This window comes from Diadema antillarum, unplaced genomic scaffold, assembly GCF_040938485.1.
Source record: "Diadema antillarum isolate AM-2024a unplaced genomic scaffold, OU_Dant_1.0 seq00000160_RagTag, whole genome shotgun sequence".
Taxonomy (NCBI): domain Eukaryota; kingdom Metazoa; phylum Echinodermata; class Echinoidea; order Diadematoida; family Diadematidae; genus Diadema; species Diadema antillarum.
Window position 1 is genome coordinate 594,307 of NW_027271231.1, and position 119,120 is coordinate 713,426.

Genomic DNA, 119,120 nt, shown 5'->3' on the forward strand with positions numbered 1-119,120 from the left:
AAGACCGATAAGGCTCGTAACACACACGTTCCATGGGTAAAACGATGAGTGATTAAATATCCTTGCACCTGTAACCTCATACGGAGGTAATTATTGACGGCAGGTTCGATTAGAATTAGGAAATCCTTGCAATTTACATTGATGCTGGCGGTCTGACTCTTTTCTGTTGTCTCTCACAACTCTGTGCAATGACATGACTCAATAGACTGTCTTTCACGTTTGACCTCTCTTTGTTTTCGCAGATGTTTGTGAATTATGATACAGCATACATGGAGCAAAATGGTATTCGGAAACTCAGCAGGACTGGCATAAAGCTTTACTACATGAGTTTGCTGTTTTTCTTCTCATGGAAATGGAGGAAGGTGACACTTTCGGCAGTAAATTCTAATCTGATCTCCGGAAATCACGGGAATGGGCAATGAACGCAAAGCGACAAACGCCATCTTGAGTCGCTGTACCCGTGTGTCTAAAAAACATTGCGAACTGATTTCGGGCGTGGGAGTTTGACGGAGTTGTGTTTGCTGGATGCTTCAGGCCTAGCAGAAAGTATCCCGTGGACTCATATCCCCGTAGTTGGGAGTAGGGAACATCTAATCAATATGTGCGGGTGATGTAGGCATTGTTTGGGCCGTCAATTAAACAGACTCAGCGGCAGTCGGTCTTTGCAGAGCCGAGTTAACGACCATCGTTGTATTCTTTTGAGCTTGAAATTCAATAGACGTTGCCTTTGTTTACCATCACAGCCGTCTTGCGAGCTCAGTCATAGCCCATTCACACGATCACCCCTCCGTGGCATAATGGAATAATCTTGCCGAAGGTCAGTCTCCGCGTCCCTTGATTTGATTTGACTTGGGTGCGTGGTGAGAGGGCCTGGGTACGTAAAGCGGTACTCGAACGACCCCAAACAAAACACGTTATTTACGTTCAGGACTTCTAGCGATCTAATCCACACGTGTGGGACTAGCTGTGTGAAACTCCTGGCACGGAATAAGGTAAGGCACCGTTGTGACATTCTGTATTTTGCAGACTTATTATTCTCACTTTTCCTCATTCTTTGCGTTAGTTTTATCTCACATTGAAGGACCACGGAAATATACCAAGTGACTGTAAGTGTACGCAATGCGATTGCTCCTTTTTGGTGTCTTGGCGATCGTTGCGTTGAAGTGTATTATACGAAAGATTCCAAGGTCAGAGACTGGAACGGCTGTTTTCGTTTTCGTCTGGAGCTGTGGTTGATAGATTTTAGAAGAAAGTAGGCTTATGTATGGAACAGTTTTAGAAGGGTGATAAAGATGTAGTTTCGCTTTTACTTGAAGATTTCAGACTTTAACTACCTCTTGGTGATATGTTGTCAAACAATATTCTTCTCGATCTACAAAGAGGGGTGTTTTTTTTTTGTTTCTTTTTTTTTTCGGCCAACGACATTGAAAACAGATCGATGTGGCCGAAGCCGCTGAGCCAATGCGTGAGCGTGCGTGGGGATAGTGGTCACTTGTGTCCTCGGTATAGATGGGCATACGCGGGCACGGGGTGGGTGACACGCGGACATTGGAATATACTTGGTCTGTTAGGGAAAACGTCTCTTACAGGGTAGAAATATATCCGCATGTTTTACTTTTGGTGTTTTTATTTTCTTGTATTTCCGTAAACATATTACGCAGACTTATATTTATATCCCGCAGTAAATCAACGTGTAAAGTTAATGAAATGTGACAGGAGTTCGCTGCTCAGTGATGAAATGATAGAGACTGCCTGCTGAGTTGAGCTGAGTAGAGCTGATCGCGAGGCATAAACTATCACCAGGAAGGTACTGTCTTCCCACCTCCCTGCTCTACAGCGTATATCACTAGGGTGGTGCTATCACCCAATCGATCTTCATAGGAATAGGATGGAGATGTACCTTACTTGGTTCTATGTGAGACGATGTTTGTAGCAGAGAGGTGTAAGCACTCTCTGTGTTTGTAGGTTGGGTCGGAGAAATTGAACTGGCTAGTACGCAGTGTAGTTGCTAAAGTTCTACAACATTGCTCGAATAAAAAAGTAACAAACAAACAAACCAATTACAAATCAACTCACTTTCTCAGAGAAGCGATTATGTGTTCATTGGATAAGTTCATCGGTGTTTGTGTGTCTTTCGCTGTGTTCCATCAATGATGGCCCATATGTAGTATTACATAAGAGACCTTTGTTTCATCGGTAAACATGTATTTCACCACGATGAAGTCCGTGTCCGTTCATCTCCTCCTGGTAGAATTTCGTATTCTTTTTTTTTTTTATTTCTATGTGCTCTTCCAAGGGCAATTCCGTAAATGTGACAACCTCAGGGTGAAATTTCAAAACTCATAGGCTAAACCTAAATTGCACCTCATTTGAAAGCTGAGACAATGAATTGTCCAAATATGTGACTTTCAATTAGGTATGACCAAGGTCAAGGTCATCATGCCTCAGTTTATTGAGACATTTCAGATAATTGTATTTTTTTAAACACAAGGTATACCTGACATTTTTTCTGTATTTCCAGAACTGACTTCATGGAATTGTTTCTTTCTTTATGGTAAAAGTAGTTTACATCCAGCTCTTATAAATGCAATATTTTACTTTTGATTTAATTTTTATTTTAATGACTAATTGCCACTTAATTGCATTACACGTATGGTCGTGTACGTCCGTCACAAAAAAACTAGTTTTTTTAAGATTTCAGAAAAAGAAAGTATTCAACTGATGTTATAATGTCAATCCTAAATAAGCTTTAGGGTATCTACATACTTGTCACAAAATTTTGTTTTCACTCCAGCTAATTAAGTTATTAATGAGCGGTTGGACGTACACTTTTTTTGTACGTCCAACCGCACCTAATTTGTACGTCCATCACGGTGTCATATAGCTCTCATTTCCCCATTTCAATTTGCCTAAGCATCTTGTATAATTGTTCTCCTTTGTTGACAATGACTGGAGAGATGGTCAAAATTGTTACAGGGCAGATTAATTAGTTCATTAGTCACTAATTAGAATGGAACTGGAATTTAGCTGTCAAAACTTTCTTCATTCATAGAAGTTTGGGCTTTAGTGAAAAAAGGAAGAGTTTTTTTTTTTTTTTCAGGTAATAAATAAACATTGGAGACTGGGTGTTGGTAGATTACCAATGCGAATCCTACCCTTGAGAAGTCATGGAATTTCGGGCAAACAATGCTGATGTAAAGGTCAATGTCATGCACCCAGCAGGGGGATTCTGGAGATGGCCAGAGCCACCAGATCAGATATTCTACCTCAAAAAAGATGTTGTCTAAAAAATAGCAGTGCTCACCTGTAGTTGCTGGAAATAGGGGTCAATTCAGTTTCACATTCTAGGCATATTGTTTCCAATTACAGGAGGAAGTCAAATATATACTGTAACACTTTGCTGGATGATGGCTAATTCAACCACTTTATTTGTTTTGATTTTGCAAGGGGAAAATAACATTTACATACATGTAAGTAAGAGGCAAATTATCTCAACTCCTCAAATGTTCCAACATTGGACTATGTATGAATCCATTCAACTTCTTATGGTTTGGTGTTTCCTCCCCAGACTTTGCAAAGTTCTTCACAGACATTTCAATTGTTGGTAAATTAACAGACTGTTTTATGTGATTATCCATAGTATTAGTAATCATACAAAGTCAATATACAGTTCCATTCATGTAAAAGAAAACTGCTCTTAAGGAGAGTACTACAATCATGCATGGCTGTAATTCCAAAATTTAAGAAACAAGGTATGTTTTGCTTAAACTGTTTTTTTTTTTCTGAAACATTGTTTTAATTTTTATCATATGAAATGCTCTTTTTGTTTGTTATACATGTGATAATGTACAGGAACTTTACTTTTGTATGATAACCCGTCACTGGATACTTATATACTAGTTCTAACTGTAGTTAAAGACTTTTTAGTAGGATTTCAACTTTCTGTAGTTTCCAGGTTTTAGCCTGATATTATACTCGTGTTACCTCTTATATTGTGCTTACTTACATCAATCCTACTATAGTTTTTCATGTGTATGATTACATACATGTACACATCATGACTTAGTTTTCTCTTTGTTTAGAATTAAAACTATTGTATGTGAAAGTATTAATCTTAAGTCACACTGTCAGTCCTTTGTAGGTATACAGTATGTACATTTACCTATTCTTTTTCATTTTCTTTTGCAAGCACTTGTTCATTGTTTGATGTCATGTCAACTCTCATGTAGTACATACATGATGTGGTTGAAGATATCCATATATCATGATAACTTCTTTGTCTTAACCCCTCCCCCCCCCCATTTTAATATGTATATATATTGCTTTAAATGAGTTACTATATGAGGAGTATTGTTAACATTTTTACTCTGGCTTAGTTTACTTTGGTATGTTAAGGACATCCATAGAGTGATGGCTCCCCAAATTTATAGCAATACAAAAAAAAATGTATGATAAGATGGAAAAACAAGGAAATACAAAGAAAAAATAACCTTGGCTTGTATATTTCTTTTTGATAAATGCCAGCTGATATTATAGAGAGTGATATTTAATTGTGGTTACAAATATGATAAAAATGCTCAATTTCCATATGTATAATACATGTACGTCCATCACGGACAAATTGTACATCCAACCGTGTACGTCCGTCACAATAATAAAACGTAGAATATCTCCATATGAATGAATAAACAAAGCTTGATTTTGGTACCTTACTATCATTTGACATCTCCTCCTTACAGACATACCTGAGTTTGAAGAAAAAATCTGAATAAATCACAGAAATTTTTATTTGAAATCAAGAGATTGGAAAACAGCGTCCATTTTTGTACGTCCAACCAGAGGGTGTTTTTCCACTTTTTGAAGGTCACAGGAAGGGTGTTGCCCCAAAATTTTATGTGAATGTTTTCTTTTCATAGAGGTACATCTTTTGGTAGGAAAAAACTTGTCTTAACAATATTTGTTTTTTTGTCAAATGTCATTAAAGGCTGTGAAATGTACGTCCGTATTTACGGAATTGCCCCCAAGCGGAAATCCGAATGAAATGGTATTTGCACAAAGACTACAATTAATTGCTCCAATAAATAGGTCGATGGAATACCATACCATCCATGTAAGTATATAAAAGAGAGTGTGTGTGGGTGGGTGTGTATAGGCCGATTCGCCACACAACAGGGGCTAAATTGTTTGCACGCTATTAGTAGTTAATGATCGCCCTTCTCCCACGTCCTGATTGAAGAAACAGATGTTCATAAGCAAAGGCTTTATTACTAGCATCATTACTCGCTTCATTTTTTCTCTTTTTTAACAAGGAAAGAAAATTATGCTCCTTGTTTTTTATATTTGAATTGTCTCGTGATATATTAGGGGAAGGAATGTAAGCTCTTTGTAGCTATTTATTATGTCTCAATGCAAATACGTCTTATTTCACTGCTCTCTGGTAATAAATCCTGCAATTAGTGCCAATTACTGAATTAGAAATCATTATAATTATGATTATTCGTAGCATCGTTTGTTTCACTCTGCTTAGATTTAGAATAATGCCTTAGTGACTTACGTTGGGTTCTGTCAATGATCGGAAGTTTATACTTCTTTGGGCCAAACGCCGGACACGTTAATAGTCCACGTCGTTAACGACTGAAGAGAGACTACCAATTCTTCATTTTTCTTTCTTTCTATGTTTCTTTTACTCTATTCTCTCCTTCGATTGTTATCTCTTGAATTGAGCTGCGGGAACCCGAAAAAGCATTCATTTGGTGTCGATGGTCGCCAAATCAAATTTACATACATGTAGCTACCGTATGTTTTATCGCTACAGCAGACAGTCTTAATTCGAATCCCACGCTCCTCCAAGTGATGCACGGATGATGGAGCTGCTTACACAGACCATCTGACTACCCCGGCACAAGGGGAAATACGTCTCAATGCGTCTTCGCACGCCAGGTGTATATCTATCTCCTTCTCTCACTCTCTTCTCTCAACTGGCCGGAGATTATTAGCCTACGTTTCAGACTGACAAAAACATATTTTCATTCGTTGATGTCAAACCGAAGTGCATATGGCTGCGCTGACTTTCAGCAAACTATTTGTTCATCGCCACTTGCCTCTCTTCAGTTTATCGATGTTTCCGCCAGTCACTAATTAGAGGAGTGCGATTAATGAGGTAGGGACAAACGCAGGAACGCCAAGAAATCTGTCATAAAAAATGGAAAATACCACAGCTGGGCGGCGAGTGGCAAGAAACTTCCCCGCGAGAATTGTGAGTTAAATCGTCATACGAACGCAGCCGTACATAAACTAGTAACTGAGATCCACTGCTAATTGTACTACAGTTAGCAGTGGATCTCATGAATTGTTTTCGTTACTTGAAAGTTACATAACTTTCAGCGTTGTCGAAAATTTGCCTCAGAAATTATATCATGCTTATAATCATATAATCATAAATCTTCCCATCTACCCCGGTAAAAACGTGATAACTTAGCGTTCGAACTGATTTTGCTGATGGCCCTATCATAGCGACTTGGGTCAGGAGACATTTAGTGGGGGAGCACCTTGTTCAAAGATGTTCGCGCAAGACAGTGTGTTTGACCTTAAAACCTTCCGTTTGGGAGTCGCGGTCCTAACCACCACACCAAAATGCTTCTTCAGCGCTGACATTCTGTGGTGAAAGATGCTCCCATGTCATCAGAGTCATGACATTATTTATCTGTCTCGCATCTCTCCCCCCCCCCCCCCCCAACCAAAGTAGGGGGTAGAATGTGTCAGTTATAGACTGGCCTATTAATCTGACCCTGGATCCCACTCTCCAACCACATGTGCGAGCTGCAGCCGACGTGTATGTCGAATGCTCATGCAGTCTCCACTTGATAATGACGTTAGTTTTGAGGAGCCTGGTGTGCCGTTCAGACAGATGAACTTTAACCTCTGACCCCGGATTCTCGTAGAATCCCCTCGACATGCACACTGCCGACTTATGTCGTTAAGTCAATTTCGGGCAAAATTCCAGTACAACTACAAATTTGTATTACCGACAATGATCTCAATTTTAAACCGACGTTCCTCTCGTCAAACATTCTCGAGAGGGAGAGAGAGGACAGACCATTCCAGACCTCATGTCTAGGATAAAGCACATAGGAAGGATTGAAATTGCTATCGTCGATTAGTGACAAATGTATCATTATTAGCGCCAATTCCATCGAGATTTCGTCTCAGAATTCTACAATCGTGTTTCAGACCAAGGAGGTACCATCGCCTATAGTTCCTCCTCGTTCAGACGGGCCTACACGCAACAGTGCGAAACTGTTGTCTGTAACCCCACTTTCTAAGTAACCAACAATAAACTCACACATGTTTGTTTGTTTGTTTGTTTGTTTGTTTGTTTGTTTGGAGTTTTTGTTGTTGTTGAAAATGTCCTCTTTTCAGGTATTGAATAGAAGTAAAGTGAAAAAAGGAAAACGTGAATATTTAGTTAACAGAATATGTAACATTTGAAAATACCAAAATAACACACATCACTCCCCCCCCCCCCAATGTATTTTCAAATATTTTCCAAAAAGGATCGCTGCGTTCCATGGCAGAGGCGGAGTGTGGGACTGGAGGGAGGGGGTATGCGTGACATGTCCTTAGTCTATCACGCTGTATATTTAGTTGGATTTACAATTCGTATCTGCGGATGTATTAACGACTCATTCATGGAAAAAGAAGTAACAATTATATTTCGTTTTGGGAGTATAAACCCGTGTGCTAACAACTGTTATTGTATCGTGTATCTCTTCCGATCCGAATGACCATGGGCAATCCCCCGAGTCCACCCCGTTGAGATGTCTTGTGACACGAAGGAGCAGCTATGATATTTCCTTCAGACTTGGCGCACCTTGCCTTTCGCGTCAGACGACTACTTGTTCTTGTTCTTGCTTTGAAGATCGAGGTTGGAAGAAAGAAAGAGAGAGAGAAAGAGTCAAAACTTGTCCTTGGCAGAGTTTAACGTCATGACCCACATTCGGTGACATTTGACGGCCAAACGCTGATAGAAGTTGGCTCTCTTCGCCAACCCAAACAGAAAGGGAGACGGAAACAAGAGAGGGGGAAAAACCGCCTTTCGGACACCAACCTGGAAGACTTTCTTGAACTATGGAGGAAAATATATCGCTAAACTCTCTTCCAGCTGTTTCGAAGGAGACATAGGGCTCATCTTGTGTCTATAGAGAGCATGGATGTAAAAGAATCATCGAGGGAAGGAGGAGGGGGTGAGGGGGGGGGGGGGAGGGTGACGGGGGAGGAGACCGACTTACCCAAATGCCATGACATTTTATAATTGTGCCAGGATACTTACGAAAAGAATGTTATCCACAATGGGATATTGACTATGACGATAATGGCAGTGCATTTTGACGTCAGTTTTATAGCGATAGCGTCACGAACTGATCTAGATATCTAAAAAGAAAAAGAAAATGGGCAGGGTCATGTTGATGTTGCACTGAAAAGTATTCAAAACAAATCAACTTCACTTCGTAACAATCTCCATGTACGTTTTTGTCTCATTGGCAATCAATTGCATATGAAGCATTTGCCAACGATTCAACCAAATTTTAATCGACGATGTGTTCAGTCGTCGTTCTCATATTACATTATTCCCGAGGGTTGGGCGATGATTGTTATTACTGCAAACAAAGTCAGGCGCACACTTTTAAGAGTGCCATAAAGCGTCTGTAGAGCTTCGAGTCTGATGCCAGCATACACGTATAACAAGGCAAGACTACAGAACAGTATTTACCAATGCAATCGTTAGGCCATAGACCTTTGTTGTAGGTCCATGGTTAGACCTGGGAGGTTCGTCTCACCTCCCTGGTTAGACCATTGTGCTACTATAGACTTAAAGTAGCTCCATGGTTACTTAGACCAGGGAGGTGGTTTATGATTAGACAGTGATCCATATAGGGCTATGGTATGAGAGCGAGCACTTCTGTTGTTTTATATGCAGAGTGAAATGTGTCAACGAAGGAAAATTTTTCCTGTGCAATGTATCGACTTACTAATACAACAGGAGTGTGACTATTTAGAACTGTCTGACCAAGGAGATACTGATCTGACGGTGTCATATCTTTGAAGTAGAAATTGCTCTGGCGAATACGAATAATCTGACTGATACATATGCGCTGATACATATTTGTTTCCACTTTAAACTGCAGTTAGTGACGTATCATCTGCATTCTCAGGTGCCCTCACAGCTAGGTGGGAGACCTTGTGTTCTTTCTGTCGGTTCGTTTGCTTGAAATTTGTATTTTGACTTTCGCATTGATGGTTTGCTTTGCTTTATTCTTTCCTTGTTTCTTTTCTTCCACTTGTTTCCCCTTTTCCCTTTCCTCGTTTTGATATGAATGTCATCATTACGTTTGTCATGGATGACTTGCCTTCAACAGCTGAACCAGTCGTGGGTGAGGTCAGTCGGAACGCGCTAATCCGGGCTTCTTTTTGTGCTATCTCGTCCTCCATTCTTCAGCGACTCGGCCACTCCTTGTCGCCGAGGAAATAACATTGTCTTTTTTCCCCCTCGAGGTGCGTGTTCATCTGCAGGGATGTTTCGATTGTCGTCAACTGTGTTCTCCCCGTGTTATTAACAATTTCAAGAACATAAAAAGACCCCCGCCCGACGTGTATACATGTATGGCTAGTCAACCTGATCCCAGTTATAACTCATTTCTAAAGTGTCGTGAGGATGCTTTGCTGTGATCGCAAATACATAGAACAAAATCCGAGACTTCCGAAGCCAAACCCAAATGGAAGTGGTGCTAAGTTGCAAACCCAGTGACGTACTAGTCATGACGCGTTTGTCACTTTTGTTTGTTTGGCAGTATGTTTTGCCTGTCAAGTTCAGACAATTATTGTCCGGCATGAATTGGGAAAACTTACATTTTATACCTCCCTCCGCCCAAGTAGAGGTGGATTTGGGGGGGGGGGGGAGGGTGATTTCCCAAGTTTTCATACGGGATGCAATTCTGCATGATATCAGTAATGAAAATACCTATCAGTGATGAGCATGCCTCTCACGAGAATTAAACAAGGGTCTCCCAGAAGCTGCATCAGTTTGGCGTTTTGGCACTCGGACACATTTTGAATGCAGGCGAGATGCACAGTACTGTATGTGTGGGAAAGCGAGAATAATGGTGGGGGTCTTGGTTGCGTTTTCTCTTCGCTTCCAGAGCAAAGGAAGATGGTGTAGATTTCAAGCAAACAAGGCCAGATCAGCTTTCGACTTGTCAAGTTCGAAAATCCGGTATGTGTTGTTTCCCACTGGGTGGAAACTGTTTTTGCGCTGAGCGAACCCTCCTCGCACTTCATTGTTCGAGTGAGTATCAGTTTCTTCCTTTTTGCACAGTCTGCCTATTCGGTGCCTCCTTTCATCTAGCTTCTGTGAGGTACATTTTCTTTGTGTTTGTTTTTTTCTTCCCGCCACAGCTACATTGTATTTGCTCTCTTTGTTTATGAGTACAGCGTAACGACAATTGCTATGAGAACAATTATTTCAGTTTCAACTTCTGACTGTTTGGATGCTGCCCGAAATGAAATTATGTGTACCGATTATAGTGCAGGAGCTGTGACATAGTGGGTACGACTCCCGACTCCCAAATCGGAGGACCCGAGTTCGATTCCCGCCCAGTGCTTACGTCCTTGGACAAGATGTTTTTACCAACCACGTCCCTCTCGACATCCACAGGTGTATAAATGGGTACCTGGCAACGCTAGGGTAAAAATAATGGCATGGCCCTCTAGTAGAGCAGTGGCAACACCGAAGAGGCTACCCTGGATAGATAGGACCCTATTATCATTATTATTATCATTTTTATCATGATTTTCATTTAGTCAACTTTCATTCCTTTACAATTCCCGATTACGATATCCTTCTTGTTCCTTTTGATGTCTCGTACTCCCCAAAATGGGGGGGGGGGGGGGGGGGGGGGATAAAAAAACCCCCGAAGGGGGTTCTTGCGTGAAAGCGTATTTTGTATAAGACCTGTTATGACACTAAATACATATTGCTACTGTATGCATCTACCCAATAAAATGATAAGGGGAAGGGTATGCGTTTAGTAAATACTTATACAAAGCAGTTGTGTGTCAGATATAGATATGTTACGAATTCGAGGCAAATAGAAGCCTTCATCACCCGTCCGTTTCTCTTTAATCTGTTGTAGGCAAGTTATTTTGCAGTATGTACTGCTCAATGCGATTACAATCTGAATGTCGTATCGGTAGGCCATGGTATTCGCTCAATGGTACGTTGTCATGGCAGCGAACTTTGGTGGTACACGAATATAAAAGTCAACACATCCGTTGGGGTGAAAGTGATACTTCATGTAAGACAATCCAGCGTGATTACCACGACATTTTCCTTAGGTGTCTGGTTACAGCGCGGTTGAAAGTCGTATGACCCACGCCCATACAGCTGACGGGGAAAAATGGGTTTATGTTCCTTTCCAAATATGCACTGATTTTTGTGTATAGACTATCTGTCATGAATATGTTTCCCCTCCTGTTAACGCAGACAGAACTTTAGATATATTCTTTCAGCCATGCCCAAAATGATTTCTAATACTTTTTAGAATAAAGATAAATATGTACGATGCAAATAACTCTGTTTATCGTATAGTTGGTAATGAGTGTAATGAGTTGACATCGTATGATAAGTTTCACCTGGTTGATAATAATGAATTTAAAGAATCCATTTGATATTATGTATATTATCACAACACGCCTTTGGTAACTTTCGGTTTGAAGTTTAACAACAGAAAATTGTCACCTCTGGCAAATGGTAAGCATTTAGTTAGATGATGAACAATTGAACACTATTTTCATTTTTTTTTTTTAGTGGCATGATATTCTCTTTCTACTCCTTACATTGTTGATAAATGCAGGAATATGTGATAACAAGTTATTTTCATATTCGTGTTTTTATTCTCTGTGTTGATTGTAACCATGTCGTTATGTGCATCATACTTTCGGTTGACTCAGACGACTGTGAATAGAAAATGTAGCATAGATATATGCTCCCAAAAAGTTTATTTTCGTTATGAAATAGAAATACGATTTAAAGTTTTTACGATTCCTTATTGATACTCCACACTGCGGCGACTCAGTAAAAAAATGGCGAACTTTGCTAACCGAATAATATATGTTGAAATCAAGACAGAAAAACACTTAAATGTCAGCATGCAAAAAAAAATGAAAATTGTTCTGCCCCTGTTAGAGTAGCTATTGGAGTTTTGATGTTTGATGTAGAACTTTTATGACTGCAATGAGCTGTAAGGGTGCAAAGGCACGACAAAACCTCTCATAGCATGCAAGAATGTTTGAAAGTTATATTCTCACGGTCAAAGAGAAATCTTTGAACATAATAAGAATGCTGATAAAACGGTTACTTAGACCTTTATCCGTACATTTAGTAGGACTTGTAAATATTTAGTATGGTAAATCCTTCACTTGTTTTCCCAGATATGAAGCATTTGACGATCACTTTCAATTGGAGATCGTGTTCGTTTATTATAGCGGGATATAATCATACAATTTTGTGGACATACACTTGTCATGACTGCCGTATCTGAGAACCGCACAGGTCTCTCAGTCGCTGTGTTGAAATAAACATCATGGCCATTGTGTCCGGTGTGTATGGAATTGCTCTTTCGTGACCGATGTCTCTTCAATACAACTTTTTGTCACCTGCCGTGGAATAAAACTCATTTCATGGAGCCAGCGTCTAGTGTCCCCCCATTCTTTGTTCGCCCTCTATACGATTTTATGTATACACAGTGTCATTTATTGATCACTCGGAGCATTCAGGTGCAAAATAAAAGACGTGGGTTGGGGGGGGGGGAGAAGAGAAATCAGAAAAGGGCTTTCCGCGTTGCAAGTGACACGCCAACACATGTCGTGCACAGTCATTTTAGAGAGTATGTTCCCAGGGATATTAATCAATACAATGCAAATAAAGCTTCATATTATTACACTATCGATAGTCTCGGTTCTGGGATGTGCTGAATAATGATTAGGCCACGCTGTCGTGATCAAGTATAAGCCATCGTATGGCAGGGCCCTTGAATACAATCAGATTTAGTATTTCTTTTTTTTTTCGTGGTAACCAGCTTACATTCAAGTGAACACTATGATAACAGTATAGGCCTGAATTTCACGCTCGCTTTCTGGAATGCGCAATTTCGATGAATCGATCAAAGGCGATCGAATGCCTCTTGTAATCTTGCAGCTAGCGAGAGGAGGGATTAGAGGGTAAAATGTCAATGTTGCACAACGTACATCCCATGATTTCAACTGATATCGACCATGCTGGAATGGAAAGTTGTCCAGATGTTGGCTTATCCTTCTGGCTCAAAGTCAAGTCCGCGAATTCGCGGGCGGCTCAAAAATCACTCCGCAAACATAAACTTTGTAATTCCCCATCAATCAACATCTGGTATACTACGATACCCCGGCAAGACTGCACCACCCAAAAAAGGAAAAAAATCGTTGTCCGCCTTTGTTCATGTAAAGTCCATACCTTTGATAATGGTCCAACTCTCGACTGGGTTTGGAGTTCCTTTTAGGGGGGAAAATGTTTATCAAAAAGCGTAATTACGCCCTTCTGTTTATTATCGTAAGAAGAGCCGGAAAATGCTCTCTCCATCAACCACTGAAATAATGTGTTGGCCAATACACACGCCCATTCGGACCTTTTATACTTATGACAGCATGCAGTTGTTACGGTATATGTAATATGATACGATATTCGACATTAAGTTGATATTTTCTCTCTCCCCTCTCGAGCAATGATAGGAGGATTCGCGGCCAAATGGATGTGATTTCCGTGAGCAGTTATCACTAACTGCAGTTCGGACTATAATACAATTGTACATTGAGTGTGAGGAGAGATTTATTGTCTTCACTGCTTCAGTGACTCGTGTAATAGATACTGATTGATCACTTGGTTGTGTCTAGTAATACTAATAGTGATATATTGTGCAGTAGGCCTACCGATAATTGTACATAATCCGGTATTATACAGTCAAGATGAGGGCCATGGAGCTAGGTACATGTACTCATGGATCTACCAATCCTAATACGTATACAACAACGACATCAGAGACAGTATTGGGAGGTGGGAGAATGGATCTTACAATCTCGCCTCCCTTGGCAACTTGGCCTGGTATGGATATAATCCAGAGTCATTGTGTACGCTCTGTTGGTGGACAAGGTGTTAACTCCGTGGTTAGAGTTATTCATTCAAGAGTATGGCACAATGTTGCCTGGTTGATACCATTTTGCTGACTACATGTATTACTAGTCACCTGGGGGAGAACCACCAGGGGTCTGCATCATTTGCCCGTTTTCTTGTGTGGGCTGGTAGTATAGGGGGACCACTTCACCGGCTTGGCACCCTGCTCTTTGCGATGAATGAATGAAGAGAGATCTTTTACCTGCGTGAGTGGTGGCTATTTAAACTCATACACGGGACCTTCATTAATGTCCTCTCCGAGGGACAGAGTGTTTTTACCTCTTAATAGAGGGACGGAATGTTTACACACAACATTGTTCAGTGAGACTCGGGAATCGAACCAGGTATCCTTAGATCTGGAGACATACAGACACGTTTCCGACTGAGCCATATCACCGTCATATGCCATGGTTAAAGTTTACAACCAATGTATCGCAACTGCGCTTTGCCAAATCATGGAATTACGGTGATGTAGCTCCATAGTCCATGGTCAAATCATGGACAAATCATGGAGCTATTTTTATACAGAACATATCCATGGCCAAATAATCATTATTTTTATGACATTCTTTGTTGGCTTGTTTCCTGTCTGAGAACAGGAAGATGATCACATCGGTAATAAAAACATTTACGTTGGAATTAATGTAAGTGTGACAATCATTAAATTGCTAATGTTCTTATCCGAATCGAGGTAATCCTCAAAGCGTGATGCTATCTCCTCTCGTTGCTGACAGAAGGAGCCGCCTGTGTTATCAAAAGCAGCATGCCTTCCCTCTCCCTCTTTCCGCAGGAGATTGTGTGGTTCCTTGCAGGGGAACCGCTGCTGCAGGTTTGACCAAGGAGGTATTTGGTTCGACCACTGAACTACAACATATTTCGTAGTAGCTCCATGGTTCGACTATGGTACTAGTCACAACCAGGGAGGTGACCTCCCTGCTACAACACAACCGGCATGGATGTGTTGTAGCTCCACGGTTTGATCTTTAGCTCCATGGTTTGACCAAGGAGATACTAGGCGAGCTCGCCTAGTACCTCCTTGGTTTGACTAGCAGATGTGTATAAGGCTCTTTTAGCCTGTATCTGTATAGAGTGTAAGACATGGGTGTGGATAAACAACACGCACTGTTCACATTGACCCGCGAAACTACACAGCTACACAACTTAGAGACTCTGTTGGCAATAAAACGACCCTCTAAACACAAGCCACAATGAACCAAGCGGAATCGGGCACGATTACATCTCGGTGAAGCACCACTGCACAGTGTAGAGTGTTTTACTTGCGTACTCGTGGAAAAAAGAGACTTTACTTGGCTTGATGGCACGGAGCTGTGTTAATCTCGGCGCCGATTGCTAAATCAAATACACAATTGTATGGGTATCGAAAAAGGGACCCCTCCGTGAACGCTCCGGTTGACAAAGCCGTTAACGAGTATTATTCCGACCCAGTCTGGTGTGTACACAAAACGCGTGTTTTCTGTCCCAAGCAAGAAAGGTTGCGTGCACTGTCTCATATCATGAAACATTATTATTTATCCCCCCACCCCCGAACAACATACTCGCCAATCTGTGCGGCGTGTTATGCTGTGCACTGTTAGAAAAAAATCAACAAGGTTGTTTAAAATTTTAAACAACCACAAGTTAACCGGTGAATCGCTCAACTGTTGTTTAAAAATTAAACAACACGTAGTTGTTTAAACTTTTAACCCTTTGTTGTTTAAAAATTCTGAACAACTGTTGTTTAAAAGAAATTTAAACAACTGGGTTGTTTAAAAAAGTTGTTTAAAAATTTAAACAACTGTTGTTTAAAAGTCATTTTATACAACTGGGTTGTTTAAAAAAAGTTGTTTAAAAGTCTAAACAACTGTTGTTTAAATGTAATTTTATACAACTGAGTTGTTTAAAAAAAGTTGTTTAAAACTCTAAACAACTGTTGTTTAAAAGTCATTTTATACAACCGGGTTGTTTAAAAGTAATTTTATACAACTGGGTTGTTTAAAGCAAATATTAAATATTCATGTTTAGAATTTAAACACTTCTTAATCCCATATTACTGTACAACTCACTTGTATATAAGCACAATAACACAAATGTTTATTTTTTGGCCGATTATATATTTCAGCACATTTTCACTGTCTATATCACTGACAGCATATCATTAGAAAACCTTCAATCGGTCAATCTGTCCATCGATGTGCAAACATATTACAAATAACAAATTGAGCCAATCAAGAATTGTCTCATCCATTTTCAGAATATATACAGAGTAACAATTCTTCTTTTACAGTTAACCTTTCATAAGTCGAAGTTCTCGAGAACCGAGAAAAATGTGTTGACTTGCGCGGATTTAGTAAAAATATGCAGTTTGACTGCAGAGGAAAAATCACGAGCTTTTGTTATGCTTGAGTTAAGTGATTTTCCAGCTGAATTGACCTCGACTCATTTAAAGCTTAGTGTATCGTCAAATGTACATTTTGATTCCACTTACATACAAATGGGGCGCTTAACGCCGTAAAAATCACATTTCACAATATTTCAACTAAACTGCAATGGCAAATTGAATTTGAAACATGCAATAATTAAAGAATTAATCATTATGCATAACATGGATGTGTTCAGCTTGAGATTATCTATACCTGTGCCACATTGAATATTTTGTTGCTTCATTTCTCATATTGTGTGGGTGCATGGGGACCATCAGTTGCCCTCAGATGGGTCCAAAAGGGCTAACTGAATGAACAGTACACAGAGAATGTAATTTTTCAGAATGCTTTTACAGTCCAATGCACACCTTACAGACACATTATCCAGTTTTATAGTGATCATACCCTGACAAGACAAGATAAATCCTGAATGAGTCTTATTTCCTGGAATAATTATCTGATTTTCTTAGAACCACTGACTTTGTTCTTGAAGTGTTTGTCACTATTACATGCGCTTGGAAATCTCATAAGCGAAGCTTAAGGGAATGGCCCTCTAAGGATTTGCTTTTCTGTCCCAATATTGTACTTTGTTGCCCCACTAAGAAAATATTACTGAAGGTATTGCACTACACAGCTTCTCTATTAACTAGATCATTTTTAACAATGTTCAATTTGATGTAACAACATTATTGAATCATTTCAGTCGCAATGCTTTTGGGGAACATCTGCAATAGTAAGTCAGGGGTTATTAGATTATATTTCCTTGACAGTACAATGATGACTGTAAATATACTGCAGATGGAGAAACCATTCACATTAAGAAATAAGTTTTATCTCTTGTGAAAATTCTACTCCATACCTATATTCAGCATATCTGAACAGACCAAATAACATATACAGTACATTGTAATTATAATGAAACTTACTCCTGTTTACTAGTGTAATTTGAGAAGTCATACCTGCTACCAACACATACAGTTTTTTTTTTTTTTTTTCATAACTGGGATGTGCCAAGTACAGCACATCTGTCCAGCAAAGATCATCTCTGTCACTCCTGTGATAGAGATGGCAATAATGAAGATTACTCTATATACAATGAAATAAATTCATAATGGAAATATACATTCTACGAAACAGTTCATCTTGAATTTTATGAAGGCCACATTCAGTACAGAGTGTGACCTCCATGACGCTCAACAGATATGAGGTTTTAATTTCACAATTGCTATATTTCTGAAAATTGACTGTCATGCTTCAGTATAAACCTGTGAAGATCTTTCCCAATATTTCATTAAGTCACTACTATGCAAAATACCCTTTTTAATTCATTTCTAACCTATCTTTACCACAAGTTTTCAAGGGCCAACATTAACCACTAATAGAACAATCTTCTTATGACCTTTGATCTTTCCATGTGACATGTATCCATTACTTATTGAGTTATAAACAAATAAAACATAGATACCAAACCTTTGCTTTGACGAATGACCTAAAAGTCAACTTTGTCAATTAAACTTCTGATGACCATGAAAATCTCATTCTACGCATCTAATCTTCCTGATTTGAAGAGTTCAGGTATGTCCTGATCTCTCTCACAGAATTGGACGTCACTTTACCAGGCGTTTTGTACACAACTGTCTCCAAGAACTGCCAGGCAGCAAAACATTGAGCCTGGTACTCTACATCTAGGACATAATGCACTTTGAATGCACAGTTCACAGCCTTTTTCAAAGTTGGAAACAAGAATCCCTGTCTCTCTACAATAGGGAGTTTTCGCAAGCACAACGCGGCCGGGAGTTAAGCGTGTCGTGTGCGAAATTTGCTTCTGCACATGATCAAATCCGAGGAACGTCCCGTCCGGGGGAAAACGAGTACGGTACTTGGCCAAAATAGCGTTCGGTCCCGATGCTGGGCAGGAGTGAGCCAGCCAGTCAGCCAACCAATCAGCGATCTTGTCCCCATGCCTCCGTCCTGTACAGGAAAGCGAAACTGCATAGATATGTGGATGGGAGTCAGAGTACGGGGACTGTCACAAGTGATCGCTTCCTCGTATTCTCGGTCTTCGCGTCGTGTAGCGAAAACTTCCTAATGACAAAGGTTTGCAGTGGCTTCTTCCAGGATCCTCCCATCAGCAAGATGAAGGGCTGTGGTCTCTGCTTCCTGTCAATTTGTCCAATGTAGAAAGCCAGGTCTGTGCCCTCCTGTAAAATGAAATGGAAGTGGAAAAGAAACATGCATATACATCTCGATAAAATCTTGAAATAATCTACGCAGAAGTGTTGGGTTGAAGCATTGGTATAATGAAGTCCATCAGAACAGATATATTTCCCACACCTCTCCAATGTTCAAGGTAGAGTTCATAATAAAGTGCCTGGCCAAATTCTGCAACATTTCATTTGCAAACATATACCCTAAATTGGGTATTTTATGTAGTATATAACATCCATGTATTACATTTTCTATTCTTGCAAGGGCTAACCATGACCTGGCTGAATGAATTTTCAACTGTGTGGCCTATGGGAACTTCTGAAAGGCAATTAATTTTATTGCTGGCAAGCCCAGGCAAAAAGTATTATCAAACAAAAACTACTTCTGAATTGCATTTCATTATTTTGGGTAAGTTACTCTTTCCAATACTAGTAGTATAACAATTTTGTCCACTTACATTGTAGGAACATTAAGGAGTATGCGAGGTCTTTTTTCTTTTTGGTATGGGGGGGGGGGGGGACACCCTGTATCACATTGGATGTATATGAGTGGTATGTGATATATTTCCAGCATCTTGCTGAATATAATGATACCATAGGTCAAGTGCAATATTTATTGATGAATGGAATATTCCTTGTTGGCGACATTTGGGACCAATTTTGCTTTTCATGCGAATTTTTCCCCCTTTTTATCAAAATGAAAAGGACATAATTGGACAAGTGTGTGATTGAGCAGTCAAACACAAAATAAAATAAATATGTATGTTGACTATGTAATATAAGATTTTTTTTTCATAAAAAAAATTGTGATTCACAGCATACATTAGCAACATAGTAAATTTGCATAAATATGTAGAATCCATAGACAAAACTAACAAATGAAACAGCATAAACTGGGAATTTCTGTAACTATGGACCACAGCTTGATGATTTTTATATTTTGTATTGCAATGTCAAAGTCCATCTCATCATTTTAATAAGAGGGCAATACATCACTTGTTTTAGAAGATTAGCCTCCAAACAGTTAGGTACTTACAGGTTGAAAGTCGTAGAATAACTCCAACGACTCCTGAAAGGAGCACTTGCCCCACACCCTCGCAGTCCAGCCTCGGCAAACTAGCGGCAGCATGCTGAATGCAAGCGTCTCTTTTTCCTCTGTGGAGCAAAATGTATGACACAGGGGGAGTATTTTGAATGATAAGTACAAATATACCCTTTAAAAATATTAACACAATCAAGGCTGATAAAGAGAAATGCTGACAAGTATCAGCTCATATTCAGATGCTAGCTTATGTACTTATATTGTACTTGATTGCAACCAGGATTACTAACTGTGAGGGGGGGGGGGGCTGTTTTAAAGTTGTTTGGAGGGTATTGTAGAAAATACTACACATTTTGAATGAGGGACTGATTCTGGCAACGGCATTTACTACCAAGACGGGCAAGTAATTGTGGATGAGTAGAGCCAAACTTGTAAGGCCAAGCATTAGAATTATAATGCTGTAATAATCATTATGCTATTCTACAAAGCAGCAATCAGAGTTACCATGAACTTGGATGAAAGAAAGTTGAATGGTGTTGACAGCCAGTGCCTTAATAAGAATAATCTTGCACTACTGTTAAGTGCTTAACAAAGACTATTGCAATATGAATGACATTTGGGCTTTTGCAGGAGGTTCATGTCATATTCTGGCATTGCATAAAGCAAGATCAGTTAATACGCATATATCTTAATTAGATTAGCAAGAGCAAGGGATGTTCAAGGTCCAGTGATTTTTATTCCAAGTAGTAGGAAAAAGAAAGCAAAAACTTTAATAGTTCATAAAAGACTTCTCTGTTAATGTTATCCTATAATGACAAAAGCTTGATTATCATGTGAGTTGATCAGGCAGTGGAGAAGAAAAGGGGAATGGTAGATGAAGGAGGCAAGGACAAACCGTCCAGAAGTTTCAGTGTACATGAACTGTGTGGCCGTGGGGTGCTATAATGTGAGAGAGGGGCAGGAGACAGCCTCTCCCAAATAATTGTCCAAGCTGTAGTTACAGTCATTAAAGCTGCACTACCGCATGTGATACAAGGAGCGAAAGAAGCTTGTATGAGCACAATTAAAGATGTTCTGAATCCACATGTCATCTCTTGAGGATTCAGTTCCAGCAGGACGAGGTCCAACATGAGCTAAGGAGGGACAATCTCTGCCTGACTGGCCTGCCAGAGGGGGCTGAGGAGACAGAGGAAGAGCTTACTGAGGGCGAGTCAAATGTTGCCAAGGAAGTTGGCTTAGACATTTGGAAAGAGGACATCTCATCTTCGTGATCTTGTCCTCATCTTGGGGAAAAGGCAAGAAGGAAAGAGCAGGCAGATCAAAGTCCACTTTATTGCAAACAAAAGGAACAAACTGTATTCTGGGCATTCTAGTCTGAAAGGAAAAGAGAACATGAAAAGTGTGTACATCAATGAAGATCTAAAGGCATGCTATGTGTCACTCGATCAGTGCATGATAAATGCCAAGGAAGCTCATGATGTCGAATCGGCAACAAAACCAAATACGGGAACATGACATGCAAGTTGAATGATGGACAAAGCTGAGTCATCAAGAGCCCGGATGATCTCTTTGATATTGGCTTTGAAATTACAGATCCACTTCAGTTTTTGCAGGTTTTTGCCAAAGTCTTAGAAATTAATTAACATGCATTGAATGAATTTCTCGGTCTAACAATTTTTTTTTTTATAGTCACGTACATACTGTAAGTATTTTGTTAATGCTGTTAATAAATTCACCTCAACTTAAACGCAAAAAAGGAAAGGGTGGTACTGGGGCTGTAGATTAGAATCTCTACACAGAGCAATACTGTACCTTGGGAAAGGCCATCGGTGTCACCCGTGTGACGAATAAGCAGCGTTTGCTACGATGGACATCTTGATTCCCCATACTAGAGTACTTTGTCAGCATACATGGCCATGCTGCAAACATCCTGTCTTCAGCCATGATCTCCTGGCTGAAGTCTTGCTTGATCTGTACAAATTAGGGAACAAGATTGCATTTGTAATCATATTAAGGGTGGCCCAGAAAGAATGCTATTTAAACCAAATGGAAAAAAATATAATACTCAAGTTAATAACAAAAACATAAATGACGGAGTGAATTATGCATGATCATTAGCTTCTGCAAAAATGTTCATTCTATAAACATTTTTCTCACAAGTTTGTGTGAATTTGCACAATGTGCTTCGTTTGGCATGGAAATCTTGACAGTGAGAAGAAAGCTCCTTTAACTTTGCATAGAAACTTATTCGAAAGTGACAAAAGTGCCAAAAATTGGTCCCAAACCACCTACCTATACGAAACAAATAGAACTCTACTAAGGTACCAGTATATTATTACTACAGGCATTAAGTTTACGTGTGGTGCATAGACTATATTGTGCGTTAAAAACACCACAATCTGTTTTCTGTCTTTATCTTCATTTTCTATAGGGGTTCTAGGCCTTTTTTTCTACTGGAAGCTTACGTAGACCTTAATTCATCGAGCATCATTGATGGCAATGATGCTCAGTAAAGAATGAATTGCTCCAGCAAAAGTAGCAGAACTTAACTTGCACTTTAGTATTGGATGTTAGGGGGTTCGTTATGTTTACAGCAGATTTTGGTTGTACGGTTGGACCTACTACTCATCGACCGCCCAATGTTTATTTGCTTGATAAGAATATTTAACACTGAAATTCATGCAAAAAACTTGACCTGCGTGATTGAGAAAATCCAGAGCTAGGCTATCAAATGCCTTTGTTCCCTTTTCGATTCGAAGTTTCAGTGCAAAAATATCGCCGTCGAACTTGCGTGGCCTCGTTTCAGCTCCCCGCAGTAACGCTCCTTATTGAGATCGACCGCTGTTTTTGCATTGACAATGCACGCAAACCGAGTTGTATTGAACACCGTGTTGTACGAAGCTTTTTAGAAACTTCCATAGACATTACATTACGATTCGGTGAAAATATTCATTCGAAATTTTGTCCTTCATTAAAACCATTAACTTTGTTAATGAACGGTGAATTTTCACGTTTTCCCACACCATCCTCATCGACAGTCAAAGCCCATCCATTTTTATGTGCTTTGCGTGCAGTGAAGTGCGCACTAACCCTAAGCGTTCAGTGCGCCAATTAATACATGGTCGGCTTATTACAAGAGTGTAGTCGATGTAGTAGGGCTATCATACAGCCGACCATAAGTTCTAAATTATGAGGTAGGAAATGATCGAGACAGGTCATTGTGTAATTGAACTTAGCTAGCACTAGCAGTCTAAAATATAGGCCCTAGCCCTTGACTAGACTAGGCCCTAGCATTGCCTAGCTAGGCCCTAACCGTCACGTTAGACCCTATGCCTAACTAACTTGTTAGATTTCTACATCATCGAACTCGGACACTGCGCCTATATTGTGCATGATGTGATACGGTGCCTGTAGGGCCTATAGTCTTACTGTTACAACTTAGATTAGAAACGAATAGGCTACTGTACTGTGTCAACTATGGGAATATTCCGTACGCTGATTTAGATGATTAGTTTTTGTAAAAGAAATTCGTATTTTATGTGAAGTTTTGAAAATGTATGTAAGGATTGAATTATGCAAGTGTTTACACAAGCACGAGTTGGTTGAAAAACATAATGTACGTACCGGTACAGACGACCTTAAACTTAACGTGCCAGTTTGCATAGATCTAACGTTACATGCATGAAGGCGAGGCGTAGCGCAGCCCGGCCAAGAACCCAAAGCGTGAGCCGTGACTAGCTTCATACATCATGCAAATTACAGATGGGCATGAAGCGATGTAACTATATCAGTTAAATAAATAAATACCTTGGAATGACTGGCAAAGTTCTTCTATAGCTAGACCCCATTTGCTGAGAATGTTCGTGACTCCATATAGCTGCATTGCAGTCATCGTCACCGCCGTCCATCATGATGAATAGCCGCGGTCCATAGCTATACCATAAACGTGTGACGTACGTGTGTGTGTGAGGCGCGCGGTGGCCGCCCGACCGGTTTCGGATGAAACGAAGGATATACATGCAAGCCCGCTGATTGGTTCATGACTATCACATGACTTTTGCCCATCAATTTCTAAACAACGATGTTTAATTGTTTGGACAATCATTCCGAATTGTTTTTAAACAACCGCTGTTTAAGGCAATCAAGCTCCAATTTTCTATATTTAAACAACATTGTTTAGAATTTTAAACAACAACATTTTAAACAACGAAATTTTACACAGCGTTCTAACAGTGTGGGAGTGATCATTCTGACAGTGTAAATCATGGCGTAAAAAATGAGAGATATGAATAACTTTTAAACTTTTAAAAGTGTCGCCATGGAGCCGTGTTGTAGCCCCGTGGTGTCACGGTGATTTTGATGGCGGTATACTGTAGGACCTATGTAGGATTAGAGATGCATAATGTTTACCGGCCATCTTACTTGAATGTTGGCCATTCAGACACACATTACAATCTTTCTAGAAAATGATAACATGATATATTTTTACAGTGCTCGCCACGATGTTATGTAGGCCCTCTATACATCTATCAGATGTGCATAATGTATATATTTCCCTCTACCTCCTCTTTAATGATTATGTTAAATTATGATTAAACTTACATACACATGATTGTGTGCATAATCATGATACCTGCAGACCGTTGCATAAAACTTTTTTAGCAACCTTAAAAAATTCAGGTTGGGATTTGCCCAACCTGAATTTTTTAAGGTTGCTAATCTAAGAATGTAAAATCCGTTGCATAAAAACTCTGGTTGGGAGCTTCCAACCGGAATTTTGTGATTTCAACCGGAAAAAAATCCGGTTGGAGTTTTATGCAACGGGCCCCTGGTAAACCTACTTCTCTCTCAAAGTTTTAATAGTTAATTTGTAATGTCATTTGGCTGGTAAAGAAGATCACTTGTGTCTTCTTTGTGTTGGAATTGGGGTTTCCTACTTCCACGAAAAAGCCAAAATGGATGACATTGGTATACTTGTCGATATAGCAGAGGCTATTTTTGGATACTTCCTCACAACATTTCTTTCCCAAACTTTGCTCGACTCTTATCCTTTTTAACTTCCCTTGTTTTGCTGTTATGATGGTAAATATGCATGGGTGGCAAAGTAAGACTAAGAGTGAAAGGGAAACAAACGTCTTTTTCTTTTAATGGGGATGTGGGGGTATATTTAAATTGTAAGAGGTGTAAGTATTGATCGAGTTTTTTATGCTGGGCACGAAACTCGCAAACAAATCAACGATGTGTTACATTGCCATTATTACGAGAGATGAGGCGTTACACGCAACAAACAATGGTTTTCTTCCTTCAACTGTGTGTGTGTGTGTGTGTGTGTGTGTGTGTGTGTGTGTGTGTGTGTGGATGGGCATGCGGGAGTTTTGTCTGGCTCTGGTTTTTAGGCTTTTTTCATGTATGATGGAAATATTGGTATCGTCTCCATTCACGGGGTCCCATTAATGATGAATCCAGTGTGTGTATGATACGTCCTTATTGTTTGCTGGCTTGAAATGGACGGTTGTTTTCATTTCGTGTGTGCTTCTCAGCATAAAAGAGGTAATCGGGAGAGGGGGAGGGGGGATGGTTGTACTCGGATGGGGGGAAAGCATCAGTTTGCGTCGTCGTTACCGGCACGTTTGAAAGATCGAGAACACCACTCATATATTAGCGGCCCTGGATGCCATCTAATGGAACTTTCTTGTCTCACGTTGCCCAGATGATGAAAATGAGTGACTCATTCGTGGTTTGGTACAGAAAGAGAGAGACGGAGCCAGTTCTTTTCTTCTGCGTTCGAATTCGGATGCAAACAAACCCGGCTTTGAATTTGAACTTCAGAGGTGCAGGGTCTCGAATAAAAACAGAAAAAAGACAAAACAGACAAAAAGAAAGGATAGTATTCCAAAAGGAACTTGTGTGGATTGAGTGCGTGTAGGTGTATGTGTGTGTGCGTCCGTGATAGCTCACACAGAGCGGACGGGACAATATTTACGGTAAACTCCGCCAATTCTTAGTCCCCTGTCCCATTGTGCTGCATTTCGGTGACTTCTGCACAATGGCGAAGGATTGAATCGAACTCGAGGCCGGGCCTTTTATTCGGAACTGGTGAATGTGGGATTCTTCTTTGTGCTCTGCTAAGCCACATATAAATAAATCGTACTCAGGAATTGTGAGATATCTTTTTTTCTTCGTCTATTTTTCCCTCTAGTTTCTTTTCCTTTTCCTTTTTTTTTTTTTTTGGGGGGGGGGGGTTCTGATTCTGCGGTAAGAACGGAGTTGCGTGTGCATGTGTCAAGGCGTATGAAACGAGAGAATGGGGGTATTGTGTATGAAGTGCGCGTGTGTGTGTGTGTGTGTGTGTGTGTGTGTGTTTCTCTTGTGAATTCAAGTATTGCTACGTATAACCAAAGGAAAACATGATTTGTACTCTTGCGGGTGTAGAGTAAACGTGCCGCGAGTTATTTGTTGGAGGGACATGCTTAGCTGCTTGGAACTTACTGTATAGTGTATCTAAAATAGAAGGGCGATGGGGAGTGGACACTAGGTAGATTTCAAGACGAGTTCTGTCAGTTGTGTTCGTGGCATACTGGTAGGATCAAAATCATGCAAACTTTTCAAACAACGCAAATCCTAAGGGGGGAATAGACATCTCACGGGTAGATGAAGATGGCAGCAGAGAATTTGTGTCAGTCCAGGAGATGGGAGAGATACCACCACCTCCCTAACAGACTAGACAGATAACGTCTTCATTCTCACTACCAGATGTTCAGGGGCGTACTGGGTATACGGCACAGTAGTAGTCAGTTGTGAGCTCGAAAGCCCTTTACAAAACAAAGGCCAGTCCGTGCTCATGACCGCACACAGTACAACGCCTTTGTTTACATACTCATAATTGATAGCGTGCGCTTCGTATTTCCTCGCCACAGTTATTGCTGGGGGGGGGGGGGGGCTTCTTGTTGGGTTGTTTAACAAAAGAACGAAGAACAAACAAAGGTGATAAACAAGTTAACACGTCATGTTCAAGGATATTTCCTCCAACTACTCGGTAGGGGTGGGAATAATCGATCAAAATGTATCGTGATCGTTAGGCGTCGCAACAATTCGGTATATCCGGAGTCTTGTCATAAGTGGCGCTCGTTACGATAAAGAGCCAAAAACGATTTGACCCAATTAAGTGATCAAAATAATGATGATTGATGATATAAATTATGCATATTTGGGAAGCGCTGCACGGTCACAGGTAGAAGCATTCAAGGACCATTGAGCTACTGTATAGTAGCTCCGTGCTGGGACATGATACCTCTTTGCTTTGGTCCTTCTCTTATCGCCCTGCCTCCTGTAATGCCAGGGCTTGCCTGCTGAAACGAACCATTGCTGCAGACTCAGTCGGAAAACGTGACACTCACAACAGAGAGAGAAAAAATAATGATGGTTCCATTCCTCCCCCCCCCCCCCCCCAGCAAAAGAAGAGCTAAACAATTGTAATATCTTGCTCATTGTACAGGAAAACGAAATCATTGCCTGAAAAAGGTCGGAAATCTCACAGGTGTACGTCGTCTGGTTCTCGTGTCGCTTCATTTAAAGGGAAGATAAACCCTAAGAGCAATGTGGATTGAGTGAAAGCAGCAACATTAGTAGAATGCATCAGTGAAAGTTTGAAGAAAATCGGACAATCGATGCAAAAGTTATGAATTTTTAAAGTTTTGGTGTTGGTACCGCTGGATGAGGAGACTACTAGAAGTTATGACGTATGAGTGGACAACAATACAAAGAAAATATAAAGAAAATTCTACAAAAATCCATTTTTCATGAAAATGACAAATTTCGTCAACTTGATACTGACATATGTTAAGGGTAGCAATTATTCCCCCTGCTTTCTGAAAGCGGTTAGTCAAGTGCTCTTTCATAATGCTAGAAAAATGAATTTTTGTTGAATTTCCTTTATATTTTCTTTGTATTGTTGTCCTCTCATATGTCATAACCTCTAGTAGTCTCCTCATCCAGCGGCTCCAACACCAAAACTTAAAAAATTCATAACTTTTGCATCGATTGTTCGATTTTCCTCAAACTTTCACTGATGTGTTCTACTAATGTTGCTGCTTTCACTCAATCCACATTGTTCTTTGGGTTTACCTTCCCTTTAATGCAGTTTAAGGCACTACATCACAAAAATTGCCCTCTCACACCCTCGGAGAGAAAAGCACGCGTATAAATTAATAACGCTATACGCATGTGGAACACATGTCTTTTCGCTGTCGAAGGGATGATAATTCTTGAAGGATACGAGTTTGGGGTGCAAGGAGATTAGTTAATTGATCATTTTGTGCGCAAGTAAGAGGGGAGTATGTGTGTCTACTTTCAGCCGAGACTTTGTAGGTCTCATAACTGGAAATGAATGATACCAAAAGTATGTCGTATAATAATGATTCAAATTTCGTGCGTAATAACGTCTGCAATGTGCTCCTACCGAATGTGATGATTGTAAATGCATATGACTGTAATACGAGTCATACATCCTTTAAAAATAAAATCATACATTTCTCATCTTGAAGTGAAAATATCAGACAAAAAAAAACAACAAACAACTAGCGTTGCCTCATGTTTATGCTTAGTACAGTTTGTAGTATGCTTTAGTAGTTTTCGTTCTCTCTTACCATTTTGACTCGTTCGTCAATATCCATATATGCCTACTGCATCATACTTGGTACGCTATTCATACACAGTCATAGTTAAGACATGTTCTTTTACAAGACTTTCGTCTCTAAAACTGGGGATGTAGCCCAGCCAGGGTTACCACGTCATATTGTCATCGCCATTTTGTACAAACTTGTTTGATGACGTTAACAATACATTTGCGCGCTTCGATACCGATTGACACAGAACACCTCGTAACATTCTATACACACTGTCCAAACTCTGAAGTCCCTGGCACAGAAAGGGTTAATTAACAAGGAGGAGGCAGCTGCTTGAGGGAGTACATTTTGTTGAACCTTGATAACGAGTGTTGTCTAATTGTGATGTCATGTCTGTCTTGCGTAATTTGTTGTTTCGACACTATCACAATTTCACCCAATTATGTCGTCATCAAAATCTTCATACGACCCTATCCTGGCTCTGTGAGCCATTTTTTTCCCTTTGTGATGGATGGCGATTGAGAAGATTGAGTGCAGTGAATGGAGCAGTGGAAATGATATTTCTCACCCGCTGTGAGTCCTCATGGAGTAAGTGGTTTGGAAAGCAAACACGGTAGCTGCCATTCATAATTAGAGCCTGCTCCCCGGGTTTCGATTTGGATAGGTGTGTCTCAAGTACATGTACAGTATGTATGCCTGCCTGCTGCGAACTTTATGGCAGTGTCACGTGTCAGACAAACACCACAGTTTTGGTGTGTGATACAATGTATGGCGTTTTCGGTCATGAACATTTTTGTTTGCCTACATTAGTGCGTGTAGCATGTCGATCTCTTGTAACTGTACCACAGGAAGCATTCTATATCATGCAGCTAACATGGACTCGTCTTGATTACAGCCAAGGTTCATTTTAAAGGATGCATCAACTTTGAATTGCATTTGAAGAAATTGCTACTGTAATGGCCGCAAATATGGACGGTCCGACATCCTCCATACTCCCTCAACCATGTGATTCTTCTGAGTACAGTTATGGCATCCTTTAACTTGACTTAGTAAGCATATAGGTCTGTATCAAATAACGTCTTGGTTTCCATGGTAAACAATGCCTGATCAAAATGCCTATTCAATGACACAGGTGAGGCAGAATGATTATGACCTTCCAATTGGCTCCAAAATATACCATTCCTCTCCTTCGTTATCTGAAAGTTCCAATAGCTTTTACACCTCATGTTATTCAAACCCTGGTAGCGTTGCGTGTCTGAAAATTCGGCAGAGTTGCAGCTTTGGCTGTGGACGCCAAACGGAGCGGAACGCCTCCCGTCACGCTCGCGAATCGATTTATCGATGGTCGCACTTCGTCGCGAGAGGTGTGCAGTGTAGATCAGGGCAGATCAATTCAGTATTACTACATAGGTGACGCCTTTGACCCCCTACTTTCTCCGCCTTCCAAATGTGCAATCAAAATCCTGTGAATGTTCCGAAAAATGTGCTTAGCTACACGGTAAAGCTGAAACGACATGCAAATTTTAATTTGATGTAAATCAATTTTCATACATTATTCACTGTATATAGTCACATTGAAAAAAGAAGAATTAAGATCAACTATCATGACAAACCCACATGATAAGAGGAAAAGAAAGTTCTATCCGTTAGTGGTGATGGGGGTAAGCGCGTGGTTTTGTGGGACTGTGGGATTTTGTAGCAATGCGCGAAACCTCGACGATGCGGCTGCGCGCGATTTGCGGTATGAAATCCACAACTGACATCATGGCTTCCAAATATCTTTTCACTATTCAACTTGGCTTCTGTTCAGAGCTGTGGTAAATATCCCCACGGGTTTACTGCCAAGATAGCGACTTCTAGAACCATGCACCTGTTTGTCACAGGGTTGACATGTGCCAAAAGAAGCGATCTGTCCCCCCTGCTACAATGATACGAGATCGTAAGCCGCCTTGCTTGGAACGCGCTGGTAGACAGCTTCAAGCGCTAGCTAATTCTTGCAGGTCGTTTTTTTTCAATCCTAGGTTACAACGGTTGAGATAACCTCCTTCCCAAGAAAACAACAACAACAACAACAACAACAACAACAAACAAACAAACAAACAAACAATTGGGTATCACCTGCATGTCAAACGTACTTGCGATGTGTCAGATGCTACCTATATAAGGGCATTTTACGACGCAAGCATACACGTATCTCTGATGAAAAATGATACTACAGTGGATGCCCTTACTCGCTTTATATTACAAAGGAAAGATGGCAACAGTATAACCTTACGTTGAAAGCGTTGGCTTAAACGGGTATTTTCCTCTTTATTGAGCAATTTTCATACATATTATGGCAACGGACACCTCTGGCAGTGGATCAGGGATGGGTAATCCCATCATAAGCTGATGCAATGAATTATGGCGATAATCCAGAATTAGATTAGTTGTCATATCCGTGTCATGGAACACATGCAGTTACGTGTAAAGAAAATATGTGCTCTACATTGATTGATTATGTGGTGGATTATTTGATACTGTCATTTATACATCCATCTACCGGAGGTTATTGTTGGTTTATTTTGTGAACACAACAGCAGAGCAGAGATCGCTGAAACCTTTGTTATGAGGATTTACCTTTTGGCCATGCTTTTGGAACATATCAGGATGTAGACACTGTAGACGATGGAAAATGGAAAGACATGATTGTTCTTTCAAGATGTCTGCGCTAACCAAGTGATTGATATATAAAATTTGGTTGTGTTGTTGTCTGGTGACATCTTGCACTCCATCGAACAAAAAATGCCATGTAAACGTCTCACCTATACCTGTAAAGCAATCTAAAATTATTTTCCGATCATCCTCCGGATATGTGTGAAATAATCAGGCCCATTTAAGCAGGTGAAGACTTGGAAAGATTTTGCTGAGACGCAATTAAAAGTATGCAATTTCTGTCAAGTACAGGAGCCGACGTATCTCCGAGTGAGATTGCGGGTAGTTGAGGGAATTCATCAAATTTGAGAGAAGTAGATAAGAAAAAACAACGACTTGAAAAACGTTTAGCGTCTTCCTCATCACATCCCTTGCCAAATTACTAAGTATCTTGAAATTTCCGCCAGAAATGTCATGTCTGGGGCGGAGAGCGTCGAAATCAGTAATGGGCATCTTCAGGGGAAGCGCGACATCCTTCAGCGTCTTATTAACCCATTGAAGACTAGTCACAAGAAAAACTCAGACGGATGTCTATGGGAAACGTGTGGTAAAGCAAACTCGGCTAGTCAACGGATTAAAAGAGAGGAGTAAAGGAACGCATGGCCGTTCTGCCCCGACGATGATATCGGTCGTTGGTGTTTCTGTAGTTTCAACTTCGCATTTACGTAATTAATCTATCAATTTACTGCGGAACCACTGAATTATTACATTCATCGCTCTCCCTCCCAGACATGCAAACAAACAAGCGAGCAAACAAACAAACAAACAAACAAACAAACAAACAAACAAACAAACAAACGAAAGGTAATTAGCAATAGACGCTGATAAATGAGATCTCTTCTTGAGCTTTAATTCAGCTCATGGAGCTGCTCTTGAAGCAAAATTAGAACCTCTTAAATTGATGTAGGACTTAAACTCCCACCTCCCTGGTCGGACCAAGGGCGTACTGACTGGGCTATAGTATCTCCTTTGGACCTACGTTCGTTGTAGGTCCTTGGTCAGACGGATATGCAAACAGATACATACATCAGGTAGGCCGTAGTATACTCCTGTTTGTTATACCAAGGAGGTATACTATCGACCTCCTTGGTCCATGGACCATGGAGCTATAGCTCCATGCATGGACCGAGGGTCCATGGTTATACGAGAGGGTAAACTGCGACCTCATCGTGCTCCAAATCATATACCCACCGAAGCCATCTGAACACAACATCCTTACTGGCTTACACAAAGTCCCCTCTCCTCATTGCAAAGGGATCACCGACGTCAAAATACCCATGCAGCAGGTTTTTTTGTTTTTCGCGGGGTTTTGTGTTTTCCCGCACGCAGGCAAGAAACAAAAACATGTTGATGTCGGTAATCATTGATTAGTGGGAAATGTCACGACATTCTACATGGTTTGGTGTGGTCAGGGGGCTCACTAATCCCTCTTAATGTGCTTCAGCTTCGTTTCTTGGCAAACACGCCATCAACCTGCTTCCTCCCCTCACGTCATAACAAGCTACTTTTACGTGCGCCCTACTTGGCGAGATGAAGGTTACCCGAGATGAAAACTACAACTGGATCACCCTGCGTATTCTGCACCGTCTATTTTTCTGCAATATGAAATGTTGTGCTATTTCCCCTAAATTTCTTAATATCGTTCCACGGGCAATGACATCAGGCATAAACTGTTGTAGCCTTTTTATCCAGCTATATGGCGGCTTATTGATTTGTCCAAACTTTAAAGTTGTATAAAAATTGTTCAACTGATATTCTGATTGTCCTCAGACTACATCGATTGTGATTAACCAATACTTCTGCAGTCACTCAATCCACAATTTTGAATGAGTTTTCCTGTAGTACATGGCATTGTGAGGGACTTAAGCTGTACCTACCACTCATAATTCTGCATTACGTCCCTAATTCTCCGTCAAATTATCGATCATGCGAATGTCATTTTCAGCGTAAAGTGGTGAAGCGCATTTTAGAAAAGAGATCGTTTGTCGTTTGTACATCAATTCACTTAAGTTACAAAGACGCATGATTTTTTATGGTGCCATTTAAAAGGGTTAGTGTTTCATGTTATTCCGCTAATTGGTGTTTGCTTTACAGTCATCGAGCGTCATATATTATTATCTTGTCATGTGTTGTCACATGATGTGCACAATTCTGTTGCGTGGAGGCGAAAGCCACGTGACATCGAAGCTATAGATACCAAGCAGATTTGCAAGATCATAAATTCGAAACCTTCTCAAAGCTTTTTTTTTAAAAATCTAGACATTCATGTTGGCCTAAAAGTATTGAAATTGTTCTCCGTGATCACGATATTACAGTTCTTTGTGCTGATAGTATTCCCTCCTCCCACTCCGACCCTGTTTTCCTTAATTTCCCAAGCGAATTACCTGGGTTCATTTATGTCAATGAAGATGTTGTTCTTTCTAAAACTATGTAGTGGGCTGCAGATTCATGGATCGATTATTGGAGGATGCACGCGTCTCCGTTGGTGCAGAAAACAGGCAAAAAAAAAATGCTTGTGCGTCATGGCGGAACATGGAAGCATGTCGCACTGTCGTTAATGAGATCCCAGATGAAAATCTTGGCTTGGCCTGTTGATTGCATCGTGTCGAAAATATATTATAGAAAAAAAAAGAGAGAATAACACACCCTCCTTCGCTTTGGTAGCAGGTGTTTACATCTACCAACGAGTCCCGCTGGCAATTTAACTGGATGTTAGTGGTAACGAAACACTTGTTACTGTGAGCTTGGCAATAAGCAGGCTGCTAACAGGACCATTACCATGATTACGCGACGCGGACATGCCAAACTTCGATAAAGGTCAAAATTAGCCTTCGATCCTGTATCAGTTTGCTTTCCCATTAGGATAGACAGTAGCTTGAGGCAAAACACATTTTGCGTTATTATTTTTGTTTTGTTACGTTTTAACTTGGAGATAGCAGGGTGTTCGAGCATACCTTGTTCATCCCATCAGAGCATCTTCTATACGTGGTATTGGGAAGGCCAATGTAACTCTGTTTACGAATGTCTCGCTTGGAATTGAGCTCTCAATATGTTTTGACTTCATACATAGACGGAAGTCTTAAATGTTTGGAAAGAAATAGGAGTCGTTAGATTAGAATAATGAAGCAGGAGAGTATTTGCTGTAAGCAATATGGCGACAAAGGTCAAGGGCGTTTCCCGGATGCGGATCACTTTACCATGTCAGTGATGCAATGGACTTATCGCGACATACTTCTTAATCGTATAAGTGTCTAGTGTCAGAAACTGGATTCTGAGTTGCGTGCAGTGTGCTGGATAAGTCTCGCTCGTTAGTTTTCGGAATAGATCGGCGCGGATATAAGTTTTGCGTAATGTGACGACCTTCACCTCCTCACAATTCGACAAACTGACATGATTATAATCTCGCAGGTATAATTTACCGGCTAGGTGTGGCACTGGGTCACGTGTCACGACGGGGTCACCTGTCGTTGGCGGAATGTCGTTGCAGTGCCACGTTTTGGAGCGTGAGCTGCAGGCACATCGCTCGACAACTGCGTAGAACCCAAGGAGTGTTTGAAACTATTTGGCAGAACATTCGACATTTTACAGCCACTTCTTACACAGATGGCTTTCTCTACCCCCCTCCCCTTTATTCTCTCTGTCTCTTTCTTTCTAAATTGTGGAAGCATTTTGGAGACTTCCCGTTACTACCAATGTGGGAGATGTGTGGAATAAATCGCTCTGAAATGGGAGAGACCTCCCACATGGTGTTTCTCATTTACGCATATAGAATTACACAAAAGTTGCCGCGTAATGACATAAATGTGCTCATGAAGGAATCTTCAACCTATGGGTTTGATTTGAACATGAAAATCATTGTGGACGATTGTTTAAATCCGCCGGGGGAAACAAGGACATATACTCAAAATCCGGTGAAAGTGTGATGAGATTATGAGAATTTAAATACTGGATCAATATAGTCGTAGGATTGCTTGCTAGTTAATTAACATGCTGTTCGTATCACAAATGAGAGTAGGGCCTATTGTCAACAATAGGGCCTACATTACGACGAATGGTATTGTGCCGTGTGATGTCTCGTACCACCCAATGGGTGTGTATGAAAGGGTATAATTTGGCATTGGGATAAGGGTCACGGTCGCCTTGTATGGATTGGGTGCGAAATATCTGATGTAACCAACGAGGTATAGGCTACCTCCTAGGTTTATGGCCTAAGGCTCCTCGAGAAATGAATTGCATGGTTCTCCGGTGTCGAAGTGTGTCTTGAAGAGTAGAAGGTGACCCAAGAACACCTAGGAGCTGCATGTTGTTACACGCAGAATATCTAGGTTTATCTGATATTCGCTTGACCATGGCGTGATCTCACGTGACCATGGAATGTCTTCCTTACGTGACGTCATACAGGATTGTCGGTTTTCGTGTCACGGGACTGTCTAGTTCATATATGACTGTCTGAAGTGATGCTTTTGGATCAAGTGGACCATGGAGCTACAACACATTGGACATAGCTCTACGCAGGGGAGTGATTCCATTCACTTCCCTGCTCCATTGTGCGTAGCATAAGATCTTCACTTAAAGAGGAATTCCAGTCCAAATATAAGTTAGTCTGATAAAAAAGAGTAAAATCTTACGAGTTCAACGGTAAAAATTTGACTGAAATCGGATGAAAAATAAGGAAGTTACAATTGTATGACATTTTGAAGTTTTGCTAATTTCTGCAAACAGTTCTTGTACAGTGTATGAATATGTAAATGAGTGAGCTAACCATGTCATACACTCACAATTTTCCATTGATCGTGTACCCCAAAAAAAAATGACAAAAATTCAGTGTTTCTGTCATTAAAGTCTGAAGCATGATGTTATTCCTGGTTGAATAACTTCAGAATAGTGATCAGTTAGATATACGAGGATTTGAGCCACGGGCATAATCGCGTTTGAATGAAAAACTGGAAATATCAAGATTTTGTGTACAAACTATAGGCCTATGGTAAGTTGTGAGGGAATGACATGCCTACTCTGTCATTTGCATATTCATATTGCCTTTACAAGAACTGTTTTCCCCCCAAAATAGCGAAACTTCAAAATGTCATAACTTCCTTATTTTTCATCCGATTTCGATCAAAATTATACCGTTGAACTCGTAATATTTTAGTCTTTCTTATCAGACTAACTTATATTTATGACCGGATTTCCCCTTTGAAGGTCTATACCTGACATGTCTGTTCCATGGTATTCAGTAAGAATCGTCAGCACCCACATATTGAGGTGAAGTCCCTCCCAATCTGCAAGATCTTCTCTGGGTCTCGATATAAACTTGGTTCATTGGCTCACACACATGACTCATCAAGAGGACACATTGTGATGTTGGATCCCTGATAGATAAAGGATATCCTGACACAGTTTAACGTCTATGAAGTGTAAGTCCTCAAAAAAAGTTAGTATTATAGTAATGACAGAGAAAAAAAAATAACAAGTAAGGCGTTCCATTTTATGCTTGCATTGTTTAGAGGTAGTTAAATGTCAAAGTCTTATGCATGTCTGTTTTTTTTTTCTGATCTAATTTCTATTTACAGATTGCGTGTGCGTATTCGTATGAAAATTTGAGTGGCGTTCATGGAGAAAGCGTCACGTGAAAGAAAAAAACAACAAACAACAACAACAACAACCAACAACTCCGCTTCATATATTTCAGGCGCTGAGTAGGTGAATGGGTATATGTGTTTGTGTGCGTGTGTTTGTGTGTATTTTCTTGTAAAGTAATGGGGTAGGGAGGGTGAGGTGAGACAAGGTCCTGATCCTGCATAACGGCTTCCATTCGAGGGACTGCACTTTGATTTCAGACTGCAGATTGATTTCCAGAAAGCCGCCCAAACCGTTTTTTCCAGTCCGATGTGTAGAGGAAACTTTCAGTCATCTCCCCCCCCCCCCGACTGCCCGAAAAGAAGAAAAAAAATCTAGCTAAACAAAACCAACGAAGAACTAATGTATTTTTGCTCTCCTTAGATGATGACATCTCCCAAAGAAAAAAATAAACGAAAAAAAAAAAAAGAAATGAAAAGAATGTCCTCCAGGCTAAAGTCGTTACCAGTTGAGATTTAAAGGACAATACAATTCGTATCATTATCATAAGTTCAAAGCACTTTCTTTGTCATTTTGGGGGACTACTGGAAGGAATTCGTTTTCTCTGTTAGCTCCATGGTCGTATTCTTTTCCTCCGCTCAAGGACAGCACGAGAAAATGTTCACGTGCATGTGGAATAGTTCGTGGCTCACCGAAGGATCAGGTTGTAAAGGACTGCAATGTAGCTAACGCTCGTTTTTCCTGTTGCGTTCATTGCGAAGTGCTCGTACTCTTAGAGAAAAAAAAAGAAGAGAAAAATATCACCAGCTTGACTTTCGCATCGGACCATTTCACGTCTTCGTTGACATGATTACATGACGTCATAGAGATGTCGATGAGTTTCTTACCGCCATCTGCAGGACGTCGAACTCGACTCGGAAAGACCAAGGAGGTCACACCACGTATCCCCCCGACAGGTCGCATGGCTCATGTGTCCATTGGAAATGCTGGTCTTAAACGTCTCCTTCAGTGTCTTTTCTCCTCCAGCGGTGCCTAGTGGAAGTACTCAATGTATTGGACGGTATAAGGATGGCTCAGCCGGTGAGGCATCTGTTATGTGTAACCATGCCGTTCACTCGGATTAGCTTCTTGTCGACGGCCATGGCGCTGTTGGCATCCAAAGCTCACCAGAATGTTCACCTCGCTGTCCACTCTACGGACTCTAACTGCGCCAGGGCCGTTGACAAGGAGCTACCCTCAGATAGGACTGAAATGGAGGTACAGTGTTTGAGGGCGTCAGATAAATTCACAACTCACGTACGTGAAGAATGGAGCTTCATTCCCTCGCAAAGAGCATGGTGCAAACCCGGTGAATAAACAGAACCACCGAGAAGACGGGGTGATTACCTCACCTTCTCGACGTCTCGGATCCGAGGAGGCGATCTGTGAAATCTTGTCTTCTCGACGTCTCGGGTCCGAGAAGGCGAAAAGGCGCACAGACTGATCACTGGTAAAGTTTACGTGGAGACTTGCTAGCGACGATGAGGAATATGTCAGAGGATGACATAAAAACTTGATTTTTCTTGGCTAGAACCCAGTTTTGATTGTCCTGAGCCTATCTATCTCATGCTAAACGAGCGGGCGGCGCAACATCAGAGGTGTGACATCTTACCTCTCATGGGGGCTTCCATTGTAAGAATGACGACGTGCTCATTGAATATGTTATGGTCCATTTGATTCATCCGCATCAGAAAATAGGTTATCGCCCTTTCTTCCGCGAAGAAAGACGGACGGGACAGAGAGAGGGCGGGGGTGGGGGGGGGGGGGGGGGAGGGGGATTCGGAGGGGTCATGTCAGGAATTCTATGTGCAGGTGCATTTGTTAGCCTTCTTGCAAGTCATGCAACATGGGATTTTTGTTTTGCGCTGGCAAAATTACCAATGTCTGCTTCGGCCCTTGGTTTACGTGATATTATAAACGTTACAAGCTATAGTAACTCTATTAACGAACTATTGGTTTCCTTAAAAATCATGCCAAACTGTCCTGATGGCATAGGGAGATGTTTACTTCGCCACGGTTTGAAGGTGGAATAACCGAAAACTTATTAAATTGAACTCTACATAGCGGCTCGATTTGTTGGTGCTAAACACCCTGTAAATCCGTACGTATAGTGTACCTATCTACCTATCTCTCCGCCTTTGTGAGTGTGTGTACATGTGTTTTTTTGCAAGTATGTATAAGAAATATTGTGATGTTAGTGCACAAAAGCCATGCAGGAGATGTGAGTTTCGGATATGCGATACTTTTTCGATCCGGTGATATCAAACGAGTACGACGTGGAAGTGGGGATGTCAGCGCTGTATTGAACCGAAACCGAAATACGGACCTAACCCGTCCAATCTTCCAACGATCCCAAAAGCGGATCCGCTCTTTCAGATTCTGTTCGTGTCTGAATTGCTAAACGTACATGCAATCAGCCCTGAGTAGTTGTATTTAAAGTAACTCCTGTTACTTCCACGGGAGGCTCACTCCACTCCAGGACGTGTTTGCGACCTCTGCTCTTGGAAGCATTGATTTATAAAAACGCGCCAAAACAACTTAGGTCGTCACCTCGTCTGTAATGACAATCAGCAGTTGACTTTTTCAAGGGAAAGTGCGCAGACGTATCCACCGGGGACTACCCATTTCTTGGTGTTTCTTTTGTTTGGCACAAGAGATCATTATCTCTTCAGGGTTATGCGCTCGACCTCCTGAATAGAAGGAAATGTTGCGAGAAGACTCTAGACTATTGTTATCATAACTTGCATTCATGACAAATTCCAAGGCGCTTCTTCTTTGCTGCTATAATTTCCTGCAATTGTCATGTAATGGCCTTGCGCAAGGCTTGTAAAAACAAGAACTCTAAGCTCGATCGCGCCGACTGTTGTTGGTCTATCACAGCTTTATTATTTGTCATTTCGTATTTTGACTCGTTGGCATAATACATACTGGCACCATCCGGCTTCCATCATGCACCGATATGGCATCCTATTCGTCTGTTAGGATACCCTGTGGACTAGGTCTCTAGGATAGAATCTTTATAAACAGCTCGTGAGGTCTTCCGTTAGACTTTAATTTCATTTGACCAGATATCTTTTACTTACCGTCCTGCTCTTAGGAACTTTTTGTTATTTTATATATTTTTTATTTTGTATATTTTGATAAAAACTGCAAATTCCCTGAAATTGTAAAGTATACTGTCATAATTATGTTGAGGGTATCATTCACTTTCCCTTCTGAGGAAGGTAAGTCAAGAGCTCTTTCTTTGTGCCACAAAAATGAAATTTTGTGTACAGGTTTTCTTTGCATTTTCTGTATAGCATTCTACTTCTGTGACATCACAAACTGTTGAAGTCTTCTTATCCAGAAGTGATGGCACATAGATCCAACCTAAATTGTAAAAATTCATAACTTTTGTACAGATCGTCCACTTTTTCTCAAACATCAAAAATACTTTCTACTAACTTTTCTGCATTCACTGAACCCACGTATATTTGGGGTGGGGGGGGGTAAAGTCCCCTTTAATCGGACATCCGCTGGAGATCACGAAATGTCCTTTTCTCTATTTTGTTTTGCTCTGTTTAATATTTCTCTCTCTGCCTTTACAAAATGCGTTGGAGAGGAGAATCGGACATCAAACATGACAGAGGAATGCGGAATTGTCGCTCGTATGCCGTCCCTTCCTTCCACTGGGCACCCGGTCTGGGAACGACGCGGTGCAGCTGGGAAGCGGTGTCGATATCCGATAATTTGATAAAAGAGGGGACCTGAAAAACCCATACGGGATGGCATCCCCTTTTCACCTCCTCCGCAGCCTAGTTCCCATGCGTTGTCACTCACATTTAACCCACAATACATTTCAAACACACTTTACTCGTATGTAAGGGATACTGGTACCAAACACTATTCCTGTGCTCCAATCGTATTGTTGAAGACGTACCCTCAGAAACATTATTCCTGACATATAGATTAAGTGCCAAAATCGGGCTAATATAGCGATCGTCTAGAGCTGAAAACGGTCTTTATGCACTTGCATTCTGCTCGTGCTGACATTTCTCGCAGAGCTAATAAAGCCGCGTACGAGGGGGTAAGTGACGAGAATGGCATTGCTGGTGCGCACAAGCATCTGCTCTGTTTCAAGAGTTGGAAAGTTCAAGTTGATGAGATTCCCATGTCGACTCGCTGGGCCGAATTACGGAGGGGCGATGGGAAGGTTTTGGCCCAGGTTAACGAGGTTAATGTGTCCAGAATGCGCTCACTTTCTTTTGCATTGTCTTTTTTTTTGTGGTAAATTCGACTGATCGTAATTGAGATGATTGGAAGCTTCTCCTTTTGGTTTTGTATTGATATACTAGTAGATGAACATTCATGATTTAAGGTTGGGTCCTATCGAAACTAATTACAATCTCAGTCGAGCACCCATTTTTAGAATATCATTCTTTAATTGAATGTAGACTTGCAAGCCAGTTGTTATTGGCGTTTTTTTAATTTGCCATAATGTATATTGATATAAATGTGTGGGGGTTTTTCTTCGAACTAAAAACAACAACAAAAAACAAAAACAAAAGTAAAAATTGGATGGGCAATCAGAAATGGTGGCTCTAGATATTCATCCCTGCCAGTGTGTTTTAATTGTTCTGCTCTCCTGACGACAAAGATGAAGCGGTCCAGTCCCTTCTGTTCCCCGAGCAAAGTCTACCAAATCACCTGAAATTTTAACCCGTTCCGTACTGAATTCTGAAATGCCCATCATAGACGTACGGAACGGGTTAAGCATACATCATGGAGCTACCTAGCTCCATGCATACATGCAGTAATCAGTGTCCAACTTGGCGTCGCAGACTCACCCAGCACAGATCTTCAGAGGTAGTTGGAAGCATTTGCCCATAGTTTTGCCCTGTAACCCTCTGCGTGCCACATTAATTTTCGTTTCGTAGGTTTATTCGTACACATTTGACTCATTAGCTCAGAAAGGATTAGTTTGGATATGTCTTTATCTCTAGCATGACATCAGTTAATGTCAACGTTGCAAATGTAGTTTCACGTGGGTTGTATTATTAGCAGTAGGGCGTACCCTTTTTTTATTGCCCAATCATCTTCCTTATAAACTACAGTATTTAGTGGAAACATAAATCATTTCTTGTTTATCATTTAGTTAGGTATTTAGTTTTGTATCAGCAGAAGATTATGTATCAGTCACACCCATACTCAAATTGCCGAGAGTAGGCGAGGTTTTCTAAGATAGTCTTCTTCACTCCTTGTGTTGTGGTACGTCATAGTGTGATATCAAATCGTTAGCTGTATAGGCCCTACAAGCGTAAATAAAAGGGGTGGTTTAGTTTTGGTCGAGAAGGGGCTTCGTGTTTTTAATTTTTTAGTAAGATTGTAAGCAAGTACTCATAAAATCTGAAAGAGCGTACAATTCTAAAAGGAATTGAAAGTTTATTTGATTCAAATCGGTTTGGAAATGGTGGAGATATCCAAAAACAAAGTGGTCCTAGTGAAAAGTGGGCCCCATTGAATTTTATGCTCTTTCATACTATTTCACAACTAGGTTCTCATTATCTGACAAAAATCAAATGATATTAAAAATTTGAGCCTCGGGTCGACAAAAACTGTACTATCCCTTTAAGCACTTTTGAAAGGGAGTTCCCCTCTTGGTACGTCACGTGCGGTCTCGGCAACTTCTAGAAGAGGTTTGCACAGGTGAATCTATGGTTGCCTCTGGAGCACGTAACCACGGATGGCACCACTTGTAAGTCAGGATCGCAGGTAGTGCTTTAGGCGTGATGTAAGTCACTTTCGTGTGACCATTTGGAGGAGCTGAGCTGACCTGACCGTGAATTTATGAACGTCTGTGACCCATATAGGTCTGCTCCTTCGTAAGTAGATACGACAGGTAGGGCAGCGTCGATGCGACAGGGAATGTTAGGTATCCTATCGAGCGAGAAGGGCGTTATGCGAAAAACAGAAGCGCGGGCTCGGGTGCATGTCATGGGTGTTCGCACATGTCCCTGTAGTTGTGATATTCGCTCATGTTGTATGTTCCTCCAGTGAGGCCCCTGGTTCCTCACACTGGTTCTTATTAGGTCAGTAGTTCAAGAGAAGTGCAACCTTATCTCAGTCGCTGTGGAGAAGTAAGTAGCAAAGATTGTGTAATTCATATTGATAAATAGAAACCAGCCCAATGACCTCATTGGTGTCATCTTTTGGTGCTGTTCACTGTAGCTGGACGACAGTGTCGTGTTAAGGAAGTTTCGATGGTTATTCCTTCAAGAAGAGCATGTGGGCAGAATAATGTAAGTTAGAAATTCATTTTATGTTTCAATATCAATCAGTCTTGAAATGAATACGTGGGTTCATGCTGATTTCATTCTACTGGAAAGGGTGAAGGTAATTTTTTTCAACTGGACATTATTCGTGCACAAGTATGATAAATAACATCAGTTTAAATGGATATTGGGGGTCGAAGGATATCGTACAGATTATGGATGTTTTTATTCTTTCGAGTTCGGTATCATGGTTGTGAGACTACGTGTTGCTTGACAACCAAGTCAAGCTTGATGACACCATCATCCCATCACCCATCGCCCTCAAAACAATGCAATTAAGCGTTAGGGTCATAATTACAATAACTCCTGTTTTTGTCCATCATTTACCAACCGGGCACGGTGGTACATTGACCTTCAAATGTCCATTGAATTGAGGAGAAGCCGTATTCCGGTTGTATGGTCTTTACGGCGTCATGCAGACGATGGATTATAGGATATGATTATCAAGTCCTCATGTACCGTTTCGGTCGTTGATGCATGTCGAAGAGATATGAAATGAAGGAGTTTGGAAGTCAGTTAGGTAACGCCGTCATCAGATGGTGTTTAGCGCTCGTACGGTAATCCCTGGTATGGACCCAAACAAAACTTTGATTATTCGTAAATTTTTATTTGAACCGATTACCCGATTTTCTTCAAACGTCACTGATCTGTTTTTCTGATATTCTACATTCATTGAATCCGCATATAGGTTTGAGATGAATTTACCTGTAAAGGTAATATTCCAAGTTACGATCTCTGTCTACATTCTGACAAGTTTCTTATTAGGACATTCGAAAAAGGGGGAAACAGCAGAAAGCGCTACAAGAATGAATGAAGAGGCGGGAAAAGTGAGTCTCTCTATTTGGTTAGACACACGCACACACGAAGATACAAAAAAAAAAAACCGTGAAAAAAAACAACAGCACTAGAACACCGCACCTTAGAATGAAATCGCCCAGTTGTATGACGCGTTTGGTGTGTGTGCTTGCATTGATTCAGTTTATAAGAGCATAGCAAAATAGCTGAAGCTGAAAGCTCGCTATATCACCGTCGATCATTATTATACATTATAATGTCACGAGTCTTTGTATACGCACACTCTTCCACTGTACGTTCAAAATTTGCTTCATTAGTCCAATTTAATCAAAGTTAATGACCCAGAAACGCATCATTATAACCCTTCCCCACGTCAAACTATGAATATACGCAATATATTGACTTACTTATTACAGAAGATAGATTCGAGGTACATGTATTGCTATATAGCTCTAATGTAATGACACATGCGTGTTTGTGACCAATAGATTTTTTTCGCGTTTTTTTTTTTTTTTTTTTTTTTTTTTTTTTTTTGGGGGGGGGGACGTTCTTACTACTAGATGCCAAGGAATTCATATTTACACCACCTTGTCCATGGGCCCCATGTTTACAAGTAGCAGAACCAGCAGAATGAATCTTAATGTTGCAAATATTATGGCCATGCTACTTTATTTCAACCTACTACGTGAATGACAACTGCCAGGATGATTATGATTTATGCCGTTTGTGTTTTTTCCCTCAAAAATCCACTTTGATCCGGCCGTAATCTCCTCTGGAATTTTCTGGCAGATATTTTGAGTTCACCGATCCCAGTGCACCGCAGAAAATACGCTGCGTGTTTGTAGTTCATTGTGTGTGCAGAATACTTGTACTTGAAATTACTAGGATACAACTATATACATGTAGGAGCCTATACGCTACTCGTACTTGCGCTTATAGTCCAGTCAAAATATGAAATGACCCACAACTAATTGCAACAGAAACGATTCCACTTGCATTTGACCCGGAAGAGCTATCAAAATAACATATTAAAAGTTCCCTAAAATTCGAGTGGTGGATCAGTGTCTAATTTGCATAAATTCAAAATGGCCGCCATACAACCTATTTATGCCTATATCTGGGAATATATAACCCACAGAAAGTAAATTCCGGTGTCTAATCCTATGTTTTTAGGTCAAGGAATACAATTATGTTATGTATAGCAACTTTCAAACATCCTTTTATATAGTTTTTGCATATATTTGCATATAATTACATGCAAAATGGCCGCCATATTGCCTGCGCAAGCCCGTATCTTCGTATATCATTAATGTAGTACACTCAGGAATAAGTCGCTATATATCTGGACATAAAACCCGCAGAAAATAGATTCTGGTGTCTAAACCTATAGATGTTTTTTAGGTCAGGGAATACAATTATGATATTAGCAGTAACTTTCAAACTTCCCTTTATACAGTTTTTGCATATATTTGCATTCAATTAAATGCAAAATGACCGCCGTAGTGCCACTACAGGCTTATATTTCTATCTGTAAAAGGTACCTAGTGATGGCGTCTGTGGTCTTAATTTTACTGCTGAGAATCACTGATGTAGAATACGTTCCACTCAGGAATAGTTACTTATATTTCACTAAAAATTTGCATATATTTATACATAAATCTATTCAAATTAATGCCGTGAATATGATTTCAGATATACGAATACAAGCTGCAGAACGTTAATTGTACTGTAATGTCTCATCCAAGATATCAAGGGAAAATTGTTATAATACCATTTAAAACCTTGATGATTATCCTACACGTAGTGTGTATATTCTTGCATTTATCAAAAGTATTGTATTACATTGTACTCACATTTTCTTGAGATACAGCCTCAAAACAGAAAACAACTGTAAGTAGCATCGAATAGAACATATCTTTATTTAACTGTAAATTCAACTTATCTTCCAAAGTGTGCTCAATAGGTTCACAAATATTAAAGTCTGAAATTGTGTAGTAGGAATCGTTAAAATATTTCATGATTGCATGATATTTAATGTATTATGTTTTGTAATTTGCCCTCATGTTTACTGCTTATTACTTGTGTCTATGTTGCAATTCTTTATTTCTTCTCTCTCTTTTTTTTTTTTGCCAAAGGGGGGGGGGGGGGCATATCATCAAGTTCATGATTATCCATAAGCTACACTACAAGAGTTTCATGAGTTTGGACATATCTCGTATAGCTTTCAAAGTGTGCTTACGGTACACAAAAGTTGTGGTTTTTTTTTTTTCAAACATCTTTTTTCTTACCTGCGATGATTTACATCCATGTTTAGTTGATACTTGTGTCCTTTGTTGCAAAACTTTTGGTAAAGGCATGTTTATCAATGAGCAACATATGACCGTGATAATTTGTATGGAAGTGGATTTTGTCATATTTTTGCACGGTTTCACCCAGTGACTCACTGAAAATGTAAAACATTGTGATTTACAGCCAGATACAAAGAAAAAGAAAAAAAAAGGAAATGCCTTAACATTTCTATTACTAGTACTCTGGATTCATCAGTCGATCAATACAAACAGCATCCTTCTCATTGGCTTCAAGCTCATACAACACATATAAATTCTTATAAGTCTTACTTTTACCATTTTTCGTGTTGTATCTGCAGCTTTATTAAAAGAAATGTTTCCTATTGCATTGAGTCTTCGCACTAATAACATTTTCACCAACACACAGTTGTTGTTTTTTAGAAATGCGAGAAGCATGAAGGCTGAATTCAGTTTTGCTGGCGAAAAAGCAGTCTTAAGTCAGATAAAAAACAAAATACATAACATCATTTTCTGTTCCTAACCCTTCCAAAAGGTCCCTTCCCTCCACCTCGGTAGCAGCTTTTCTTCAAGTTAAACAGTGGAAGGGAAATGACATACAATCATTGGAATTGGGACGATTTGAGGAAGATGTTTAATCAAAAAATCAAATATGTTCTGATCACTACAGACAAAGCTGCAGCTATTAAGGAACTCCTGAAGAAAGTCTGATGCAACTGCAAGACAGGATGTTAGCAACTGGCAGTGTATAGTTGCAGGGCAAGCAGATTTGACTGCACACAACCCATACCAGTGTCAGATGCGGGCAATTATATATCAGGCACTTGTAATGTTGTATTTCTAAAATATGTGAGGAGTGAGATTATGCTGTTCTAATTGGTGACTAGGAATAAGAAGCATTCTCGAAAGACATCGACACAGTTTACAACAAACGTGAGACTTACCACGCTTCAGTATGAAATGGAGCCGAGATCCTGTTTGCTTTAAATTAATCAACTGCAATTTCACACCATCCTAGTCCAGAATTTGTGGTAAACACATAAAACACTGTGAGTGTAAGCTATAGTTTTGTATACTCGTTTTTCACTTTTATCATTGATCTCTATTTTGAGAGATCACATTACATACCTTAGTATCTGTATTATCACAAGCTAGAAAATGAAAATAATGTACAGGAAACGAAAGAAAGTTTTCTTGAAATCAAGTGACTTTGATCCATTAGATTTTAAACTCATTTTAGCCAAAGGTTCAAGACAGCAAAAAAAGGTTCAAGCTAATATTGCAAATAGCCATCATTTATATTCTACTGTCCGGTCGTCGGTCATGCATACATTTTCAAAAACCATTTCCAGGTTCTCTTTAAAAAACCCATGTAATGACAGATTTTCAACAAACTAGACAAGTAGCATCCCAAGGATGATAGACTTTCAAGGTGTTCAAATAGACACCATGTCCAAAAGGTCCCAGAACCCCGAAATTAAGGAATCTATTATAAAAAAAAAGTCCCCTCACACACACACACCCTCTCACACACACACGCACACACACACACAAAAGTAGAACCAAGTGTAACAGAGCTAGGTATAATGTACAAAGTTGAATATCTTGGAGATTGCATATAGATTTAAGTTTACTTTTGCTGTTTAACTTGTTTTGGAAATAATACACATTGTATATATATATATATATATATATATATATATATATATATATATGATACTTGTAATCCATGTGTTGGTACCAGGACAGAAAAGATGTCGAATTAGGGTGGTAATGCATTTCAGTCCAACAGTGCTATTTAGTCAGACCAAATTTTCGACGAAAACATTCGTCTTTCTTCACAATTGTCATTGTCGATCCTGAGGAAGACGAATGTATCCGTCGAAAATTTGGTCTGAATAAATAGCACTGTTGAACTGGAATGCATTACCACCATACTTCGTCATCTATTATATATATATATATATATATATATATATATATATATATACCCCAACCCCCCCCCCCCTCCACCCAGGCCACGGGATGCCCAAAGGCACCTTAAATATTACCTATAGGTGCGGACGCCTTGGGGCTGGCACCAAATTATTGGGGGCCACTTTTGATTTTTGATCCTCTTTTTGAAAACATATGGTCAAATTTTCAACAAACTTAGTACTGTAGGTGCATTTATTGCTAGTGTCATGAATATATGAACATCATGCCTCCCTGGACCATGGAGGTCCCTAAAGGCTTGTAGATATGGCCCTAGAGGTTCCCAAAGTCTTCCAATTTCCTCTCTCCCAAGTAATAGTCTTTAAGAATGGATGGAAGGTGAACTTGAGATACTCAGTGAGGGCTGGACCCCTGGCTCTTTTATTCAGAAAGTGAGTGAGTGACATGGTACCCTGATATAACAAGAACATTCTCTAAACAAATGTCCAAACTCATGAAACTTTTGTAGAGTAGCTTATGGATATAAGCTACCCTTAATTTGAATAGATTTATGTATAAATATATGCAAATTTTTAGTGAAATATAGGTAATTATTCCTGATTGGAACATTTTCTACAACAGTGACTTTCAGCAGTAAAATTAAGACCATAGACACCACCACTGGGTACCTTTTACAAATAGAGATATAAGCCTGTAGAGGAATTATGGCGGCAATTTTGCATTTATTAAATGCAAATATATGCAAAAATGTATAAAGGGAAGCTTGAAAGTTACTGCTAATATCATAATTGTATTCCCTGACCTACAAAAAACATAGGTTTAGATACCAGAATATATTTTTTTGTGGGTTTTATGTCCAGATATATAGCGACTTATTCCTGAGTGTACTTCATTAATGGTATACGAAGATACGGGCTTGCACAGGCAATATGGTGGCCATTTTGCATATAATTATATGCAAGTATATGCAAAAACTATATAAAGGGATGCTTGAAAGTTGCTACAGATAACATAATTGTATTCCTTAACCTAAAAAACATAGGTTTAGAAACCGGAATTTACTTTCTATTCGTTACGTATCCCGAGATATAGGCATAAACAGGTTGTATGGCGGCCATTTTGAATTTATACAAATTAGACACTGATCCACCACTCGAATTTTAGGGAACTTTTAATACGTTATTTTAATAGCTCTTCCGGGTCAAATGCAAGTGGAATCGTTTCTGTTGCAATTAGTTGTGGGTTAACCCACTTTTTGTCGTATTTTGACTGGACTATTAGTACCTATACAGCTTATTAAGCGTTGAAACTCCTGGTAACTCCCGTGTCATATACTGAGAATTCTCTTGTTTACAATATGAATGGTATTTTGACACGCTGGTGGTGTAAGGGTTAAAGGGATTGTATAGTTTTGGTTGAGACCTAATTTCAAGTTTCTAACATTCTTTTTGGTGAGATAATGAGAAACCTCTTATGAAATGTGAAAGAGCATGTAATTCCATGAGGAGTTCAACGTTTATTTGATGAAAACTGGTTTTGAAATGGCTGAGATATCCAAAACAGAGTGATTCTAATAAAGTGTGGGACCCACATTTTATTACAATCACTTTGTTTTACTTTGTTTTTGAATATTTCAGTCATTCTAAACCCGATTTTCATTAAAATAAACTTTGAATTCCTCTTAAAATGGTATGCTCTGTACTATTTCACAAATGTTTTCTTGGTATCTCGCAAAAAGATTAAAAGTCCAATTCTTATCTCCACCAATACTGTACTATCCCTTTAAGGTGACACTCGCATTGACCGATGTCGGTGACTATACCGAAGTCAAGTCTCAGTGGTGTTTCTCTTTGAGTTGAGGGAGCATGGAGCTAGCTCCATGTGTTGTAGCTCCATGCAGAGAGTATAGTGTGACGTGTACTTTCCTGTCAGCCAGTCTGACGTTCACGAAGATCACGGAGGTATCACACACCTCCTTTCAAAGATCATCATAGATGGTGTTTTGGGATCATGGTATCTCCCCGTAGCCACCTCTCTTTAGCAAAGTTTGTCCCCATCCATTCTCCTCTTGTCTCTGCATAAGCCCCGCGAGGAAGGAATGTGAATTCGCATTCATCTTCTTCTCTGTATGCCGAGCTGGAAGAGATGTGGCTACCATCAAAAGAGAAATACAATCCAAGCGATTGTCCATCACACCGGACGGGCGAGGCTGGCTGTCTTCCCGTTTCCTGGACACCACCCCAGATGTGGAATTATCATCAAGACTTGTGTTTTCCGAGATGATACGGTCAAATCCTCCTCGCTCGCCAACCGCTCTCCTTCCCTTCCCCTCCCCTCCCCCAACACACACACGAGCAGAAAAACATATTGTACAAAATATAAACAAGACTTTAAGACCTACACGGAGACACAAACATAATGCCATATACACACAAGGACATAAACACGAGTGCATGTTCTTACGGGTTTGCAACTGAGGACAGCGTTTGTATCATACAAGCATTATTTTATTGTAATACTCGAAGAAAAAAAAAACGACTACCCGCACGGTCTGAACCTATTATTCTTGTGTCATCCGTGGAGCTCTGCTGTCATGCTTACGTTCTACTGTACCCTTTATGTCCTCGGACGATAAGCAAAACAAACATTTTGACTAGTCACATGCCTGTCGCGTTTAATGTGTATGATAAAAATATGCCATTTACATAGTATAGCAAATATACAGAGTTGATGAAGATAATTGATGTGTTTCAGATGAACATTATCTGTTACATGTATCCGGTACAGTTTTCACCTCTCCTCCCAGTATCTGTCAGTAAGAGGATGGATGAATCGCGAACGAGGCAGAAGGATGACCAAGTACCATGTTAAGGATGTGGGCCTGGAGGGGGGTAAAGGGGTGGAGCCGAGATGAGGAGGATACCTTGTTTCTTTGTCGTCGGGCTCGCATCTGCGTTATCTCGTTAGGAGGATGCCGTCTCGCTGACTCATCGTTGTATCCATACCATCCGTTTATGGTCATTTTTTTTCTTTATCCATCTCAGGTCGCAGTGTGCTAGAATACGTCATTGAATACGTTTTGTGGATTTTTAAAAAAATACTTTATGTATTCTCGACTTTTTCAAAGTAACTATATTCCCGTAGACTGCACAATGCGTATCGAAAATCTTGTATAGTGAAATGTCTCCCTTTAGAAAGAGAAGAACAACGCTGGGAAGTTGTCAATTGTCTATCTATAAACACAATATGTGTATGTGGCCTTTCTCAAATGCTCCATTAACAGAGAGAGAAAGTTCGATGTGCTGAGCAAGGGACAATTTCTTTCCTTGAGAAGGTGATAGTGGCATATCTCTCGTTGGTATCAGAAATCATTTATCGCGACCTAAAAAAGAAGATGTTCTTATACCTCAGGCCATGCAGGGAGGTGGGAAGAGGCCATGGTATCTGTACGCTGTTTTGGGATCTTTGAACGATGTGATTTGTATATAGCATGGCATGGGATGGGTTTAATAGACACGGCTTTACAGCGCTCGGTGCGCGATTAGCTTTCTTTTCATTAGCTAGTACTAATGGCGCGACAATGTGCTACCAGACCGAGTGGTTTATCAAGGGGCCGAATTTTAAGAAGCAGAAGACGCAAAGATTTCCCTCCGAGATATCCCAGATTTCCTGTTGGAGCTCTCCTGCCAATCCTCCCCACGCGCCAAACAGCGGCGCTGTACGTCCCTTGCCACAACGACCGTGTATGTAGTCTGCGTTCTAGTCGTGCTCCAAACCATACACCCTCTCGTCACTGGGCTGACGAGGTACAATTATTCTTGCAAACTGTTATGTATTGGGACGAGGGGTTCTATGCAAACGGCATCCGTATTGGCAGAACCATAAATAGCATAGATGATCCTTCCTTAGATGAACCTATTGTATTACGCAAATGATTTATTACTATAAAGTAGGACTCCTATGACGGCCGCAGGTAAAGCAAAATGATGCATGTATATATAGGCTACATCACAGGAGACGTCGTATAAGTCACAACGAAGCGACCATTTTAAACCCCATACAGTATTACTATTCGTTCTCAGTGTATTTTTTTTTTCGGCGAGACTTCAGACATCTTGGAAGGGATGAAATGACACGATTATCATGATATAGAAATAACATGTAAAGAGGGTAATCCTATAACCCATAGGAACGCATTATTGAGAGTTACGTTTCAACGTAAAAGCGATATGTTGTAAGGCAAGAACTTATTATGCAAACAATAGTTATTGTCTAGACATGAATAGGTGATTATGTCTTGTCGCCAAGATGTCATATCGGTTTTCGTCATTGAGATTGCTTAAGAGGTAAGCAGAGTATGCATTCGCTTATCCATGCTTTGCCCTGCATTTCTCAGAGACGAGAACAGCTCAATTGATCTGTGAAACTTGGCTGTATTATGATCATATCGTACTTGCAATGGAAGACATGCTTGGTTGTTGGTTTTTTTTTTCTTGCTGTATTTTTACGACGTAAATTCACGCAGAGAAAACTGTTGATTAGATTAGCAAGAGCACGGTTTTCCTTCTTACCGAGGAAATATTCGTCGATGAATGAATGAAACCGAAAATACATAAAATGCCTGATACTGTGCCCTAAGCTAACATCTATGTCCGCTTAGCTTTTTTAGTGCAAAGAAAGATAACACCCGTTATGTCGCCAATAGGCACAAACTGTATGTTCTAATCACTCATGCTGTAGACTTTGTGATAACACACACTAATTATATCAATGACGTATTTAGGGACCTTTATCGAGACCTCATCACCGTATTGAAACTTTTAAAAGCTGATTACTCCTCCCCGTCCGTTTATTATATTGCTTAAATTCCCTCGGCATATAGGTTTGAAATAACACATCAGTCATTGTCAGAATGTCCCATTCCCAAATAAGCTCAGTTTGCCTGAAAATAACAACTTTCGATGTCTACGTGTTCAGGCGTTGGATTACCCTTAAATGGGAATTTCGGACCAGGTAAACGCATGTCTGATAACAAAGAGTGAAATTTTATAAAGCAACAGTGAAACATTGATCAAAATCGGATAAAAATTAAGGAAGTTATGAAATTTTGAAGTTTCATAATTTTCTCAAAGCAAGTAGTTCTTGAACAGTCAGTGTGAATAATAATGCAAGTACGTGAGCCGGCGATGTCATCACCAAACCACTTGTCATAAAGTTTGTGCGCACAGTTTTGAAATGTCCAGTTTGATATGTTTAAACGCAATTATGCCCCAATCTCAAATCCTAATACGTTGTATATCTGACTCATCTTTATTTTGAAGTTATTCAGCTGGAGGTTTGCGCTTATGGAAAAGTTAATTCATTTTGTCAGTTTATTGTACACGAGTAATGGAATATTGTGAGGTGATGACATCAGTAGGTCACCCATTTGGAACATTGTTTTAGAACTATTTTGCATATATTAGCAAAAATTAACAGCCTTAATAACTTCCCTATTTTGTATCCGATTTTGACCAAATTTTCACTATTGTGCTCAGAGAATTTTACCCTTTCTTTTCAGATTAACATTTAACTGGTCTGGAATACCCTTTAAAATGGTGTGCCATCTGAAATTGTTTCTCGCTGTTTCTGATTTGAGAGAGCTTTATATCTTAGGTCAAATTTATCAACAGTCATTTTATAGTCATTATTCGTTTTTATATAAACTTACTATTGTTATTGATCTTCAGATGTCTATTAACTGACTGCATAAATTCAGTGGGATTTCAATAAGTTAAGTGCCATATGGCCTTTCTTAAGAGAACAAAAACACGCTTAAAATATCAGGTGTTAACTAAGAAGGTACACGCTGTCTTTTGTGAAGTCATGGCAGAAAACGGTGGATGTGAAAGAAAGGAACCACGTATATCCGTTGCTAGGTAACACAGCCCCTACTTCCAACTCTCCTTTCATTCAATGAGATTTGAGGCGAACTGAAAATGATGAGATTGTCTTGATAAATCTACCTCCTGTCCCTCATTTACCCACCATGCAATCAGATAACTACCTGAAGTTTGTGTTGCTATTATGAGAGAGAAAGGCAGAGGGAGAGAAGGGAGGAACTCTGATAATTACCGGCAATTTATGTAATCTCTTCGATTTAGCCATCTCTTTCGTTTCACTTCCGAGTGGATGTTTTGAATTGTAGTCCTCCGGTCTTAGTGCAAAAAGATGCATATGGCGCGTAGGGATAGTCAGATAGTCAGCCCGTAAACCGACTCCCTGCATGGTGCACTGAAGTCTTGCGCTTCATTCATTACGTCTGAATCATTTTAAGTGAATCACCTCGCGTACTATCAATTTCCATTAACTCGTCTCATTTTGTGTATGACTGCATCACTCCCAACGCGTTTTTCGTTGCGCTGGCTGGCAGGATACGCCCCTCGTCGCTGCAGAGCGATTAGAGGGTATGTTCGACGGGGGAAGTGGGCGGTATAGTGTTATCACTCGAGCTGAAAATTAGACCGCAAGAGTTAATGTTTAGTCATTTTGTTGAGGGTTCACGTGTAGTTCTTGATTCGATGTCGACGCTTTCGTTTTTGTCGTGACACGGTGAAGCTGTAAAAGGGAAAGTCCCAACTTTATCCTCGATTTCCATATGCGCACGCCTGTTTATGCTATCCGGGGCGTTCAATCTGATGACGTGCATAACGAGCCTTCTCGATTTATTTTTTCCTGAATGGACTTCACTGCTTTAAAATTAGCCCACAAAAAGCATCAGTCACTTTTTTTTAATGGAATTTCGATGAGGAGATCGTCAAACTTGTCAAGGGGAAAATGTTATTTGTGCCACTGCAGAGGCAGAAATTTATTGATTGCGTCGATCGAAGCGACATGGAATTGGTTTTCAGTAATTCAGTTTGGACGTCGTTCCCAGTATTATTTTCGTGTGTAAAAATAGCTGCGAGAAAAGTGTGAACAAATCCCCCTTCTGTTCTGTAGAAAGAATACCGGGTATATTAAAAAGAACTATTCACTGTCTTATCATTGATATTTGTGTTTTTGATTGAAACAGATAAGCTCGGTGCACATCGACGCTAGCGACAGCGGAGCCAGAAAAGATGGATATGGACTTTCACGCCAACCTCGACGTCGATGTCAACGGGGTCAAAAGTGATGTCGAGATAGAGGATGTGCTTACTGGAGGCGGAAGTGATAAATATGTCAGCAACGGTATGGACATGGACCTCGAGGCCGCATTCGATGCGCAACTGAATGACCTCAACCGAACGCCGGAAGCATTATCTGGCGACGATGCCTGGCCGTCGCCCAACGGTGAGGAACACAGCCCGATCGAGAACGGGGCTGATGTCGTCCACGACGACCAGATGCCGACAGACGCTATGGGTGGAGATGGCTATCTGGATGCTGATATGGACATTGCCACAGAGGGCTCTCTCGATCTCGAGGTCGACCCAGTGCGTGACATTGCGGCGGGATCGCTGGACTTTGACACCGACATCCCCGTCAACGACCATCCTGCTGACCAGTACCCTCCAGACGTGGATGACACGCCCAGGGACGAGGAGTCCCCGGAGCAGCCCATCATGGATATAGAGCAGGATCCCATGCTGAGCCTGGAGCATGCGGCTACACTGGAGCCTACACCAGACACTTCACCAGAGCCTACACCGGAACCTATGCCAGAGTCTACACCAGAGCCTGCACCGGTGCGTCAATCTACACCAACGCGAGAAGAGGAGGAGCTACAGCCGCTGTGTCACGAGTCCGACAAGATGGAGGAGCCAGCACAAGGCGAGCTCCCGGAGCAGGGAGGGGAAGTTGCCGAGGAAGCGCAGCCCCTGATGAGCGACGAGGGTATCGCTGACTTTAATGTGGAAGCGGGAGCACTTACAGAGGGATCCCTCGATCTGGATGTCGGCGACCACGTCATCGATGACGACGATGATGCAGGTATTGTTTTTTTTTTCTAGCAAAGATTTCTTTCCATCTGAAGAATTTCTTCTACTTTGAGCTGTATCCCCAGTAAATAGCAGCAAAATACTGCAAGTAGGTCTTGAAGGGTTTTTATGGAACAACAGAAGAAGAGCTATCAGACAACAGAAAAGAATTATTAAAGCAAATGAATGGCTAGAAAGATGAATATGTGAATAAATGAATAAATGAAAGATTTAATGAATGAATAAGTGATATTATTAATACAAATAATGCATTGGGCAACATGTTATTCAATGTCATGAACTACTTTCAAAGTGTTTTAGCATGGCGATATATTTTTGCGGTTTACTTACTTCCTAAAATTGATTTTGAGGAGAATTGAAAATCATGCACTTAATCACGTTTCTTTTATATTCCAGCTGTAAACAAATCCAGCCCTCCAGTTGTTTTGTCAACATTAACGTGATCATAAAATCTGGGAGACACGCGACATATTGGCCACGAGTTGAATGTTTGGCAGGTATACCTTTCATATAGTCATGCAGCTACCCTGCAATTACATGAATGTCGACCATATTCAGTACACATTGCATCACATACATTAACCCTAAAAAGACTGGGCTATTTTGGTAGCTAGAAAGACGAAAGACTGGGGGGGGGGGGGCCTAAAGGGCCCTGAAGATATCGGCCGTGGATCGCGCGATCGCCGCGGAAATTTGCACAATGATAGTGTGCGATGTAATCTACAAGATCGTATATTGAAATTTTCCAAAATAGTCTTCTTTTATTTTATTCTTATTAATTATGCTAATTTGTGCGAGAAATCAGACTCTTTGATCTAAATCAGTAGATAAAGCTCCAAAAGTGCTCATTTTTGGTCTAATTATTCTTTGTGGCATTCTTAGCAAATGTACTTAAAAAAGAATTCAGTATCAAAGTTAATTTGAGATTGTTGTATGAATTTCTATATTTCTGTGTTTTTTTGACCTTTCGTTTTTGTTGTTTTTTTTACAAAATTTGTGGTAGACCCTTTTTGAAGCATAGTACTCCTAAAACAAATTAATTTTAGCTATTGAGAGTAAAAATAAGCATATTTGTATGAACCATGTGAAAAAAAAATCAATTTGCATTGACTTTGTACACAAAATCACATTTTTGAGCCATTTTCGGCCTCACAAAAAGTTATGTAACTTCAGAATCGTACCCCCGGACGTCACAAATTTGGTGTCAAAATGTGCGGGAAACTCGAAAGAAAAAAGTCATAGAGCATCGCGGCGAGAGCATTGCGTGTTGCAGAGTAATCGCGCGAAATGTCGAGGGGGGGGGGGGCTTTTAGGCCCCCCAGTCTTTTTAGGATTAAATGTAATTGTGTGATATAAACAGTAACAAAACAATTTGACGTGAACAAATACAATGAAAACAGAGCATCCACAATACTATCCTATGGACGAAAATACATTTTATCAATCATACATCAATCAATTAGACTCTCAGATCTATGTTAGAAGCCATTATAGAGAACTAAGTCTTGAACAAAGTCTTTAGAACTTTGTAGTTTTGTTTCCTAATTCCATATCTTCCCAGCATTCACTCTGAGTTTGAATGAAGTAGCTGCATAACCAATTTCACAAAATAACTAATATATCTTTTTTTCTCTCCCAATACTTTGTAAATACTTGAAAGGTGCTTTAATATTGCCACATGAATCAGACATCGTGACGTCATTTCCGGCAAAGAGTCAACGCCCTGACTCCGAGAGTTTTTCTTGGCCCACTAAAGGCTGGTCGCCATTGGGCGATAATTTTTCCCCCGCCGTTCTCCCGACAAACAGGTACAGGATGCATGCCAGCCCACGGATGCTCGTCTTAAAGGTCGAGTTTTACAGGTGTCGCCAGGTCGCGCTTGTTTACGCTCGGCTACATCTTTTGCAGCTATGATTGCCCATAGCGCCCAGTATCCAGCATCGAGATCGCGTAGATATCATATCGCTGTGTGATTGCGTGGAATTGCGTGTATTGAAGATACACACTCTAATCACAATACACTGTATTGGCAGTAATTTTCACTACCTGGCACATTTGAATCTGCCAGCAAGGACTGGCCCAGGAAAGATGTTCTGTTTAATAAGGAATGGGACTATTGGTCTTGGAATAAAAGCTAACGGAACGTCAGAAACGGACCACATTGGAAAATTAATTGAGCGGTTTGTAGATGGTTTAGGCTTAATGCAACTTATAATTTTCAAAGATGAAAAGACATATTTTCATTTTTTCATGTAAGTCAGATAGAGGGTTCGCATTTTGGATACATTTGAAAAGAAAAGTAGCTGGAGTTTCGGGGGGGGGGGATGTTCACCAATATTCACCAATGAGAGCCGTTGCAATGTTTAGCGTCATGGAGCAGAGTTTGACGTTTGTCGCACACCCACGGAAAGAATCGATTTCATTGGTCGCAAGTGCAATCAAACCAGGGCACTTTAGTCAGAATAGAGTAGGACTTATTCACCACTTTAAGTACTTGTGCCTTTCTGCGGGTAGTCGACTTTTTGCTTGGTTTGACACAGACAGGAATATATCGCCTGGATGAGCAGTCTTAAAACAGGAAATGTGACACCGCGCTCAAGAACTGTAATGGAGAAATGATAGCTTCAGGGAGGGGTTTTGTTTTTTGTTTTGTTTAAGTTGTTGTTGTTTTTTTTCCGTGTTATTAACGTTTTATTGTGTATCTAGACTCTCTACCCGCACCTGATTTGATGAGAGCTTGATAAATGCTTGTCTCATCTTTCGTCTGGGTTAAGTTAACATTATTATGCAGAAACGGGCGTACAGGTGCTGCCAAACGACAAAAGAAAATGCACAAGAAAGAGAGGGATAGAGATAGAGATAGAATTTGATACCCACCAGCGCGTGACTCAAGCATAGAATAGCAAAAAGATGGATATACCTCATATACTTCAAAACCAATACTCTTCCAAACTGGATCATCAGTATCACTGATCGTGGTTGTCCCGAGTCCAGTATGCACCATTAGTGAACGCTCTAATCGTTCTGGTATATATATATACGCGATGAATTAATTTTCCTCGTTGCATCTACTTCTTGAAAGGTCCCGAGAAGCATTCGCAGCGGGGCACCGTTTTATGAAAGTTGTCCGCTCTGACAAGTCGTCAGTCTGTTGACAATCACCGTGGGAACAGTCAGTGGCCAGAGCTTCTCGGCCAATCGAAAACCGAGGATTTTACCGAAAGTGTCAGAGACTGACAGCTTGTCAGGCGAGGGACTGACAACTTTTATGAAACGGTGTCCAGGTCTCTCCCATCTCATCCAGCTTTGCACGAATAGAAAATGAAATCATTTCAACGCCAGCCCAACTGCAACCCATTTCGGCCAAGCGAGCGAAGCCAACGATTTCTAGCCATGCTAGAAACATATTATTCCGAATGATAGCCTATTTCACATCTTATCAACGAGAACTACAAAATGACATACCGTGCTGTGTGTTTACGGCATGCCAACTTTACGTGATTGCTTTCCTTGCGTCTTCCCTTACATTTAATGGTTTTGTTTTTCTGCGTTTTGCGTTGTACCTTCTGTTTTTGGCCCTACAGCAAATCTATAGATTCGATGTCATCATGGCATTGTGATCCTTTCCCCTCCCCCATATTAGAACATGAGGATTAACGATAGATTGATGTATTTTGTCCTCCTTTTTAGAAGTAAGAAAGAAAGAAAAAAAAAACAGGACAAAATTAATCAATCCGTTGCCCCAATAAGAAGATTGCAAAAGTTCAGACAAAGGACTCTAACCCTGCCAAGATGTCAAAGAGTGTCTCTATCTCCATTTTGTCTGCCATGTTTAAAATAAACGGAACTTGAAGGTCTGAAATCCAGACTACAATGAAACTTATACATTGACTTTTTGAGGAGCGTCTACCAACATCATCAAATTTTCGTGAATGTCATCATTGAACGACAAACATGTGTGGGGAAAAACACACACACCAAAAAATATGACCCCCACACATGAAAGTTATATCCGTCATCACATCAGCAATTGCCGCAAAATATAGTTGGTTTGATTTGTGACGTCGTATGATCATTTCCTCTTGTTTTTGTCTTACATCTCGAAAACAGTAACTTCCTCGCAGCCACCTCCGCGTAACAATGAAATATCAGCTAATTTCATACCCCTTCTAATCAATTAGTATAGATTGAAATGAATATATGAAGAATCCAATGAATATCATGTACAGAAATTTTGTTATTTTTTTTTTGTTGGTTCTCTTCATAGGGTACTGTGGTCAATTAGGTAAAATCTGCACGTATACCGACCCTTGGCTAGTACTGTAATCATGATAATCATGGTTATTCTATTTTGTTATAATTACTTGATGCATTTGTATTGAGAAATGTGAAAAACAAATGATTGAATTGAATTGAATTGATAAAAAATGAAACTGAATTGAATTGAATTATCTCATTCTGTCATGGAAGTGACTACTGCGCCGCCACAGTGTGAGAGTGAATAGAATTTGTGCTTCCATTCAACTGTAAAGGACGCGGAGGATGTCAAGTGGCGGGGGTTGGAGGGTTACCCTCACGGGTCAAGTTGGTCCTCGGGCGGTGCTCAGCGCTCCTGGAGAGAAAAATGCAGGTTATGGAAGGATTTGATCGCAGCTATTCAGGACGAGAACAGCGTGCCGTTGTTGGGGGAATATCTCCTGTGCACTATTATTTTGAGGCTATAAAACACTACACGACTGGTGGTGTTGTGTCTGCCTCTTTATGAAGTGTACTTCGCGAGTCATGTATCTATGTGTCTTAAAGGTTCCATCCAAACCGTGGTAGGATTCTTTGAAGCTCCTGTTGTTTTGTGGCACATGCAATTCCCCTATTTCCTGTGCCATTGAATTAGACGCATGGTGCAACAAGATTAGCAAAATGTTTGAAAAAAAAAGGCCAAAGATTGTTTTATGGTAATTTTTTTAACCAATGCGACATGCTACCATTTTTAGTATATTTGGCTGCTGAATAATGTTCATTAATTTTTCCAAAGATGTTGCATTCGTTCAAAGTTGTAATATTTTTTTTTTCTGGACACCATGTTAATATCAAATGAAGACTAATGAAAACTTATATAAGTGTACATAAGTATATTGTGTTTGCCTGGTAAGTGTGTACCATTTGTAGTGTAGGTATACGATTAAGTGTTTTCCGTGCACTTTCTCAATAGCCCCTGCAGTCGAATGGCGGCTGATGCATTAAGCGCCGTTCTAATCCAAGGGTTTTAATGAAGGCGTTTTTCCGTCTTTGTCATTGCTAGATACCAATGTTTTTTTAACACACCACAGTGTATGTGGATGTCCAAAAAGGAAGAAAAGAGCAGTATTTTAACACTCGCCCTTGATCCTCTTACGACGTTTTTTTTTTATCTTCTTTTTTTCTTTCTTCCTCTCCCCGCTGGGGAGAATATGAGTCGCACGCGGATGAGCCAACTCCAGCGGGTAGAGCCACACCAGGATTCAGGCTACTCTCCAGGGGCGAAACTCGCTCGTTTCCCACGGCTCCCTGTCGATTTGACAACACAAACACGCCATTATGCATGCGCACAAAAGCGCACTTTTTTTTTCTTCCTTCTCCTCCAATTCGTAAGGAATACCCGATCAATTGAAGGGAACGCAGGTTAAGGTTTAATCACAGTTATTCGCAAAACTCGGGTTTCTTTCCCCAAATCCTCCCAAACCGGCTGCAGGACTTTGCCCGCGAAACTACCTTGGGAGTATACGGGGTGAAGCATTTGCTGTGAAGTATGTCCTTGCTGTGTAATTTACAACGAAGGATGTGGAGTTCTCGTCATTTCGACATTTCGTTTCGTCGTTTTCATGCTCTCAGTGTTTCGAGGAATAGCATAACGACGATGGATTTCAACTTGTTTTAAGGCGCCCAGCCTGCTATTAGTTTTTAAAGCCTGCAGGAACGGACGGAAATACCACGGAGTTCACTACCATTTTCTTACGTATCCGCCAAGAGTTTATAGCTCGAGAGTAAAATGGGAGGGGTAACTGGATGTACTTCGGTTTCCGACAAGCATCTGGATTTTGGGACGATTCAACTTGTACGTCAGTGAACGAGGATGAGGCGCGAACGCTTTTGCACGAGACGGTGGAAAGATGCCTAAAACAGGTGGGTATATTGAGACAGGGAGACCCATCCTGCATTGTGACCTAGTTACGCCGAGACTAAACATGGTTCTACTCTACATGTATGGAGAAAGTCGTTAATGCATTACCAGGGAAGTCACCTCCCTGACATTACTATGGCCATTATAGCTTTCACCCCACATTACTGGCCTTTCTGTCAACATACGTGCAAAGTACTGATACATACATTTGTAGATTAGACCTGCAGTTGTATCATGTACAAACATGGTTCTCTCGATTTTGTCTCGAAACAGTCAGTTGAAGTTGCGCCTGTGTCGAAGAATGCATGGGAATATATTGATGGGATGAATTTGTTACACACGTCTACTTGTGTCACAAAGAAATGATCCCCTTTCCCAACGAGGAATTTTGTTCGACAATGACTGTCACTTTCTATTTTACCTCTGCGTGCCTCCTCAGTTACCTGTCTTTAGGTCTGTGTGTAAAATTTGTGCACATTTGATTCATTGGCACTGAAATGGTTAATATCGTCTGCTGAAATCGATGTATGGGAGGTTTCCAAACTTTCTTATGAGCAGCAGACAAATAGACTAATTTAAAAGGAATGATTAGTTTAGATTAATGGTGAGCTCTAGGGTCGTTACCGCGAGAATATAATAATTCATCTTCTGCTTTCAATTGGGTGGAGAAAGCCCCAAATAGTTGACCTCATTAAAAGGGCGCTCTTTACATAATTGTCTTCCTCGGATAGTGACCTACGTAATTGTTAGCTGATGAAACTCCTGTAGTATGTCCTATAATGTTGAGACCAGCTTGATATATATATCAAGCTGGTCTCAACCGATAACGTTTCGTAATCCCTCGTAAATCTCTGTTACTCTCAGCGATTAAAACGGCCATATTTTCGAAACTGAAGTCTAGGTCCCCACAGTGTTAGGGAGTTCTCTCTCTGTGCATGAAAATGAGCTAGGAACTGGGTGTGTCAAGATGACAGTATACAGTATAGTGCAGAAGGCTTCTCCTCAGATCCTGATACCAGCTGTCATGGGGGGGGGGGGGGGGGGGGAGGGTGATGTTGCACCGCCACAGGACTGAATGATGAGAATGCCACGCCACGCCACTCGTTTCTTATACTCATTTGCTCGTTTACAGCTAGATTTGCACATAGGCAAGTATCATCCGAGGACACTGTCTTGTTGTAATGTTCCTGGCTCCGTGTAGTCCAAAGTCAAAGACGGTTTTTGAAGCACATAATTATTACATCTAGTTCTCTCGTATATGGTGATGGCTTATAGACTTAGATCGCTCCCCACCCCCTATCTTCTTATTTCAAATCACAATCATTACGGTGATTATTTTTGCAAAGCTTCAACCTCCGAACTAAACAAAGAAAAAAAGCAAATAGATAAAACAGTTGAAGTAAGATTTAAACTGAATAAATGAAAAAAAAAATGAATGAAATTCAATCATAGAAGAAATTATGTGAAATACTGTATGATGGAATGAAGTTATGAAATCACTCTGGTACAAGACATGTGCATATTTTATAATCTCCCGCGGTCAGTTAAACAGACTGTCTCCAGGCTTGATGATCCACAATGACATACAAGGTACGCCTTGTCATTGGTGGAAAGTCAAATCGCCACCATCGGACTCCAAATAAGTACTCGATGTGGCAGATATGCCGGCGTCTCTATGATATAGAGATAGAAATTGGCCTCTCGAAAGACAAGTAACAATCGTCCTGAATCCTGTATGAACCTTCCATATACTACCACCCCACATTTCTTTCTTTTTTTTTAGATGACGAATAAACATGACGAATGTAAGCTTTAGGGTTCCATGAATATACAACTTCTAGAAAGAAAATCATCGTCGAAAGTAGAATCAAATTCCTGCCAAAGTATACTTAGGACAGGAAATGTGCCCAGTGCAAATGACGATTGTTCCTTGTTGGAGGCTGAACAGGACAGATAATGTCTAGTGTGTGATTAGAAGACAGGTAATAAGTTTTCATTTTCATATAAGCAATGTTCTATAAGTAAAAAGCAAAGTCCATACAAGTCTGTGATACATAATTTGCTATGCGACACCAGTGACAAAGGAATACCTGGTAGACTATACCGGAAATGGTTGTCATTGCAACTCCTCCCTTAGCTTCCGAGGACTCTTGATATAGGACAACGAGCTTCGACATAACGTAAGCCTACGTCTCACATGTGGGACTTTACCTACTCTATGATGATGTCGAATGCGACTGTGGTCTGAGGAGCCAAATGTTGCTTTTGGGTCGCTAGAACACCTTGCTATCTTGTCATCCTGGCGTCCAGTTCACACGGCACAATCATGGAGCTGCTATCTGCTATATACTGTAATAGCTCCGTGGTACAATCTTTCAGTTGATGGCCCTTCTCCAACATCATGATGATGAGAAACGTTTTCGATACGCTGGGAAGTGCCAGTGGGGGAAAAACCAAAAAATTGGCCGCTGGCGGAGATACGCTGCTGACACTCCTTGAAGAGGATGTGCTTGAAGGTAAAGCCGACAGCCGGAATTTTTGGACTGGTAGTAAGGTTAGGCTCTTGGAGCTGTTGAGTCCAAGGACTCATCGATGACGTCCACGGCTTGAATAGTTCCCAGACCCGGGCCAATGCACGTCCAGATGTTGAGTGGCATACGGCCAGACTTTTCGGATTGAATCGGCACGGTTTCCTGAGGAAGTTGTTCCTGGCAACCACCAAGGCCCTTCGTCTTGCGATGCAACCGATGCTACTTGTGATTCTGTTCTGCTAATGCGTTAAATACACTTCGTTTGTGCTACAGAGGACCACCATTTATTCCCCTCGCTTTCCACTCGAAAGGGATCAGACGGACTTCCAAGGTTGACCCCTTCTTTGGCCGAGATGCGTATAGTACTTACAGCAAGGTTCTTTTGATGGCACCTACCCTCCAATCGTAAGAGTGGGACCTTTTTAACGTTTTGGATTTATGTGCGCGTTGTTTTACCTGAACTTGATGAACAGTTTTGCTGTTGATAACCGTTGCCAACTGCGGTTGAAAATCAACGTTCAATGGTAACCCATCCCATGGAGCTCCCTGCCCATCCCGACGATTCGATGACTCTGCTGCTGATACAGCGCACGGAGGCCGAGATGCACAACGGTACTGTCGGCTGTGTGCATTTAGTTCTCTTGTAGGATAACGAAATACCTTTCATACACGTAGGTCTTAATGTACGATTCTGCGAAGGTCGTAGCATTGCTTATAAATTCCATTTGCATCAATACATTTTTTTTTTCTGTGCTCGGAACTGCAACGTACTTACAAGTCTTCCCTGATAGTGGAGAGCATATTATTTTTGTATGGCAATGATAACCATCTTCCAACTTTAAATACGAAAGAAACACTGCATGCCAAACATTCTGGGATTTTTTTTTCAGTAGGACAGGTGATTGCTATTATAATGCATGTTATAATGTATCATTTGTAGTGACTGGAGTTTGTGCAAGTCGCACGTATTACGAATGCAACAACCTGCTGTCATGTGAGGGGGGCTGTTCAATTGTGCTCTGAGATTATCTTTCGAGATCCTGATATTTTATTTGATAATGCTTTTAACACGTGCACTATTGTATCGTTAATATGAGATAGTAATCATTGTTATTATTATTATTATTATTATTATTATTATTATTATTATTATTACTCATACTACTACAGCTGTACTACTACTGTTACTACTACTACTACTACTACTACTTACTTACTTACTTACTTTTGTGGTACCCCTCTGGAGTTTTTGAATTCTTAAAGCATTAGTTCGTATGATTTATTTCTGACTGGAACCATGACCATTCCCACGAGCTCGGCACAGCCTGACCGGACCGGGGAAAATCCCTCGTGAATTCAGACTTTGCGTCAGTGTAGACACCTCATTGCCATGTGTGGTCAGTCATCATTACAGTTGTCAGATGTACTTGATCACTACTCTAATGGTCACCAGTTCCGGAATCGTCTCAAGGTATAGTCTCTAATGACTGATAATGATGTACAACTTGACCAGGTGTCCAGTCATCTCTTTCTTTTTTTTTTTTTTTGGGGGGGGGGAGGGGGGTTGATAGGTGTTCGTATTTTTCCTTGTGTTCCTCACATTATCAATTTTAATTTCACTCGTCTCTGTCTGTGTGTGAGCACACTTTGATCGTATTTCAAATCCTGGATTGAAAGGGAATAGATCCTGGATTGAAAGGGAATAGAAAAATAACGATCAGAAGCCATGCGATACATTCTTTTCCGTGAAAAGATACCTTCATCCAAATATTTCCCATTTTAGGTATGCCTGTTTTGTGGTGTTGGTTATGATAGGACGGTCCGGTCTACGATGGCATGCTAAGTTTCAATAAGTCACCGACAAGGAGTGCATATTGAAGCATAGAGTGATAGACACTGCAGTAATAACATAAAAAAGTGCTTTAGTATGATATGGTGAGGAAATTGATGGAAATTAATTTCGCCTTACAAGAAGGAGAAATTATCACGTCCATTCAGAAAGAAAGATTCTTTGACCCACCTTAAAGGACCAAGCACAAGGGGTCGTAATATTGTAATGAGATAAATGCCCTGGCCATCCAAGCATATCTGGCGCGCCGGGCATAGCTCGGCACTCCCGGACGCGGCGAAACATGTGCGTCGTGTTCGCGGGCAAGCAATTAAACAGCAATCTCGGGTCAATCAAGAGTAGCTCCGACGATAATTACCGAGTTCGCATGCCAGGCGATGAGTCTGGATGTCTTTTGGCTTTCGTTAGTCTGATTTTCTCTTTCTTCCTTTCTTTCTTTTCCTTCTTTCGTCCCTTCTTCCTTTCTTCCCTCCATCTTCTGTCTTTCCGTCCTACTCACTGTGCCTGTATGTGTGTTTGTCTTGTCTTGTATTGTGTCTGCCTGCTTCTTGTCTCGATCTCTCCACCGATTATTGGATGGTCATATCATGCAGTGCAGTAGTGTTTACATTTTCCGTAAAGCAAACGCGGACCTGAAATAGAGTCTGATTGTCAGCGACGGCGCAGCATGTAGGTTCCCGTTCAATTGTGGAGGAGCGGGAGGGGGGGGGGGGGGAGGGGGGAGGGAGGAGAAGGCGCATCTGATATGATTATCCCTAGTTCTTTGATTTGATGACAGTGGACATCACTCACCTTCCCTTGTTAACCCCTTCTGTGTATGACAGGGACTTTGGATAGTGTATAGAACACTATGGGGTTTTCTGTGCTAATCGGCACTCAAGGAACACAAGAGGGTTTAACACAACTAGCAAAGTATCTATATCATGGTGCATGGGACAGCCATGGAAATTCTTTCCTATTTGAGGTGAGGATTTTAACGATGGCGAATGTCTACCCTACTTACGTGGGAATGACGTCGATTTTTTTTTCTCTCTCTCGATGTGAATGAACGTCTAGCTGTGACCATTATGATTGTTCCCATTTACGAGGAGTATAGGTTTGCCTACTTTATAGTTGAATTACTCATGATATTTGCTCTTAATTTGAGAGGAATAATTGCCCTATATTAAATCATTTACAATATATTTATTGTCCTCGTTTTGAGAGGCGTATTTCGCTTACATTTAAATCATTTGCAGGTCGTTGGCCGTAATTGTTTCACGACATCTCGTTCCATTTTCGACAATGTGAATGTTGGGGAAACCACAATCTGTGAACGGTGACGTCCGCGGTTATTTCAGCGCGAGTTGCGCCCGTAGCTTTGCCACAATGTAGGACCTATAATATGTACATGTTGCAATGATTTTGAACTCAGTCCAGACAACATCACTCCGCACGACATCCGATTTCGATTAGTGGCGTCAACTTGTTATTGAGTAGGGTCTTCTTTTTTTATACCGTTTGCCAACTCTTGTTAGTGGCCTACGGTGAGCGGCAGGGGCGGGGGTCGGGATATTAAGACCTTGCTGACCACACTCGATCTCGACATCATTTTACCAATAATTATACGTTAATGGTATCCGTTTACTCAGTTTTGGTTTTATGCCTCCAAGTCCAATGTGCATGATGAGCGACTAGTGTGGCCCTTGCTATCAATGCTGCTCTTCGTAATGCACTGTCAAGCGATGTACTTCATCGAGCTGAATACAAGAATTTTGATGACAATCTGACATATATACTTGGTCGCCACCACTGTGTCAGTACAGTCGTTCGGTTTAATTTCCCTCAGAAGTGTTATGTGCAGACACATAAAAATACAAGTACATAATGTACGTCTATACTGCTATGGTTAGATAGCTATAGGGTACTCTGTGAGCTATGGCTGCCATGTGTCAACATCTTTCGTATACCATGGATCTATACGGTGCTCTGCTCCATATGCTAGGGACAATTTTTCCTGCAAAAAACTGCAGTGATATTGCGGCTCCAAGAGGGTTGAGGCACACTGCTCACTGCTTCGCTCCAGCTTAGGGGTTAAACTAAAACCTCTCTCATCAACGCTTTTCCTCCCTTTGTTTGTTCGTCTTTCCGTCCCAGTCAAGCCAAAAATAATGTTAAATAGTCGTGAAAGTGCAGGCAGACTGCGATGGCGGGCATGCAGGCGGTCGACCGTCGGACCTGGTTGTCTTCACCGAGCACGTGTTAAAATTTGCGTCTTTCCTGCCGACTGAGTCCAACAAGATCATCTCCTGAAAAAAAAAAATGCGACAATGATTACTCCTTGAGGAGCGTGCCTCTTCAGAAGGAGATGGAGATGGAGAGGGAGAGAGAGGGAAAGAGAGAGAGAGAGGGGGGGGGGGGGAGGAGGGGAGAGATGAACGCAGTTTCTACAGTCCCATGTGGATCGAGACGTATGTACGGTAACTTTCAGATAGCATAATCAATGAGCGTTACCATCGTTCGAAGCGACCTTTTAATGTTTTCAGGGCCTTCCTGTTGAGACTTACCTTGAACTTTAAAAAATTATGATAACGCAGGACTTGCTCACGGGAATAGAAAGAGAAGGGGTAGCAGTCATACAAGTCTCATGGGGTATGATTATGTGAAATCGGTTTTCAGCGCCAATTTGGAGAAACTCAAATATCATGCTTATGCTGCTGAAGATGTTAGAGCACAAGCAGCGAAAGCTACAATGATGAAAACGGTGACGACAGTGAGAATTGGGATTCAAATGGGTAATAATAGAGAAAGAACTGCTTTATTCCATGATCTTTACCATTATCAAAGTGATGATTGTTCACACTTACAGAAAAGCCAGAATCTCCTGTGTATTCGGGATAAGCGTATTCGCGTGTAACCTTTGATCATCGTAATGCAGCGGTAATCATCTGTGCTTCAAAATAACAATGAATTAGCGCCTATCCAAAATTTTGCCACTTTGCCTTTACCGTACCCCGTACTCCTCTACCGGGGCACCGTTTCATGAAAGCTGTCGGCCGCAACAAGTTTTCAGTCTCTGACTGTCACCATAGTGACAGTCAGTGGCTAGAGTTTCTCAGCCAGTCAAAACCAATGATTTTACTGACATTGTCAGACACTGACATCTTGTCAGGACTGACAACTTCCGTGAAACGGCATGCCCAGACGCTTTCAAAATGTTATCGAGATCGTCACGTATTACTGTTGACCCAGTTTACCGTGTAAATTTTGCTGGGCTGTGAGCTATGACAGCCTTGAAGCGAAAGGAGATGATGATGATGATGATGTCATTGATGACTGTGACGACGGAAAAAACATACAGATAATGTTCTTACACAAGGGGTCGAAATGATATCGAAGTAGTTCAGCCCTGAGACGGAGTCTAGAAACATAATATATCCAAAATACACTTCAGTCCTTGAGGCAAGAACATTCTGTGTATTCCCTATTATCTGTGATATGGGAAAGACGCATACATATAATATGCAGTGCACTCCCGTTAGTGAACACGGTTATAACCAAATTCTGGTTAAAAACGAAGTAAATATTCAGGCCCCAACATTATCCGCTAAAAATCTTTCATTATTCATTTGTTTGGTTATAACGAAATTTCGATATAACGAAAGGAAACTGCTAGTCCCGAGGATTTTGTTATAATGGGAGTCGAATGTATATTCGTTTATCAAAGAACGCACACCGTACTTTCAGCTGGCACCTACTGTATCTATAGCATCAATTCCGCAGCAGTGCGTACCCAAATTTCATGCACTGCTTCCCTTTTTATCACATTTCCGTATGTGATATCAGAAATCATCTTCAGCCGTTCAGTTTTGTCGATGTGATGTGTAGACGTAAATTAAATTCATCAAATGCCCTACTACTACTACTATTATCATTTTTACATTGTGGTATCGTTAACACATTTTTGCGCACGAAAATGATCTTTCATTACAAAGCATGAAAAGGGTTTCACGGTCACCTTAATGACGCGTACGTGTATTTATAAGCGTATTATGATTCATAATTTACGTATACGTGTATTTATTTATCGTTTATTCATATACTTTTTTTTGGGGGGGGGGGGACGAATTTTTCTTTTTCATGCGTGTGATATTGCGGGAAGGAGAAGAGGGAAACAGCTTGTATGGAGAAACAGATGCTATTGCCATTCCAGCCATGTTTAGAACGGAGCAGATAACTTCCTCTTGACAGCGTCAGCCAACAGGCTGAACTGTGATGGCCCTTTCGTTCCCGCTATCAGTCACCGACCCAAGAATGATAGGAACGCGCTGCGTGGGGGTATGCAGTTCCTCCCCTCCCCCTCTTCCGGCGGTCATTCAGATGCGTCCAGTCCACTACGGCTCTGACCAATACAGCTCGTAGTGTTTCAGATGTGACTGAGGCAGATACCATTCACATATTATATATGTAAAGTTATCATTTTTTTCTCCTTGATGTACGCTTTTGACGGACTTCGAAATAAAAAGAAAAAGAAAAGATGAATATGTTTGTGTCTATATACGTGTACCGCTGTATGTCTGTATACATAATATTCCATTAAGCACAAGCCCGTGTTGATAAGATTGTAAATCTGTCAGATTTGTTGGCACGGCTTTCGAGTTTCAAGTCGCTAAACTCTTCTTTAATTCCCCCGCCCCTTTTCGTTAAAACAACTACACTGTATACTCTGTCGAGGCGAGAAGGCGAGGACATCGGTGGTGTACTTAATTTGATTAATTCAGTCCTTTCGAGACAGAGGATACCGCTGGCAAGCTCCCCTGCCAAGCGGATATGTGGTGATGAATATCCCCCATCGTGGGTACCATCATGGTTAGCTCGGCTCGACGTACTTGACCAGCGGTCAAACACAACGCGGGGAGAACTGCGCGTCTGAACGGCGCGTGGCTGGCGCGCGTGCCAGGGCGGCACCGCCTGTGTGTGTGTGTGTGTGTGTGTGTGTGTGTGTGTGTGTGTGTGTGTGTGTGTGTGTGTGTGCGTGTGTGTGTGTGTTTTCGTGTGTGTTTGTTTGTCCGTGTGCCAAGTCGGCATCTGCGGCTCGACGAAAACGCGTGTCACGCGTCAATGAAACAGCAGTAAGTTTGATGAAGTTGAACCAGTTAAAAAAAAAGAAAAAGAAATTTGCCTTGCTTCCCTGGAAGAGGGCCATTTTGGGAAATCTCTCCCCCTCTCTTTCTGTGCACTGTGGCGAGTAGAAAGGAGCGGTACAGACATTGTGAATGATGCGGAAAATTGACTGAAAAAAAATAGGAGGATGGGGGAGGGATAGAAAGAGAGAAACAAAAGGCATAAGGGTAAGCACAATACCCTCATCAACTAGTAATGGATATTACTTCTTATAAAAGCTCATGTCTCATTTACAGCAGACACACCTGAACCTCGTCGGACAAATTTTATTCGTACCTATGTTAAGACTGGTATTGCTATCGATCAGACTCGTCGATTGAGGCTCACGCTTGATTACTGCGAATAGCGTTTAATCGCGATGTTGTATCTTTCTAGCCCCCAGGATGCCATGACCCTAGCCCGTTTTATCCAATCTGATATGCATTGTTTAGTTATCATAAACGTTTTGTCTCATTTCTCCTCAGACGTGTTCGAATCGAACGAGAAGCTGGACTCTTCTCCCTCTGCCTACGTCAACACGACACTGGTCAGCAACGCCTCCTCTCTCGGCGGCCACGAACCCGCGCCCGCGCATGCGCAGAGTCTGATCGCGCGTTCCAATGATGACGTCAACGGTGACGTGACGGTAACGGTCGGCGGCGGAGAAGCAGGAGGTGACGCGGGAAGGGAGCCGGCGGGCGACGAGGATATCACTGTTATCGAACCTACCACAGGTGATTGAAGAATGTCATCCTGTACCGAAATCGTGAAAATTGTTCAGTATCGTTATCGTTATTTTCCCCTTTCGTATCCCATGTTTTGTGGCGGTTTCCGTGTTTCATTTGTCTGATCCACAAGCAAGAACTAAAGATTAAAAACAAAGTAACAAACAAAGTCACCCCTAGTGAAGAAATAGGAAAATACGGATTAGCAGAACACACTTTGATTAGAGAGTCGCAGCTGACTAAAAGACAAGGCGATCAATATTAAATCTATAAGCTACTAACATAACAAATATACGTCTGAGTGTATCTGATATCCTTACCTTTACGAGCTGTATATTTTTTACAATTATTTTTTCTTTCCTCAAGAGGGTATATTGTTCCAAACAGTTTTATCAGCGTGCTGATGTACACATATTGACGTAACGAAAAGTGTTTAATGTTGAAGAGATGACATTAATATGTTTTGAGTGATGACAGGATATTGGGATAATGTTACCCATTAGATAACATTCGTAAACTAATTCTAGCACTTTTAATTCCGCAGTGTTATTTCCTTGACAAGATAATAGCAAAGGACATTTTTATTAGTCTGAGAAACTCATGTCAAAAGTTTCGAGATTGCATTGCTGGTGATTTCTCACCAGCCCAAAAAGCGTTGAAATCCGGAGTGGGACAGTTTTCATAAGTCGTCTCTAGAATGTTTGCCAAACCAAATATGTAGCAAACATGTACATGGCAGTGTTGGCCAAAACACGTTTCCAGACAAGGAAGTTAAGAAATTTGTTCCTGCTGTCATAACAATAATGATCACGTTTGTTACTTGGTGGCGGAAATTCAGTGAAAGCAGGAAGAAAAAAAAGACAACCCTCAACATGGCTGCTGCATAGTTATAATTTCTAACGATTCAAAACGACAAGATTTTGTTCGGGGCAAAATTTAGAGATTCGGTGTGGGGACTCGATGTGTTGAGCCACGGGTCAAAGTTGTGTGCTTTGCGATCACACTAAACAGTTTACGCTCAGACTAGAAGAGTCGACAATCTGATCAGATGCCAATAGTTATTCTTTGGTTTTGTTGATGACATTGTTTATGTCGGTGCAATGAAGGCTGTAGAAAAAACATACATGGCTCACCCTCAGCAAAACCAGAAAATGGTTGCAAGTGTGCATCATGATTGTAGCGCATCAGTGTTAAAGAGACAGGGCATTACTTGTTGTTACTTTGTAGTTTCTCTCGCCGGAGTTTGGTTATGGTGACGAAATTTCGTGTCCATGTGATCTGGCTTTGTGATTTGTCCTGAAATTGCTAAACTCTCATACATTCATTTCAACCAGCAAAACGAGACGTTATGATTGATAAAAATGGTCTTATTCTCGCGGAGTTCGTCTTTTTTCTGAGCACTGCTTTTTTCAAAGGGTCCTTTCATCAAATATCTTATTCTTTCACTGCCATGCACATTATGTACACATTAATGATGGATGGGAACAGATATTATTGATGAACAACGTCTTCTACCCCATGATAAGCTCCCGGCAGGGTTTAAACTCTCATTCTCCCATATGAAAGCCCAGATACTTAGCAACAATGCAACATCGCCCCACAAGATTAGACTTTGACAATTTGCTTCAGATTGTACTTAATGAAAGAATCTCAACTCGGAGTTTATCTTTGACGAGAGCAAAATATCAGATACTTAGGTTAGCATTATTGTTGTACGAAGCGATTTCCTTGACTAAACTTTGCCGTCGTGCAATGAGTTATGTTTTTTTCATACGACTGTGCAAGGAAACCAATTGGATTTTTGTCAGCTCATTTCCCATCACCTATCAGTATGCTTTCAACGAGCTTTCTTGAGCTAATATTGATGTTGCTCTCATGTTTCGTTCTCATGAGCGAGAAGATACATTTATAATGAGCAAGCTTGTTTCCGTCTGTGGATATTTTGATTAAGAAAGACGAGCAGGTCATTGTGACATGGCCCTTCTCGTTCTGCCGCCATGTTGTCGGTACGAGTATTGCTTCCTTCTTCACTACGTGTGACGAACTACAAAAAGTACAATTTGGCTGTTAAAGATCAGACAAGCTGTCTTTTGTAAATGGAACGTGTTTATATCCTACATTCTTATCAGGTATCTCCTTTCTACCAATCATTTCTGAGAGTACAATGTAACGACAACGGGGAAGAATGTGGAAAAGAGCCAAAAGAATTCATGTAGGCAAATTATGTAAGGCAAATTTTAGGTTCACGATCCCAGCCAACACGGCACTGTATTGCTGTGTTGTGACTGTTGCGAGCATCCATAACGGCGCTCCATCTATTAGGATCTAACGGGGGTACCTGTAGACTGATAGTTTGTGCAGGCATGTTGGGTAGCTTGGTACCTGCAAATGAATGCACAACACGCACATTTTGGAGGAAGGGGGCGTAGATGGGGTGAAAATGATACGTTTACATTGACAGTTGACATGTCAAGCGTTTTTTTTTTAGCATTTACAGTAACGCTTGACGCTTGACGCTAATGAAGATAGAGAGGAAGAGAAGGAGAGGGAGAGAGAGCAAGAGAGGGAGAGCGAGAGAGGGAGAGAGGAACAGAGCAAGAGAAAGTGAGCGTTGCAAAGCGTGAATATAATCATACCCTCTGTAGGAAAGCTACCGTTGATGTCTGAATCGAAAGTAACCCGTTATATAACCCCGACATCTTTTTCCCCCTCCTTCCCCCTCAGAAACCAAACTTCTGGAGCCGAAGGAGAATGGGGACACCGTCGTGGAGAAGGCATTGACGAGGAAGGGGTTTCCCCCGCCCTTCCCCATCGGCTACATGGACGAGAACCTGCACAAGGGCAACTGGGGTCACAAGATGGAGTTTATGTGCGCCATCTTCTGCGTGGTGTTCAACATCGACAACTTCGTGCGGTTCTCGTATCGCATGTGCGAGAACGGAGGAGGTACGAGAGAAGGTCTCGCATGTTGTTACAATATGTACATCTCATTTCATCCGAAAAAAAACCCCAAACAAACACAATAGAATCAAAATGTTTATGAGGCTCTTAGAGCTTGTATTTGGGAATTAGATAAAAACAAAACAAACCAAACCCAAATAAAAGTCGAAGAGAAAAAGTACACAACCCAACAAAATGAAAACAAAGCAAACAAACCCAAAACTAACCCAACAACACCAACTTGGAAAAAAAATACAACAACAACAACCAAGATCCAATTGACACATTTCACTAATTGCAGCAATGATCATGTTGCAGGTGATACTCGAACTTTCTTGTAACGAGCCGTATTGCACAATAATAACATCAATTATTAAGCTATAACCATACACTTTAATTTGTGGAAAACAGGGGAATTTTTGCAACAGCGTGTTGGGGATGAGAGCAAAAATGACAAACACTTTGCACTCTATTGAGGAAGTCGAGGATGTCTGTTTGTTTATGTTTTTATGTAAGCAAACCATTTGGAGGTGTCTAATTCATCTCAGCCTGTAACCTTTGACCAGTTCTTCCTGGTTGCAAAAAAAAAAGGGAGAAAAAGTTTGCTGTCATCCTGAAAGTGCTGATATATTGTTTTTGGTCTCGTGTGTGACGAAAGTAATATGCATTGATTAGTGTTTTTATTGGCAGTAGTTCAAAAAACGTGAGCGACATATTGTCGTTGTGTGTAATCTGATTTTAATGACACTAAGATGTGTTATCAGGATTTTTATTAAGTGGAAGATGGGCAATTAATGGTCCTAAAATGTCAGGTATTTTGACAACTCTCGGGCTGCGAACGTGCAGATCTGAAATACCGGCGTAGGCAGTAGATGAATGTTCTTATGTGATTTGACTTCTTAACTGACTCACTGCTAAAGGGAGCAAACTATGTACACTGATGTGCTAAGATTGGCATCATTCGCAATTACAAGAAGTACAATATACCTGATGCTATTCATATTTCCCGATTCTGAAGAGCTAAAAGATGAAAAAAGTAAACTTGTTTTAGGACCCTCTGCAATAGTAAATTTTGAATGCTTTTGCACAGTTAACCCTAAAAGGGCCGAGGGGGGGTTGAATCAACCCTCCCTCTCAAAATTTTTCGCGACTATTTCGCCGCGCTAAATTTTTTGACCGCGCCGTTCGCCGACTTTTAACTTTCAAGTCTCACACATCTTTTGACACCATTTTCACGAAAATCGCGCATACCATTACGACGCTGTACGACCTTTTTATACGTGCTTGTCAGACCGAAAATGGCTCAAAAACGTGATTTTGTGTATAAAGTCTATGCAAATGGAGTTTTTTCACCTTATTCATAAAGATATGATTATTTTCACTTTCATAGGCTGAAATCAATTATTTTCAGAGTGATTATGCTTGAAATAGGTTCTGTCATAAATTTTGCAAAAAAAATTATAAAACAAAAGGTCGAAAAACAAAGAAATATGTAAGAAATTCATAAAACAATAAAATACATGAGAAATTAGTTTTGATACCAGATTTTTTTTTCAAGTAAATTGTTAGGAATGCTACAAGGAATAATGTCACCAAAAATTAGGATGCCATTAGCTTTATTTTCTGAATTAGAGCAAAATTTATGATTTCATGCATATTAATTGATATAAAATATAGAAAATGAAAAATTCAATTTTTTCTTTTATAGTTTGGTAGACTACGCGACAGGTAATGTATGTGCCAATTTTCAGTGCGATTGCGCGATCGACGGCCGAGATCTCGGGGGGGGGGGGGGTTGAATCAACCCTCCCCCGGCCACAGAACACCCCAAAAAGCCCGGCCTGGTTAGGGTTAAGCATTGAATTAGTCAATAAAAATAGCCCTTTTTTCTGTACATGTAGATCCTGGCATTTTGTGCGGAGGTTTTCTCGATATGGTTACGCCAAAGTATGAGCTCACACATAGCCAAAAACAAGTATAGGTACACACTCAACCACGCCATTTATGATGTATGAATATTTTGTATGAACACAGGTATGCTCTCGGTAAAGCGTGATACATGTATGCAAACAGTCACAGACGAAGTAATGTTTTTACAAATCAATGTGCTCGTCGAAAGGCTTGGGATATATCGTCGAACTGCTTGATCTAGTCTGTGAAGTATCCTGTCACAAAATGGTGTCATATTCTTGTACATGCCTGAACGTAGTATGAGACAGGAAACAGTTCTTGACGCTGCGCTGCTAGTCATTCCTGGATGAAGAATATTACTCTCCTGATGAATGCGCTGAAACACAAAAAGAGACTCGAGTTGATTCATATCTTGCAGACATATTATAGTAGTTACACTTTCTTTTTTTAAGGTCATCAAAACCACAAAGCGAATCTTCGTTCCATTTCTCTGGCATTCGGTTCAGTTCTATCCTATTTGCGAAGACAAAGCATTATTCTGAGAAGAAACAAGAACTGTTAAAAAACACATTTTAGACAAAAATATGTCGGGGCCTACTTGTCTGGCCATAGCGTCAAAATATCAAATCAGGATTGTTTACCCTTTATAATATGTAATAATGTAAAAACAACAACAATAATACAAAAAAACCCCCAAACAAACATTTATGGTAATCTGAATCGATTGCATGGAATGATTTGGTTTCAAAAGTACTTGTAGCAGCTCAAGTGTGCTATTGCATCATCACGTCACATTCGATATATGATAATTTCAGTTAGGTTATCACAACATACTCATACTGTTCTTGTTTATCTACACTGTGTGTGTATGTGTGTGTGTGTTAGGATCATACTAGTGTTGCACATATCACACATTTCATGAAAACTGATGAACTCTGTTCACAAAATTAGCCCGAACACAATATTGTATACAGATTACTTGTTATTCTGTAAACATTTGAACTCTGAACTTTGAACAGTGGTGTTCCTGATCCCGTACATGATAGCGCTCTTCCTGCTCATCCTACCCTTGGTGCTTGTGGAGATCTCTCTGGGACAGTTCAGCAGTTCGTCCTTTCTCACCTGCTGGAAGTTCTGCCCCTTACTCAAAGGTGAGACCCCCTTAAAGGCCTTAAAAGTCCTTCTTAAGAATTTAAAAGTCCACCTTAAGGTTTAAAAGTCCCCCTTAAGGGAAATTGAAACCCATATTATATGTTGATTGAGGGAATGCAGTCATATTAAAAAAACAGATCAGTGAAAGTTTGAGGAAAATCGAACAGTACTTTCAAAAGTATATTATAAAGTTTTAGAAGTTGTGATGCAGCCATCGCTTAATCAGAAGACTGCAACAGTGTGTGACGTCATGTACGGACAACGATATAAAGAAACTATGAAAAAGTCAACATATTTTGACATTTTTGTGGAATTCTCTTTGTATATTTTCTTTATATCGTTACACATGCGTGATGTCATGAATTGTACTCTCATCCAGCGATAGCAGCACTAAAACTGAAAATTCATCAGTTTTGAACGGATAGTCCGATTTTCCTCAAACTTTTCAGATGTGTTCAGGTGATATTGCTGCATTCACTCAAGTCACATTTATGTTTTGGTTTCTTTCCACTTTCACATACTCTCTCTCTCTCTCTCTCTCTCTCTCTCTCTCTCTCTCTGTCTGTCTCCCACTCCCCTCTCACACTGGGCGAAAGTCCGTTTCTTAAAGAATTATTTCATTATGAACTTATGCTCAGCCTGAAGAGACTTGAATCGGCAACGGCGATCCGATTTCGTTCACTTTTCGAACCACACCTAATCCAGGTGATTTAAACGGGTGTGTCCAATCGATCGTCGGAGCTGAAGCAAACACAGCTAAGGTGCAGTGTATAGTTTTTAACCAATGTATATGAAACATATAATATTGCCGCTGTTGCACCTTTTGACTAGTATATGAAGCTTGAACAGACATTCGAAAAGCTACGTTTTCTCCCCTCTATGTATAGTGTGTGCATTTTCATTTTCTTGATGATGGTGTATATTGTTTTGATTCACATGTATGATTCCTGCTTTTTTTGTCGACTTTGTAGGGCTCAGTCTCGGCATGCTGCTGCAGCTGTTTGGTTTCACCTTTCTGTCCGGTCCGATCTCCGGGCACAGCCTGTACTACATCTACAGCGTCTTCCTCCCGAGCCCTGTCCACCACATCGCCTACATGACCTGCGACAACGCCTGGAACACGCCCGCGTGTCATTTGCTGATGTCCCTCCAGGACGTCAACGGGACCTCAGCGAACGACTCCACCTCTTTATACGACATGACAGAGCCCAACACTGTTTATGATCTGGTCTCGGGCAACATGAACAACACTCCCCAGGAAGAATTCTACAGGTTCGTCACTAATAGATTACTTGAAAAAGAAATGAAACAAAAGCAAACAAGTAGAACGCACAGAAAACCCCCGACGACATCACTGAGCCCAACACATCAAAGTTTTAATATAGTTGGGATATCAAAATGTATTGAATAGACACCATCTGCATTCTGTTCGAAGTACTTGATCAGGCAAATTCTCATGTGTTCCGAACTGTTTTAAGTCTCGAAATGTCTGCGTGTCTGAGAGCGATTTCTTCCACTATTTTGAACTTGCACCGTATTTTGTTTAATTGTCAAACCAAAGAAAAGAATGCAATAGCGTCTAGTACTTTCTCAAGCTATGCCTCGTCGTTCCAAATGGAATATAGCCCAACCAAATACCTGGAAAGCAATGAAAATTTGCGGCATAGCTGCTAAGGGTGTGACTGTCCATTTTTCTTCATATATTTGCATGCTCTCGACATTCATTAGTCTTAAGTTTGGCATAAAACTTGTTTGATATGTGATTCCTGTGATATCTTAAATGAGTCATTTGTAAATCTGACCGCTGGCTGTTCGTTGACTTCACTTACATGTCAACTTGTCTTTTCTTTAACAAAATAAAACAACGACAACGACAACAACAACAACAACAACAACAACAACAACAACAACAACAACAACAACAACAATAACAACAACAACAGGTTTCACGTGAAGATGCAGGCAGATGGGACCAATGATCTGGGAGCACCGGTCACCCATCTCATGATTAGCCTGGCCATCGCCTGGGTGATCGCATTCCACATCATGCTCTTTGGCGTCAAGTCTTTTGGCAAGGTGAGACTCTTTCACCCTCCTCCTCCTCCTCCTTCCCACTCTTATCAAGTCCTCTCCCCAGAGAACACTTACCAATAGTCAACAAGGAATCAGAAATGGCCAAATGTGTCTGACCATGTGCAAAACACCATTATGATGTATTAACTGATGAATAAAGTAATTATGTGTCTTACTATCCCATTGTTGACAGTGACTTGCCACAAAGTATAATGAATGCCAGTCGAAAATTCACCATCTCAGCTGACCACGCGGACTCTCGAAATAACATCAATCTCGATACCTGATTCAGTAGCTATTATGAGAGCAGTAACTTTCTCTGGGAAGCGAGTGATTATCTCACTGACAGAACTGGCAGGCTTTTGAAACGCTGGAAGAAAGCTTTTGAAAATAAATTGGAATACCTCACGAACTCCCCGTCAAATTGAGTGAGTTAAGCCCAGGCCAATCGAAGCCCCTGATAGAAACAAGTGGATTGATCGTTTGAAATGCCTCATACAAGCTTTTTTTTTTTTAAAGATGAAAATTGTGATAGACAAGAGAATGTAACGTTTACAGCTGTGTAACACTCGTACATTTCCTTTGCCGACCATGTGGGGTAGCTGAACTTTCTGTTTTCAATAACAGTTGCAATCAAGCAGCTCGGGTTAGGGGCAAGTGATTAACTTGTCGGTCGGATCAGGAACTACGCCATCCCCCTACTCAGACAGGGGCACGCCTTCAACTGCTCACAAATATCTTATTTCACAAATAGACTAGGAATGAACTGTCATTCAGATTCACATATACACAAATGATGGCATACAATTAGCACTTAAGAGGTATCCAAACGAGCATACAGAGAAAAAAAAAACAGGGATGAAACATGGACAACTCCAGAAAGACGTATGTACTTTTGCGTATTTACGTGTATGATTATGCATTCGCTTAGGATTGCGCGTCGGCTGTACACACAAAGTATTCACACTATACTCTTCTTCTCACTTTCTTTTTTTACCATCTCATGACTTTCATGACTTTCATGTATTTTTTTTTCTTTTGCTTCATCATCTTCTTCTAGTACGGTGATGTTCTTGTATCTTCAGTCTGTTTGCTTTGATGTAAAGCGCCTTGAGCATTTAATCAAAGTGGAGAACGGCGCTATAGAAATTGTATGAATTATTATTATTATCTCTATCTCTCTGTCTGTCTCCCCTTTTTCTCACCGTCTCGTTCATTCACCTCCCTATCTTTCCCCTCCGCCATACCTTCACTCTATCCTTCCTCTCCTCCTTTCATTCTTCCTTTCTCTTTCTCTCTTTGTGTACATTTTCTCTCCCTTTCCCTATATTCTTATCTTCCCGTATTGCCTCCCTCCTTTCTATCTCTCTTCTATCTGCCTCCCTCCACTCTGTCTCTCTTCTTTCCATCTCTCTCTCTTCCCTTTCATCCCTCTTACTGTCTACTTCCCTCCCCCTCCCATCCCCCTCTCCCTCCCCTGTATCCTCCTTCCGTCCTTCTCTCCCTCCGTTCTCCTCCTCTCGCACCTGCTCCATCTGTCTATCTCACACTCTGTTCCCCATCTCTCCAGGTTGCCTACATCCTGGTGGGTTTCCACGTTCTCTTCCTCCTGGTATTCCTGATCCGAGGAGCCCTCCTTGACGGCGCCATGGACGGTATCAAGCTCCTCTTCTGGCCCCATGTGGAGAAGCTGTGTGAAGTGCAGGTACATAATACATCGCAATTTTCTTTACAGACTTATAACTTGAAAAATGGGCAAAGAAAGTCGGATTCCATTCGTGGAATCTCATTTTTTTGGCTCATTTTTCATTTATATGATATATCTTTCTAGTCAGTTTCCCCTTTGTTTGCGTTTATTAGAGTCATGCCTTGTTTACATAATTGCCAGCACCGTACAAAAGACGAGCACCAAATGTTTGTCGATTTGTTTTTTGTTTCTGATGTAGATTAAAGAAACGATAATGAAATTCTCTGGTTTTAAAAACTACACGAAATTTCATAATATCTAAACAGAATTTTTGTTCATTTCTTTGATTGATTGACTGATTGATTTATTGAATTTGATCGATTTATCGATCGATCGCTTGCGTGCTTGCTTGATTGGTTGGTTTGGTTGATTGATTGATTGATTGATTGATTGCTCGATCGCTCGCTCGATTGATTGATTGATTGATTGATTGATTGATTGATTGATTGATTGATTGATTGTTTGATTGATTGATTGATTGATTGGTTGGTTGATTGATTTCTTCTCCTGGATTTGCCCTCTTTAGGTGTGGTCTACGGCATTCTCTTGTGCTGTCTCCACTTTTGCTCCGATGTGCGGCATTCTCATGTCTCTTGGGAGCTACAACAAGTTTCACAACAACTGCTTCATGTGAGTTACAACGTATCTCCCTCTCTTTCTCTCATTTCTCTCACTTTTTCTCTCTCTTTCCAGCATTATTCTTTTCAGCAAATCTATGATGAAGTACTGTAAGTCCCCCCCCCATATTTGTTCAGTGAAAATGACACCATGCACGTTTCCTTTAACGTTGAGGACTCTTGTCTAGCAACATCTGGCAAGGATTGTGCACATTGCATCAACCCCTCCCCCCCCCTCCGAAAATAAAAGACATCATAAAAGGAAACATGAAAAACAGAGTCTGCAATATGTCCAGTTATGTGCACTTAAAATCTCTGTCAATAGCAATGTGAATACATAGATGAATTTTATTGATAAGTGTCACCATGCATGTAATCTCATACCCTTTATCTTTTTTGTGAACTACATGGTGTGTGTCTTTTTAAATTTTAGGATTGTTTAGATGTCAATGTACGCTCACAATAATAGACTGAGTTTACCTGGTATGTAAAGATTTATACATTCATGTACAATGTTTTGGGTATTAATTCCGTTTGTATTTTGTATTTTGTTAATATTTCTTATTGTATTTGATATATATATATGTTTTCTTTTGTCTGCAGGGATTCAGTTGTTTTGATTCTGGTAGCCTTGTTTGTAAACCTTTTGTCGGCCGTGACTTTCTTCACTTACGTTGGATATGGCAATGCCGTCGCTGGTACTGAATACCTGCATGAAACGTACTCGGAGACAGGTGTGTTACATTGAAATATGTTATTTTCATGGTATGCTTGAATTTGCGTCTACCTCCATGAATTGACACTATTTACTATCGAAAGTGTATGCGTGTGTGTGTGTGTGTGTGTGCAAAATATTTCATCATGAGTATATGGTTATACCAGAGCTGCCAAGTGAACCTGAGATATCATATATTCCCTGAAGACCAGACGAAAGAAACTTCAAATCTTACTGATTTGGAAATTTTTATCACCAATATTAAGATGTATGTGGTGCATGCGATGTAACCCTGATAGTTTAATTATGTAGTGTGGACGTTTGATAACTACAATTCTCATAAATACCTACCTTAATGACAAGTTGAATATAAGTTTAGTAAAAGGCAAAAGGCATGGATCAGTGTAAACACTTATTGTAATTCCGCCAAAAATCTCAGGGAGGCTGCCTTTCACTGACTGAAATGGTAGTATGTTATAGATACATATGCTAATATGTTGTAATTATTTTTTCAATGTTTTGTTCATGTCTCAATTGTAAAGTGCGCTAGAAAAGAAAACGTATTTGTTTTATTTTCTCATAATTTACTTTCACTATAAATGGAGGTTAAAGTTAAAAAAATGAAATGACTCAGAATTTTGTTTATGTTGTTTCTGCTTTATGCGCAGTATATATTTGCTATGCATCAAGGAGGTGACTTTTGCTACCTATATTACGAAATCTTCCCCCTCAGGTGACACCATCTTTGTCCTGTTGGCGATGATCTTCGGCACCTTACCCCACGCGCGAATCATGTCTTTCCTCCTCTTCTTCTTCTCATTCCTGGCCAGTCTCAGCTTCCAGGTGAGATCTACGCCACGTGACTGTCACGTGACATCTAGATAAGATCTGTGTATGGAGAATGGGGAGAGGGTGCCTATGATGAGTCCTGGGGAAATCATTGTTAGAAGTAGTGGATGTAATGAAAGTGTGGGAATCCTTCAGAGTATTACATGCAAGAACACAATCACTGGTTCTTTTTTAGGGAGAAGGGAATCTCTGTCAAAAGTTATTTGAAATGGAAGGTGATCGGAAAAGAGTGTTTAATTTTACGTATTACTAAGTCTTTAAAGGATTTGACATGTGATATAAGTGCTGTTGGAAGTTTAAAGTGGTTGTGGATGTCGTTAAATCTTGAGTTTCATGTGGGGACATTGCTTTGGAGCACTGCCTCACATCAAACTGGACCCCGTGGAAGACCAGCTAGTGCAGGTGGATATGGGCTATCCAGCCATCTTCTCAGATGGAAAAATGATACAAACAAACAAACATTCGATATGAACAGTTATGAAAAGACATCGAGGTTTATTGTCAAGGCATTGAGGTTTATGTCAAGGCATGAAAAAGAATAAGAAAGAGGAGGAGCAGGAGAAGGAAAAGAAGGAAGAGGATGAGAAAGTAGAACGATGATGAAGGAGAAGGAAAAAAGATGATGATGGTGGTGGTTGTTGTGGTGGTGGTGATGATGGTGGTGATGATTTGCAATGTATGAATGGGATTGAATATTATGCTAGAATTTAAATGTATGAGAGTGCATGAATTAACGCCTTGTGTGGTGTAATATCGAAAAACAAAATGTTGATTCGTCGTTCTTATTTCAGGTTGTGGCGGCCCTGTCCATCGTCATCGGGTTCATCGACGTCATCGGCTGCCGCCATTCGTGGAAGGCCCTCGTGCCGACTTCCTTCCTAATTACGGCAGTGTGCTTCGGAGGAGGACTGCTCTTTGTTACGCCAGTGAGTGCATGTGGTGTTTTACCGCAGCTATCAGTTCAGGATACAATTTCTATGCAGACTTCATGAAGTTTGTAAGCCCCTTTGTTTCTCAGTAGGCGTGCGTGGATCTCATTGTGAAAGTTGATACGGTTCACAGTTACAAAGTTGGCGCCGGAGGAGTTTAAGATGCAGTATAGGCCCTCTACATAAATATTCATTGGAGATAATGCCCCTCCCCCTCCCGTTTCCCTCGCTATACTCAATACTCAGTCAGGTGCTAGCGGCACTCAGAATTCATGGTGGTGAAACCATTTTTACTTCTCGGTCTTAGCCACCTGAAGACTTACTTAGGCCATTTCTGCAGCAGTACAGAACTTGTAGAGCTAATGCTCCTTTGCTTCTTACTATACCTTGAGTTGAGCTGTATTTCACACACCAGCAGCAATAATAATAATAATAATAATTCCATGGCAGCTATCTGAGAGAGAAGAAGTGTGCGTAAAGTGTGGTATTCAAAATGATAGTAAATGTGGATTTTAACAATTCTCTGTCGCAGGAGGGACCTCATTTTGCCGACGTGCTGCGGAAATACTTTCTCCCCCACATTCCATACATCATTTCTGTCATCATGTGCTTGGCCGTCACGTGGATATATGGTAAGTTTTGTGTAAAGCAAACAGAAAAAGAAGTAGGCCTACAGCAAGTTTTCATCCGTGTTTACATGCAGAGTGATCAGAACCCATTTTACGTGATGATGCACGCAGTTTATGTGATGGTGAAATCATTCTGTAACTCATTTTTACAACTAGAGTATTAACAGAGGATTCCTTAGCGTTCTTTGATATCGTGGATGAATAAAAGAGGTAAAAAGGTACCGGTATTATACGGGAGGCATACCATTTAAAGAATATAAAAATACAAAAATCAGGAAATTTATGTTCCCAACTTCATCAGCCTGTCGTTTAGATTTATCATGAATAATTTCCGTCGTTAATTTTCATTTAGCTGTATCGGTGTGATATGTACCCGATTGCACGTATGTGAGTAGCCCCTGTAAGCAAAGATAGAATTAAAAGAGCTTGTGTTCCTATATCTATTTTACCGCTTGTCACATTAGCCTATCATCACGTTTGAAATAGTACAAGTACACATGTAAACTGTTAATAACTCCATTATCATGGTACTGTACATGTATTGGACATTTATTTTCATGATTCCAGCTAACTCGCAGTCTTAGTGGTAGATCATGCAAACCTTAAGTAATTTTAATCATGTGAACGCAAAAGATGAATCTTTCAAAAATGCGCGAATTAAAGTTCCGTGGCGTGGATGTAAGTATAGGAGGACGGAATGCACCTCTATTTGGTTGTTAAAACTTATGAAAATAATTTCAAATATTTTGGGTGTATAAATATGTGTAAGTTTTTATGATAATGGAATCTGAAGCGAATTTCTGTATGTTCCTTCCCGACCCTTGCCGATTAAAAAACAGAAAAACGAATACAAGTGAAATATATTAGCTGACACCAACTTAATGACAAGCATGGAATCAAAGTCTTCTTTGTTTATAATAGCAAGGTTTAGATCTCCGACAGGAACGCGAAGACGAAGTGGGCTTCTGGGTTATAATGGAAACAGCCGTCTCGCACACGTGTAAAACACCATTGTTAGCCTAATAGCACCATCTTTAGCGTTCGCGTCGCAGATTTAAAGCTCGCTAATCTCACAGTGGGAGTACAGGTGTTGGACTTTATTCACGCGAACTCTTCACATATTTGTATACATAGGCACGCTACCAACCTGGAAGTTTTTGAGGTTCCAGCGAGACATCAAGGCCATGGTGGGCTGCTTCCCCGTTGTCTTCCAGGGCTTGTTTGCTGGTCTGGAAGCTGTCATTGTGCCACCGGTTCTGGCGGTAAGCAGATGCGAGCTGCATTTCATCATTTTTTCCCCTAACTTCTCCTCCTGATGTTGCTTTAAAAAAATAATTGTTTTCTGTGATGTATGTTTCGTGTCTGCACATGACATCCAAAATATCAACATCAAGAGTGGAAGTTGTTGGTTTCAGAGATATTAGAAACAATGACCTTGTAATCTGATGTGCAATATACACTGTAATTTTAAGTTACGTATCGTGTAAGATTGATATTGGAACAGACAATTACAAGTATAGAAAGGTTTTAAAAGTACAAATGCATTAATGGTATCAAAGGAAAACCTCGAAGGAATAGGTATTTTGCGATTTTTTGTTTTTGTCAGTATTAGGAAAATTTACATCATCCTTTTTGTATCGCCAATATCTTGAGAGGTTGAGATCAAATGTCATATTGCTTTACCATTTGATTTCCTTAAAGCTGTATGATGATAACATGGGTTAGTCATATACCAGTCGTCCATAGGATAGTCGTGATCGCGTAATGATAGAACATTTGCCGAAAGGAAGAAAAATCTCATTTTAGGGAACCCAATTTGTTTAAAATGAACGACAAACTCTGCAAATTCATATTGTTAGAATGCTCTACAATGATAGGGTTTTACAAGCTATTTCTCCGAGGTTTCAAGTCCCCGAATGTTGTCCCGTCCCAGAACGTACGAATCCTTGACAATGGTGATGTGAAGTTTGTAAATATCTAGCTGGTCTCGCTATTAAATCCAAATGCCCTCGCCCTTGCCCCCACAAACCTGCAGACGGCGTGGGTGTTCTCCCTCTACCTACTGTTCAAAGGCCTGCAAGTCTCCGAGGAGCCCTACCAAGGCTGGCACATCGCCGTCGCCATTGTCTTCGCCTTCGTTCCCCTCATCATCGGCTTCCTCTGCGGTGCCGTCATGGAGCTGTGCAAGTACATCAAATCGTACATGTACTTCACGGAGGTGAGCTCAATCGTCAAGTTCTGTTTTTTAAGTAATTCCCTTTCAAAATGCTGAAATCCCCTGCAGGATAAATTCATCGCTCCCTTGGTCCTAGTAAGCAGTGGGGTAGCTCTCCCTGTCTCCTGTTTTTGTGTACTAACAATTTAGACAGAGCGCTGGGTGTCTCTTAGTGATGAAATAACATTAAAATTAATGCAGAAATGCAGCGCAACTGGCATGGTATGACCATACGGTTATCAGTCAATTAGCTACCTAATAGGCCTACTTCCTTGACAAAGTAGGTGGGTTTTCTTTCAGGATATTGTGGGCCCCCGTATCTCTTGTACCAAACGGTACAGTAAGTTGTTGTCAAGTTGTTGTAGTGATTTTGATTTCAAATGGCTAGCATTTCTGCTTACCTTCCTCACGAAAACGATTTTAGTACAGCCGTGATATAAAGTTATCATGGCAATAATCTTTCTGTTCGTCATCTGTTTTTTCTAGCTGTTCTGGCGTGCTTCGATTCCGCATCGCGAGTGGGGACCGGCGGTGGAAGAGATTCGCACCGAGCACGGCTACCCGCCACTCGACGAGCCGCGGGATGACATGATTCAGGAGGAGAAGTATCGGGACCTGTCCTGCGAGAACATCAACAACGCCAACAATAGCCGCCAGGACGTCGCCTACTCGATGTCGTTGCACGACGAAGTCAGCCACCCGCCGTCGACGCCCAGAGAGAAGCGAGAGATCGCGTATCCGGACGGCAATGACCTCGAGCAAGATTTGAATCCAGCCGTCAGCTCGAATGCCACGTTACCCGCGGGCACCCCTCTGCTTGGTTTGAGCCTCTGCTCGCACGAGACCACTTTGTAGCACCAACTCCCCTGTTTATACACCCTGGACTTGCAAAAGATCACATCTCTCTTTCCAGAATCAAGGGCTGTGCTCTTTACGACTTACTGTCATTCGCCGACAGCAGAGAATGTAATGCCCTTTGCCGTGTATAACTTCCCACTCTATTTATGTTTCAGACATTTTTATAAGTTTTATATCATCTGTAAATAATCTTTTCTATGTATTTCTAATGTCTGCATATATTATTTTGTCATAAGCGATTTATCATTTGTATTGTATCAATTATAAACGACAAGGTATTGTTGATTATATTCGTAGACAGTGGACATGGGCAATTTTTCCAATGCTTCAGTAAAATGTCAAACCACGGCTTTCAAAATTCAACTAGCTCATCAGCCTGAAACAAATATATTCCACCGCAAAGTTGTTCACGAGCTGATGATGGAACAGACAATTATTCCAAGTTGCTTGTGAACAGGCTAAAATAAAACTCAGAAAAAGAGTACAACAGTGACTCTTTCTACAGGTTCTGCTGAAATATCAAATACTATACTTTCCGACATTCGTAGTCATTCTGAAATTGGACCAGACCTAGACTTGCAACGTTGTACATCATCTTGCCAAGAGCAGCGACGGGAAAAAGTTGCTGATTGCCACATCTTATTGTGGTCGGAATCCACAGAGACTCTTGAAGATCCGGTAGCGTAGGGAATCATGGGTGGTCTGAGTGAATTAATCTTCATTTGCTGCCCACAAGGGGTACATTCAAAAACCACAAATTGCGCCCGTCAGCCACGTCAAGGAATGATCTATGTGCATCGAAGCTTACGGTCATTGATCATTGATGCATTATGGGATAGCTCAAGGGGGGAAAAAAATTGCCCCGGTTTTGGCTGCGTATGCACTCGGGTCACGTTCCGTCTTTATCAAGGGGTATATTTTGTTGAAGACTTTATTCGCTTTTTATCATGTGACCAGCACATTGGAACTTAGCAGTAGTGAACCATGACTCTAGTGACCGCAAATCAGTAAAATTTTGAAATTCTAAACTTATTGTTAGTTGAATTCTAACCGAAGAAAAAAGCAGCAACGAAAGAAAAGCAGACGAAAATTGCATTGAATCGCATGGGAACTAAGACACCCGCAAGACAACCGGAAGCGACAATGCTGCCGAGGAATCCCACAGTGCATCTGTGATAGGGCTCCCCGCGCAGCGTGCGCATAATTTTTTGTTTTTGTTTTTGTTTTTGGTGTTTTTTGTTTTTGTTTTTGTTTTTGCGCATTGGCGATACGGAAAATATTGGTTTGGGACGACTCCAGTCGAGATCCTTCGGCTGTGTGTATCTTACATAGAGATCAGTGATAAAGCTATACACAATTCATTATGGGGATTCTCGAATATATCCGAGCTGGGCCAGCCTTCCCACTCCATGGTATACCCACGCTACCGAGTCTTAACCTATACTTTCTTTTTCTTTATCCTCTTTTTATTCCATTTTGCCTTAGCAGCGTGCAGCGTCAGTAAATTGTAAATTGATGCACTTTTTTTTTTTGCTTCCCTCCCAAGAATGTTTTGATATCTTGTAAGCATACACAGTCAGGGACTTTACGGGACCAACATAAGATCACTTGTAAAAGAAAAAAAAAATGCTCACTTTTTTAAAAAAGAACTTGTCTGTCGGAGAATCTTGATTTGATTGTGTGGTGATTGAGTGAATTTAAAGGAAAAGGTAAAAAATGAAGTAAAGGGAGTTTCTGTGATTCCAGTTTGTTAATCGTATCTGTTGAGTATTGGACACTTGTGCAGAATATTGCATGTCTCTATGATGTAGTGTTGATTATTTTGTAGTTCACTGATTGGTGTTTTTAGCTCACCTGAGCCAAAGGCTCAAGTGAGCTATTGCGATCGCCCTTCGTCCGGCGTCCGTCGTGCGTCATCCGTCGTCCGTCGTCCGTCGTCCATCGTCCGTCGTGCGTCGTGCGTCGTGCGTAAACTTTTTACATTTTCATCTTCTTCTTGAAAACCCCAAGACCGATTTTCATCAAACTTGGCAGGTAGCATCCCTAGGGGGTTAGGAACTCAATTTGTTAAAATGGGCACCATGCCCCACCCAGGGGGCCCCCAGGGGGGCCCAAACCCCCCAAAATTAAGGAATCTGTAAAAATCTTCTTCTCTAGAACCAGAAGTGATAGAGCTAAGTTAATACTATGAGTTAGTACATTGATGACTGTAGTTTCAAGTTTGTTCATGGCAGAATCAGGGGTGCCCCCCTTGGGACCCAGGGGAGGGGGGTGGGGAAGGGTTCTAATGGGGCCTAAATTGTACATTTTCATCTTCTTCTTGAGAACCCCATGACCCATTTTCACCAAACTTGGCAGGTAGCATCCCTAGGGGGTTAGGAACTCAATTTGTTAAAATGGGCACCATGCCCCACCTAGGGGGCCCCCAGGGGGCCCAAACCCCCCAAAATTAAGGAATCCGCAAAAATCTTCTTCTCTAGAACCAGAAGTGATAGAGCTAAGTTAATACTATGAGTTAGTTCATTGATGACTGTAGTTTCAAGTTTGTTCATGGCAGAATCAGGGGTGCCCCCCTTGGGACCCAGGGGAGGGGGTGAGGAGGGGTCCTAATGGGGCCTAAATTGTACATTTTTATCTTCTTCTTGAAAACCCCATGACCCATTTTCACCAAACTTGGCAGGTAGCATCCCTAGGGGGTTAGGATCTCAATTTGTTAAAATGGGCACCATGCCCAACCCAGGGGGCCCCCAGGGGTCCCAAACCCCCCAAATGAAGGAATCTTTATAAATCTCTAGAATCAGAAGTTATAGAGCTGAGATAATATCATGAGTGAGTACATTAATGACTGTAGTTTCAAGTTTGTTCATAGGAGATCCAGGGGTGCCCCTCTTGGGTAGGGGGGGGGGGGGTGGTTGGAAGGGTCCAAATGGGGGCCTGAATTGTACATTTTCATCTTCTTCCTGAAAACCTCATGATGGATTTTTGTCAAACTTGGCAGGTAGCATCCCTAGGGGGTCAGGATCTCAATTTATCAAAATGGGCACCATGCCCCACCCAGAGGGCCCCAGGGGGCCCCAATCCCCCCAAATTAAGGAATCTTAAAAAAATTGGGCCCTTATTGTACATTTTCATCTTCTACTTGAGAATGCCTGGTCAAATTTTAATTTAGATTAGTGACTGCGTGAAAGGTGAACTTGCGATACTCAGGTGAGCGCTAGACCCGCGGGTCTCTTGTTATATAATGCAAGTCTCCAAAACACATAGTAGCAATAAAATTGCTGGAATATAGTTGATATGGGATACATTTACAGTGTATTTCATATATTGTTTTGATTATTATTATTATTTTTTTACTTTACAAAAATAATCAAGATAAGCAGAAAATGGTGAATTCTGTGCAAATGCATTGCATCTTATCAGTTACATCAATGTTGTGCATCTGATGTGCAGTTACAGAATATTGAGATATTGCACAGAAACATTTATTAATAAAAACCAGTGAAAAGATGTATTTCTGTAACAAATAGGTTGTGCATTTAAAGTGGAAAAACTGAGTTGCACATAAGCAGGGAAGAACAATCCACATGCAAGTTTGACTGTATGCATTTCTTGAAGCTGGAGTTAATAAACGACATGGTCATGGATGATTTGAACACCGATAGAGAAAAGTAAGTAAAGCAATAAATGAATGGGGAAAAAAAACACAGCTGAACAACAAGTGGAGACAAAATACTCCATTGATGTTGCTATAATCTTACTTGTATATATACATTACTGATTTGTAAATACACACTGTATCTATATGTACACATACCCTTAATTGTACAGATTTATCATAGCTGAGTTTGAATATGTCATTGAATCTTTGTGAAGAAAATTCCAATTCTTCATTCTTCCCTGAAGTAGATGGGGAAGAATGTGAAATGGAGAAGAGATGAATATAAAAGTCTTGCAATTTTGGTCAGAAATCCATTCTTCCAAAATAAATGTATCTAAAATTGTTGTAATCTTTGAATATTCAAAGATTGAAGTGAAGGACAGAATCAATATTTATATCTACTTGATGTAGATGTATGATAGGAATAGAAAGTTGGGACTACTTCTCCATTTCCAGCATTAATTTGTTTGCTTCAGTGGCCTAAAGGGAGCAAAATTTCCAGAGGAGCGTTTCATATATTGCATACTTGTAAATGCCAACAGTCAGGATTTGTGTTTCAATTCAGTGTTCAGAGTATGAAATGTAAATGGATTTGAAAAGTCGTGTGGATTATCTTTTTTCTTCCGGGCATGCTGTTGTTTCCAGAGATTCCATTACCAGAGTGAATAATAGGGCTTCCCGTCTTTTTCTGTAGCCACCTCTTGCCTTTAAAGTCTGCTTTGGTGAATGGAGTCAACACTGGCTGTAGAAATACACAGATCGACTAGGGTAGATCGTGCACAGTGGATATAGTTCAGTATTATCGTGTAATTATGGGTTAGCTGGCAAGCTTCCAAGACTAGTGTACAGTACCTAGACTTCTCTTAGTACACATTGCTTACTGTAAGCAGAATGATTATTGCTACTGTATATGCTACCAGTGGATATACTTCCAGGCACAGACAAACATTGTATCGTTTCAATCACATGCTGATTGATCATAACCTGTCTAAATGATAGTATGCCATATGTTCTGGTAAAAGAGCTTGGATTTTTCTTTGAAGAGATGCAGTGTTGCTAAGCAGTATGCTTCTAAACTAAACCTGTGCGTAACTGAACAGTTTCAGTACAAGATGTGCACTGCTGAACTAAAGGCTTAGAAGAGAAGGTTTTTTATTTCTTATAGTTTTGTGGGTTTTTTTTGTGGTCTGATCATGTTTTCTGTTGCAGTGAATAGAAAAGCTCACTGAACTTTCTGGTCTGACACAATGAAGTAGATAATTATAAGTATGACACACCGCTGATGTTTCTTTTCAACAATGCAAATCAAAACTATGTAAAATAACTGCTTCTTCAGCTGTTTTGTTTTTTAAAGGTGCAATTCTTATGGACAAGGATAAACCGAATATTTAGATATCTAATTGCCTACGTGTATCTTCGTGTATCAACAGTGGCACGTGTATTGCAAGTACGCCAAGCTACAGACGTTGGTCACATTTAATACTTGAAACCAGGGAGCACCACTTTCCTGTTTGCAGCTGTCACTCCAAAACTAGAATATGCTGTTTACATGTGTACCCCCCCCCCTTCTCTCTCTTTCATGGCTTCAATACTCTGCTATAGCTGGCATCATGCACTTGAACATGTATATTCAAGGAATGACATGATGCAATTTATAACTAATTCCTGAAAAGTGAAATATGACTTTTTGTGATGTAGAATGAAATCACAAAATGGGTCAATGTAGCTTTTAATTTAGGCTCTGTTGCCTCAACATTAACACATGGGCTACATCACAATCACTCTCCCTGATGAATCGATTGGGGGTACATGGCAGATGTTAAAAAGAGCATCTCATACGTCATTGGTCAAATTATACCCCACTCCCCCAGCTGTGTATGTGTTGTATAGATGATTTCCTGGTACATTGGTATTGAATTGACAACTAATACATACCTGACATTCATGATAGTCATTGATGTAAAGCCAGGGTCATTGGCCTGTTGGCTTGGGGGGGGGGGGGGGGGGGGGGGGGGGGGGGTAGGGGAATGGGAGAGGAGGGGGTGGGGGAATGATATGTGTGTCTTAGGGCAGATCACTTGATATTGCCCTACATCAGTTTGGATGTGGGTGCTGGGAGTCCATAAAATCATCAATGCTGTAATGTTCAGTATGTGTAGGCATTTGACGACTATAATAAGCCAGTAGTAATCCAGATTACTGGCTCTTGGTGAGACATGTATCACAAGATAATCTTGATTATAGCAAGCATGTAAACAGGAACAAATTTCAGCGAAGCTTTTTTTTTTTGTCTGAAGGTGAAATATGTACAGCATTGAATATACATATGTATTTCATGTCAACATCGCTTGATAAATGTTCATGCATAATGTTCACTCTTTGATATAACCAGATCAAAATATTTGCCATACTTGTATGCTCGCACCACTGTCTTACATGTTGATCATGCCCACAGCACATTCTTTCTTTAAAAGGATGTACAGAATGTGTATTTGATTTTTATACTCGATTTCATCACATCATGTATCTTTCAGTGCTACAACCTTTACCATTTTTTTTTTTTGTACAAACATTTTCAACACCATTTTTACAAATCTTTGGTATTGATTTGCTGTTGTAATGAATATGTGCAACAGAAATAAAAACTGCATGTCTTTTATTGCCAATACTTCTTCTGTGCAAGATTCCTTTATCTGTGTGAATATTATGCAAATTTCTGAATGAGGGTATGCAGTGATCAGTAGCATAGGCACCTAATATCGTCAACTGAGAACCAGAAAGGCACTAGCGTGTTCTAAGAAATGAGCAAAAATAGAATAAAACAATCAATTTTCATGAAATAAAAAGGTTATTTCATCAAAGTGGGAAGAGATTTATATTAAAGTATTGTTCCAAGTATAGGGTAAAATAGCACCCTTGTGGTTTTAATTTTGAACATTTTACTGAAAATAGAAATAATTTTATATTGACACCATAATGTGCAGGAGATTGAGCTCTACAATATGACACCAATAACTCATACCAACCAAAATTGTGATAAAGCCCTTCTAGTTCTCAGCTTGCAATATGATGTATGGTCTATAGTATAGAAATCCCTGCATCTTGAGGGCTAAAAATTTCCTAAGCAGTACAGGAGGTATATTGCATTCCTGACAGTCCTACAAATGAAGGCATCTTCTACAATCCATTTTCTTAAAGGGATCGTATAGTTTTGGTTGAGACCTAATTTCAGGTTTCTAACATTTTTTGGTGAGATAATGAGAAACCTCTTATGAAATATGAAAGAACATGTAATTCCATGAGGAATTCAACATTTATTTGATGAAAATTGGTTTTGAAATGGCTGAGATATCCAAAACAGAGCGATTCTAATAAAATGTGGGACCCACCATTTATTATGATCACTTTGTTTTACTTTGTTTTTGGATATTTCAGTCATTCCAGACCCGATTTTTATCAAATAAACTTTGAATTCCTCTTAAAATGGTATGCTCTGTACTATTTCATAAGTGTTTTCTTAGTATCTCGCAAAAAGTTAAAAGCCCAATCATCATCTCCACCAACACTATATCATCCCTCTAAGAGGGAGCTTTTGAAATATGCTCACATTAGATAACAGAGAGAGAGAGAGAAAGAGAGAGAGAGAGAGAGAGAGAGAGAGAGAGAGAGAGAGAGATGCCAAGAGATATGAATTAAATACAGGTACTGTGATGAATGGTTTACAAACCATCAAGTGTCACAGGAGGTGGCCATTTTATATCATAGTGAAAGTAATTAACTAATGATGGGGTCATCAATCAAAGCATTTATCACCCTGCATAATTATTGTTTGACAGCAACAGTCTGCAAATTGTATAAGAATTGAAATCAGAGTGCAGTTCAACACTATATTCAAATTGGTTTTGATAGGAGTAAAGTCAAACATAAAATGGTGCAGTGTAGAGATTTCATCCAGATCAGACATTTGTTAAAGGACTTTTGGGACGTTCACAGGACTTTGTAAAGTTTGCATGAACTGTTGAAAACATTGGAAATTTAGAAATTCCCTACACCTCATTTTTTAAACTCCAATATTAATGAAACAGTTACCATTGTTTGTGCTGTCACTTAGTTTATCAAAGTTAACTTAAATATGTTGTGACAGAACACTTCTATTTCAGTAGCACCCATTACTTCCTGACTAAAATGGAGACAGTTACAAAAACACACACACACACACAGAACAAAACAGAAAGATGCAGACTGCATGATATAGGAGAGTCTGGCAAAAATTACATCTTTTTACAGTTTTTTTTTTTTTAATCATCAGAAGTGATCCCATTTACATTCACACAGTAACCATGACATGATTGCATAGTCTGTTCAAATTATCAACACACAAACAGTGTGCAATTCACGAGTAGACCCATATGCTAAAATTGCACATCGACATATCACAATTAATATCTCAACTCTTAGAAGATTGTATCAGGGTACAGTGGACTCCCATTATAACGAAGTCCTCGGCACCCGTTTTCTTTCGTTAAATCGAAATTTCGTTATAACCTAACAAATAAACAATAAAAATACGTGGAGTGGACAATGTTGTGGCCTGAATTTTGACTACGTTGTAACAAGAATTTCGTTATAACCATGTTTGTTATAACTGGAGTGCACTGTACTTGTTCTAATGCACACAGCCTGAATCTGAATGAACCACTTAAATCATTCTTTAACCCCAATTAAGAAATAAACGAGCAGCCTCTCAACACTCAACATTGTATCAAAATACAATTCATTGTACGTGTATTGACCAATATGCTACTGCATACTTGCTAGAAATATAATAAGCCAAATATATTACTCAGGCTCCAAGTATAATGCCACAGCTTGGACCACGCTGGGATGAGCTGTTTTCCAGTAGATGGTCTGATCAACCTTCTTTATCATAATTGCCTTTGGGTAACCCCATGTTTCCACTTAACATGATAAGGCATACGGACAATATATGTATTCCTCATAACACAGTCATGCTTCTACTGACAAACTTATTTGCCACCTACAAAGACATCATTCTGAATGTCCTGGCACCATGCAATGACACAGTGTAGTGTCCAAAATGTACTTTGATACGTTTTCACATCATTGCCATCATTGTACATATGTTTGATTGAAAGACAACATACCTGGATGAGTGTCTTGGTAACGAAGAGCATCTTCACTGTTTTTACCATTTACCATTGTACACGTATGAATTTAGATAGAACCCTACCCAGACTCTAGATCTACGGTGCAGAAATGAATGAAGGTGACATGGATGAGAAGGTTGAAATGCCGAAATTGGTGAAGGGGGGAAGTGGGCAGCACAGAAGACCCTGTAAATAAATATAGAGGCACCTAGCACCAATAAAATGGATGACCTTGCTTCACCCAGTTCAGAGAGCAATGATAAGGTTGAAAGTACTAAGACTACACCTACTCTCGTGGAAATAAAAGGAACGGAAGAATGGGAGAGAGAAATAAAGATGAAATTGGCTGCCATGAAAATAAACAGTGACATAGAGAGGAAAAGGAGAATGCTAAAGGAACAGCTAGAGCTAGAAGAAGCAGAAGAAGAAATTAGGCTAGCCCAGAGTGAGGCAGAGCTTTTGAAGAAGCGACAGGTGTATGAGGAAGAGACAGCAAGGTTAGAACAGGAGGAAAATGAAGCTGTGCTGAAGGCAGAATTAGAGATACTACATGAGGAAGGTATGATGAACTGGGACATGTCAACACCCACTGGCATTGCTACTAATGCAAGATCTTAGTGATAGATTTTCTACTGCTGTCACTGATATGACGAAACGCACAGCACAACTACATCTACATGCAATGACAATATCAAGTGGACATGCCATTGACGATAAGGATCTGTCAAGTCCACAGCTCTGAACCGATGGTTATTCACCGCAGCATAGTGTAAAGGAAGAAAATGAAGAGATTGTCGGAGCCAGCCCCAGAATTAAGCCACCCATCCTGGATTCTCCTTCATCTCGAAATCAACATCAAAGAGAAGCCCAGTGAAGCCATTTCAAGAGCAAGCACCCCACTCATTCCAACACAGCAAGAATCCATTGCACCAAACGTGTCACGATCAGATGGAGCTCTGTCACAAGTGGTCTGTGAGCTCATGAGATTCAGCACCCAACAGCATCTGCCATGGCCTGACCTGGACCAATTCAAAGGAAATCCATTGAACTACTTGACATTTAAGAAGAATTTCCAATATGTACTTGATCAAGTACAGACCAGGATAGAAAGATGGCGATACAGATGTCCTATCGAGAATGTCTTTGTCACCCATACCATGGCAGGAGACATGTACACAGGAAATCACAACGACTACCAAAGTTGCTGTGAGAGGGTCCCTTCACCAGACCAGGATGAGATGGTCCTGGTCCAGGAGTTATCTGTAGAGCTGGACACCCAGACAGACATGGATCCAGAATCTGCCACCTCCTTCTCCATCATGAGTGACATCAAGACAGCACAGCACGCAAATCCAGACATCGCACAAGTGCTCCTTCACTATGAAAAGGGAAGGTCGCCGTGTGCACACGATCGTAAAGATGAGAGCCAAGGGACCAGAGCGATGATGCACAAGTGGCAAAGGCTAGAGAAAGGACAGGATGGAATTCTCAGGCAGAGAACAAAAACAAAAACATAACTGCTTTTCTCCTCAAATGGTGGACTACAGGGTGCGCAGAGCTACATGACAAGATGGGCTACCTTGGTACAGATAGAACAGTTGACCTCGCCCAACAGCGGTTCTACTGGCCACACATGGAGCGCTTCATTGAGACCTACATCACCAAGAAGTGCCACTGCATCAAGCAAAAGAAACCTGCTCAGAACGCTACAGTTCCACTAGTCTCCATCACCACCTCAGAGAACCATTTGAACTTGTGTGCATGGACCTCCTCCACCTAGAATGTAGCTGAAGAGGTGAGGAGTACGTGCTGGTCATAATGGACCACTTTACATGGTTTGCGCAAGCGTTTCCAACCACCAAGAAGTCCTGCAAGACCGCCGCGGACCGAATCTTCAATGGATTCATCTTGAAGTTGGGTTTCCGAAATGCCTGCATCACGATGAGGTTGAGAACGAACTCTTCCCCAGACTGCAACAATTCTCAGGTATCACAGCCTCTAGATGTTTCTGTTGCATCCACAAGGCAAAAGATAAGTGGAGCAATTCAAGGGACGTTGCTAGCCAGGCTACGAACCCTGGCAGAGGAGCAGAAGCACACCTGGAAATGCCTCTTTAACAAAGTCATCTATGCCTATAACAACACAAGGCACGATGCCACCAATTGCTCACCCCACTACCTACTTTTCGGCTATTCACTTAGGCTGCCCATCAACCTCCTCAGTGTGCTACACAGTGTGACATATTATGTGGTTTAAACCCCTGTGAAAAATGAAGTCTAAAGCGTGATAGGAAGGGGCGCCACATGGCAGGGCGTGGTGAGAAGTTACATTTCATGTGATATATTTTACTGTGTTGCTTGAATAGACGATTAAGATGCACTGCAAGTATAAACCCTTTATTAAAGTTTGAATGTTGCATATTACATTTTTTTCTGGAGGGAAAGATGAGATACCCCAAGAAAATAGACTCATACACAATTTTGGGAAGTTTCTGGACATTGCCACTGGATTTGTAATTTTTCTCTTCTTACAGTTTAAATACCCCTGACCGCATCAAGACCAGGGTGACATAAATATAGCATGTATCAGCAATTCTCACTAGAAGACAATGTAGTCACAAAGTGAGGAAAACTATGGGGCATAACAGTCAATCTCGGTATTTAGCCGTTGGTGTTGGTAGAATAACGCATAGTATATTTCAGAGAACAGACAGTACTTTGCCAGTGCTGATATATTTTATATCTAATTTACAGAAGTAATTGCTCAAGGAGAGTAATGTCATAGGGAATTCTTTCAAATATAACATAATTCGAAAAGTGTTTATGTATCATGACACTTTGGAAATGTTAGACACTACTGATATTTTACACAACAACTGAATAAATAAAATATTCTATCTCATCTCAAACAGTGCTATACACCTGAATTACCACACTCTTTGATTGCTAGCAAAAACATGAGAAATGCAAACATCACTGATTACAAAGTTGGCAACATCTGTGATTTACATGTAAGACAACAGACGAATCAATCTAATGTATTCAAAAGACTTGCATCAAAATGTACAATGACTACAGACCTGGAAGACGACAAAAATGCATTCCATCTGATCCCTTTGTACATAAGTTAAGAGATTTCTCCTTTACCAACATTATTAAGTAGGGTGGATACACACACCAGCCAGAGAAAAAGACAGGTACTTCTACAAGTTACATGTTTACACACACCAGCCAGAGAAAAAGACAGGTACCTCTACAAGTTACATGTATGAAATATATGACATAGTATTTTCTCTGAGAGAGAGAGAAAAAAAAATGAGCATGACCATGATATCATGAGTATTTTGAAATGTACAAAATATTTTAACGTTCCATCTCTGAAGAAAAAAATTGAAAAGTTTTGCTCTATGCCCAATCCCTGAGCTTAGGAGCCTTTCCATGCTGCAACAAAACAGAGAGGTGGCTCAGTCAAGAAGCATAATATCTTCCTTTCAATCGAATGGCTTGGGTTCAAGCGTGGGTTAAACCCAAGTGAGTCTTACTGAGCAATGTTGTGATTTATCATACCGTCCCCCTCGAGTAGAGGCAAAACACTCTATCCCACATTTGGGATATAAATATAGAGATCCCGTGTATGTGAGAGTCACAACCTCTGCACATAAAAGACCCTGCTTCATTTATTCATTGCAAAGAGCAGGGTTCATAACCTGGTGAAGTGGTCTGCCCCAAGTACTAACTATTGACTGGATCCCATGGAAGACCAGCTAGTGCAGCTGAATATGGGCCATTCAGCCATCTTGTCAGATGGAAAATGAAACAAACAAACAAACAAACAAACATACAAACCAATTCTAGGAAGTCTGAGAATTCATGACACATAATCAAGTCCATTGAGGAAATAGCACATTGCAAATCTTATGCATGTACATCGTTTGATTCTGAGGAGCATGGGACTTCTATCACTTTCACCGCTGAGAAAGATGGATCTCGCACTGAGTAGTGAAAAGAGGAGAAACCATGGCAGGCTGCACCTGCAAAATAGAGAGAAAACAATGAAGGAATTGAAGGTAAAACATAGTTTCCATATGCCTGCAAATATATGTATTTAAAAAATGTGTGAAATAATGCTGTGATAATCTTTCATTGTTAAAATTATGGGATGACATCCCCTTGCTCTATCCCTATTGGCAAACCAAAAATTGTGGCTGCCCCCAGGCACTTGACTCTAATTATCACTCACACAACAAATCTATCATATTTTTCTCTTCAATTTCTATCTTAATAATTTGAATATTATTCAACCTGGTTTTAACAAAATACCATATTATGAACATCAGATTTAAGCCACAAGCTTAAAAATGTACCTGCAGATACATTGCAAAGAAAGAAGCCTCTGAAGGAATGGTTAGCACAGTGCATAGAGGAGGAAATCTATGAAGAAATCCCAGATGATGAACCAGTCACATGGTGCTCTCCTCTAGTGGTTCAACCAAAGCCGAGATTCAAGGACACCCCAAAAGACAAGCTGGGACCAGACATGATTCGAGCAAGCATCGACCTTCGGGTTGTAAACAAGCACATGGAAAGAAGTCGCATCACACAGAGCCCAATTGTGGAAGACTTCACATACAAATTCCATGACTGTCATGTGTTCTCCAAATTGGACATGAAGCAAGGCAACCACCAGCTACTCCTGGACCCAGAATCTAGAAATGTAGCCACATTCAGTACACCCTGGGGGAACATGCGCCCAAAGAGACTGGTATTTGGAGCAAAGTCATCGCAAGACTTGTTTGATGAGACAATTGGCAGGATATTTGGTGACATCCCATACTGCCTCAACCAGCGTGACGACATCCTCATAGGCGGAAAATCATTGGAGGACCACAACGAGACTATTCGCACCGTTCTCCAGAGGGCAGCAGACTTCAACATCACATTCAACGAGGACAAATGCTGTTTCGCTGTAGAGGAGATCGAGTTCTACGGATACCATTTCACAAAGGAAGGTCTGAAGCCCACTGATGATAAGGTCAGGGCAGTCAAAGAAAGCAAGCCACCTCAATCCAAGGAGGAAGTGAGAAGCTTTCTCGGGATGATTGGATACCTATCCAAGTTCATACCCAGGTACTCAATCCTCACTGCCCCACTCAGAGCCCTGACACAAAAGGACATCAAGTTCAAATGGGGTACAGAGGAACAAAAAGCCTTCGACAACTTGAGGAAAAGCATCACAAGTGATGATGTAGTGGCATACTTTGACCCATCGAAGGAGATCATACTCCGAACAGAGGCAAGTTTTCATGAGGGACTCTCAGCGGGACTGTTCCAGCACACAGAATAGGGAGTGCAACCCGTCCACTTCATCAGCCGCTCGATGACAAAGGCAGAGAAAAGGTACAGCCAGACTGAAAAGGACGCTCTAGCAATCCAATGGGCAAAGAACAGGTTCAGGATGTACCTCCTTGGGGCTCCACGGTTCAAGATTGTGACCGCCCATAAACCACTGAAACCCATGTTCAACAAACCCACAGCAAAGCTACCACCGAGGATAGAGAAGTGGGTCATGGAAATGCAAGATGTCGACTAAAAGGTTGTATGAGGTAATCTATGAACCCGGAAAGGACGAGGCCGACCCGCTCGATTTCCTTTCCAGACATCCACTCCCAGAGACAGGGTCCGATGAAACAAAAATGATAGTCAAGCACATCATAGAGGATGAACACGCTGTGGTCATGGACAAAATCAGGAAGGAAACAGAAAAAGATCCACAGCTGAACAAAGTGAAACAAAGACTCATGCAAAATGACTGGGAAGAATTCAGGAAAGATGAGGACATCAAACCATTTTACCCCATACGACAACAGCAGTACATTGCCAAAGACATCATCTTCAGACTTGAATGCATTGTGATACCAAGCACTTTGCACAGGAAGGTCATTCATACAGCACACAAGATGGGACATCTTGGTATGACCAAAACAAAACAACTCTTGAGGGAGAAATATTGGTTCCCCGAGATGAACAGAATGACTGAAGAAGTGATTGGTCAGTGTTACGAATGTAAAGTCACGACAAAACAACACACAGAAGAGCCAGTCAAAACAACGCCAATACCAGAGAAACCATGGGATGTGGTTTCCATAGACTTCAGAGGACCATACCCAGATGGGCACTACAACCTTGTTGTCATTGACAAAAGAACAAGGTATCCTGAAGTCGAGATGACACGATCAACCTCGTTCAAGGCCATAAAAAGCAAACTCAAGAGGATATTTGCTACACACGGCATACCAAACAAGGTCGAGACTGACAACGGACCTCCTTTCAACTCCCAGGAGTTCCAAAGTTTTGCCCAAGAGGAAGGATTCATCCACCACAAGGTCACTCCAGACCACCCCAGAGCCAATGGGGAAGCAGAGAATTTCATGAAAATTCTCAACAAGACTGAACAAATTGCACATCTACAGAAACAAGATCGTGAGATTGCAATACAAACCATGCTCATGGGTTTCTATACAGCGCAGCACCCCATCCAGCTACACAAACGCCACCCTATGAAGCACTGATGGGAAGACCTGTGAGGACAAAACTAGACCACATGACCCCACATTGAGAGGTCAAAGACAAAGACAAACAAATAAACCAAAGGGACAAAGACTACAAAGAAAAGGGCAAGAGGTTGAGAGAAAACAGGAACACAAGAACGCACAACTTTGTAGTCGGAGATTTTGCCCTGCTCAAACAGAGCAAAAAGAACAAATGGACAACGGCATTTCAGCCAGCTTTCTATGTGATATACAGGATAGATGGTTCATCTGTGGCTGCTCGACGAGTATTGGATGGAAGGCAGATCTACAGAGACGCGAGTCACTTCAAACTCGCAAATGCGGTCGTTCAAAATATGGATGACTACCCTGGTGACCAAACCGACACACCCAAACGAGAGGACTGGAGAGAGATGATACTCCAGGAAACTACTAAGGGTGCAGGTGATGCTAATGCAACAGGCCCCACACCAGACCAACCAATCCAGAAGGATGCCTCCACCAACAAACCAATCCAACCAATCCAGAAGGAAGGATGCCCCACCACGCCACCCAGACCAAACCAGAGAGAGGCTCCCACAACCCCACAGGCGGCCTGTACGAATGCAGAAAGCCCCCCCTCATTTGAAGGATTTTGTAACCAAATTTTAAAGAATAAGTGAACCCCCCCCCCCCCCCCCCCCCCCATTGATATACCTAACTACAGTGGGAACTCAATATAACGAAGTTTTGGATACTGCAAACTGTTTTGATTTTATTTTAGTGAAATAATTTTTTTTTTTGGTATTGTTTTCAGTATTGAGATATATATTCAAATATATTTGACATAATAAGCAGAACATTCAGAACCGAAAGATTCTCGTTATGCTGAGTTCCACTGCATATTGATGGAAGAAGCTAGAAGAGTTGAAGAACGAAGCTAGATTTTGAAGAGATAAAGAAGCTGGAAGATTTTGCAGGGATTAAGAAGCTGGAAGATTATCAAAAGAAGAAGAGGGAATTGCAAGAAAGAAAGTAAAAGATTATGAAGTTTTAGAAGAAAGAAGGTAAAAGAAGAAAGAAGTATCAGAAGAAAGAAGATATTAAGTTAGGATGTAGTGTAAGCTTTATACAATGTTAATGCATGCTCCTACGTAGCAGATAATATATACACATATACGCATTAAAAAATTGAAAAGGAAAAATATGGAAAATTTGGAGTAAAACCATTAATTGTATTTTGTATGTTTATACACTATGCAACATTTAAGTTAAAGAAACCATTTTGGAACATCATTTAATTTACTGAATTAACAGGACACAGCAAAATTATTGATGTTATTCATTCCTAAGTCGGAAACATTTTATTTCATTACACTTGCATGACATTAACCAAATTATTATATGAGAAATTTCATCTTTTGGAGAAAGGGAGAAATGTAGTGTCCTGAATTGAGACTAGCAACACATACGCATTATATGCTCACTGCATGCTATAAGCCACGTCACTGTAACTATGCAGACTCAATGAGACAAGTAAAGTCTATCGAAACTGTACTCCTCTGACTCGACCCGAGTTAATCAGTCGCGTGACCATTGCGTGAAATGGATCTGGGCAATTCCGCAGTTAGAGGGACATGACCATAAAATTTCAATTTGGTTTTTTCCTTGATTTTTGTGTTTGACTTCAGAAAGAACACATTGATAATTCAGGAAAAACTATTTTTCAGGGTATCTTGATAGTTTGAGGTATTGAATTCACCAATTTTGAACAAGTAATCTTTCAGATTGAATTTCATCAGCAAAATCTCCATAATGGCAAAGAAGATAGCTAGTCAAGTTAAATGCCATTTTCTAGCCACAAATATTGAATTCATAGAGGCAATGCAGTGCTTTCATGGATAGATTAAGTAAAATCAACTTACATGTCTTTGAAATGCAAACATGTGTGCATTTCCCCAACCATCGGACAGTCATGTAACGTTACCAACCAAAAAGTGAAATTATTTACCTCCAGAGAGTATAAAGTGTCTATGAATGATAATATTTCAATTTTTCCTGCTGTGTCCAATGACTAATTGAAATATGAAAACAAGTATTACTAATCATTATAGAAGTTAGAAATAACAGCAGTCAAAATGTGTAACGTTACTAACCACGTAACGTTACTAACCACAGCCTGTGTGTATTGTAACGTTACTAACCATGAAATAAGTGAATAAGACTCCAATGGACAGGTCCTGGTCTGGCAAAATTTTGCCTGATGATAGAGCCAGATGTCAACTACAAGATTACGTGGTAATACAGTAAAAAGATATTGGCTTTTTTTTTTAGTATATTAATTATGCAAATTTACGCATGAAATCATATTTTCACCTATAACTCCATAAAAAAGACTGAAGGATTGCTAAATTTTTGTGTAAGAGTTCCTCAAGACACATCAAACAATTTTCTTGCAAAAAAAATAGCAAAATCAAAATCAGTTTCTTTTGTTTTTTATTGTTTTGTTAATTTCTTATGCATTTTAATTTTTTTTACCTTTTGTTTTCTATTGGTTTTTTTGCCAAAATTTGTTGCAGGCACTTTTTCAAGCTTATCTACATTAGAATTGATTAATTTCACTGGTCAAAGGTTGAAACAATCTAATTAATATCAAATTAACGAAAAAACACAATTTGCATTGGATTTGCACACGATCATGAATTTGAGCTGTTTTCAGGTCGACATGCATTTATGTAAAACATTACATAACTGCAGAACGGTGTACCCGGACGTTGCAAATTTGGTCTCAAAATATGCGGGAGACGTCAATGAAAAAGTCATGAAATGATGCGGCAAAATCTTGGTGCGTTGCAGAATCGTGGTGGGAAATGTTGGGGGAGGGGGGTCTGCAGCATTCGCATCACTACAGAAGGCTCACAAGGTGCACATTGAGTGATTTTTTTTTTTTTTTTTTTTTTTTACCACTTCCCATGGGAAGGGGCAATTGATGGAATCTGTGGGCCAGCAGAGCATTTTGTGTAGAAAGTAGTGTTAAAAACAATTGAGGCCATCACTTCAAATTTTCTGTCCAAATTTGAAATTATCATACAATGGTTTGTCGGGGTTAATTACGCTTCAGGTACAGCGAACAGACTTTTGTTTTCAGAACAATGCAGAGATTAGACATTCAAACTGGTCTAAAAGAAAAAAAGAATACATGTCTCTAGACTTGAATAAACATGAATTCAACTAATACACTGTATTATTTGAGTTAATGTCATATGACTTAAACTACTTTCACAATAATATAAAACATTGCATTATGCTGGATTCCTATTGTGCAATGACTATGCACACCACAATTGGCCATACACTGTACATACTATCCATACCGGTACATTAGTTTTTGCTCTTTGATTTCTTTCCCCTTTATTGAAGGTACTTAACTGTTTTGCTCAATAAAACAGGCTGCTTTTGTGAATTACTGTGAGTCATGATGAACAGTGATTGGCAAAGTTATGAAACTTTGGATATCACTTGACCTAGTCTTTAAAAGTGGTACTCTTTTTTAGTTTGTAATTTATGCAAACATTTTTTCTAGTCTTTTTTAACAAGTACAAGTACAATGGTACTATACTGCATGAGTTTGATGATTGAAATAAAAGTTTCATGTCTTATCTGATGTTTCTTAGCTTTAACTTTGCATTCTCATGAGGAAACATGTAATGATTTGAGTTAACACACAATTCTGTAATCACTGGACAAACCGTAACGTTACTAACCGTAACGTTACTAACCATGATTTTTGTACTTAATTTTCAAACAAAGTTATAATGAGAAAGGATATTTGGGGTAGATATTGCCCTTAAAGCTAGAAATGAAAAATAAGTGTTGATATATTTCAAGCTATACCAGTTTTAGCAAACTATTTGTTCAAAGATGCTCATCAATTTTTTATGTCCTTTTTTTGTAACGTTACTAACCGGCATTAAAAGCAGACCTTTCTTCTAAAATAATTCATGAAATGATTTCATTCTTTGCTCTGTTCTAGGTCTACACTAGAATGATCTCTGGTGACATTAATGAGACTTCACATCCACAGATAGAGAAATGAGTCTAATCTAAATCATGAGAATGTCCCTAAAATGTAACGTTACTAACCGCGGAATTGCCCATCTGTGATTGTTAGCTGACTAGTGATTGTCTCTTGCGATTGATTCCGTGGTCAGATGTTACAATGTGCAGATTTCGAAACATGAAAAAATTCATTGCACATTCATTTCAAAAGGTTTCGACACTTGGCAGAAGGCCACCAAAATGTTAATGTACATGAACGATCACAACAACACGAAAGAGCATGTTCGAAGCTTATATAGGTCAACAAGAATCCATCAAGTTCTCCGTTCACAGTGCAGTGCAGGAGGGAGCAAACCACTGCTTCAGATGTGCTATCTCTAATCTTCAGGACAATATGTTTTCTTGGAAACAGGAAAGCATAGTTTATCTTTCCAAGGTGATACAGCTTGTGATGGAGTGTTCTGGAACTTGATGGTGGAATGATGTAAGAGCAACAAAGAACAACTTCCATGGACGAAACACAGAAATGACTGGACCTCTAACACAATCCAAAATTATATCATCGAAACGTATGGGCATGCAATTCAACGAGAAATTGCCACGGAAATCCAGGCCTATGACTTTTTTAGTATCATGGCTGACAGTACAAAAGTAGTAATGAGCAATTTTCAGAGAGTGTGCAGAAGCAGTGTCAAATTTTGACAGGAAGTCAGAGTTCCTTGGATTCTACAACTGTCCCAACACTAACTCAACAACTTTGACCAGGGTTATCAAAGATGGGTTGCTGCACCTTCAGCTGCCCTTTCAAAATCTAGTTGGTTTCTGTTTTGATGGTGCTCTACCATGACACAGAAAAGGCTAACTCATTTGGCACTTATCATGGCCATCCCACATGAAACTCTGGATTCCTTAGATATTTCTTCACTGATTGAGAAGTTCTGTTTGAAAAACCCTGAATGCTACCGTGTAATTGGCAGAGGGAACTAATGTCGCACCTTGTAATAACAGAAATGAAGAGAGAAATACTGTAAAATTGAGTATGAATTTTACACAGACTGAACAACAGCTTTATGCCATTATGATCCAGAGCATGAATTATCTTTTGTTATGCATACTTGAAGCCCCCAGATAGAAAATGCCATAAAAACAGGACCCAAACCCAGTTGATCTATAGCAAAACCAATAAGTCTTGTAAGTGTGCATTTCCGGTTTCGTTGACTTGAGTGCAGGATACCTGACAAGGTATGTACAGGTGGACAAACGCACAGCTGTGGGTGACAAATATAGCAAAGGTGATCTAAATCCACTTTTTCACTCTTCAAAATGAATTCAAATGAATTCAAATGAGTTGAAATGACAATCATTAGTCTTTATATTGGTGGACTGCACAGGGGCTGCCACAAAATGTTGGTATTTGCAGCTGTTCAAATAGAAAATTCATCACAGCGTTGCCAACTCACTCAAGGATGTGTGCACAACAACTGCTCCATGTGTACATTGTACATCATATATTGCTCTGCATCAATTGCTCTAAATTATTGCACTTGCCATCTACTACATTCCTCAACCTTTCTCGCAAAGTGTCGCGATAAATGCAGTCTCACCATAGCTGCCATCAACTCCTGCAGCCACGAGAGCTCCACTGAACTCAGGATAGTAGCGGATGATCCTCTGCAGCGCCGACTGACACGCCACGTCCGGCGTCATCCCGTTCCGCATGTTCTCCACAACCTGGAAGCTGGTATGAATAGAAGTACAGAGAGAGTGACAGATTACTGCTGTGTTGATGAATGCAACTATGAAGAACCTCCACATGTTCCCCCTCCCCAGCTGAAAATTCTCAAAGTAGGGACAAACAAGTGGAAAGCATCATACATAGCGAACATAACTGTTCGCTATGTTGGTTTGTTTACCTGAATAACTCAGAAAGATATGAATGCATCTGGATGAAATTTTCAGGAAAAGTTGATACTGACACAAGTTGCTAGTGATCTCGATCACCATCTGGATCCAGGATTTCTTCTTTCTTTCTTTGTTTTGTTTTTTTTGAAGGATTCTTTATCATTAGGAAATAGGGCCATTATGCTTGGCAGAGGTCTGGGCTCTCTGAGTACTTTACTTGTTTGTAACATTGGTTTGTATGCAGAGACTCCAACCCCAATCACCTTCTGATCTGGAGATTCTCCCGCCCGAAACCCCTAGCAAACGGGAGACTCCAAGTTGATGTGTGCGAAGCGCAAAGTTCCTAGGGTTCTAGATGTTCTCTGGTGCTATCTAAGGCTTATTTTTTCAACATACGATAGCAATAAGTAAGAAATCCTTTCCACCGGGAGACACAGAGCCAGGGCGGGAGAAATCAAATCTCAAGCGGGAGAACGGGAGATTTTGCAAAAATGGGCTTTCGGCGGGAGATCTCCCGTCGAAAACGGGAGAGTTGGAGTCTCTGTGTATGAAGAAGAGAAAGTCCTGGAGCACTCCTCAATACTCTGGGAAAAAGGGAAAACAGTGATTATTGATGAAGCAGAGATTAATCAAATTGCAAGCATCACGTACTGACAAGACTGCTGTTTGATGATCATCGTCATCTAAACAATCCTTCCTTCACGATTACATTATCATTATTATCACAATGCTTGTTATCATTATCAACATTATCCTCAATAATACTACTGCTTTGCTTATAATCATAATTACTGGTATTAACATTTAGTAGCAGTGGAAATAGCATCTGGTAGTGTGGTATAGTGGATGTGCCAGTGATGCTGCCAAAAGGTACCTAGGGAGGAATCTCATCATGACATCTCCATCACCAGTTCCCGCAGCTCCGCCCACATCTTTGTCCACATAGGCACCAGCTCCAGCAATAGGGGAATCCCCCACTCTCCTGAAATGGAAAAAGAAAAAGAGAACAAAATCAGCAAATCTCTAACTCCAGAGGAACACTAACTGCACAAAACTTGACAAACAAAAGCCTGATTCTGTGAAAATTGAATTCGGAGTGCAGAACTGCAGAATAGTACACAGAGATGAAAAGGGGAAAAAAGAAAAGAGAAATAGCATGTTGGCTGGAGGTATTCTTCACTAGAGCCATGCAAAGGGAAATCAAAATGAAGAAAAACCACACTGCACAGGAAGGTGATGAATTGGTAAAGACGTACATACAGTGTAAAACTATTGATGTGACTCCTATCATCCCCCCCCCTTTCACTCATACTGTTGCTATTTCACTCTCTTCCTATTTTTTAATCCCTGTGTTGTTCCTTTTAATCTTGTTTGATGTTGGCTCCCTATTCATCTTTATCCTTCACAGGTGGCCCCTTGTGATCCTTGGAGTCATCACTGGCCCACCTTTACCTTTTGTCTGTTCGCCCCCTTGCTTTAATCCCCATTCATATACCTGTTTGGCTATTCAAACTGCCTTTGACTTCTAACCCACCTCTTTTGTTTTCATTGTTCTGTAGATCCTATCCCTCCCTAACCCTCCCCTGACTGTGCTTGGTATGTGTAAGTATGTGATTGCTTTTTCTACTTGTTTGTCATTTTGCCTCCAACAAAGATTCTGCTGGGATCAAAAGTTCAGGCCCCTTTTGACTCCAAGAATTAGAGTAAGAATGTTAAAAAACAGGCTTATTTGCCTTCAAGTGACAATGATGTCATTCCAAACAAATTTGGGTTCACCAGAGAATCAGTAATCAATGTGCACATGTGGAACAATGCTTAGCAACAGCAGGTATAGGCAAAATGGCATACAATATACCTCCTTTTATACTCTGGCTCATCTTTCTTCTTCGAAGGCAAAGTAAAGGAGTGGTTTCAAGGCAATATGATGATGTCAACATGATTAAAGATATTTTCCAAAGTTTTCAGATCATAACAATTATTCTTCTGCAGAGGTCATTACAGCAAAGTACTTAATCATCTTAATGCTTAATCAGTTTGTTACCCAGGTACTTTGTGGTTTGCTCCGTTGGTCGATGTACCCCCTGCGATACGAGCCTTGGAATCGACCACGATCATTCCAATGGTGTCATGATTCTTCCGGCTGACATCTGGGTTGTACCGCTCTTTGCTGGCCATCTGCTGCTTGCCATTCCTCACGGGAGTGTACGGGCCACAGGACTTTGAGGGATCGGGCATGACATTCTGCACCAACATCAAACAATAAGCATATTATATACCTCACCAGAACAAAAACATATGCAAGTATTACATGTGTATATTGTACATTCTTGCATGAACACAAGTAAAAAACAAACAAACAAAACTTTTTGTATATTATACACATCAAATGAAAATAATGTCAATCTTCCTCTATTTGCACCAAACATATACTGTATATGCCATATATTTTGCAAGTCTAAATTTTTGCAAATCGGGAATTCCCGACAATTTCGCGAGTGGTTACATACGCGATCGTAAAGTCCTGTACTGAACGGAGAAGTGCACATGCGTATGTCACATTCACATCGAGATCAGAGTCAATATTTTCGTGTGTCTTTAATTTCGCGAATAGCACCTGACTCGCAAAATTCGCAAAAATAAAAACCTCGCGAAATATTCGGCATATACAGTAGACTGTGCATCTCTTTGTCAGGTACAAAATATCTTCATGTAACTCAGCGAATATGGACCTTAAAGTTTTTCAATAGCAATCAGATATCATTGTTAATACAAGAATGTGCACGAGTTCGAAAAAGGGGCTTCTATGAATCCATACCTCTAAAAGGGATGCAATCTTACATGTGACACAAGATCTCATCATTTTTCCGTTTATATATAACATTTCACATTCGAAGGGTCAGGAGGTTTATGAAAATATTACTGTGATAGGAAAGGAGTTGACAAAACATTTCAAATGTTTTCTGAGAATAAAACCTTTAATCATGAATTGCATATCTAAAGGTATCATTGTTACTTTGCAATGAAGGATGTGTGCTGTGCTATTGTGTATGAATTACTCTCATGCCATGGGTTTGATTACCTTCATCACACTGCATTTCTTCAATATATCTTCTGTTTTTATCAACATACAGACAGAAATAACACAGAGGAGACAAAATTTATGGAAAAGTATCTGTGCAATGAGGCACAATGATGGAAAAATACAATATTGTTTAAACAATTAAACTCACCTGTCTATAATTTGGCTGACAATTATTTTGTCTCCACGCATTCCAGATTGCCCTGCAAATAATGAGAGCAAATATTTTAACATGCTGAAAAAATTGAAATCATTAGATTAGCACTTTCCCCTTTCTCTTACTCTAAAGGCACATAACACATAGTTTGACCATACATTTGCATAAAGAAAAAGAAAATGAACCCTAGATCATTTACTGTCAATCTCCGGGACTTGAATTGCTCCTCCTTTGCATTGTACAGTTTCCATAGCTCACATAAAATTTGTCTGTGTGTTTGTTTGTTTTTCGACAATAATCATACCTGGATTTATTTGTTGTCAAATCTTCTTCCTTGAATCCCATTTCTATAGCAAACTTTGTAGCTGTGGGAGAGAGAAAGAGATAGAATAAGATATGAGCATTATTCTTCATGATTAAAATCAATTACGAGATCTACAAAATTCTTGTTTAAAATGAAACATTATGCAGTTAATTCAATGTCAATGTGTTAAAATATCTGGTATGTGCAAATGCGGTAAAATATCTGGTAAACTTGTACATTGCACCCTCACATGTAGAAAAAAAAATCCATGTAACAAGAAAGAATGCTGGCAATGGCATAAACGGACTAATGACGCACATGCACACTACGCAGCTTAGAAATATAAAGCAGAAGTTAGATTTCTTCATGTTTCCACAACACCTAAAAGGAAAAGTACTTGATTCCCATACTATATAATTATCCTCATGCAATTTTTGTTCACAGCTTTCCTCTTTATATGTGCCTTCTCTGAAAAATAGTGAATAATTGTAGCACTTAAGTATTCTAGAAGTTGCTATTCCTAAAATATCATGCATGTGCCTGTGAGGAAGCATAAGGAATATAGGGCCTATTATGAATATGACTAATAACATATTCATATCTATTGCAACCTTCAGTGACGTGCTACAGTGCTGCACATTATTGTGCTTGGACATAGAGCTGCAGATCGGCCCAGGCAGACCATCCAAAGTAGAAGAGAAGCCAAACTGCTGATGAGTGTCTTTCTCTAAAATGAGAAATGCTGAAATTGCTGAGAAGCTTCATTTTGGGAGACAATGTACATAATAACAAATTGTTTCTGGGAGACAATGTACATAATAACAAAGTGTTCCTGGTAGACAATGTACGTAATAAGAAAGTGTCTCAAAGTGCTGATATGACCCTTCTTTGTACGTTACATGTAGAACGTATCCTAAACCCGATGAGAGGGATCACACTTGTTTTAATGGTCAGCTGTAGGCACCTGGAATCGAGACAAGGGAATACCAGTTGTAAAGAAAAGGTAACTGGTGGAAGTCTGACACTGGTCAAAACAAGATGAGGAGTGACAGTTTTATCTGCCCCATGAGTACTAGCTTTAAGTTGACAAGGGGGTAATGTGCTGACATTAGTCCCTAGCTGCTGACACTAGTCTTTATTGTGCTGACACTAGTCTTTATTTTGCTGACAGTGCCTTGTGGAGTGTCCACTTCATAATTATTCATCAGATGACCAATGGTCATCTATATGATTGGTTAATTGTGTCGGCAAGGGGAGGGACATCTATGTGCCATATTTAATGTTACATTTTAAATTGGTTTCCAAGAGGGGCGGACTCAGTAAAATAATCATATGCATGAAGCTTGAGAGCCTGAAACAAAACCAGGATGCAAGACCCCAAAATAGTTAGTTATAACTCGACATCTAAAAGTAGCTCATTGAGTGAAGAATCATTTCACTCCTAACTGTACACATCATTTTTCGGCTGAATAAAAGTCCAGCGGACACCAAGGTTCACATACGACTTGTGTGGAATGGGACTTTGATTTTCAACGACTGCCGGTGTGTGTGTGTGCAGGTGAATGATGCGTGAAAGGTACGCCAACATCCATGAATGTTGAAAACCTCATTACAGTGCCTTAATGGTGACCTTTGTACCCTAAACTTGTATTTACCTGACTCTCCAACAAGAAGAGTCTCTTTTGTGTAATTCATCACTGCCCTGGCAACAGATATGGCGCTCTTGATGCGACGTAGATCCCCAACAGATCCCACTGCATGGGTTTCTCTGTTCAAAAGAAAGAAAAAAAAAAAGAGTCTGAGAAAAAATTAAATACAAAGGAAACCTGACCAACTTCTATGCAAATCCCAACATAGCAATAGGTTGCAGAGGGAAGAATGGTAATGGTTTGTGATATTTTGTTGTATTGTAAAAATTGTTATACTGCACGCTTTTCCCTCCTGAAACATTTATGGCAAACAGGATATAGCAACTACGTACAAATGTCACATAGAATGACAAAGGCACTCCAACCAGGAATGTGTAATTCTACCTCCCTGATCAAACAATAACTGTCATATCACCCTTCAGCATCTAAATTGATTGTGCCCCATGCATGAATGTTTGTGTATGCTAGTGCTTGTTAGGTGCGTACCGAGGTATAGTTGTGCGCATGTGTGTGTGTGTGTGTTCATGTGCAGACTGGAATTGTACAAATTCTAGCTGATATCAGATTGTATCCCAGTACTCTGAGTCTGCCACTGAATCTCCTACAATAGTGTGACATTTACTGCTGCCTTTCCAAGTGTAGCAGTTGACGATTCCAAAAAACCTCTAGCTAGGTGCTAGAAGACAAAGCCCTTTTTAAATAGCACATCATGTGCTTCTACGCAGCGACATAAAGTGTAATACGATTTGAAGGCACTATACGTACCCATCCATGATCATCGCATCAAGAGTTGTTTCTCCAGATTCATCAGGGCTGGAGAAATAATGGTTAGAATACCATTTTAAGACATACACGTGTGTAAGCCATCAGTATAATAAAAAAAATAATTCAAAATTAATGTCGATTTTCATTTCTACATCACTTCAATTTGCATTGATTCTCTACAAGTGAAGAATCACAACATGACAATAAGTAGAGCACCTTACTTTAAAAAGCATTTTTTTACTGGATACATGACTCTGAACTTATATCCAGAAATACAACAGTTCTAAGGGAAAATGGCAAATTCATAATTCAGTGTGATTACCCTTAACTATTGAGTCATTAATAGTGCAAACATATATTCAGAGCTATCACATTCAAGTAACACAAGTGTGGAACAACATTTCTTACATTGAAAGAAAAAAGAAAAGAAATAAACCCACAAAACAAAACAAAAGCATCACATCATCAATGTAAAGGAGATAAATGTATCTGAAAATGTTTGCCAACTTCTGTGGTGTTGTCTGCCTCACCTGCCCCCATAACCCACTGTGCCGTCACATTGCTCCACCTCACAGACACTGCAGCCCTGCTCCACAGCATCCAGTGCCGAGAGACCACTGCCGAGGACTTCCCAAGCTGATCGGATCATCACATGACAAAATGAAGCATAAACAGCATGTAGCATCACTTGGCAGGCGCAGGCTGCCTGATTGATGGCATATCTGATATCAACCTATCTTTGGTTCAACTTTAATGTATCAAAAACTACAATTACAAAATGACAGAAACCAGTCACCATGAAGTGTACACTTTAGCCTTTGAGGTACATAGAGCTTAGAGGTAATATTTCCAACTTAAAAGCAAATCTAGACCAGAATACTGATATTGTCATTTACTTAGAGTAGACAACCATGTTTGCAGCAGGCTTTGTACAGGTAGCTTTTTTGTGGCCCCTGCCATTTCTCATTTTTTATGCGAAAGTGGTCAGACATGCTATTTCAATGGCATGTGCATGTCTGACCACTTTCTTTCTAAAGTTTCATGTTCACTGTTTGTCCTCAACTTTTGTTAACTTTCTCTCTTCGGTTAAGGTAAGTTTAACCTCATCTCATGCTAACTCAACTGCGATCAGCTAATTGACGATTGATTGTTTACCTCTTTCTGTTGCGTTAGTAAAAGGCCAGGTGTTGATCACGAGTGGCAGCGAACACGTGACGCTTTGTATAGAAGAAAGACTAATCAGAAGAAATGCTAACATTGCAATCAAAGAGAAAGATATAGAAAAAGGCACATTTGATAACTCCATTTTGCCTTCAGATCTCTCAAACAGAGTTGCAGGTTGCTGACCAGACCGGACGTAGAATCTAGTAGGGTCTACTACTATACTTGGTACGCAGAGCAGAGAACACGTTTGTTGTAGTGCGAGGACAAACACCACAAAAATCAGAACGCATGGACCATGTACACTCAAGGAGGTACATGTACTAGGACACTCCATTGCCTGTTCCTGTGGGATCGTGAACGTGTGCGATCACCTGACTATTTCAGTTGTCAGGTGATACATCCATTCGCAAGCGATGATATGACATCACGCGACGAAAAACAATAAATAAAAAGGTACGAAGCACGAAGGGAACATAGATTACTTATGACATTCTGATCCTCTTGCAAGTATAAAGTCACTATTTTGCATCATCTATGTAATTCACCAAGTTTAAACAGCAAAAAAAGACACAAACAAGAACATTGTTCTACACATAACATATATATATTTATAATTTTGCTCTGTCAGCAAGCAATCCCGTGTGGTCTAGTGGTTAGGATTCGTGGTTTTCACCCACGCGGCCCGGGTTCGATTCCCGGCACGGGAGGCCTAACTTTTTCTTTTTGTCAGTCTGATTTTTGGATTTTTTTTTTTTTGTGTGTGTGTGTGTGTCTGTATTTATCACCCACTTTTTTTTTTTTTTTTGAGGACAATATAGTCGTAGGATTGTAGTCATCGTTGACGACTTTCCTTTTGTTATCAATTTCACCTATTATTTTTCCTTTACCATACATAGAGGCTCATCCTAATTTGTTTCTTTCCAAAAATCAGAAAAGAATTTTACAAAGACAATGATAAAATCACGAGGTTTTACAACACACAAACTGTAGAAAAGTGACTACAGACTTTCAACAAATTAAATGTTCCATTATCACAATAGTTAGCCTTTTTTATTTGCTTTCTGTATCTTATATTAGGCCCTATATCATCAAATTATATATACCTAAAAAAAAGTCTCCAAAATAAACAAGTCCCCCACTGCCGCCCCTCAAAATAATCTATGCCAATAGCAAAAATTACATAAGAGTATGACAACCTGTTCATAGTGATAATAATAATGTGAGTTATTTTATGATAATAATAACTACAATATCAATTAACGTTGTCATTATTAACTATTTATTATTGCTATTACTTCTACTGTCATTATCAAAATAATCTTTGTATGAATATGTTATCATCTACTAGTACATCTTCATCCGTGATTAACTTAAGGATAATGTAGGCCTACAGTACTTATTGACAATGTGGTCAACAGGAGACAATTGTATTTTGTATCTTAAATAGTGTCAGAAAAACTGCAAAGCAAACAAACCCTCTCA

At 40.3% G+C, this 119,120-nt stretch overlaps 2 protein-coding genes and 1 non-coding gene across 4 annotated transcripts; 2 read left to right on the forward strand and 1 right to left on the reverse strand.

The window, feature by feature from the left end:
- Positions 1-558: 558 nt before the first annotated feature.
- Positions 559-90,430, forward strand: LOC139727957 (sodium- and chloride-dependent glycine transporter 1-like). 2 transcript variants are annotated; one of them, XM_071638928.1, is made up of 16 exons: positions 559-992; positions 55,262-56,160; positions 72,333-72,581; positions 75,297-75,518; positions 78,443-78,574; positions 79,547-79,847; positions 80,519-80,651; positions 82,219-82,353; positions 82,922-83,025; positions 83,616-83,746; positions 84,461-84,570; positions 85,368-85,502; positions 86,038-86,137; positions 87,269-87,396; positions 88,170-88,352; positions 88,836-90,430. In XM_071638928.1, exons 2-16 carry the CDS (start codon positions 55,308-55,310, stop codon positions 89,202-89,204), a joined length of 3,285 nt encoding a protein of 1,094 aa, XP_071495029.1. In that variant the 5' UTR covers positions 559-992; positions 55,262-55,307; the 3' UTR covers positions 89,205-90,430. The 2 variants fall into 2 exon arrangements, with proteins under 2 accessions (XP_071495029.1, XP_071495030.1); XM_071638929.1 differs by lacking the exon at positions 559-992 and adding an exon at positions 54,550-54,653.
- A 19,751-nt stretch (positions 90,431-110,181) lies between these two features.
- Positions 110,182-117,930, reverse strand: LOC139727935 (N(4)-(Beta-N-acetylglucosaminyl)-L-asparaginase-like). Its single transcript, XM_071638908.1, has 9 exons — positions 117,630-117,930; positions 117,005-117,110; positions 116,475-116,522; positions 115,716-115,828; positions 114,061-114,121; positions 113,751-113,802; positions 112,562-112,761; positions 111,395-111,502; positions 110,182-110,356 (listed from the first exon to the last, which is right to left on the reverse strand). The coding sequence occupies exons 1-9, from the start codon at positions 117,778-117,780 to the stop codon at positions 110,182-110,184; spliced, it is 1,014 nt and encodes a 337-aa protein (XP_071495009.1). The 5' UTR covers positions 117,781-117,930.
- A 343-nt stretch (positions 117,931-118,273) lies between these two features.
- On the forward strand, positions 118,274-118,345 carry Trnae-uuc (transfer RNA glutamic acid (anticodon UUC)). The gene has a single exon. It is a non-coding gene; the product is annotated as a tRNA-Glu (tRNA).
- Positions 118,346-119,120: the final 775 nt, after the last annotated feature.

What these genes read in the sequence shown, in the direction of transcription:
- LOC139727957 (XM_071638928.1), top strand. Translation starts at nt 55,308, where the DNA reads ATGGATATGGACTTTCACGCCAACCTCGACGTCGATGTCAACGGGGTC. An exon ending in TGTTATCGAACCTACCACAG is followed by an intron (nt 72,582 to 75,296) that starts GTGATTGAAGAA and finishes CTTCCCCCTCAG; the next exon opens with AAACCAAACTTCTGGAGCCG. An exon ending in CATGTGCGAGAACGGAGGAG is followed by an intron (nt 75,519 to 78,442) that starts GTACGAGAGAAG and finishes AACTTTGAACAG; the next exon opens with TGGTGTTCCTGATCCCGTAC.
- LOC139727935 (XM_071638908.1), bottom strand. Translation starts at nt 117,780, where the DNA reads ATGGAGTTATCAAATGTGCCTTTTTCTATATCTTTCTCTTTGATTGCA. An exon ending in ACAGTGGGTTATGGGGGCAG is followed by an intron (nt 116,523 to 117,004) that starts GTGAGGCAGACA and finishes TTATTTCTCCAG; the next exon opens with CCCTGATGAATCTGGAGAAA. An exon ending in GCAAACCACAAAGTACCTGG is followed by an intron (nt 111,503 to 112,561) that starts GTAACAAACTGA and finishes TTTCCATTTCAG; the next exon opens with GAGAGTGGGGGATTCCCCTA.